We start from the raw sequence: 138,693 nt of genomic DNA, 5'->3' as shown, positions 1-138,693 counted from the left end.
TGCGGAAGCGGAGCGGGGCCCCGCGCTGCCCCAGCGCCGCGGCGCAGCCCCGGGACTCCGAGCGCCGCCTCAGCTCCGCCTCAGCTTCTACGAGTGGGTGTTCGGGGGCGGCGGGGGCACCCGGGGCATCGGGGCTGGGGCCGTCCTGTCTTGGCCGCGTGGGTCCTCTGCTGCTCAGGGCCTCTGCTCGGCGGCGGGAGGTGCCCTGTGCCCCCCGCCCTTCCCCCCCACCCACGGTGTTTCACTGCCTTCCCCCCACACCCACCCCCCCCGCCGCGGGTCGCCCACAACCTCCCGAGTCCCTCAGTCTGACCGCTGGGCTTACGCTCTCCCCCCCCGTTCCCCACCTCCACTTCCCCCATTCTCATCGCTGGAGTCCTCTTCTACCCGTCCCCTCAGTTCCTCCGTCACTGTCTGCCCCTGTTCCCCATTCTGACCCCCAGGGTTCCATGTCTGTCTGTCTCCCACTCTGATCCCTTGTGTCCCCAATCTCACCCCCCCACGAGTCTTCTCGTTTTCTCCCCTAGATTTTTCTGCCCCCCGTCCCTTCTATCTGACCCCCAGAATTCCCTGTCCCCTCAAGTTCCCCTGCTCCAATTCCCCCATTCTGATCCATAGAGTCTCCTACCATCCCCCAGTCCCCTCAATTTACCCCGCAGGGTCCCCTGTCTTCCCTTCCTCCCCCCGCTCCTCACCCCATTTCTGACCCCTACAGTCCCCTGTACCCCCATGCCCTCCTCCCTGCCCTCTGGAGTCCGTTTCCCCTATGTTGGCCCCCAATTTCCCCCAACTGGACCCCCTTCATGTCCCAAAGAAGCCCCCCCCACAACCTCCAGTTCTCCCCTCCCACCCCTCCATCCCCAGACCCCCTTTCCACTCATGTGGTCAGCCTTGTTCTCCTCTTTTCATTCCCCTCACTCTCTTCCCCCAGACTCCCTTTCCACCCCACAGAAGCTCCACACAACTCTTCAGTTTCCCTCTTCCACCTCTCCCTCCATCCCCAGCCTCACTAGCTCATTTCTTCCCCTCCAACCCCCCGCTGAACCCTCCTTATCCTCCCTTGGAATCATGCAGAAGGATCTGCAGGAGAAGTCCTAGAGAGGTTTGGGTGCATCCAGGGGGTTCAGGACTCAACCAGAAGAGTCTGGAGATGTCCCAGGTGGGTTTTGGGTGTCCAGGGAGACCCCAGGTTGATCCCGTTAGCCCCTGGAAGGATCTGTGAGCTCCCACTATGTGTCCAGGAGCACTGAGAAGTCCCTGGGCTGATCTGAAGATGGTCCCAGTTGAATCTGGTACAGTCCAGAGAGTCCTCATGAGGGTCTGAGTGATCCTGGAGTCATCCAGAAGGTCTGGGGATGTCCCAGAGAGGATTTGGCGGGTCTGGGGAGTTCTCATGTTGATCCATGTGGTCCGTGGGTTCATCCAGAAGGGTCTGGAGATGTCCCAGACGGATCCTGTAGGGTCCAGGGGGTCCCACGTGTGCCCAGGACATCCTCGGAGGCATTCAGAAGCAGCTCGAGGACTTCCCAGGGGAAGTGAGGACACCGCATCGTGGTGTCACATCCCCAAACTTGGGGACACTCCCAGAGCGTGAAGTTGGGGACAGCCCTATGTCATCCCCACAGTGGCACACCCGAAAGCTGCGAACAAACCTGTGTCACCCCAATGGTGTCCCACCCTGAAGTTGAGGACACCCCTACAGTGTCACGCCATGAAGCTGGGGACACCTCTCTGTCACTCGAATGGTGTCACACCCCAGCGTTGGGGCACCCCCACAGAGTCAAACCCCAGGGCCCCATCCAATCTAACCTTGAGCACCTCCAGGGATGCACGGGGCATCCACAAGCTCTCTGGGCAGCTGTTCCAGCACCTCACTACTCTCATAGGAAAGAACTTCCCCCGGACATCCAACCTAAATCTTCCCTGCCTCAACTTCAAACCATTTCCCCTTGTCCTGCTGTTATCTCCCCTTTCAAAGAGTGGACTCCTCCTGTTTGTAGGCTCCCTTTAGGTACTGAAAGGCTGCAATGAGCTCACCTCGCAGCCTTCTTTTCTCCAGGCTGAACAAGCCCAGCTCCCTCAGCCTGTCTTTGCAGCCCCCTGATCATCTTTGTGGCTCTCCTCTGGACCCTCTCCAACAGCTCTGTGTCTTTCTTGTCCTGGGGGCTCCAGGCCTGCACACAGTACTGCAGATGGGGCCTCGCAAGTGCAGAGTAGAGAGGGACAATCACCTCCCTGTCCCTGCTGGCCACCCCTCTTCTGATGGAGCCCAGGATCCCATTTGCTTTCCGAGCTGCAGGAGCAAGCAGCACTTGATGTGGGATTTGGATGTGGGATTGGGATTGGGATTAAGAATGGCACTGGGTTACAGACGTGGGATTGGGAGGTGGGATTGGGATATGGGATCGGGATTGGGATGTGGCTCGGGGTGGAGATTAAGATGTGGGATTGGGATGTGGGATATAGGATTAGTGATACGGGATTGGGATTGGAGATTGAGATTACGATGTGGGATGTAAAGAAATGTGCTCTGTTCACAGATGGATTGTGTCCTGTTGTAGGGAAGCGTTGCAGACGGAAAGCTGCTGTGTGGAGCCCCACACGACGAGCTGCAGAGGCCGCTGAAGGAAAAGGAGAATCAAGGCAATGTGCAGAGGTAAAGGCTGTCCAGCTGGCCTCAGATGCTGCTGAACGGGAGAGGTGGCCAGTGCTCCATCTTTACACGACTCATGGATGGTGGCAAGCGCCTTATGGGGGTGGTTCCAGCAGTGGGAAGAAAACAACTGGCGGCCCAAATAGGGCTAAATCTATTTGGGTTGCTGAGCTGTGGAAAGACATTGCTGCCCAAACAAAGAATACGGGTGTAAAGGTGTGCCATGGCGATGCTCATGTGCTCAGCAGTTGGGCCAATGAAGGACAACAAAACAACCGTCAGGAAGATCAAGCTGCCAAAATTGAGGCTTCGTTTATTTTCCCTTGCTTTGCTTTGCTCTTTTGTTCTTCCTTTTCACCTCTGCTTCACATTGCTTTGCATTGCTTTCTAGTTTTCTTTCTTTGCTTTGCTTTACTTTCTACTCTGCTTGTTCCCGCTTCTTCCCTTTGCTTTTGTTTTATCTTTTTAGTTTTTTAAATTTACTTTATGTTCTGTTGAGTCCTTTTTTCTTTTCTGACTCGTTTAACTCAAGCCTGTTCCCGTGCTCTCCTTCTGTGCTTGGCGCTGTTGCAGTTCTGTCTCAATGTCACGAATACCTTTGCATTCCTTTGCACTGCTTTTTAGTTTTCTTTCTTTGCTTTGTTTTCCTTTCAGCTTTGCTGGTTCTCTTTCCTTTGCTTTTTTATTTTTTTCTCACTGTTTTTTCATTTACTCTTTTTAGCTTTAGTTAGGTTTTTTTTTTTTCTTTCCCTTTCTCTGTTTGAATGCTTTACTTTGCCATGATATTGCATTCTATGGTTTTGATTTTTCTTGGCATGTCTTTTTTTTTTGCTGTGTTTTCTTCTGCTCTTTTTTTATTGCTTTATTTTTCTTTGTTTTTTAACCAAACATTTGTTTTGTTTGTTTCTTTTGCATTGTTTAGCTTTGGATGTTGTTGCTTTGCTTTGCTTTTTTTTCTCTTGTATTTTTACTAAAACATTTTAACATTTCTTTTATGTTGATTTGGATGTTGTTGGTTTTCTTTGCTTTTTTTTCCCGTTATTTTTCCTTACTGCGTTCTTCTCTTTGCTTTCCACTGTTTTCTTCATTTTGTCATTTTTTTTTCTTTGCATTTCTTTCTTCCCATTATTGTTCTTTTTCTATGAGAATTCCTTTTGATCTTCCTTCTTTTCAAAATATTTTTCAGTGCTATCTTTCACTTTGATTACTTTTTTCTTTCTGTTCCTTTTTTTTTGTTTTTCCATTCCCTTGGTTTCCTCTTTTGTTTTTCATTCCAAATTTGCTCATTGTCTTTTAGTTTTCTTTCTTTGCTTTGCTTTCCTTGGCTTTCTTGTTTGCTCCTTCTCTTTTTTTTCCTTTGCTCTGATTTTTTTTTTATATATATATATATATTTTTAACCTTGATTAAATTTTTTAGATTTCTTCCTTTCCTTCTTTCTCCCCTTCCTAGTCCCCATGCCTGCCTGCTTCCTCTTACATTGCCTTTACTTACCTGACATTAGTCCTCTGGATTCTTCATTTTTATCTTTCTTTCTTCTGTTGGTTGGTGTGGGTTCTTTTTGTTTCCGTTTCTTGTCTCTTTTTCCGCTGGGTCGCATTGGTTTGCTCTCGTTTGTTCACTTGATTTCGTTTTCTTTACTGCTTCATTGCTTAGGTTTCCAAAGTTTATTTCATTTTTATTTTTATTTTTTCCTTTGGTTTGCTTTCCGTTTTGTTGTTCTTTCTTTTCCTTGGCTTTTTGGTTTTCTTGTTTTGCTTTGCTTTTCCTACTTTCTACTTTGCTTCTTCCCTTTTATTCTCTTTGCTTCCCTTTTTAATGTATTTGGCTATTTTTTTTTTTTTTTGCGTTCTCATTTAGCTGTTGTTTGCTGGCATTTTTTTTCCCCGTCTTTGTCTGTATAAATCCTTTCATTCGCCATTGTATATTGTTGTCTTTGCTTTTTTTTGTTTTTCCCTTTTTGGGTTTGCTTTGGATATTTTTGTTTCTTTTTTTGTTGTTGGATTTTTCTTTTTTATTATTGTTTTTCCTTTTTATCTTTTTTTCTCTTTACTGTGTCATTTTTGCCCATTTCTTTTTGCTTTCCTTTTTTTTATGCTTAGTTCTTTTTTTTCCTGTTTGTTTTTTCATATTTTTTTTTTCTTCTTCATTTTGTGTGTGTGTTCTATGGTAATTTTTGTATTGTGTGTTTTATTGTAACTTTTGTATTTGTGGTGTGCATTGTTGGTATTTGTATTCTGGTTTTTTTTGTTTTGCTTTTGGTTTTTGATTTGTGATTTGTGCTCATTCTGGTTTCTTATTTTCTGTATTTGTGGTTTTTGTTTCGTTCCTTTTTGCTTTTTTGTTTCTATTTTATGCTTGTTTATTTTTTGCTTTTTTCTTTTTTCATTTTTACATCTTTTTGGTTTTTTGTGCTTGTGTGTTTTTTGTGCTTTTGTTTTTTGCTTTTCTTTTTAATTTTTTTCTGTTTATTTGTGGTTTTTGTTTTATGCGTGTGTGTTTTTGTTGCAATTTTTGTATGTTTGGTGTTTAGTTTGGGGTTTTTTTAATTTATGTTGGTTTTGCTTTTTATTTTCTTGGGTTTTTTTGTTTTTGTGTGTGTTTTTCTTTTTGTGCTTTTGTTGTTGTTGTTTTTTTAATATATCATTGTGTGTGTGTGTTTTCATTTTTTGTCCTTTTGTTCTTTTACATGTTTTGCCTGTTTTGTCTCTTTTTGTATTCTGGGTTTTTTTTGAACCGTTGTTTGTTCTTTTTTTTTTAGGTTTTCTGTTTTCTTCCCTTTTTCTTTTTTCTTTGCCTTTTTATTTAGTTTTTACTTTTCTGTTTTGGTTTGCTTTCTTTTGCTGTTGCTTAGTTTTCTTACCTGTTGTTTTTTTTCCTTTGCTTTCCACTGTTCTCTTCACTTGGGTTGGATTTTCATGGCAGTTTCTTTCTTTCCATTTCTTTTCTCTTTTTCCTGAATATTCCTTTTCATTTTATTCTTTTGTCCATTGCTTTGCTCTCCTTTGCTCTTGGTTTTCCTTCCTACCTTTCCTTTGCATGGCCTTTCATTCTGCTTGCTTTACTTAGTTCTCTTTTATTCCCTTTCTTTTTCTTTTCTGTTTCTTTTTCCGTTTACTTCCTCTTGCATTAGTTTGCCTATTTTTTTTTTGTTTGAATCCTTTGCTTTGCCATGATACAGCATTGTATGTCTTTGCCTTTTCTTTCCGTTCCCTTTCGTAGTTTTGCTTTGATTTTTCTTAGTCTTTTTTTTCTCCTGCCTGTTTTTCTTTCGTTTTGTTAGTTATTATTTATTTTCTGTTGGGTATTTTGTCCCCTTGGATGTCATAGGCTTTGTTTGCTTTTTTTTCCACTTAGTTTTCCTACTGCTTTCTACTTTGCTGCTTCTCTTTTATTCCTGTTTGTTTTCTTTTTTTTCTTTTTCTTTTTTTTTCCATGTACTCTCCTTAAATTTGTTAGCTTTTTTATTGTCTCAAGTGTTTCCTTGAATTCTTTACTTTGCCATATTCTTGCAGTCTATGCCTTAGCTTTTTGTTTGTCCTTTTTTCCCTTGGTTTACTTTACTACTTTTCTTTTCCTTTTCACATTTGTTTACTGCTCCTTTGGCTTTGCTTTCTGCTGTTTCTTTTCCTTTGTTGTTGGTTCTTTTTCTTTCCAGACCATGCCTTTGCATTATTTTTTTCTGTTCTAGAAGTATTGCTTTTCTTTTCTCCTCTTTTCAATGTAGTTTTTTTTGCATTCCATGAGCTCCTCTTTTTTTTTTTTTTTCTCATTACATTCTTCCTCCTTCCTTGTCCCCATGCCTGCCTGCTTCCTCTTACATTGCCTTTACTTACCTGACATTAGTCCTCTGGATTCTTCATTTTTATCTTTCCTTTGCTGACTTGTTTAACTCAAGCCAGCTCCCACGGCTTTCCTCCTCTGCTTGGTGCTTCCTCAGTGGCTCAGCTGGCTTCCCGCCTCCTGGGTGTCCTTGCCTCATGCCTCGACATGGACTGGAGGCTTTCATCAGATGGCCGGCACATCCGTGCCCGGTAGCTACCCTTACCTCCTCCTCGGCATGACCACGAGCGCTTTCCCTTCCTCCAGAGAGATGGTTTGTCCTCATTAGCAGCTGCGGACTCCTGCACGGGCGCTAGCTGAGAAAGTGCATCTCTGGTGGAAGTCGCAGCATGCCCAGTAGCTACCCTTTCCTCCTCCCAGGCACGGATGGTTTGCTTCTGGCTGCACCACAGTCTCTTGTCATCTTTGCTGAGCCATCCAATCGAGGAGCAGATTTCTTTGCTCTTCTGTTGGTTGGTGTGGGTTCTTTTTGTTTCCATTTCTTGTCTCTTTTTCCGCTGGGTCGCATTGGTTTGCTCTCGTTTGTTCACTTGATTTCGTTTTCTTTACTGCTTCTTTGCTTAGGTTTCCAAAGTTTTTTTCATTTTTATTTTTATTTTTATTTTTATTTTTATTTTTATTTTTATTTTTATTTTTATTTTCATTTTTATTTTCATTTTTATTTTTATTTTTTCCTTTGGTTTGCTTTCCGTTTTGTTGTTCTTTCTTTTCCTTGGCTTTTTGGTTTTCTTGTTTTGCTTTGCTTTTCCTACTTTCTACTTTGCTTCTTCCCTTTTATTCTCTTTGCTTCCCTTTTTAATGTATTTGGCTATTTTTTTTTTTTTTTGCGTTCTCATTTAGCTGTTGTTTGCTGGCATTTTTTTTCCCCGTCTTTGTCTGTATAAATCCTTTCATTCGCCATTGTATATTGTTGTCTTTGCTTTTTTTTGTTTTTCCCTTTTTGGGTTTGCTTTGGATATTTTTGTTTCTTTTTTTGTTGTTGGATTTTTCTTTTTTATTATTGTTTTTCCTTTTTATCTTTTTTTCTCTTTACTGTGTCATTTTTGCCCATTTCTTTTTGCTTTCCTTTTTTTTATGCTTAGTTCTTTTTTTTCCTGTTTGTTTTTTCATTTTGTTTTTTTTTTTCTTCATTTTGTGTGTGTGTTCTATGGTAATTTTTGTATTGTGTGTTTTATTGTAACTTTTGTATTTGTGGTGTGCATTGTTGGTATTTGTATTCTGGTTTTTTTTGTTTTGCTTTTGGTTTTTGATTTGTGATTTGTGCTCATTCTGGTTTCTTATTTTCTGTATTTGTGGTTTTTGTTTCGTTCCTTTTTGCTTTTTTGTTTCTATTTTATGCTTGTTTATTTTTTGCTTTTTTCTTTTTTCATTTTTACATCTTTTTGGTTTTTTGTGCTTGTGTGTTTTTTGTGCTTTTGTTTTTTGCTTTTCTTTTTAATTTTTTTCTGTTTATTTGTGGTTTTTGTTTTATGCGTGTGTGTTTTTGTTGCAATTTTTGTATGTTTGGTGTTTAGTTTGGGGTTTTTTTAATTTATGTTGGTTTTGCTTTTTATTTTCTTGGGTTTTTTTGTTTTTGTGTGTGTTTTTCTTTTTGTGCTTTTGTTGTTGTTGTTTTTTTAATATATCATTGTGTGTGTGTGTTTTCATTTTTTGTCCTTTTGTTCTTTTACATGTTTTGCCTGTTTTGTCTCTTTTTGTATTCTGGGTTTTTTTTGAACCGTTGTTTGTTCTTTTTTTTTTAGGTTTTCTGTTTTCTTCCCTTTTTCTTTTTTCTTTGCCTTTTTATTTAGTTTTTACTTTTCTGTTTTGGTTTGCTTTCTTTTGCTGTTGCTTAGTTTTCTTACCTGTTGTTTTTTTTCCTTTGCTTTCCACTGTTCTCTTCACTTGGGTTGGATTTTCATGGCAGTTTCTTTCTTTCCATTTCTTTTCTCTTTTTCCTGAATATTCCTTTTCATTTTATTCTTTTGTCCATTGCTTTGCTCTCCTTTGCTCTTGGTTTTCCTTCCTACCTTTCCTTTGCATGGCCTTTCATTCTGCTTGCTTTACTTAGTTCTCTTTTATTCCCTTTCTTTTTCTTTTCTGTTTCTTTTTCCGTTTACTTCCTCTTGCATTAGTTTGCCTATTTTTTTTTGTTTGAATCCTTTGCTTTGCCATGATACAGCATTGTATGTCTTTGCCTTTTCTTTCCGTTCCCTTTCGTAGTTTTGCTTTGATTTTTCTTAGTCTTTTTTTTCTCCTGCCTGTTTTTCTTTCGTTTTGTTAGTTATTATTTATTTTCTGTTGGGTATTTTGTCCCCTTGGATGTCATAGGCTTTGTTTGCTTTTTTTTCCACTTAGTTTTCCTACTGCTTTCTACTTTGCTGCTTCTCTTTTATTCCTGTTTGTTTTCTTTTTTTTTCTTTTTCTTTTTTTTTCCATGTACTCTCCTTAAATTTGTTAGCTTTTTTATTGTCTCAAGTGTTTCCTTGAATTCTTTACTTTGCCATATTCTTGCAGTCTATGCCTTAGCTTTTTGTTTGTCCTTTTTTCCCTTGGTTTACTTTACTACTTTTCTTTTCCTTTTCACATTTGTTTACTGCTCCTTTGGCTTTGCTTTCTGCTGTTTCTTTTCCTTTGTTGTTGGTTCTTTTTCTTTCCAGACCATGCCTTTGCATTATTTTTTTCTGTTCTAGAAGTATTGCTTTTCTTTTCTCCTCTTTTCAATGTAGTTTTTTTTGCATTCCATGAGCTCCTCTTTTTTTTTTTTTTCTCATTACATTCTTCCTCCTTCCTTGTCCCCATGCCTGCCTGCTTCCTCTTACATTGCCTTTACTTACCTGACATTAGTCCTCTGGATTCTTCATTTTTATCTTTCCTTTGCTGACTTGTTTAACTCAAGCCAGCTCCCTCTGCTTTCCTCCTCTGCTTGGTGCTTCCTCAGTGGCTCAGCTGGCTTCCCGCCTCCTGGGTGTCCTTGCCTCATGCCTCGACATGGACTGGAGGCTTTCATCAGATGGCCGGCACATCCGTGCCCGGTAGCTACCCTTACCTCCTCCTCGGCATGACCACGAGCGCTTTCCCTTCCTCCAGAGAGATGGTTTGTCCTCATTAGCAGCCGCGGACTCCTGCACGGGCGCTAGCTGAGAAAGTGCATCTCTGGTGGAGGTCGCAGCATGCCCAGTAGCTACCCTTTCCTCCTCCCAGGCACGGATGGTTTGCTTCTGGCTGCACCACAGTCTCTTGTCATCTTTGCTGAGCCATCCAATTGAGGAGCAGATTTCTTTGCTCTTCTGTTGGTTGGTGTGGGTTCTTTTTGTTTCCATTTCTTGTCTCTTTTTCCGCTGGGTCGCATTGGTTTGCTCTCGTTTGTTCACTTGATTTCGTTTTCTTTACTGCTTCTTTGCTTAGGTTTCCAAAGTTTTTTTCATTTTTATTTTTATTTTTATTTTTATTTTTATTTTTATTTTTATTTTTATTTTTATTTTTATTTTTATTTTTATTTTTATTTTTATTTTTTCCTTTGGTTTGCTTTCCGTTTTGTTGTTCTTTCTTTTCCTTGGCTTTTTGGTTTTCTTGTTTTGCTTTGCTTTTCCTACTTTCTACTTTGCTTCTTCCCTTTTATTCTCTTTGCTTCCCTTTTTAATGTATTTGGCTATTTTTTTTTTTTTTTGCGTTCTCATTTAGCTGTTGTTTGCTGGCATTTTTTTTCCCCGTCTTTGTCTGTATAAATCCTTTCATTCGCCATTGTATATTGTTGTCTTTGCTTTTTTTTGTTTTTCCCTTTTTGGGTTTGCTTTGGATATTTTTGTTTCTTTTTTTGTTGTTGGATTTTTCTTTTTTATTATTGTTTTTCCTTTTTATCTTTTTTTCTCTTTACTGTGTCATTTTTGCCCATTTCTTTTTGCTTTCCTTTTTTTTATGCTTAGTTCTTTTTTTTCCTGTTTGTTTTTTCATTTTGTTTTTTTTTTTCTTCATTTTGTGTGTGTGTTCTATGGTAATTTTTGTATTGTGTGTTTTATTGTAACTTTTGTATTTGTGGTGTGCATTGTTGGTATTTGTATTCTGGTTTTTTTTGTTTTGCTTTTGGTTTTTGATTTGTGATTTGTGCTCATTCTGGTTTCTTATTTTCTGTATTTGTGGTTTTTGTTTCGTTCCTTTTTGCTTTTTTGTTTCTATTTTATGCTTGTTTATTTTTTGCTTTTTTCTTTTTTCATTTTTACATCTTTTTGGTTTTTTGTGCTTGTGTGTTTTTTGTGCTTTTGTTTTTTGCTTTTCTTTTTAATTTTTTTCTGTTTATTTGTGGTTTTTGTTTTATGCGTGTGTGTTTTTGTTGCAATTTTTGTATGTTTGGTGTTTAGTTTGGGGTTTTTTTAATTTATGTTGGTTTTGCTTTTTATTTTCTTGGGTTTTTTTGTTTTTGTGTGTGTTTTTCTTTTTGTGCTTTTGTTGTTGTTGTTTTTTTAATATATCATTGTGTGTGTGTGTTTTCATTTTTTGTCCTTTTGTTCTTTTACATGTTTTGCCTGTTTTGTCTCTTTTTGTATTCTGGGTTTTTTTTGAACCGTTGTTTGTTCTTTTTTTTTTAGGTTTTCTGTTTTCTTCCCTTTTTCTTTTTTCTTTGCCTTTTTATTTAGTTTTTACTTTTCTGTTTTGGTTTGCTTTCTTTTGCTGTTGCTTAGTTTTCTTACCTGTTGTTTTTTTTCCTTTGCTTTCCACTGTTCTCTTCACTTGGGTTGGATTTTCATGGCAGTTTCTTTCTTTCCATTTCTTTTCTCTTTTTCCTGAATATTCCTTTTCATTTTATTCTTTTGTCCATTGCTTTGCTCTCCTTTGCTCTTGGTTTTCCTTCCTACCTTTCCTTTGCATGGCCTTTCATTCTGCTTGCTTTACTTAGTTCTCTTTTATTCCCTTTCTTTTTCTTTTCTGTTTCTTTTTCCGTTTACTTCCTCTTGCATTAGTTTGCCTATTTTTTTTTTGTTTGAATCCTTTGCTTTGCCATGATACAGCATTGTATGTCTTTGCCTTTTCTTTCCGTTCCCTTTCGTAGTTTTGCTTTGATTTTTCTTAGTCTTTTTTTTCTCCTGCCTGTTTTTCTTTCGTTTTGTTAGTTATTATTTATTTTCTGTTGGGTATTTTGTCCCCTTGGATGTCATAGGCTTTGTTTGCTTTTTTTTCCACTTAGTTTTCCTACTGCTTTCTACTTTGCTGCTTCTCTTTTATTCCTGTTTGTTTTCTTTTTTTTCTTTTTCTTTTTTTTTCCATGTACTCTCCTTAAATTTGTTAGCTTTTTTATTGTCTCAAGTGTTTCCTTGAATTCTTTACTTTGCCATATTCTTGCAGTCTATGCCTTAGCTTTTTGTTTGTCCTTTTTTCCCTTGGTTTACTTTACTACTTTTCTTTTCCTTTTCACATTTGTTTACTGCTCCTTTGGCTTTGCTTTCTGCTGTTTCTTTTCCTTTGTTGTTGGTTCTTTTTCTTTCCAGACCATGCCTTTGCATTATTTTTTTCTGTTCTAGAAGTATTGCTTTTCTTTTCTCCTCTTTTCAATGTAGTTTTTTTTGCATTCCATGAGCTCCTCTTTTTTTTTTTTTTTCTCATTACATTCTTCCTCCTTCCTTGTCCCCATGCCTGCCTGCTTCCTCTTACATTGCCTTTACTTACCTGACATTAGTCCTCTGGATTCTTCATTTTTATCTTTCCTTTGCTGACTTGTTTAACTCAAGCCAGCTCCCACGGCTTTCCTCCTCTGCTTGGTGCTTCCTCAGTGGCTCAGCTGGCTTCCCGCCTCCTGGGTGTCCTTGCCTCATGCCTCGACATGGACTGGAGGCTTTCATCAGATGGCCGGCACATCCGTGCCCGGTAGCTACCCTTACCTCCTCCTCGGCATGACCACGAGCGCCTTCCCTTCCTCCAGAGAGATGGTTTGTCCTCATTAGCAGCTGCGGACTCCTGCACGGGCGCTAGCTGAGAAAGTGCATCTCTGGTGGAGGTCGCAGCATGCCCAGTAGCTACCCTTTCCTCCTCCCAGGCACGGATGGTTTGCTTCTGGCTGCACCACAGTCTCTTGTCATCTTTGCTGAGCCATCCAATTGAGGAGCAGATTTCTTTGCTCTTCTGTTGGTTGGTGTGGGTTCTTTTTGTTTCCATTTCTTGTCTCTTTTTCAGCTGGGTCGCATTGGTTTGCTCTCGTTTGTTCACTTGATTTCGTTTTCTTTACTGCTTCTTTGCTTAGGTTTCCAAAGTTTTTTTCATTTTTATTTTTATTTTTATTTTTATTTTTATTTTTATTTTTATTTTTATTTTTATTTTTATTTTTTCCTTTGGTTTGCTTTCTGTTTTGTTGTTCTTTCTTTTCCTTGGCTTTTTGGTTTTCTTGTTTTGCTTTGCTTTTCCTACTTTCTACTTTGCTTCTTCCCTTTTATTCTCTTTGCTCCCCTTTTTAATGTATTTGGCTATTTTTTTTTTTTTTTGCGTTCTCATTTAGCTGTTGTTTGCTGGCATTTTTTTTCCCCGTCTTTGTCTGTATAAATCCTTTCATTCGCCATTGTATATTGTTGTCTTTGCTTTTTTTTTGTTTTTCCCTTTTTGGGTTTGCTTTGGATATTTTTGTTTCTTTTTTTGTTGTTGGATTTTTCTTTTTTATTATTGTTTTTCCTTTTTATCTTTTTTTCTCTTTACTGTGTCATTTTTGCCCATTTCTTTTTGCTTTCCTTTTTTTTATGCTTAGTTCTTTTTTTTCCTGTTTGTTTTTTCATTTTGTTTTTTTTTTTCTTCATTTTGTGTGTGTGTTCTATGGTAATTTTTGTATTGTGTGTTTTATTGTAACTTTTGTATTTGTGGTGTGCATTGTTGGTATTTGTATTCTGGTTTTTTTTGTTTTGTTTTTGGTTTTTGATTTGTGATTTGTGCTCATTCTGGTTTCTTATTTTCTGTATTTGTGGTTTTTGTTTCGTTCCTTTTTGCTTTTTTGTTTCTATTTTATGCTTGTTTATTTTTTGCTTTTTTCTTTTTTCGTTTTTACATCTTTTTGGTTTTTTGTGCTTGTGTGTTTTTTGTGCTTTTGTTTTTTGCTTTTCTGTTTTTTATGATTAATTTTTGCTTTTCTTTTTATTTTTTTTCTGTTTATTTGTGGTTTTTGTTTTATGCTTGTGTGTTTTTGTTGCAATTTTTATATGTTTGGTGTTTAGTTTGGGGTTTTTTTAATTTATGTTGGTTTTGCTTTTTATTTTCTTGGGTTTTTTTGTTTTTGTGTGTGTTTTTCTTTTTGTGCTTTTGTTGTTGTTGTTGTTGTTGTTTTAATATATCATTGTGTGTGTGTGTGTGTTTTCATTTTTTGTCCTTTTGTTCTTTTACATGTTTTGCCTGTTTTGTCTCTTTTTGTATTCTGGGTTTTTTTTGAACCGTTGTTTGTTCTTTTTTTTTTTTAGGTTTTCTGTTTTCTTCCCTTTTTCTTTTTTCTTTGCCTTTTTATTTAGTTTTTACTTTTCTGTTTTGGTTTGCTTTCTTTTGCTGTTGCTTAGTTTTCTTACCTGTTGTTTTTTTTCCTTTGCTTTCCACTGTTCTCTTCACTTGGGTTAGATTTTCATGGCAGTTTCTTTCTTTCCATTTCTTTTCTCTTTTTCCTGAATATTCCTTTTCATTTTATTCTTTTGTCCATTGCTTTGCTCTCCTTTGCTCTTGGTTTTCCTTCCTACCTTTCCTTTGCATGGCCTTTCATTCTGCTTGCTTTACTCAGTTCTCTTTTATTCCCTTTCTTTTTCTTTTCTGTTTCTTTTTCCGTTTACTTCCTCTTGCATTAGTTTGCCTATTTTTTTTTGTTTGAATCCTTTGCTTTGCCATGATACAGCATTGTATGTCTTTGCCTTTTCTTTCCGTTCCCTTTCGTAGTTTTGCTTTGATTTTTCTTAGTCTTTTTTTTCTCCTGCCTGTTTTTCTTTCGTTTTGTTAGTTATTATTTATTTTCTGTTGGGTATTTTGTTCCCTTGGATGTCATAGGCTTTGTTTGCTTTTTTTTCCCTCCGTTTTTCCTACTGCTTTCCAATGTTTTCTCTACTTTTGTTGATTTCTTCCTTGCGGTTTCTTTCTTTCCGTCGTTTTTTTTCCTATGAATATTGCTACGAATTGCTGTGGATCTGGTAACTCTTATACATGCCAGAAATGTGTCACCCTTAACACTTATCACTAACACAAAATGGCAACCACTAGCCACATCCAAAAAAGGTAGATCTTGTGCCTAATGCAAAAGGGTATCCCTGAATCCTAAACCCCAATCCAAACCTCAAAGGGCAACCATTAAACCAAACCAAAAATGGGTACCCATCACTCTTACCGCTTCTCCAACACGGTAACCCTTTACCCTTCCGTAACGGCACAACCCCGAACCCAAACTGATAACAAGCCTAACCCCAGAGAGAAACCGGTAACACAAACCCCAAACCGTTTGCCTTAATGCTTCGCCCTCAGCCAAAAGGGTGACCTTTAAAGCTGACCCGAATGCAGAATGCTTGACACGTAACCCTGAAGCAGAACCCCATCTGGGAAGCCCTAAGCCGAAAGCCGAACCCAAGAGGGTAACTCAGCACTCACCAATCACACAAACGGTAACACTTCGCCACAACCCAGAGCGGGATGAGGCTGAGCTTCTCTGCTGCCGGGGCTGCTCTGAGGCACAGGGCACGGCGAGCGGCTGCGGGCAGCGCAGCTCACAGAGGAGGTGCCTGCACCCAGCTGCCTTGGGCAGGGCCCTCCGTCCTCATGGAAACGCACTGTGACAGCATAAAGGCTCCAGGGGCCCAGCTGATGTCATCTGTGCTGTGACGTGCTCTGTGCTGGTGCTCTGCCTGGCCTGGAGCCAATGCCTCCAGCTTGTAGTTTCATGGCGTCTTAGTGTTTTTTGTGTGTTATTTTCTGTTTGCTTTTTGTTTTTTCTTTTTCTTTTTTTTTTTTTTTGTCAGTTGTCATCTCTGCTTTGCCATGACATTAAATCCTGTTTCTTTGGTGTTCTGTTGGTTGTGTTTCTTTATATTTTGGGATATGGATATGGGATCAATTTGGGATAGGATACGGGGGTATCGACTTGGGATTAGATGTGCACATGGAATGAATATGGTCTGGGATATGGATAGAGGATGAGATACGGGATGGGAAAAGGGGAGATGGTTATGGGATGGGCTGTAGATATGGGATGGATTTGGGATATGGGTATGGGATGGAGATGAGGGTCTGTATATGTGTTATACATATGTATATGTATAAAACATATATATATATATATATTGCCCCCACCCCATGGGAACAGTGTGGTCTGTGGTGGGGGACACACAGAAGGGGCCCCCCAGCTTTGGAATGTGACACCATGGGGGGATGCGGGGGCGCCCCCAGCTGTGGGACTGTCCCCAACTCTGGGGTGTGACACTGTCAAGGTGACATAAAAGTGTCCCCAACTTTGGGGTTCAACACTGTGGCAGTGTCCCCAATGCTGGGGTGTGACACCATTGGAGTGACAGAGAGGTGTCCCCAACTACTTGGTGTGACACTGTGGGGGTGTCCTCAACTTTGGGGTGTGACACCATTGGGGTGACACAGATTTGTTCGCAGCTTTGGGGTGTGACACTGTGGGGATGACATAGGGGAGTCCCCAGCTTCAGGGCGTCACACTCTGGAGGCATCCCCAACTTTGGGGATGTGACACCATGATGCAGTGTCCCCACTTCCCCTGGAAAGTCTTCAAGCTGCTCACGGTGTCCCCAACTTCGACAGAATGTCCCCAGGGGGGTCCTTTTGTCCCCTCTGCGTGAGGATGACACCCAATGACAATGACACCCTGTCAGAGCTGTTCCACACTGATGTCACCCCTAGTCCCCTCTGGTGGTGGCACAGAGTTCACCCCTGTGTGCATCCCTGTCCTCGTGACAGACGATGGTGACAGCTCCAGAGGGCGCCGGTGTCACTGGGTCCGGCTGTAGGCAGGCCTGGAGGGGTGACAAAGGACAGTGTGAGGCTCAGTGACAGCACGGTGACTGTGTGGGGCCACCTGTGCCTGCCCCCATGTGGTGGTCAGAGCACAGGGAATGCTGTCACCCGAGAGATGGTGACACACAAGTGATGGTGATACAAAAGTGATGGTGACAAAAGTGACAGCCAGTGATGGGGACACTGTGCCACAGCTGTTCCACACTGAGGTCACATGCAGTCACCTTTTTAACAGTGTCACCAGAGTGATGGTAACACCCAATGACAGAGACAACAGTGACACCCAATGATGGTGACACCCCAAGAACAGTGACACTCAGTGGTACCCAGCAATGGTGACAACAGAGACACCCAAAAGCAGTGACACCCTGGCTGGGTGGATGGGGGGAGAGCAGTGGATGTAGTCTACCTTGATTTCAGCAAGGCATTTGACACTGTCTCCCACAACATCCTTATAACGAAGCTGAGGAAGTGCGGGATAGATGAGTGGACAGTGAGGTGGGTTGAGAACTGGCTGACTGGCAGAGCACAGAGGGTTGTCATTGGCGGTGCAGAGTCTGGTTGGAGACCTGTAACCAGCGGTGTTCCCCAGGGGTCGGTGCTGGGACCGGTCCTGTTCAACATCTTCATCAATGACCTTGATGAGGGGGTAGTGGCCACCCTCAGCAAGTTTGCTGATGATACGAAGTTGGGAGGATTGGCTGACACGCCCGAAGGCTGTGCTGCCATTCAGCGAGACCTGGACAGGCTGGAGAGCTGGGCAGTAAGGAACCAGATGAAGTTTAACAAAAGCAAGTGTAGAGTCTTGCACCTAGGGAGGAATAATTGCATGCACCGGTACAGGTTGGGGGATGACCTGCTGGAGAGGAGCTCTGTGGAGAGGGACCTGGGTGTCCTGGTGGACGACAGGTTGGCCATGAGCCAGCAGTGTGCCCTTGTGGCCAAAAAGGCCAATGGCATTCTGGGGTGCATTAAAGGGAGCGTGGCCAGCAGGTCGAGGGAGGTGATCCTCCCCCTCTACTCTGCCCTGGTAAGGCCTCATCTGGAGTACTGTGTCCAGTTCTGGGCTCCCCAGTACAAAAAAGACAGGGATCTCTTGGAAAGAGTCCAGCGGAGAGCCACAAAGGTGGTGAAGGGCCTGGAGCATCTCCCCTATGAGGAAAGGCTAAGTGATCTGGGTCTGTTTAGCCTTGAGAAGAGAAGACTGAGAGGGGACCTGATCCAGGTCTATAAATATCTAAGGTGTGGGGGGCAAAGTGGCGAGGCCAGACTCTTTTCAGCAGTGTGCGGAGACAGGACAAGGGGAAATGGCCAGAAGCTGGAGCATAGGAAGTTCCGCACCAATGTGCGCAAGAACTTCTTTACGGTGAGGGTGACGGAGCACTGGAACAGGCTGCCCAGGGAGGTTGTGGAGTCTCCTTCTCTGGAGATATTCAAGACCTGCCTGGACGCCTACCTGTGCGACCTGGTGTAGGGATCCTGCTTTGGCAGGGGGGTTGGACTCGATGATCTCTGGAGGTCCCTTCCAACCCCTACGATTCTGTGATTCTGTGATTCTGTGATTCTGTGACACCCAATGATAGCGACACCTGAAGACAGTCACAATGGTGACACCCAGTGATGGTGACAGCTGTTGACGGTGAGACCCAATGACACCTGGAGGCACCCAATGACGGTGACATTCAAAGACGGTGATAACGGTGACACCCAAGTGATGCCCACACCCAATGACACCCAATGACGGTGACAGCAGTCACCCTGTGCCCCTCTGGGTCATCTCCAGACCCTTCCAGTAGACAACAGGTCCCTTGGAACCCACCTAAGGACCCCCCAGACCCTACAAGTCCTCTCAGGGACATCCTCAGATCCTTCTGAATCCCTCTGAGGATGTCCTGGACACACCTGGGACTCCCTGGACCCCACAGGATCCTTCTGGGACATCTCCAGACCCTTCTGGATGAATCCACAGACCCCATGGATCAACATGAGGACCCCCTGGACCCGCCAAGTCCTCTCTGGAACATCCCCAAACCATTCTGGATGACTCCAGGACCATTCAGACCCTCATGAGGACTCCCTGCACTGTACCAGACTCTACTGGGACATCTTCAGATCAGACCAGTGTCTCACTCCGATTTATAGGAGGGAGAGGAGGTTCTTTTAATATCTGTATACCCGGCGTGAGATTAAGAAACAACGGTTCAAATGTTGGTCCGACCAGTTTATTACAGATCTTAATTAGGGAGATGGGGAAGGGGAGGACGGACGCTATTATGAGTTACGGTAATGGGGAAGGAAAGGAGGGCGATAGAAAAGGTAGGAAAGAAGAAGCAAGGAGTCTTTATAGGAAGAAAGAGGGACATAGTCACCACCATGGATCCAGCGTGGTTCGTAGTTCAGCCTTTGATCTTCAGTAGTGGTGGGTCATCGGGCATTGTTGTTGATGGCGACGACGACAATGGTGACCATGGTGATGATGGCCCTTTTTCAATGCTTTCAAAGTGGTCAAGTCAGCTGTCTTTGGAGTGACAGCTCAAATCCAAAGTGGTTGAGTCAGCTCTCCTTGGAGTGGCAGTTTCTGGCTCTGGGATCTCAGCAGAAATTTCTTTGTTCCCACCTTCCGGGCCTTGCCAGCAGATAAGAGGGAGCAGGGATGCCCATCTGCATCCTGTTTTTCACAGGACACGATGGTATCGTTCCCCAATTTTCCCATACAAGGCTGGAGCTATTTAGTCACAGGCCAGATCTTCCGCCAGTAAGCACTTCTGACCACTCTCTTCCAGAGGTAAGCAACTCTGGAGGAAGGGGCTTTCAAATGTTCCCAGAGGGATGTCAATTGTCATATGGTAGCACCCATCTCTTGCCTCCTCAACAAATCAATCAGAGTCTTATCACAAGAAATACCTCAGGAAGCAAGCTTTGAGCCAAAAAACAAAGAAAGATTCTCACAACCAGAGACTTCTCAGTGCTCCTGGACTCCTAGTGGGAGCTTACAGATCTTTCCAGGGGCCCATGGGATCAACCTGGGGACTCTCTGGATGCCCCAGTACCACTCTGGGATAACTCCAGACCCTTCTGGATGAGTCTGGAACCCCCTGGATGCCCCCAGACCTCTCCAGGACTTCTCCTGCAGATCCTTTTGCATGATTCAAACGGGGGATAAGGGGGGTTCAGCAGGGGGTGGGAGGGGGAGAAATGAGCTAGTGAGGCTTCTGTGGGGTGGAAAGGGGGTCTGGGAGGAGAGAGTGCTAGTTGAGGGGGGGGGGGGGGGGGGGAAGAGGAGAGGAAAAGAAGACAGGGGACCCTGGGGGTGCAAACAGAGGGGACTGGGGAATGGTAGGAGATTCTATGATGTGAATGGGGGAATTGGAGCAGGGGAACTTGAGGGGACAGGGAATTCTGGGGGTCAGATAGAACGGACGGGGGAGGGGGATGAATCTAGGGGAGAAAATGGGAAGACTTGGGGGGGTCGGGGGAGAGAATGGGGACACAACGGATCAGTGAGAGACAGACACGGAAGCCTGGGGGTCAGAATGGGGAACAGGGGCAGACAGTGACGGAGGAACTGAGGGGACGGGTAGAAGAGGACTCCAGCGATGAGAATGGGGGAAGTGGAGGTGGGGAACGGGGGGGGAGAGCGTAAGCCCAGCGGTCAGACTGAGGGACTCGGGAGGTTGTGGGCGACCCGCGGCGGGGGGGGTGGGTGTGGGGGGAAGGCAGTGAAACACCGTGGGTGGGGGGGAAGGGCGGGGGGCACAGGGCACCTCCCGCCGCCGAGCAGAGGCCCTGAGCAGCAGAGGACCCACGCGGCCAAGACAGGACGGCCCCAGCCCCGATGCCCCGGGTGCCCCCGCCGCCCCCGAACACCCACTCGTAGAAGCTGAGGCGGAGCTGAGGCGGCGCTCGGAGTCCCGGGGCTGCGCCGCGGCGCTGGGGCAGCGCGGGGCCCCGCTCCGCTTCCGCATGGCCGCGTCCTCGGGTCGCCGCGTGATGACGTCACTCCGCGGGGAGCGGGGACGGCGCGTCGCTCGAGCAACGGCCGTGCCGGGGCGCTGTCGCTATGGAGACGCCGCCGCGCATGCGCTGTCGCCGCGGGGACGGCTTCCCGCGCCGCAAGGAGGGAGGGCGCGCTGTCGCCGTGGCAGCGCGGCCTGCACGCACGGCCTGAAGCCCGAGTGGGGCTCGAGGGGCAGCGGGGGGCGAAGAAGGGTGGGGGGGGGAACGGAGATCCCTGAGGGGAGGTGGGGGAGCGACTGGGGGAGGGCTGAGCTCCGGGGATGGCGGCTGTGAGTGGGGCTGTGGGGTGGGACATCCGCAGGGAGATGCAGCCAAACAGGGGGATGTGGGCAGAGCATGGAGGTGTGGGAAAAGGAAGACGGGCATCTGGACAACAGCGTGAGAGCCAGGCTGATAGGGAGGGAGTGAGGGAGGGAGGAATGGGAAGAAAGGGAGGGAGGGAGGGAGGGAGGGAGGGAGGGAGGGAGGGAGGGGGGAGGGAAATGGAAAAAGGGGAAAAAAAGGGGACAAGGGAAAAGAAGGAAAGGAAAGGAAGAAGGAGAGAGGGGAAGAGGGGCAGAAAGGAAGTAGAAAAGGGAAAAAGTCCAGAGCTTGGCCTGGGTGGTATTGCAATGTAGAAGGGCTTCAGGTATCTTGTTAGGTGCACAAGAAGGAGTTCATGCAGCAATAAATGATATTGTTGTGTTCATGTAGGTCAGAGTGGTAGAATTGAAGCAGATGGAGATAAGATATGGCACCAGAGTGAAATACTGCACAACATAAGACGATGTGAGCTGAAACCAACGTGACTTCCTGGCTTCCCAAATTGCACTGGTTAAAGAAGTTGTTTGTGGGGATGGTGTGTGTAATCGCTGTATGTATGCATCCTTCCTTGTAGTGTGATTAGGGTTCTCACAAAACTGCAGTAGATTTTCAATGTTCTGAACAATGTGGGTGTGGAGAGCGTGATTGAGACCTGGCTGGCTGAGAAAGGCAGTATTTGTCTAGTGAGACGAGAGTCCTTGAGCAATGTAACAGGATGTAAACAAGGCTAACGAGGAGAGAGTCCTTGAGCAAAGTAACAGGATGTGTAGGAAGGTAGGAGAATGTAGAAATAAGAAAGATGAATGGCATGGTCTAATCACAAAAAGTACAAAGAAGGGCTGGGGCAACAAGTAGCTGAAGAGCCTATCAGGAGCTCGGGCTTTGCAATGTGTATGAGCTTCATTAGCGCCAACATAAATGCACGCAACCTTCTGATTAAAGTTGAGACTTTCTGATCAATTCTGTGGTCGTGTGTTTGTCTCCCGCCGAGCTTCGACTAATGGTGACCCCGACGTGATACCCGTTGGATAGAACCAGACGAGCGGCGTAGGAAGTTTGGGTCCCTAAGCAGCGGGGACGGCGAAAGCACTCCGAGAAAGAAGAGGTGCCGCGCCTCAGGACACTCTGTGAGACCTGACCGATACGGGCTGCTGGACCTTGCAAGGCTGCAACAGCGCTGAAACTTAGGTATGGAAAGGGAAGCAGCTTATCAATTATTTACTCGCTTTTTAGAAGAGCGTGGGATAAAAGGAACAGATCTTAAAAAAGGGCTCCCTGGATTATTGGCCTATGGTCAGAGCCGGGGTTTGCTTGTTAACCCTCATTCAGTCCATGAGCTGAGTGAGTGGCGGAAGTTTGGAGATGTGTTGTGGGAGGCTACGATAGAGGACAATAAAGTAGCAAGGAAACTGGGGAAGTTATGGAAGGCAGTTCATAATGAATTGCTTCAGAGTCAGGGTGAGAAAAGGGCAGCTCAACAAGTTGTGGGGGCACACCAGCGAAATGAGGGTTATGGGAATTGGCTGCCAGCAGTTCCTCCTGCTGTAAGCACAATCGTTATCCCAGCCGAACGGGCTGCGGGCTCAGAGCCAGTAAATGCTCCAGCCGTGGGCTCGGGGCCAATGACTGTTCCAACTGTGCCTTGTGGAACCATTAACCCCTTCAGCAACTGCCCTAGAAAAGCAAGGCGATGAGCCGGTCCCTGGGGCAGAAAGTGCCCTGGCGGAGGCAATCGCAAGAGAGCGCAGAGAGGCATGGGCGAGCATAGCGAAAGCATGCATGGAGCAGCGGGATGGTGAAGGGGCGGCGGCGGTGCAGGAATTGGCGTGCCCTGTGACCTATACTCCTTTGGCTGCAGGAGGAATGCAGGCAACCATATCAGCATTAGACTGGAAATTATTGTCACAGCTGAGGGCTCCAGTTAGCCAGTGTGGAGTCACGGGTGAGCCAGTGAAGCAAATGTTGGATTTTATCTGGGGTTCACAAATATTGCTACAAGCAGACATAAGGGGAGTAGCAAAGTTGATATTTACTCAGCATCAGTTATTGCTGTTTAATGCTCACTGGCAAGATCTGTGCCAGCAGAGTGTGATGATTCAGAGGCAGCCAGGAGATCCGCTGCATGGGGTAACACTTGATGAACTACTAGGGCTGGGACCATACGTGAGGACGGAGACTCGAGCCCTCTTAGGTCCGGACAAATTGAGAGAATCTATGCAATTGGCTAGGCAGGCCATGTCCAGAATTAGGGCACCAGGTGGACTCCCCTCATGCATGGGAATCCAGCAAGGAAGGAGTGAGGATTTCGGGAGCTTTATTGATAGGATAGCGACAGCTATAGAGGCTGCAGGGGTACCTGAATACAGGAAGGGAGCTATGTTAAAACAATGTGCATTACAAAATTGCAATTCTACAACTCGGGGAGTTTTAAACATATTGAGTAGTGGATGGACAATAGAAGAAGCACTAGAGCGAATATCAAATATACCTAGTGGTCCACAAGCATTATTAGTGAAGGCAATGGCAGATCTGGGTGAGGGATTAAAAGCCCAGGCACAAGCTAGTCAGTCGCAGGTAATGGCAGCTCTTGCACCTTTGCAAGTGTCAGAAGTCCACACACGCTGAGCAACAGATGACACTCCTGCATGAAACACTGGCAGCAAAGGACTAGTGATAGCACCAGAAAAGATCCAGCATACGTCCCCCTGGAAATATCTCGGACTGATATTAAATGATAAAATCGTCATGCCGCAAAAGCTTCAATTGATAAGGACTTAAAACGACACCCAAAAATTACTAGGAGACCTGCAGTGGCTACAGCCCATAGTCAGCATTCCAAATGAACTTATAGAATCATTGCGGTCTATATTGCGGGGAATGGTTGTGCGTACTCCCATTGCAGCTCACGGAACCCACAAAAAGAACGGTGTCAGGATGCGAAACGATGAGAAAGACTGAAACCAGGCTTGAAACGACCATGAACTCATAGTGATTGGGATTGTGTGCTTCTTATTATTTGGTTTTGCTTTGTAACTTGTTGTATTTCAAATAGCAGAGTAGTAACCGTTGTTGTGTGGTTTTTATTTTTTTTTTATTTTTTTTTTAGTAATAGATTGAATGTGAATTAACAGGATTTAATGTTACTAATGCTGAAATCTATGGAGATAGCTATTTTAATGTATTAGTAGTGCTAAGACAAAACCTGGAAAGGAATCCCAAGCAAAGGGATGACCTTATATTACAGAATGATTAACTCTCTTTCATCCCACTATTCGGGAATTTAAAATATGATCATGAAGCACCTGAGACAAAGGCACACGCTAAGAGAGTTAACCTTGATAGTTTATTCTGCAAGCAGATGTTCCATTTGGCCTCTGTATCACGCACTGGCCATGCGGATGCAGTGTACAAATGGAAAATACTCTTTGGACCCTGAGAAGAACAAAAGAAAGAGAGAATCTGTGGTGGGTGAGAGAGGAAAAGTGCACCTTGAAGCAGGGGACACCCTGCTGGCACTGCCTATCGCATTCACCACCCTTTTTCTGCAGGTTGTTGTTTCTCGAGGGTCAGTAAGTAATAATGCCCCTAGTTCTATCTGGCATGCAAAGTTCCTCAACTATTAATTTTCTATTAGCCCAAAGGCACAATCATGAGCACTCTAAAAGCATCTGTTGTACAAATCTTAGTGATTTTTCAAAATCAATATATCAGAATATATAAAAGTTGAAGACTTCTTTCAAAGCAGTTAGAGATTAGCACAGAATGGGGCCCTTGGGGATTTATTTCCAGGTTGCAGAAAGTTGGGCTGCAGACCAAACACGTTTGTTCTTTTTAGTAGGTTAACAGTATTTCTTGTCATGATGTTATGTTTGCCTTGTTTCCTTTCTCACACTTATAGTATTGTCAATCGAGGCCTTGATTGAGTTATACTGATTGTATTATTAATATAATTAGTGTTATTATTTTATAGTATGGTAGAAGTTTGCTAATAAACAAAAAAGGGGGAAATGTGGGAACGTAAGAAAAAACTGCATGGAGCAGCAGCTGCGGAGCAAGATAAGTGGCATGAGAACCAAGGACACCTTCAGAAGAAGAAAGAACATCTCACGGCTCTGATTGGCTAAGCAGACAAATGCCACTTCAAGGGTATGAGAGGAATTGTTGGTAGATACAGATTCAGTCAGACATGCCACGCTGCAAAATCGCGCCACTATAGACTTTTTACTGCTGGCTCATGGGCACGGATGTGAGGACTTTGATGGAATGTGCTGCATGAACCTCACGGAACACTCGTCATCAATACACCAACAAATAGCTAAGCTACAGACCCTCACCAGCCATTTGCAGGAAGAAGAGGGTTTGGGGTTAGAGGACTGGCTCCGTGGGCTAGGAATTGGTCCCTGGTTTCGAGACAGCATACGATTCATGCTTATGATACTGGGGGTGTTAATTGTGTTACTGTTGGTGGTGCCATGTGTGTTCTCTTGTCTACAGCGCTTAATACACCGAGCAATTGATAAGCTAGTAGGAGCTAGCCTAGTTGTCCAAAAAGAAAACAGGGGAAGTGTGGATGCTTGTGCATTGGGATGGCATGTAGCTCAGGTTGTACCCCTTCCTCCGGGGTGGACCAAGGATTCCCAAGGGATGCAATGTATGGTTGCCCTGTACCAGGAGAAAACAGCCTGGGAAAATGAAGCCTGAAAATCACTCTCCCTGTTGTTTCCCCGGATATCAGAGATAGATGCCAAAATCCTTCCTGCATTCTCCATGGCCACAGGTAACCATACAGCTTGTCTCTCAAGGCAGAGTGTGAGGGCTATCAGGCCTATCGGGAATTTCTCACTGTGCAGTGGAACCTTGGATGTTACGAAGGATTTGGCGGGGAACTATTCAAGGCTGGGAATCCCCAGAGCGGATCTCTGGTGGCATTGCGGTGGGAAGATCTTACGGTCCACTCTCCCATCTCATTGGGGAGGTACCTGTGCACTTGTTCAACTGGCTATACCGTTCACTCTGGCATTTGAGAAGGATCTATCACACATTCGCAAAAGGAACAGAAGGAGCCTAGGGGCCCCATTTGATGATGATACAATATATAAAGACTCAATTGGGGTGCCCAGAGGTGTCCCTGATGAATTTAAGGCTAGAAATCAATTGCTGCAGGATTTGAATCTCTATTCTGGTGGGTGACAATTAACAAAAATGTAGATTGTATAAACTACATCTATTACAATCAGCAGAGATTTATAAACTATACAAAGGAGGCAATAAAGGGAATTGCAGAACAATTGAATGCTACAAGCAGGATGGCCTGGGAGAATAGGATCGCCCTAGACATGATATTAGCTGAAAAAGGGTGTGTGTGTGTGATGTTGGGCACCCAATGCTGTACCTTTATCGCAAATAACACAGCCCCAGCTAGCACAATAACTAGAGCATTACGGGGGCTTACTACTCTTGCCAGTGAATTAGCAGAAAACTCAGGAATAGGTAATTCCCTCACTGGGTGTTTGGAGTCCTGGTTTGGCAAATGGAAAGGGATGATTGTGTCCTTATTTACTTCTTTGACTGTGGCAGCAGGAGTCCTGACGGCCGTCGGTTGCTGTATTATCCCCTGCGTGGGGGGATTGGTGCAGCGATTAAGAGAAACTGCGCTGCCTAAGCAAACAGCAGTGGAACCACCACCGCACTCGGATAAAATGATGATATTAGATGAAATGGAGAATGAAGAAAATGAAGAAGTTTTTAGAATCGTACCTTTAAAAAAAGAAAAAAAGAAAAAAGAAAAAAAGGAATTGCAGAAATCAACACTTTGAAAGAAAAAGAGGGGGGAATTGTGGGAATGGAATGTTGTTTCTGCATTTGACATTAACAAGAGCAGCTGGTTTGAAGAAGTAGAACATCATGCATTTGTATTCTGTAACTTATCCTTAGAAATAGTGATCTAAGAAGTAAAATACCGTATATGTTAGCGGTATGTTTTAAAACATTATTACTGAATTATGTGATTAATTCTTTCTTGCAAAACTGAATAGTTGTTAAATGGTCCAAACAATGCGAGTATAGTGTGTTAGGGATTAGAAAACATACTGTAGAGTTGTTCTGTTAGATAAGAAACTGCCAGCAAGAGAAAAACAGATGTAGCAAACATCAGAGAAGCCAGGGCCTCTACACAAGGCCGGACTGTCTCACTCCGTGAGGAGTTGGGACGTGACAGGCAGGCACCAAGATAGCACAGAAACATAAGCTCTTAGTTGTTTAATTACCCCTAGCATTTGTGCCCTTTACACTGGTCACTGTTCTGGTCATCCCTCTGTCCTCGCACAGAGATAAGCTGGGAAGGAGGACAGAGGGGAGTGTCTTGGAGCCCGCCTGCGGCACCCTGAGGTTCCCACAGAGTGGGACAGCTCTGCTTCGTGCAAAGGCCCTGGCTCCTTGAAAGCGTGTTCAATGTGTTTCACTTCTGCTGGCCTAACGAACCACCTCACAGCGGGTTTCCCAGCTCAGAACACTACACCCACATCACTTAGGACATCTAGAGCCTACCGCAGCTTTGTGAGAAAGGATTTCTCACGTAACTCGGTAACTGCGTTTCTAAAACACGTTACTAATGTGCGCACGGAATTTCTACTTTTCACATCAGCTGTTTCTAAGGATGCGCCACAGCGCGCTTCTTCAGATCAACCGCCCTTTCCAATACCCGACGCAGAAACGACGCTTCCGCTCTCCGCGGCGCGTCGCTACGGGTGAGGAGAGCGGCTCGGTACGCCTCACCGCGCCGAGCTCCGTAAGACGCGCGAGGGCAGGCCGGCCGAGGACGGGACCGGCGGCGCGCGCAGCCCCTCGCGGCGCCCGGCAGCCCGCGCCGAGCGGCCCGACGTCCCGCGGCTCAAAGCGCCGCCGCGCGAAGCGCGAACCGGCCGCTCGGCGCCGCGCATGCGCCGCCCCGCCCCGCGCTGTGACGTCGCGCGTCGCCGCGGTCGGCAGGGAGGGCGTTCCGCCGCGTGCGGCGGGGAGCTCCCTTAGCGGCGCGCGAGTGCCGGCCTTCCGCCGCTCCCTCCCTCTCGCTCGCTCTCTCTCCCGGCCATGGCACGGCGCACGAGTCCCGAGGTGGAGCGGTACGTCGCCTCCGTGCAGGCCGCCGCCTCCTCTCCCAGAGCGGTGAGTGCTGCGGCCCGGCCGGCGCCGCCGGCGGCGCTCCCTCGGCCTTCCCCGGGCCGCGGTGGGGGCCGCTCCCCGCCCGCCCCGTCCCTCCGCCCCTCCCGCGGGTGCCGGGCCCGAGGGCGGGCTCCTCCGGCGGGGAGTCGAAGCCGAGGGAGGCTGCCGGCGGGCGGGCGCGGAGTCGCCTCCTCGGAAACGCGGTTCGCCGCAGCTGCGCGCCTCGGAAAGCCGCTGAGCCCTCGGCGGCTTCGGAAGGAGCCCGGCGGCGGGGCGGAGTTCGGCTCCCTCCCGTTCCGTGGGCACGGTCCCCGGGCTTCCGGCCTTCCCTCTCTCGAGGAGCCGGAATAGGGAACGCGTGCCGTTCGGCTTTGGGCTCGTTTGGCCGCTGTGCGGCTGCTGTTGCCGTGGGTGCGACGGCGTTGTGAAACGCCGGCAGGAAGAGAGGGAGAGGCGGGGGGAAATAGCTCTGCTGCCTGCGTTGGTGGCTGGGCAGCCGGGTGATCCCCTGCTCTCTGGAACGACTGGCTGTGGAGCGCGGTCGGTGATGGAAGTAGCTGCTGGTCTTCCTGTTGCGTTGATTTTGGAGAGGAGGGTTGTGCGAGGCTGCCGGCGTTTCTTTTGAAATTCCTTTCCAGCCCCGTTTACGAGGAGGCGGGGCAGGCGAGAGAGGAAGGTGACAGAAGCATGGACAGGAGGAGCTTGATTTGTGGCATTTGTTTTCTTCTGCAACGTGGATAGGTTGCAAGAGAAACAGCTTGTATGTAGCTGACCCCATTCTCCTCTCTTTAGTCGGAAGTGTGCTTGTGAAAAGTAACAAGTGTGAGGACTTGCTTTGCTACTAACCTCAGTTTCGCTTTGGTAGCCTTTGCCAGTTACTGGGAAGAAATGTTATTTTCTTACTCCTGTGTCTTTCAAAAACAAAGCCCAGAGTACAAGGAGTGAACTGGAGCTGATAGCTGTGAAGACACTTTCGGAAGTGTTATGCACCCCTGGAAAGAAGGGTCTCCCTACTCAATTACTTCAAAAGTACTGTATATTTAAAATGTACCTTTTGGTTTTTTTTTCTTCAGAGGTCGTTAAGAGGATTCTTTTTTGCTAAGCTGTACTTTGAGATAAAAGAATACGAACTTGCTAAGAGGTAATAAACGTTACGTATGTTGTTCTGTTCTTTAAAGTGTGATGGGAAAGCTAAATGAAGTAGAGTGGAGAAATGAAGACCGTTGTCATGCTGTTTTAAGGTAGCAGCAAATGGGAAATGTGGTGCCATTTAAATCTTCCTAAAACGGCAACTTAAAGCATGGGTAGTTACGTGGTGCTGTAAAAACCCATCCGGTAGAAATGTCTTTTATGCCATCGTGCTACGTCCTTCTTACAGTTCCTGTGAGCTACTGCTTTATTTAATGAAGGCCAGTGCTTGCAGGCAAATATGCAACATCTGTACGTGTAGCAATAATGTTGTGCCTTACTTGAAGATCTAGATCAAGCCCATTGAACTAAATACAGCTAACTGTCCTGTATGACAGATTAAAGTCCCACGTTAGCTGCAAGGTGTGGGGGGACTTGTAATACTGAGGAATACTGATCCTTCTGGTTTTTCTTTCTTTATTTATTTACTCTGTAGATACACATCTATTTATCTCAGTGTCCGAGAGAGAGATCCCAAATCTCACAGGTTTCTGGGACAGATCTACGAGGCTCAGGATAACACGGAAAAAGCTTTTGGGTGTTACAAGGTAAGATAGTCTTCTTCCCGCTGCCCTTTGGACTAAGAATCTTTGAGCCCTGTAGAATTCTGCAGTAGGCTGCTGCTGAAAGACTGGGCTGAGAGTGTTTTTCAGTTGCATTGTTTGTTTTCTTGTTAGCGGTGGGCTTTTTGTTTGTTTGTTTCCTCAGAGGTAGAGGGAATGGGGCAAATACAGTTCCGATTAGGTAAGCATATAAATGTGAACTTCACAGTCTGTGTTTCATTGTTCGGGCACCGGGGAGGGAGAGGATACACACAAAAGTCTTGTTGCCAGCACAGTGACTGAGTGCCATCAGCCTTTGTGACTTAATTCTGTTTTCCGGAAGCCTCCGTATTTGGTTAGGCTAGAGATACCCCTGGTCTGGCTGTCTGAGTAGAGCAGCAGCGGGTGGTAGAGGAGCTGGTTTTGACATTGTTTCTCTTACGGTGTTCTGAATTCCAGCAGTTGTCTGGGTGTTACAAACCAATGGTGGCCTTCTTGAAAGGGAGGCTTTTCTTAAAGTAGTGAGAAAGTATTTATTGATAGTTCTAATTTGACTTGCTGGGTCTGTTTAATGGGGGACATGTTTTACATGTTTTCTTTCTTGTTCTACGTGGACTGCAAGATCAAGTTACTAGTAACCTTTTTTCTTATGTGTATGCATGGGGAAAACCAGCGTTCTGTGGAGCTGAATCCAATGCAGAAAGATCTTGTACTGAAGATTGCAGAGTTACTATGCAGTAACGACATCGCTGATGGAAGAGCAGAGTACTGGGTTGAGAAAGCTGCCAGGCTCTTCCCTGGGAATCCTGCTGCTTACAGATTGAAGGTAAATTCCAGCTTCTGATCTCTGCTCTGTGCCTAGAAGAAACTTTAGTTGCGTCAAGCGATGGGAAAACCATGGTAGTAATATTATCCAAGAGGTCAAGATTAGATAGGTTAAGTATTGTCTCTATTACATGACTACACTGCTTTCTAGTTTTTTTTAATTTGAGTTGAAAACTGTCAAGTGTAGGAGATGCTGTTATTCCCTAATACTGTGTAAATGCTTTCAGTCATACAATCTCACTTTTGTACAGGTGTTAGTTTTCTGGAGCACAACTGCAATGAAATCAAAGTCTTGAGAGGCTTGTGCTTTGGGATTTTTTGTGTGGTTATGTTATTTTATTTTTTTTAGACAAGCTGTTCTGTATTGATGTGTGGCATCTGTGAACCAGGTGGTTTGACAGTCTTAACTTAGCATCTAACTTAGCATCTACAAGATGCAAACTCTAAAGCTTTGGGTTTTTTTTGTTTTTTTTTTTTTTCCCCTCACTTCTAAAATGTTTGTCAAACTCTCTGTAGCACCTACCAGCTTTCCAGAGCAGTTTGAGTAATGTAGCCTGTAATGGCGATGAGAAAACAGTCAGGTAACATAGTTGCTGAAGAGGCTCTCGTAGAGAATGAAATTTTAACGTGTTGCCTTCGTATTTGATAGGAGCAGTTACTGGAGCGTAAAGGCGAAGATGGCTGGAATCAGCTCTTTGATATGACTCAAACCGAGCTCTATGCGAGACCAGACGATCCCTACCTTAACATCAGACTGGTTGCTCTCTACCGTTCAAATAATGGATTAAGAGATGCTGTGCTTCATTGTCAGGAGGCGGAGAAGAAAATACCTGTAGACTCCAGCTTAGAGTGGTGTTTGTGCGTCATAAAGACATTTGAGGTATTTAATCATGTTTTGATCCTGTCATAATCTCCCATGTCCTTGAAACCGGTGTTATTCTCTTAGTATCATTACAATGGCAGCTAATTCTCAAGTGGCTTAACTCCTTTAAATGTAATGTCTGTGGAAACAGTGATTTATTTAGGATTTTCTTAAGCCTTAAAGAGTTGTTTAGTTTCTAGCTGAGGTATTAAGTTAGATACAGCAGCTCCATCAGGGAGGGAATTGCTGAGGCAAATAGTTCCTGGAACATTGCTGCTGAAGAATACGTTAACATCTCACCTGGGAAACTGGATTATGTAGCAAGAAGTTCTGGAGAAACTCTTGCCTTCATAGAAGGATGGTGGTTCCTCATTCTGTGATGAACTTTATGCTTTAGGAATATCTTGAATCAGTACGAGACTTGGAGGCTGATAAAAAATAATTGGAGAGCTGTCAAGAAGGATCATCTGCTGGCCTATTCTAGCTTGGTTAAAATGACGCTTGCTTCTAGAGATGTTTGAGAAAGCAGAGGGGCCCTTGAAAGGTACTCTTTTAACTGTTCTGCTTATTTAAAAAAAGAAAAAAAAAAAGAAAAAAAATGAATATTTTTTCTGGGTCACCGATCTTCTAGCAGGCATCATTTTCAGTGAGTAGCTGTTTTATGGATGGAAGAGGAGTTCCTCTGTACTAACTGCAAAGAGCAAATGTTGCTAGGCTTGATCCACAAGCTGTGTCTGAGCTAAAGGCCTCAGAGAAGACTCAGTGATAGGGGTCTAGTATAAATCCTGGGAGACCAGGACTTGGTTGAAAATGAATCTTTTCTATGTTCCAGTTTTGATCGTGTGCTTCACTCTGTGAAGCCGTGTGCGAATGGACCTGATGAGCTGTCTCGTACCTTCCTTGAAATGAAAGGACACTTCTACATGCACGCTGGAACTTTCCTGCTGAAAACGGCCCAGAACAACGAGGCACAATGGAGAGATGCATGTGAACTCGCAGCATTGTGTTATCTGAGAAGTTTCCACGTAAGTCACTGTTCAGTTTGTGCCTGTAATTGTTGCAGTTCTTGAATGCTCTCACTGTACGCGCACTGAACGCCTGCATTCCAAAAACTAACTACTGTTTTTGAGGCTGTCTCCTGGCCAAATCTTACCCTTCCATACTTGTTTAAAAGATTTCAAGTAGTGTGAAGAAAATCTCATCTGTTTCACTTGTCAGAAGTAAAGTGACTAAGGGCTAATGAGTGTGTTTCCTATAGGCTATTCCCTTCTCTGTAATGCAGCTAAAATAACTAGTATTAAGGTTAGTGGTATGGGGGGGAGGGGAATGACCTGAGTAGCTCTCATATACTAATTGCATAAGCAGCAGAGCTTGATCAAGCTTAATTCTTTGCTTTATGGAATAAAATCAGTTTTCCCTTTTGCACAAGTGCTTGCGTTCAAAACATCGCTTTCTCTTGTGCGCTCTTACAGCTATTTGCAATTGTTCAGTTACTCACCTTGTGTCCTTTTCAGGAAAGAAACAAGCTTGTTTCCTAACTTTTAAGACTAAATGAGGGTGAGTTGTTTTTTGTTGAGAAGAAGCTGTAGCAGTTCTTTTCTTTCTTTGCCAGATTCCTAAACCAAAGTCAAAACTAATAAGAGGAGATCGTGCTGGGCAAGATGCGCTGGAAATGTTGGCCTGTGACCGAAAAAGCCAGTCTGGTAATAAAAACTAAGCATTATAAATGTTCCATAGTTCCATTTTATGAGCAGTTAATGTCAGAGTTAATGGCTTGTTAAAGAGCACACTTGGCGTCTTGGAACATGCTATCAAACGTTCTGTATTTTGGCTACGTATGAAATACAAAAAAGCGGTTTGATCCTGACACGTAATGGGCTTTTTCTTTTTATTTCCAGGACATTAAGATAGAATTTAACTTTCAGTGTCTCCGAGCCTGCTGGTTTCTGCCTACTAATATACTATTTGTAAGCATTGCTAGTCCCAAGTATAAAAGAAAATATTGCTCCTTTCCTGTCGCTTTTGTTCCCTTCTTTGTTCCAACAGGTTTGGTGCATTTTTTTTCATTTTTTTGGTGAAGCTGAGGTAGTTGTTTTCAGTCTTCATTATCCTGTGGGCTCTAGGTGAAAACGAGGAAAACACCGGGCATCAGGCTGAATTGTTCCTGAATAGAGGAGACTGACAGCTACATACTTTGAAGACAATTGCAGTGTCATTGTAATAAAAATACACAGTAATTCTGGAGAACTGGATTTGAAAATGCCTTGGGACTGCTGTCAGCCCATATGCTAAAAGGGTGACTTAATTATAGGGAGAGTGTAAGTTAGAAATTTGTAAATATCATAAGGGGAAGTCTGGATTCCCAGCCTAAAGCAGCAGGAACAACCCACTGCATCAAATATTGTTGTCCTTGTTTAAGTTGAGTGTTTGGGAATACTTCAGCCCCCGGCTCCCTCTTTGGATTCAGCTTGAATCATCCAAGAAAGAGCGATGAAGGAACTTCAGCATCTCGGAAAGCAGAGCAGGAAAAAGCGGGAGTAGCTGAGCCCCCCAGAAGCTGTAGTGCCACTCAGAAACCTTGGGAGAGCGAGGCATCCCAGCCGGCTTCTTCGGCACAGGGTGGGCCCTCCAACTTCTCGTTTAAAATCCTGGAGAAAGGTGAGTGTTAATTGAACCAGTAATTTATTCAAGTGTGCAGCTCATTAGTCAGTCACTTGTTAATGCTGGTCATTGTGTATTACTACTTCTGTCTTAACAGTATGTTGTTTCTTTCAGTTCTAATGCACGTCTGTGAATCTTCAAATCCTAGACTTTCAACTTGAGTAAATATGAAGTTGTAGTTCTTTGCACGTAAGAACAGAAATGTGCCTTATGCAGGATTCAGTGCAACTCTGTAGTGAGAAAGGGAGTTGCGGGTAGGATTTTGGAATCTGTCCGGGGCGTCAGAGTTGATCTTAGTGTTGCTTTTTTTTGTAGGGAAGGAGTTTGGTACTGCTAGAACCAGGAGATGCTAATATTGTTTAAACAACGAGGCGTTGTTTAAAATGTCAGGGTGAAGTGCTGACAGTGCATTTTTTGTGTTGAGCTGGCAGTTATTGTGTTCAAGGCCTCGCTCTGACTGGTAACCTACGAGAACAGCAGTTGTGCTTAAGCTTCAACTTGAATTATCCCTTCAACTAGGAGGCATTCTTCTTGTCTGCTTCCATTCCTTTCCAGTAACTTCATATCTGTCGCTTGAGCCTTTGTTTGTCGTGGTTTTTCTTCTTGTACTTCCCAGAAGTGTTGTGAAATAAGCTCTATTCAGTCTCTGGTTAATATCATCTGGAGTTCCAAATGCTCAAAGTTCATCGGTAGCACACGCTGCTGCTGACTGCTTTCCATTTCTTACTTTCTTTTTCAGTCCTTGGTTTTGCTTTTCCTCTGTAGATGATACCCATATGGCTCTTCTCTGTGGTTGCATTTTGTTTGGCGTATGGCCATCAATAATTCTTGTAACAATATGAAAATGCTGACCTGTTCTTGGTCTGAGACTTGAATTTCAAAAGGAAAGTGTATAGTGCTACTAGAACCAACAGACAACATTTACAATATGTTTACAATATTTAAATTGAGAAAAACTGTCATCTTCCATTTGGCCAGTCACTCTTTCTGAGGCTGTGAGTGTCTGTGTACTAATAAAAGGTGGCACGTATTGAGCTTCCAGAAATATAAGTAAATGTCAAAGGAAGCTAGTATTTGTAGTGGCAGTTGCAAGATTGAAGTCTTCATTATTGCATGGAGGTTCTTTGATAGCAGCAGAAAACCCAAGTATGACGGACTTACAGTTCCTTGGTTATCCTGAATGAGTGTCTTTTTACATAATGATGTTATTTCAAAAGCTCTACATTTAAGATGTTCTGAATGTTGTTAGGTTACTTTATAATGTATGTGCCAAAAATGATCACGGTATTTACCTGTCTTATCAGCTGTTTTCCACTAATTTTTGTGCTTTGCAGCAGACCCCCCTGTCAAACATGAATGTGTTACTGCTTGGGAAACTAAATCTTCTGAGCAGAAGGCTAAAGGAGAAACTCCACAGGTCCCTTCTACGTCTGTCTGTGGCTTTAGTAGCAGTGCGGAGGATGCCAGTCCAGAAGGCTCTCAGAAAGAAGTAAAAACTCAAAGTACGAGTCAAGTCTTTACGAAAGTTTAGGCAATAAATTTGCAGTATGATTCTTAGACTATTTTCACTTAGTGAGAAATAAAGCGTCTGGCAGATTAGAAACTACTTGGCTTGTTTGACTGTGTCTCAAGTCTGTTCTGGCACTGGAACTATGGTACTACTAAGAACTTAAGTTTCTCCGGGAGAGAAAGGAAACAGCTTTGCCTCCTAAAGTAGAAACAGCTTTGGCTAGTAGAATTCCTCCTAGCAGGTATGTAAGAGTTAAGTGATTTCAGAGCAGTTTCCAAGGGAAATGGTGCTTGTTTTGGAATCGTACTGCTTCAAAGGTACTTCAGTCTCTTGTTGAGTCAAAGCTGTGTGTGTTTTAAGAGTGATGAAGAATGTCTGAAACCTTCCAACAACAATTCTTGTTTGTTTTTTTGTTTTTCCCCAGTTGTTCACTTCCCTTAATCCCTGTTAGTTAGCTGTTCTGAAACATTAGTAGCACTATAGGAAAGTTGGAGACTGAGAACTTACTATCATGCTTTTACTGTACTGCTGTTGTAAATAAATGAAGAAATTTATCAATTTCTGGAAGGGAGGGAGGGGAGAGAGAAAATGTGGCTTTTTTGGAGGGAGTCGTTATTCTTAGTGTCCAGACTTAATGTAGTTTGAAGTTTGTATCTTAGGCTCTTATGGCTTATTTGCTTACTGTTTTATTAATCGTACCGACTCAGTCTCTACAAGTAAGGAAGAATTACATACTCCATCAACCAGTGAAGCAACAGCAACAGTATTTGTGCAGTCAGCTGCCAGCAGCGGAGAAACAGAATCCACAGAAACTGCTCGCGTGTCAGAGAGTTTACCAGGAGGTGGTGATACAGCTTTTTAGGAAGTAGAACAACTTGCTTGAAGAAGCCTGATGTAGCTTTGTAAGGCTTAACTCAGTTGTTCATGTCTGGATTTCGTGTTTAACCTTAGTATGCCTAATAAGAGGAGAAGCTTGCAATGACTGTAGTCTTCTAGTTTGGCTTCCTGTAAAGAATAGAACTTAATTGCAGGTTAGTATAATGACTAAGCAAGACTGATAGAGCACAAAAAAACAGTATGTAGTGTCCTTTAATTGGAACAGTTAATCTGATGAAGTCTGCAAAATGTTGTCTTCCTCTTTCTGCAATATCTTGTCTGCCTTTCCTCATCCGTTAATCATATTACGACGTCTGTTGTTTTCTTTCTTGCCTTGCCTGCTCTTTTTCTCCTTCAGAAATGCCTGTCTGTCACACGTTTCTCCAGTTCTTTCAAGCTTTTCTTTAACTGTGGAAGATGTGTTAATTGAAGGATGTTAAAAGGCAGTAATGTGCACATATAAAGCGAGGAGGATACGCAGCTGTGAGGCCTCCATTTATTATTTTCAGTTGATTCTTATTCTGATCAAATGCCAGTATTAAGTTACTTAGCAGCCTTCATAAGGGGAACACCTGGAATGCTAACAGTGCTGGGTTATCACTCAGCACATCATTCAGCAGACCTGAAATTTCACTGGGAAATATGCCGGCACACTTGATAGCTTAAAAATGAATTTCAAAGGCTGAAATCTGTTGGGCTCTCTCCTTTTGAGAAGGCAGGGCTGTTCGGTCACTTCAGTGCATGATGAGTATAGAGCTGTGGGTACAAAGCCACTGAAGAAAGGAAAACATCGAATAATTTTGGATTATGATGTCAGAATTGTAACAGTGTTGTTGGTGACAACAACTTCTGGGGAAATCACGCATTACTGTGCTGTGTTTTAGGTGGAGGTAGTCTGGAGAAGAAGATGAAGGAATTCCCTTCAAAGAGAGGGCGAAATTTTACAGTTGGGCCAGAGATGCTGCTCAGTGGAAGGAGCAGCAGGAAGGAGTGTTGGAGAGCTCAGGGTCCTCTTCCATACACAGAAGAAGTGTTACAGGATCCTTATGAGAAGGGACCAAGTTCTTGAGGTGTGTGCAAAGCATGTCATCGCTAAAGAAATGAACTTAGTGCCCTCTGAAACATCAAACAGTGTTTTAATTTGGACAGCTACAGGTGATGCTGGTTAGTCGGTTGAGTGGTTTTTACAGTTCTTTTCAGTATCTTCTGTAGTTTGTTTGGCTTTGTTTTACCCTGGAGATTATACAGAACAAAAGCTGCTGATCTCTGGCTGCAGTGACTAGAGCTAAGGAAATCTCTTCTTGGATTTGTTTTTAGATGGTGAAGTGAAAGTAGAGCAATTTGGGGTCAGAGCTAAAGTTCAAGAACTGGCCAATTCTTTTGAGAGGAGATTTGAAGAATGCCAGCAAAGCTTGTCAGAGCTGCAGAAGGGCCACCTCTCTCTGGCAGCGGAGCTGTCAAAGGACACCAACCCTGTTGTTGTGTATTTTGTTTCTGCCAGTGACGAACCTGTAGGACACACAACCACGGAGCTGCTTTCAAATATTGTCCCTCGAACAGCTGAAAATTTCAGGGCCCTGTGCACAGGGGAGAAAGGCTTGTGGGTTCAAGAATACCACATTTCACAGAATAGTTAGTGACTTCGATGTCAGGTAAGCTTAATGTGAAGGCTTTTCATTGAGAGAAAAAAGCCATCTGGGCTGCAGCACTCCATGAATCCTGCCTGAAAGTGGGCTTTTCCAGTTCTTGAATGTGGTGAGAGTAGCCGAAATCAGCAGGGCTGCAGTCAGCAGCGATGCCTCAAGCTTTCCCGACACTTCTAGAGACCATTGCATTTTATTCTTGGAAAGCTATGACTTCATGGGAATGCCACAGACTTGCATGTTAGACTTCGTTTCGTTCATACCTGTTATCTGCCTGATCACTTCTCTTTGGCAGCTGTTTGATCTGTAGGCTCTTCAGAGCCGGGTGTCAGCCTTTGGCAGCAGCAGGAGGCGGAGCTCCCGACGTATTGCAGGCAGCGTTTGCGCTGCTCAGGGCCTTGGCTGCAGCGTGCGTGCAGAGAACAGCGTGAGTGTTTGGCATGGCTGTGCAGCAGAGAATATGAAATGGTAGTTTTCTCACTTCCTCAGTGCCTCCCAGCACAGGACTCTGTGGTAGATCAGAAGTTGGTGTGCGTGTTGGATTTGCTGTTTAGCAAGTGCATTCTCCTGCTGTATCTCTGTGTGTCTTTGTATTCTACTGTACTTTGACTGCAGGAGTTTTCTCGCAGGAGGGTCAGGGCCATCCAAACTCAGTTCTGTTGTGCTTTGAGTATGGAGCTCTTTCAAGCCTTGATTCTAGGCCTAGTGGAGTAGAAGCCAACACTGTGTGAACAACAGTTGAAAAGTGTCCTTTTCTAGAAGAGGAGCAAGGCAAAAACGGTGATGTAATTCTAGCGATTCAGTTGCAGGCTTCTTTTAACTTTGTGTAGCATGGCATTTTACATCCTGTTACTATGTTTCCTACAGGTGAGTTCGTTATTGGTTGCGTTACTCAAGCTATGAACAACCACTGGAAGTGCTTCTGCTGTGATATCTGCCAACAAGTATTGGCAGGAGTTGGATTCGTCAAGAATGACGGCAGGTGGGTCTTCACCCTTCCTTCTATCACTGGTAATGATGAAAATGGAATGACAGTTGGGAGGGATGTAGAGGTTATGGTTCCTAAGGCTTTCCTGCTGAGATGGAGTAACCAAAGTGTCTTTTACGAGAAAAAGGTCTAAGAATGCATCACAAAACTGAGAGTGGATATCTTAAAATGTGTGCATAAAATATTAACTACTTGTCTACTTCGACACCAGATTTCCTGTGAAGTGTGTTTTGTACCTGGTGATGTTTCAAGATCAGTAGGATACACTGTGGTAGACACTTAAAAACAAATCAGATGCAGAAGTTTTGTCATTTTTAAATAGATTTTTATTTTCCCAACAGGGGTTCCCCAATTTGAGTCCAGTTTATCACCTTTTTCACTAATAAATGCGCTCATTTCAGTGGGATCCTTCACGTTTTTTTTTTTTTAAAGTAAACTGTGTAGCCATTGATTTCATGCTTTTAATGCAATAGACGTGGTTATGTAGAGAGTTAGGGCCCGTTTTGCCATCCAGCTTCCAATCTAAATTTCTGAAGAGTCTGAGGGTAAAGCATGGGAGTGGGGCGGGATGAAAGACTGCAATTTGCAGCACAGGGTGGTACCATAGGAAATAGGAAATCTGGGTGCAAACTTGCTTATAGCAGCAAAATGATTGACATTATTTTTCTAATACAAAGGGCAGAAAATTGGTTGTCTTCAGCTGCTTCAGTCATTATCTTGCCTATGTTCTTTGCTTTTAGTTGAGTTGCACAAAGTGTGTGTTTCTTTTCAGATTTCCTTCATCTCGTTTCATCAGCTTCTGCAGCTGCAGAATACATAGCTGCATGTTTTTACATCCCCCAGTGATGCATGGATGAGGGGGCATTGTAGGATACAACACACGTTACTAGTTGTTTGCTTTTTAGTACAAAGGAAGCTATCATTTCATTATCATGGCAGAGGCTGATTTGAAGAACAACCTGTAGTGTTGTCAGCGGTATTGTCAGCTTATATTTTTCTTTCTCTGATGTTTGATATCACGGGGAAAATGCAGAGGAGTGCATTTTTCTTTCCTTCAATTACATTTAAGTAAATCTAAAAGAAGCCTGTGCTAAGAGAGCCAGAATGTAAGCCAGGCATGACTACAGCTTTCTAACCTGTTTGAGACAAGCTCTGTAGCTATTTTCATAGAGATTTGATGCATCCTACTTAGCAGGCTTTTCTCAGAATCAATCAAGCTTGTTTAAAAAAAATAATCATATTGAACTGTCGTATTTGATGCTGCTAAAGACATAGTATAAATCCTGTTACTGAAACAAGTGCTAAAAATTAAATGATCTCTACAGAAGCTCTGAAGTTGAAATTGTTCTATTCATGCTCTCAATTAATGAATTTTTGAACAGGAAGGAACTCACTGCTGATGCTCACAAACCAAAGAGAGAATAATTACATGGTTTACCTGCCGTGACAAAATGGGCGTCCCCATCTGTGGAGCACATAGAAGACCAGTTGAAGGACGTGTGGTGAACGCTATGGGCAAACAGTGGCACGTGGAGGTAAGCATCAGCTGTCTTTCACAAGTGTAAAGGTTAACGTACTTACCTGGAATATCGCTGATCAGCTTCCATGAAAGGGTTAGAAAAGTGTGCAGCAGTGATCAGCAAATGCATCTCCTAATCCCATTTTCAACCTTGATGTGCCTGATCTTCCACTGAGAAGAGACCTCTGCCTGCGGAGCTAAAATCAGGAGATGTCCCAGGAAGCATTGCGAGGTCCTTGCAGAAGAAAATGTCACCAAGTGAGAAGCAGGATATATGGAAAGGCAGTAAAGTTCTGTGACAAACGTAGTGCTAGTGGGCATTATAACATTTCTATGGCTTCCAGTTACTTGCCACGTAAGTATCTCTAAAGCAGTTTAGGTGACAGTTCATATTTCAAGTCTCTGTACAAGATTTACTTCTTTATCTTCCATTTAAGTTATAAAGATAAGCAGTCTAGTCCTTTTGTTGTGAAAATATCCTGTAGCATGTACTTTCTTCACAAGATGCAGTGGTGCTGAAAATGTAATCTTTGTCATTAATAACGTATCAGAATCACTTCAGTGCATTTTTTTTGTAACTTTTGGGTCAAAGACAGTAAAAGGAATGTTATTTTAGTGATCTAAAAGTACAAAACAATAGTTGTAATTCTTATTTTCAGGATAGCTGGGCTAATCAGAATCTAGTTGCTCTTCAAGCTTAGTGTTGCTTATGTTGAGCTGTTTCAAGCTTTTACAGATGTTTAAATGAGAGCAGCTAATGACACCCAGTTTTCCCCAGGAACATAAAGACGACTTGCCACTCAGGAGTAGTGGTTTAACACAAAGCTTTTGAATGGCGTGGTCTTCCTTACAGCTGCAGTTCTAAGATGACTGTGTGTTAAGATGAGCTGCATCAAGCAGCTATTTCATCCGGTTGCTGAAGACTAACAAAGACTAAATTTGTCAGAGGACAGCACCTAGCATTTAAAGAAGAGGTATATGTAGTTGTACCGTTTCCCTCCAGACTCCCTTGACTGTGCAGTCCAGCACCATAATGGATAGACCTTTATTCTTTGGAAGCCAGGTGCAAGGTGTTGTGTACACATCTCTGCTTGGATAAATAAAGGAGGATTACATTTGGGAGTTCTGCAAATTTGCAGGTGGATCCTAAATTTGTCAGCGATGAAGGGCAGGTGATTGAAATATGCTGGCATCCCTGCAGACAATAAATGCCATGACATGATTAGCAACAGTATTGCAGTCAGGATAGAGCAAGAACATACACCAGGGAAGAGTTGTGTGTTGAGTGGATGTACAGATGTTCAGCTGGATGTTTACTAAAAATGCGTATGTGACTCTTCATTGCTGGATTTCAAATGCTCAGATGTTCAGGATTAGGGAAGCAGCAAAACAAAACCATATTTGTAGAGGGTGGAGCAGATGTAAAGAAATATTTTCATTTTTAATATCATGAAGACATTTGTAATTAGATGACGCAAGACTCAATTGGAAACCCAAATCAGACTTGCCATCCTTCTCCTTTTATTTCATTTTAAATAAAACAGGAAAGCTATTGAGATACATTTGAGAAATTACCGTCAATAAAATCATTGCTTGAAAACTTTGTTGTTTCTCCTTCCTCTTCAGCTGTTTTGTTTCCCCTGCAGTCATGTGATTGAAGGAGATGGTAAGCAGTTCTCTAGCTGTTTTCTTAGCTTAGTTACGTTTTGATGAAAGTTCTTTCTAAAAGTGGAAGGAAGGTCCTTTGTTGAATCCCTCACTGCTCCCATTAGACCGTAAAGAGGCATTCTCTCTATCAGACATCAGGATAGATGTGATTAGTCAGAGGCCAAATGGGAAGAAGACCTTACAGCAGCTGTTTTGTGATGATGGAAGATGAAACAGGAGCTAAAGAGAAACCTTTTAGTAATAACCAAAGGCCAGAGATGCTGGGAGATGCAGAGGAGGCTTCCTGCCCCACCGGCTTTAAAAAGGGACACATACCGCTGTGAGGGTGACCACATAGGCATCTCCCCAAATGAACTTAGGGATCCATGACCCAGATTTGTAAAAATATTTAGATACTGAACAATTTAGGTGGGCTTTGTGAGGGATTATTTTTTATTAAGTGCCTAGCTTCTATTGTTTCAGTTTGGTTCTTGGAGATATTCACCTATCTGTCACAGGCACCTGTCTTTTGAAAACAGAGGCTGATGATAATTGCACAAAACCAGGAAGGGATTGTACCTGGAAAGATCTGTCCTGCAAAGGCATAAGTGCAAGTGTCTTAATTTTGAGGAGGAGAGATTGTTCGGTGGGCTTTTTGGACTGTCATCAATGATGAAATGCCCTAAGGCAAATCATTTCACGTGCATCATGCCACGTTATTTTGTCCCTAGCTCTACAGCTCCCTCACCTAACACTGTAATACACGTCTTAGCCTCACCTAGGCCAAATCCATTCTCAAAGCGGGAGGAAGCCTCTGGTATACAAAAGGAGCCATAAAGTAGCTCATAGTCATGTGGGTCATGTAGTCATATAGGGTGAAACCTACGTTCCAGAAATGCGCTTTCCCCACACTTGGGGACTGGGCTGGACCTCGGCGGCTGCATTTCCCTCGTCCCCCACCAGGGGGCGCTGCTCCCCATCCAGCTCAGCACGCACCCTGCGCTCACTTCCAGGGGGCGTTCTCAGCAGCGTGCGCCCTTTGCACCGGGCAGCCCGGGCTGCGCTTTACTGACGTGCTGCTCGGCCGCGTTCACAACGTGTGCTCCAGTCAGCCCGCAGGCTGTCGGCTTTTCAGCGTCTATTACACAGCCCAGTGCCGGAGCTGGTGTGCGCTAAAGGCACCTGCAGCTGCCGGGACAGCCTGAAGAAAAGCCTCGGGAGGGGTTTGCACGACCCCAGGTGAGCCGTCAGCCCGGCGCTAAGCGCACAGAAGGGAACGCTGGAAGGGCCGCTAGAGGCAGATGTTGCCTGCTGGGTCCCCGAAGGGAAACTGCGGGCTGCCGGGGAGAGAGAGGGGAGTGGAAGTTCCCCCACTGGAGGCTTCCCATTCAGACACTCCAAAGGAGGAGTTGAAAGCTGCCATCAATCCATGCGTGCAGAGCTGTGGAGCGGGATCATCTCGTGTCTGCCGTGGCCCAGAGGGAGAAACGCACTCCCGGCTGGGCTGTGTTACACAGAGCCAACCGGGCAGCAGAGCACGCTGAGCTCCTCTGCTCACTTCCTCACTGTTCCAGCTCCAACCCCTTCCTGTGCCTCTCGGAGCCCAAGCCGGGCTGCAACACGCCTGGGAACCGCTGCTCCCCTCGTTGCAGCCCGTCTGGCCCAGCAAACCTGCCGTGCTGGGCAGGAGCTGGAGCCGGGACCGGGCTCCCGCCTGGGCTACAGCAGTGCCGGTTCCGCCCCGCCCGGTGCCGCTCCCCGCTGCCCTCCCACCGCTGCTGGCAGGGGGCAGGAAGCGTGCGCTCCTCTGCACGAGGCACGAAGGGCTCCTACCTTGGGTGCGGAGCAGGCTGCTCCCACCTCTGGTGCAGGCAACCGGGCTCCTGGGAGTCGCTCCTGGGAGAGCAGGGGATGCCGAGTGCCCGCAGCCCGGAGCTGGCCGCAGGACGGCCTTGCTGCACCTCCTGCCGCCGCGGTGCTGCCCGGATGGCTTCCAGCCAGGCTCTGGCCGCTTCGGCACAGCCTCAGGTGCCGGGCAGCGATTCCCACAGCGAGCACGCCCCGAGCCGGCTGCCAGGCCGTGGGCAGTTTCACAGCTCGTTCTCGTGGCACATCTGCACCCGTGGGAGAGAGGGGAGGATGGGGGCTGTGTTTTGTCACGCTAATGAAGCGTCGCTCTCTGCTCCGTCCCTTTGCTTCCTTTGCTGGGGACATTCGCACATCCTTGCGGTCGCACATCCCCACGTTGCTGTCCTGGCGCTCCTTTAACTCCTCTCACCCGTGAGCAGGTCCCAGAAGAGGCAATCTCCGGCTGCCCTGCTCTCGAGGGCAGCATCTCCCTGCACCTGGCTCACTTCCTCACTGAGCGCTGCCCATGGCACTCATGGCACGTTTCTCCTCACTGAGCGAGTGACTTCTATTGCTAACAACTTCCTATCCTGCTTTCTCAATTCAGTCTTCTCTGCAAGGCATGAGCATGGTTAAGCTCTCTGTTTTACGAGGGCCAGCTCTGCTGTTCACTTATGTAGATCTACTGACTTTAAGGTCACCCAGAAGGAACCGCCCTCGGGGTAACCGGGGGTTTGTGTCCGGAGAAGACTGCTTCCTTTTCTATTGCATTTTTTTGTTTACCTACACTAAGTTAAGGGTTAAGAAAGTAAACTTCCTCACTTTTGCCAGTGTCTTCCCTTATGGTTACAAATTCACCACTCACTGGAGTATTTAATACCCAATTAGATGCTCCAGTTACTACAAATTCCACACTTTGCTGCAATTCCTTCCTCAGCTTAATCTTCTCTACCCTTGACTGTTACTGCATCTGTTACCAAATCCAGCACCTCTTTTTGCACTAACTGCTTTCCCGTTCAACGGGGGCAGAACCCTCTTGGGCCCTTCCAGCTCTCCCCCTTCAGCTCTTCCTGAGGAGATCTCTGGGTCCTAGAGCCCTGCTCTCAGCTCCTCCCTTCCTAAGGCTTCCCGTGCTAACACTGGGATATCAAGTTTCCCAGGTCTCTGCAGATGAAGGCTATTCGCTCCCAGCATCTCATCTCCTGCCTTCGCAAAAACAATATCAACTGCTAAATGGTCATCGCTTTCCAACCACCACTGATTACAATTTTTAATTAAAGTTTTCTTGCTCACGGGGCCCCCAGGCTCTCCAGCAATATCTCAGGTGGAATTTGCCTGGGAACTTCCTTTCCCTGTGTTCCTCCATACTAAATTTCATTGATTCTTTATTGTTCCCCAAAGTCCACACCTTATAGCTAGTAAGTTACTGTGACCAAATACATACTCCTCTTTAAACCCCAGTCCACAACGCCAACCAAAATGCCAGTTTTCTCTATTCCACTGTAATTCCTGGGCAGTACTACAGGTCAAGGCTCTGATAACAAATACAGGGTTAAACAAATATCCAACTAAACTCGATTCCCACGTTCACACCACTCACACCTGGGATCCAAAGGTTAGCATTCACACTAGATAGCAGCCGCTTATAAAGTCTCATTGCTGGGTAATGGAGTCTGCCTACTTCCCCAGGGCACAGGAACACCAAATTCCCTGGGCACGAGCTATAACCAATGTCTCCCAGCAACAAGAGCACTTGTATTGTAAATGGAATTCCACAAGCAATAATTTTATAACAGAAACACTTAACAATCACAAAGATAACAACAATGAAAAACCAGTTTGGACATTTACTCGTTACATGATCCTACCAGGCCCCTTCCTGGCAGCTAACTGCAAATGCCCCCCAGCGCATTTTTGTTGCGATGATTTCTCCAAAGTATTACAAAGCTTACATTCCCGAGTGCATTATAGCCTCAATCTCAGGGTGCCTTGCAAGATTTCACCTCAGAGATACCTCCCCAAGTGGGACCCTGCTCTCAAGGGTTGTGCTCCCACACCGATCTGCATCACACAGCCTATAGCTGTGGATCCACCCTCTGGGGGAGCACCCTCGCTCCTTCACCCAAATGGAGGACATCTCCTTAAGACATACGGGTCTCTGTACCTGTAATGTACCTGGTGCATACCAGGGCTTTCTCTGCCCCACAGTGGATGATGTGTGGGCCTCGAGAGTTATAGCATAGCCAGCCCTCGTAAAACAGAGAGCTTAACCATGCTCATGCCTTGCAGAGAAGACCGAATTGAGAAAGCAGGATAGGAAGTTGTTAGCAATAGAAGTCACTCGCTCAGTGAGGAGAAACGTGCCATGAGTGCCATGGGCAGCACTCAGTGAGGAAGTGAGCCAGCTGCAGGGAGATGCTGCCCTCGAGAGCAGGGCAGCCGGAGATTGCCTCTTCTGGGACCTACTCACGGGTGAGAGGAGTTAAAGGAGCGCCAGGACAGCAACGTGGGGATGTGCGACCGCAAGGATGTGCGAATGTCCCCAGCAAAGGAAGCAAAGGGACGGAGCAGAGAGCGACGCTTCATTAGCGTGACAAAACACAGCCCCCATCCTCCCCTCTCTCCCACGGGTGCAGATGTGCCACGAGAACGAGCTGTGAAACTGCCCACGGCCTGGCAGCCGGCTCGGGGCGTGCTCGCTGTGGGAATCGCTGCCCGGCACCTGAGGCTGTGCCGAAGCGGCCAGAGCCTGGCTGGAAGCCATCCGGGCAGCACCGCGGCGGCAGGAGGTGCAGCAAGGCCGTCCTGCGGCCAGCTCCGGGCTGCGGGCACTCGGCATCCCCTGCTCTCCCAGGAGCGACTCCCAGGAGCCCGGTTGCCTGCACCAGAGGTGGGAGCAGCCTGCTCCGCACCCAAGGTAGGAGCCCTTCGTGCCTCGTGCAGAGGAGCGCACGCTTCCTGCCCCCTGCCAGCAGCGGTGGGAGGGCAGCGGGGAGCGGCACCGGGCGGGGCGGAACCGGCACTGCTGTAGCCCAGGCGGGAGCCCGGTCCCGGCTCCAGCTCCTGCCCAGCACGGCAGGTTTGCTGGGCCAGACGGGCTGCAACGAGGGGAGCAGCGGTTCCCAGGCGTGTTGCAGCCCGGCTTGGGCTCCGAGAGGCACAGGAAGGGGTTGGAGCTGGGACAGTGAGGAAGTGAGCAGAGGAGCTCAGCGTGCTCTGCTGCCCGGTTGGCTCTGTGTAACACAGCCCAGCCGGGAGTGCGTTTCTCCCTCTGGGCCACGGCAGACACGAGATGATCCCGCTCCACAGCTCTGCACGCATGGATTGATGGCAGCTTTCAACTCCTCCTTTGGAGTGTCTGAATGGGAAGCCTCCAGCGGGGGAACTTCCACTCCCCTCTCTCTCCCCGGCAGCCCGCAGTTTCCCTTCGGGGACCCAGCAGGCAACATCTGCCTCTAGCGGCCCTTCCAGCGTTCCCTTCTGTGCGCTTAGCGCCGGGCTGACGGCTCACCTGGGGTCGTGCAAACCCCTCCCGAGGCTTTTCTTCAGGCTGTCCCGGCAGCTGCAGGTGCCTTTAGCGCACACCAGCTCCGGCACTGGGCTGTGTAATAGACGCTGAAAAGCCGACAGCCTGCGGGCTGACTGGAGCACACGTTGTGAACGCGGCCGAGCAGCACGTCAGTAAAGCGCAGCCCGGGCTGCCCGGTGCAAAGGGCGCACGCTGCTGAGAACGCCCCCTGGAAGTGAGCGCAGGGTGCGTGCTGAGCTGGATGGGGAGCAGCGCCCCCTGGTGGGGGACGAGGGAAATGCAGCCGCCGAGGCATTCTTGGTGCAACGAGGGACCGGGGCTTGTTCAGCTTGGAGAAGAGAAGGCTCCGGGAGACCTCCCAGGACTTGAAGGAAACGTATAAACTGGAGGGGGAACAGATGTTTACGAGGGTGGATAATGACAGGATAATGGGGAATGGTTTTAAATTGAGACAGGGGAGATTTAGTTTAGATATCAGGGGGAAGTTTTGCATTCAGACGGTGCTGAGGCATTTTAAAAGGTAGACCATAGAGGACATGGATGCCCCATCCTTTGGGGCATTCGAGGCCAGGCTGGATGTGGCTCAGGGCAGCCTGGTTTGTTGGACAGTGTCCCTGCACATGGCAGGGGGTTGAAACTAGATGGTCATTGTGGTCCTTTTCAACCCAGGCTATTCTATGATTCTGTGATTACCTTTAGATCTTTGATGTAACGCATGACCTTAGAGAAGCTCATGGATTTCCAAACTAACCTTGTGTCTCTTACAGAAGATCTGTGTCAGCAAGGTGTCTTGATAACAAGCTAAGAAGGAAGCTGTGTGCCCAGTGTCATTCAGGCCCAAAGTGTGGTTTCTCCCTGGGAAGGGACACAAAGGGGAGCTGCTGAACAGGCACTGTGTCAGAACCTCTGCTTTCCCTCCCAACCCCCATTCTCTGCCCCTAGACTTCCTTTACTATAGAAGCTCCCCACAACTCCCCAGTTTCCCCATTCCACCTCTCCCTCCATCACCAGATCCTCTTTCCACCCCACAGCAGTCCCACTCACTCACACCTTCCCCCCCTAGATTCCACACAACCCCCCTTTCAAGCCCAAAAAAGTCCCACTGACCCCTTTCTCGCCCCACCCACACCCTCCTTTATCCCCTCTTACCCCCCCTTGGAATCATGCAGAAGGATCTGCATGAGACATCCTAGAGAGGCTTGGGGGCTCCAGGGGGCTCTTCTGGACTCAACCAGAAGAGTCTGGAGATATCCCAGCGGGACCTTGGGGTGTCCAGGGAGTCCCCATGTTGGTCCTGTGGCACCATGGAAGGATCTGGAAGTTCCCACTATGGGCCCAAGAGCTCTGAGGAGTCCCTGGGCTGATCTGGAAATGGCCCAGCAGGGTCTGGTAGGGTCCAGGGAGTTCTCATGTGGGTCTGAGTGGTCCTGGAGTCATCCAGAAGGGTCTGGGGATGTCCCAGAGGAGTCCTGGGGTGTCCAGTGGGTGCTCATGCGAATCTGGGGGGTCTGGCCATCCGTCTCATCATCTGCTGTAACATGACCACAGCACTTTCATCAGTGGTTTGGACTCACAGCAACAAGACGCACTTTGTCAACTGTGCCACCAAGGAATCATAAGAATTGGAATCGTTGGGATTGGTTAATATGGACTGCTGTTTGTACTCTACAGAACCCATCCTTGTTCAGTGTATTAATTTTAGTTTAGCTACTTTTAGGATTGTTTTTGAACCGTGCTTCTTTTTCTCTTAATAGAGAAGGGGGAGATGTGGGATAAAGTCATTATCTTGCTAATTGTTGCTGCGCAACATCGACCTCCGGCGAGGGGACAGTCGGACGGACCGAACGACCAGCGTTCCTATGCCGAAAGCCAATTTATTGCTGCGTAACAAGCACTTATATACCGTGACACGTGACCGCCCAGGAAACCCACGAACCCACCCAGGAAACCCATGAACCAATCCGCACTCTCCTTGTACCACCCCTTGTTCCACCCTCAACCCCACCTATTACCCTACACTAATGAGTAAAAAAGCTTAGCAGTAACTTGAGCCAGACGTAAACACACACGAGGCTCCTGCTTCCTACATGTAAGTTGCTGTTGCACGGGTATAAAAGGTTGTAAGCATCTTCAGTAAAGGTCCTTCATCGTTCCTTCTGCACCAGCAAGGGAGTCTGAGCCTCTCTCTCCGCACAAGCAAGGGAGCTCGAAGCCCTCTTGCCAACAAAGAGGAGAGGAGGGAAGAGAAGGAGAGAAAAGATTGAGCAGAACAAAGGAAAAAGGGAAGAGAGGAGCTTGTAAGGGGGAAGAAGAGTGATGAACGAGTGCCACTCACGCTGCTATTCTGCGTCACTCCCCAGGACTCCCACAGCTTCCTCTTCCCAGTCCCGCTCAGCTCCTCGTGGGCTGCAGACGCTGCTGAGGCTCTCGCACTCCACGGCCGTCATCTTCTTCTCGTTCTGCCGGACCGCTCTCTGCAGGGCTGCGCTGAGTTCCTGCTGCTGCAGCCAGAACCGCAGCTCCCGTGCTGACGGATGGAGGAGCTTCGTGCCGGCACCCACAGCACGTGGTCCCTGGGCTGCCGGTGGCACGGCAGGATGCTCCCCTCCCTGCCTCCCATCGCCCCTCAGCTACGCCATCCGCCTATAATCTGCCTAAGGATTCCAAAGACCCTGCAGAGGGCTCCGGTCAGGCCGATCGACGGCTGATGCCAACGGCACGAGGTTCGACACCACCACGCGCCGGGTCCCGCACTTTGGTCACAACGACCCCAGGCATCGCTGCGGGCTTGGGGCAGAGCGGCCGGAAGGCCGCGTGGAGGAAAAGGATCCGGAGCTGCGGGCCGACGCTCGGCTGAACGCGAGCCAGCAGCGCCCTGCGCAGGCGGCCGAGAAGCCGGCCGAGCATCAGCAGCAGCAGCTGATCGCCCCGCGCTCAGCCCCGCCCCGCACAGCGCCGGCCTCGGGCCGGCACCGCGACCGCCGCCTGCAGCGGGACGCCAAGGTGCCCCGGAGCCGCTCGTCTCCAGCGGGTTCCCCACGCCACCGCCGGGCCGCGCCGCCCGCCCGGACGCCCCGCTCCCCCACCTGCCGGCGGCCGCCAGCCCGCGCTCGCCGCTCTCCAGCAAGGCCCGCACGGAGCGGGGCGGGGCGGAGCGGGGCGGGGAGGAGCGGGGCGGGGCGGGCCCGGCCTCGCTGAGGTCCCCCACGTCCCCGCCCTCCTCCCGCAGCCGCAGCCGAGGCCCCGGAAGCGGAGCGGGCGCACGACGGCAGGCATCGCGACGGCAGCCGGGCTGGGGCCATGGGAACGCGCGCGGTGATGTCGCAATGACGGCGCGCCCGCGGACAGAAAGGACCCCGCGCGGAGCGCCCGCCCCGTTCGGCGCACCGACCAATGGCAGAGCGGAGGAGGCGGGGCCGAGCGCGGGCTCTCCGCCAATGGCGGCTGCGGACGCGGGGCCGCCGCCATGGTGATGCCGATGGCGCCGGCGGGATGGAGGAGCCGCGGGGCTCCGTGCGGGGAAAGCGGCGCTCCGCCGCTCCGCTGCCCCGCCGCCGCCCTCGGGGACGCCGCGCGGTCGGGGGAAGGCGGCGCGGGGGCACCGCCGCCGGCCCCGTCCGTCCCCCGTCAGAATCCGGCTGTCCTCAGAGGGGGAACCGAGCCGTCCTCCGTCGTTGCGGCGAGGCGCTGCCGGGCTGCGAGAAGCGGCGGCTGACCGCGAGAGGCGGGACCCGCCCGGTGTCCGGGAGCGGCTCCTGGCTGAGCCGGGCAGCCCCGGAAGAGAGGGAGCGATCGCGCGGATCGAGGCGCGTTCGAGCCCGGCACGGAGTCCGGCCCAGCGGAGTCCGCTTCTCGCTCGGCTCCAGTCATCGGCAGCGCTGTGCTGAGCTGCTGCCCCGCAGCTGCAGTCTCCAAGCGCCGTTTTCCATCTGATGCCGTGGAGACGGCGCGCCCTCCCTCATTGCAGCGCGTAAAGCCGACCCCCCGGCGACAGCGCATGCGTGATGGCGTCCCCATGGCGACAGCGCCTCAGCGCGTGCGCCGCTCCGTCGCTGTGGCGCCGCGCCGTCCCCGCTGAGTGACGTCACCAGCCCCGCGACCCGAGGAGGAGGCGGCCGTGCGGAAGTGGGGCGGCGCACCCCGGGGCTCCGAGCGCCGCCTCAGCTTCTACAGGTGGGTGTTCGGGGGGGGCACCGGGGCGGGGCCGGGGTTAAGGGGGCTGGGGGCCGCGTGCCGCTCTGCGTTGGCCCCGCGGGGTCTCTGTGGCGCTCGGGGCTTCCGCTCGGCGGGGGCAGCTGCCCTGTGTCTCCCCGCCTCCCCCGCCCCGTGTATTTCACTGCCCTCCTCCCCTCCCCCCGCCACTGGTCGCCCACAACCTCCCCCGTCGCTCTGTGTGACCCCCGGGGTTGCGCCTCCCCTCCCCTTTTTCCCCCTTCCAGTTCCCCCATTCTGATCACTGTAGTCCTCTTCATCATCATCAAATCATCAAATCACCAAGGTTGGAAAAGACCTTCAAGATCATCCAGTCCAACCATCCACCTACCACCAATATTTCCCCACTAAACCATGTCCCTCAGTACGACATCTAAATGTTTTCTGAACACCTCCTGGGAAGGTGACTCCACCATCTCTTTGGGCAGCCCATTTCAGCATCTAACCACACCTTTGAAGAAGAAATTTTTCCTAATGTCCAATCTGAATCTTCCTGGCACAACTTGAGGCCATAAACACACAACCTGCTGTTAATACTTTTCCTAATGCCCTGACAATACTGAATGAGAAACACATCAACCTCCTGCTAGATATCTCCGAATCAAGTCAGTAGAACAACAAAGAAAGTAGGAGATGCTAACATCTGAGAAAAAATACTGAGAAGGGGAAGTAAAACAAGAAGAAGGCAATGAAGTGGCAGGTGGGTTGTCCCTCCATACCTCTGCTGGTCCTTCACTAAAATTCTTTTCTGAGGGCAGGGCTTTCTTCTCACTGCAATTTCTTGCTTCCTGCAGCCCTTCCCTAAGGCAACAGACACATTCCTGCCAGCTGCATTAATAACTTCCACCTTGTGACACTGAAAACAGTGGGGAACTGTTTAAAAGCATCCTGTCTTGTACAGATACATACAGAAGCAGCAATTACAGTAACAAGAGGAATAATAACGACAAGAAAAAGCACAAGGTGGAAAAAGTCTGTGAAGAAAGTGTGGGCGAAAGCATTTTTTCAGGTTCCTTGCACGAAATATTCCCAAGCAACAGACACTGTGAAGTGGGAGAAATCCAGAACTTCTACAGCATTTTGTCTGAATGCCCGCACAAAGAGAAAGGAGCGGGCTTCAAGACAGGTATCAGGATTTGGCCAATAATAAAACATACCTTTAGTTTTAAATGTGTTCCTTAACCCATTGTGTTACTTTGGCTCTCTCTGAAGGGTTGAAAACTAAGTGCTTTTTTCTCTGCTTGTAATCCATTTCCTGTGGGTTGTTACCACCTATCTGTCTGGCAGGAACTACCCAGTTACCCCGCTGATCAAACCTTACCTTTGGATGTCATCCAAAATTACTTAACAGAAAAGAATCCAACTGGCATATCTACTATGAGGAGAATGAGCAACATTTCCTTGAAGAATTTACTCAAAGTAGGCGTGCGTATTATGTGCCAAGAAAAGAAGGAAATTTGATGCTAGCATCAGTTGATGAAGATTAGCATATATTCTTTATATGGTACATGCTGAAGGCAATGCTGGAAAAAAAAATATGAAGAAAAATCATTGTTTTAAGGTCTTCCTGCCTCAATTTAGGGAAAGAAAATGGCAAGTTCTTCAATGGAAAGGCTTTTTTGTTGTTTTGTTTGTTTGTTTGTTTGTTTTCCATGAAGAATGGAAGTACTTCAAGAGATGGGGGTTTTGTTGTCAATGTCTAAACAAAACATTTGCATTGAATTCAAAATCTGTATGTTTCAGCGTGTCCAACACAGCCAAAATATTTTGCTTAGAGAAGGCAGGCATGTGTTACTATTTTCAATGCGTTTCATGTTTAAAAAAAAAAAAAAGTCAATAATGAAGCATTCACTCTGTTGATCCAGTTCTCACTGAGTCATTAAGGGCAGGGAACAGAAGAGACAGAAGGATATGAGACATCTTTGAACACAGTGTATACAGCGGACTACTGAGAAATTCAAACCCAAACGTCTAGACTAAGTGGAAAAACTTGAAGGAAAAGAAAATAAAAACAACACACAAAAACACAACTTGGAACGAAGTCAAAAAACCAGGATGAAATGAAACAAACTCCATCTCCCCTCATGGAGATGTTTTGATGCAGTTTGGCAGACCAGCTATATGCTCACTTCCTGCTCCCAGGCCAGCTGTGAAGATTGCTCTCTGAATTATGGACTCACAGAATCGTTAAGGTAGGAAAAGGCCATGAATATCATCTGGTTCAACCGTAGACCTCTGGAAGGTTTCCTCCCAGACCACCACCCCCTTCCTTCAGGGGACAGGTGCCATGGTTTATTTTAGTGGGCAGCACCTCCTCAACTTAAGTTCCCTTGCCTTCAGTTCTCTTGCCCCTCTGCAAACACAGCAGCATGCCCTTAAAAATAAACAAATAAATAAATAAATAATCCTGTGGTTTTGACACCTGTCCTCAAATTCCATGTCTGCTTTGACAGAATTACATGTTTTTAGAGGAGTACTTGGCCTGTGATTTTCAGTTAGTTCTGTCAAGCAGTGCACAGACCTTGGTCTCTGTAAAATGGGGCTCTCAGATAGGGTGAGCAAAGCTCACATGAGGGGAAATCACTAAGGGCAGGCTTGTCAGCAGGTTTGAATCTATCCCCTGAACAAAAAGAAGTGAAAAAACAAATTTGGCATCTTGGAGCCCAAACTGGCAGGCCTGATCTGAAATGACATTGCAGTTTTCATTAGCTAGTAGGAGCTGATTTCTTTCCTCCTTATCCAACACGACCTTGAAACATACCTTAAGCTTAAGTAGGTTGTTGTAGTCTTCAGGGGCCTATACTAGCTTTCCACTAATGGAAACTAAGTTTTGAACTCCAGGGGATGAAATGAGGTGAACAAAATTGTCTATCTATCTAGTCACAGCTGTAAGATTTAAGGCATATGAAATAAAAAATGGGGCAAAAGGGACACCAAGAACCAGTTTGAACTTTAAGGTAGTAGAATATGTATAGGGCTGGAGCTGAAGAAGTAGCTTAAATAAGAGTCTTGTTTCTTGTTTTTGGCTTTTGTGGTTCAGCAGGGTGCAAGGATGACAAATATTTAATAGCAGACCACTTCTGCCACAAAGCATGGCCATGGCTACAGAGGCTGGATGATGTCAGAGGATACAGAACAGCAGTCGTGTGATTATCCAGTGCATCACGTGGTAAGTAGGGGAGCTAATATGACTCTGACACCAATTCTTAGTCTACAGGCTTTTGTAGGATGGTATTCCTTAGCAGTATCTTTCACCTGGGGGTAAAGGGAGGGAGACCAAACATCCTCGGACAACCACATGCAATTTCTCACCATCATCAAAAAAGTAACCTGCTGTCAGTCATCTGGCTTGCTCCCTTCTGAGGTTACAACCCTTCAACAAAAGCAATTCAACAACAGACCACTCATAAACTCACGGTCAACAAAAATAGTTCTTTTTTTCTATTGCTGGAAGAGCTGCAGCAGTTTGAGTCTCCCGATGAGCTATACCACTGCAGCACTTCTTTGGGCTTGAGTTAGTGGTGCACCACTTTAACTTAGTAGGCTTAATAAAATACAGAAGGTACTTCACCTTTTTACTGAGAGGGAGGGCAGGAGAGGCAAAAATTGCTACTTCTTGCAAACTACCCTCAGTTTGCAGTATCCCAATGCTCTGTATGAAAGCCTAAAACCACAAAGAAAATGACTATATCTTTAAATATTAGCAATGCAATTTCCTTTCTTCTATTCTTGTGAATTCCAACTGCTTTCCTGATGTTTGCACTTACCAAGTAGACAACCCAGTGATTACTTTCTGTGATCAAACCTGGCAGCTGTGAACTCAAAAGGGCAGGCTGGAACGAAAGCAACACAGAAATGCTGGAGAAGAGAACAGCGTGGCTTCACGTGGTGATGGAGCTTTGTTTCCTATCTCCTCTGAAATTCTGCTCTTTCACATACCCTGCTGTTGTACAGCAAGAGGAAAAAAACAATCAGTGAAAGGGTTGAGTTTGTAGGAGACATGAGCTCCACTTGAAGAGCCATGAGACGTTGGCTGGTATGCTGGTTCAAGGGTATGCTGGTAACTCGTAAACTGAGAAGCCTCCAAGTAAACACTCAGTGTGTCAATAAAAGGCTTGGTGGAGGGCAGAGAAATGTGCTGCTCCTTAAGGCGTGGTGCCCCCATGAACGGATGCACACGGTGTCCATCTCTGCTCTGCATTTAACGCAGGGCCCACGTCCCAGCCTCGGATCGCGTCCCGACCCATGCCTCGAAGGACTACATCGCAGTGCTCGCCCTATACGCGGGACCAGCTGCTGAGCCCAGATGCCACAGCGGGGGCAAGGGGCTGCTCAGTAGGGCTGCCCTTTATGCTCTCACCCCCTCGGGCCCCTCCTGCGAGTCTAGGGGGCGCCGAGCTCGAAGGTCGCTCGATGAGGGCCGGGGGTCGCCGGTCCGGTCCGGTCCGGTCCGGGGCAACGGAGAAGGGCCGTCCGCACACCCCGGGAGCTCCCCGACAGCCCGAGCGGCCGCAAACAGGGTTAAGGCCGAGGCGATTTGCGCGTAATCCCTGGCACGGCCCGGGGAAAGGGGCGCGGTGCCGGGTAGGGGCGGTGAAGGGGGAGGGCAGCTCGGCTAGACCCCCGGGAGCCGGGGGAGGGAGCGGAGCCGGTGGGGAGGGAGGACGGGGCCCGGAGGGGGCCGGGGGGAGGAAAGGGAGGAGCGGCAGGGGGTGGAGGGAAGGAAGAGCGGCGTGGGGAAGCGCTACGCGCCCGAGCGGCGGAGGGAGGGAGGGAGAGGAGGAGGCGGCGGTGGAACGCGCTCGGCTCCGTGGGCCGAAGGTGCCCACCCCTCCCCTCTGTGCCTCCCCCGTTTTGACCCCCAGGGTCCACCTGTCTGCCCCCCCCCCCCCCCCGATCCCAGCACCGGATGCCAGCACCGGGACAACCGCCTGTCCCGAAGTCCACACTGTCACTGTAACCATGGAATCTGGGGCCGTACCAACCCGTCTACCTCGAGAGCCCCATCAGCGTCCTACAGCTCCTGGAGCCTGGTGTCGCTGTCACCCTGGCTGTCCATGACTGTCCCAAGCTGTCCCCCCTGCCATGGTGGCACAACTGCAGCGCGGTGCCATCCTCATTGAAGAGGTGACGAGGAGGGGTACAGGGAGGGGGGCTGGGGGCAGTTGGGGGACACGTGGGGTGTGACATGGGGTTGGTGGTGTCACCATCGTTGGGTATCACCTTCACTGGATGCCATTGGGTGTCATCGAGTGTCACTGTCTTCAGGTAACACCGTGACACAGGGTGACCTCGATGTGGAACAGCCGTGATGCAGTGTCCCCATCCCTGGCTGTCACTGTTGTTACTGTCATCCGGTGTCGCCATCACTCGTGTGTCACCATCCCTTGGATGACATTATTCCCTGTGCTGTGATCACCACACAGAGGTAGGCACTGGTGGCCCCGCGTTGTCACCGTGCTGTCTCTGAGCCTCTTGCTGTCCTTTGTCACCCCTCCAGGCCTGCCTACAGCCGGACTCAGTGACACTGGAGCCCTTTGGTGCCCATCATTGTCTGCCACGAGGACGGGGACACACACGGTGGTGAACTCTGTGCCACCACCAGAGGAGACCACATGTGACATCAGCGTGGCACAGCCGTGATGCAGTGTCATCATCGTTGTGCGTCGCCAGCAGCTCACCAGCTTCAGCCTGTATGACACGTGGCAAGTTCTCGTGCCATTTGCCGAGTAAACCACGGTGACTGTCAATAATGATATTTCAACCTCGTGAGGTGTGTGTGTGCCTGTGAACGCACAGGTTTTTGTTTATTAAGCAGACGTGAAACAACTTCTCTTACTAAGCCATTAAAGTTAGGCTTGCGTTCTTTCATAACAGAATTCAGTAAGTTAACTGGAACTCCTCCTGGAAGAGGAGATCTCCTCTCCATGCCAGTGACCCAGCAGAGCTCCAGGTGACCCGGGCTGATGTCACAGTGCGATGCGCTGCATCACAAGGAGATCTTCCACAGGGCAGCATCAGTGCCAGCACTTCCCTGCAAGGCCTGGGCGCTGCTGCAGCACTGCTCAGGGGCTCTGTCCTTCTGCGGTCAGGAGTCGGCTCAGGGGCAGCAAGGCTGCACTGGGTGACCTTTGTTGACACGTGGAGGAGCAGGGGCACTTTGCGGAGAATTGTTGGTTGGTTGAGGAGCCTTGTTGGTGGAGGGCATCCTTAGTTCTGAGCTGAGGGCTGTCGGCCAGCGACATGGAAGGCTGCTGGACTGTGAGCCTCAGCTCGGAGCTGGTCTACACGTTCCCAACGCTGCTGGAACTCTCTACCAAAGGTAAGGCTTTCCGGACTCCCTTCCCAAGGCATCGCACGGGGCTGTTAGCTGTCCAAAGCCTCAGCTCCTGCTCTCTGTGCTTGGCTGGGCATGGCTGGGGGCTGCTGCAAGAGCCCTGCCCAAGGGTCCAGCTCTTCTGGGGACCACGTGGCAGCCAGGTCCCAATAGTAGAGCTGCCCAGAGCCCCCAGGTTCCTTTAGGCATGCTCAGTCCCCTGTGATAGGGCAGTCCAAGACCAGGTTTCCCTGGGAGAACACACCTACAGGTGTTTCCGTAGGTTCCAGCTCTGGGAGGAAAGGCATCCTGTGTCCCACAGGCTTCCTATGTCCCCGTTTCCCCTCGGGGCCCTGAATAAGGCTGAAATCAGAGCAAAGCCCAGCTCCGCTAGCCATGGCGGTGCTTTTCTGGGGTGTGTGCGTGTGCCTGTATCGATCACTGTCTGTGTGAGGAGCTTGCCAAGCAGTTGTGAAGAGGCTGTCCTGGAGCATGACATGTCTTTTCTTTCCTTTGCAGAGATTGTGGCGGTCTGGGATGCCGTGTCTGATTACATCCTGGAACAGATGAAGCTGGACAAGGTGGGCTGGTATGCTGGTGGCCCTCGCCCTGGAGAGAGGTTCAGTCCCGCCAAGAGTGTGGGCCTCACAGAGCCGTCCCTCCCTGAGCACCACACTGAGCAGCACGCTGAGCCCAAGCCGGGTGCCCAGAGCAGCCTGTTGGCCAACTGGGAGGGAAACCCAAGGCCAGAGCTGCTCTGAGCAAACGTTCGGCACACGCAGGGGCTTTGCTCTGCCCTGTGGTCAGTACGGGGAGAGCCAAGGGAGAAATGGGTGGGGGATTTTTTCTGGCCCTATGCCAAGGATGTCCTTGGGAATAAGTCCCAGGCTTAAGCCCTGTGCTGTAAATGCCCGGGCTCTTCTCTAGCCAAAGGATGTTGGGAAATACTATGCAAAGGTGACTGTCTTGCAGGGATCACAGATTTTTCCAAAGCTTTCCGGAGAGCCCCATCTCACCCTGCTGTCCATCAGGAGTGGGGAGGGCGGAGAGCAGTGACCCCATGCTCTTGATGTTTGTGGCTTTTGCCGCCCCTAAAGTACACACTCGTCAGCCTTTCTGTCTTTTCCCCGTGCAGGGAGTCCTGGTTCCGGGGCTCGGGGTCTTTGCTGGGGTCCGAGAGCAATTCCACAGCAAAGTAGAGGCAGTTTCAGTGCTAAGGCCTGTCTTCCAGCTGGACATCGGGGTGCTGTGGCTGCAGGACCTCCAGTCTCCCAACGACATCATCCCTGGTGAGAAGGCAGCAGCCACCTTCCCCTTCCTGTCCCACGTCTGGCTGGGTGTGTTATCCCTGCTCTCTGGAAATGGCCGGGAGCAGCAGAGAATTGTCTGCAAAGCTCGGGGTACAGCGTGAGTTCGTCCCGAAGGAACCACAACTCAAGAGCTGTTTCTCCGAATGACCTTTTCTATGGGATTTGGTCACGATCATGTTGCATGGGAATGTGGCTTGCTGTGGCAGTGAGGCTGTGCCTTCTCCTTGCAGACGATGTCAAGATTGAGTCGCTCAACTACCGGCAGCTCTCGCGAGCCTCCGGCGTCCCGCTGAACGTGGTGCTGCGCTGCGTGCGAGAGAGCGTGCTCTTATACTGTCACCTCCTGAGGAACAGGGAGCCCGTCTCATTTGTCTTTAAGAACATCGGCGTTATGACGTGCCAAGACGACTTCCTCCTCATGAGGTTCTTCTGCAGCTGCATTGCAACGCTGGAAAGCAATGCCACCATCCTTTCTCTGTTCCGCACTGTAAGTTGAGGAGGTTTTGAGGGTGCGCCATCAGATCACTGCTGGCCAGCCTGGATGTGGCAGGCCAGTCCAATGCTTGTCCCCACGGCTTTCTCCACTGGCAAAGAGATTTCCTGGATCTCTGCCCCTGCAGAAAGCCTGGCAGTGCTCTTGCACAGCCTCTCTATTTGGCCATCCTGCTCCTTCAGAGCAGAACAAAGCTCTGATGTTCACGGAAGAGGCTTTGGTGGAGAGCAGCTTTCTCTTGGCATGGGAGCCAGGCTTGCTTCCTGTCAAGAAGAGCCATGAAAAAATGGCCTTGGCAAGCCTCCAGCAGGTCTGTGTCCCTTTGCAGAGATTTTGGACAGAAGATTCTGCTGACTTCGGGCCAGAGACCACCGCCCATGGGATCCGGGTGTTCCCGAGGTGAGCGCATTTCCTCTGCAGCACTTAGCTGGCCAGGAGACAGGCTTATTTCCCACCTCCTCCTCTGAGACGTGCCCTGCTGGGTCTCCGTGCTCGGCATCCAGTCGGGTAGAAATCCTGGAAAGTCTGGCTCCTGGGAATCATGGTTGTGTTACTGGTGCCCAAGCTGTCCCGATTCTCATCAGAGAGAATGAACTGCACGTGCAGAGGAATTTGGGCTACGTGTGCTGGTTTGGCATGGCCAGGAAGGAAAAGGATGCCACGCTTTGCATAGCACATAGATAAATACCGCCAACAGCTGCATGGGTAGGAGGTCATCCTTCTTCAAGGGTTGTCACTCTTTGTTTCCAGGTTTCAGCTCACTGTGGAAAAGAGCAGAGCAGAGGTTGCCGCGGAAAAGAAAGCTGCAGTAGAGCGGAAGATGAGTAGAGGTGAGGGAACAGGTCCCAGCTGTAGGGAGGTGGGCCCTGTCCCGTGCCGGGTGACCGGATCCAGGTTCACGTGCTGTGTCCGTGGGGCTGCTCTGAAGAACTTCTTTCTGTCTTGGTTTCAGGGGGCTCTGCCGGCAGGCTGCTGCAGAGGCGGAAGACACTTCCCCCCTCCATGCTGCTGCAGCGCAAGCCAAGCTCAAGGCAGAAAGACGTGGCGAAGGAGCCTTCTGCCAGGTGAGAGCCTTGGGCGAAAAGAAGAAGGAGATGTGTGTGCTCGTGTAGGAGTAGCCTCCCCTTTGGAGCTGCCAGCTCTCAGCACCCAGAGAGGCTCCTGACACACAGAAATTAGTGATCAAGAACTTTAAAGATAAACCCAAATTGCCTGAAAACTACACAGATGAAACCTGGCAAAAACTGAAAGAAGCCGTAGAAGCAATCCAGAACAGTACTTCCATTAAGTACAACTTAGAGGAGCAGGAGGGAGGGGAGAAGGCTTCTCATTCTTCATGGCTTTTCCCTGAGAACTTGTTTATCTCTTCTGCTAAGGTCTCATTCATTCCTCATTCATGACAAAGCTGCAGCCAAGATTTATTGACTGGCTGTACAACTCTGCGAGGAAGGCTGGTAGAACTAGAAAAAAAGCTGAACTACACCAAAAGGCACTAACTGAGCGTTAACTGCGCGCAAGTCGTGCAGCAAGCGATAGGATCCTGACCGCTTTTTTATCACAAATACAGGAGTGTTCTATTGACTAAGAGAGGGTTCTATATGACCTAAGCGAAGCTCTTGCTGTACTAATGCGTGAAGCGCTACAAGCTATTCTGTCGGTAAGGACCACTGATCCACCCAGACAGGTCGCACTTCCTGTCTCCAGCGCAGTGGGATCGCATACTGCGCCGACAATTGGCAGATCGTGGCCCCCACTATAAATTGTTATGCCTGCTGCCACACTCCGCAGCACAATTGCTCGAGGCAGACACACCAGCTTCATGTTCCACCCTGGCCCCCGATCCCTGGGGGAGCTGAATGCTGATCCCCAGTGATGGCAGAAGCTCTTCTCCCTTCAGGGGTCTCTCCGCACTGCACCGGAGCCCATCTTTACGGCTGTGGGAGCACGGGGGGAGACCGAGGTGCCCTGGGCTCCTGCAGACTCCTCTTGTGTCTGTTTGCAGCGCGCTCCCGCCATGTGCAGGCAGCTCCCGCGGGACGAAGAAAGCGGGACAGAAGGAAGCATCTACTCCTGCCCAGACCAGCACTGCACCCCCTGCCACAGAGGAGTCTAAGAGGGTGCTGCAGGTACCGGCCCTGCCTTGCTACGGGGACTGTGCTGCTTGAGACTGCACAAATGACAGAATGGTAGAATCATAGAGAAGTTTGGGTTGGAAGGGGCCACTCAGACCACCTAGTTCCAATCCCCTGCTGTAGGCAGGGACACCTGTCTCTAGACCAGGTTGCTCTAAGCCTGACCCAGCCTGGCCTTGAGTGCTTCCACAGGGAGGGAAGCAAAAGCCTCTGTGTGTGCAGTGACCTGGAGCACAGCCCTTGGGGTGCCATCATTTCACATTTCTACCCGCTCCTTCAGCTCCTCTTCAGTAGATGGAGGGTGCTGCACACCTTCCCTATCTTTTCTCGCCTCCTGGCCTGCCACCTGCCACAGCACTCTGATTTTGAGCAGGGGCCATGAGAGTGGAATACGACCTCTGAGCCGCGTTTGCTACAAGTTGCGGATCCCGTCCTGCCTTTAGGGCCCCTGGTCTTTCAGGGACAAAACAGTGCTGACCGGCTGCCAGAGGTGAGGAGCAGGAGCGTGGAGCTGAAGGAAAGTCCCAGGGGCTGAGGCTGATCCTGTATGCTGCTGTGTCTCTGCAGGAGCTCCGGGAAGTGTCCGCATTGTGGAAAGAAGTAGACCGCACGTGGCCCATGCACCAGCAGCAAGTAGAGCAAGCACGGGCAGAAAGGGCGGCGTGGGAAGGCTGGAGCATAGGGGCGGACCAGCGTCCACCCCAGGTACTGTCAGGGATCGAGCCTGCTGGCAACAGCCACCATCCTCAGAGCCAGGCTGCGAGCTCAGCAGGACTGAAGGGGTGGGGAGTGGGACAGGCGCCGTGCAGCATGGCAGGGGCTGGCCTGCTCCTCCTGGGGAGGAGAGCTTGGCACCTCGCAGGGAGAGCCCTGCAGGGAGAAGGGAAGGGCGGCGGGCAGCCGTGGGCTGGCAGGGCCAAGTCTCCTGCTTGCCGGGGCAAGCTGCAGGGCCCTTGACAGAGGGCTTCTGAGAAACAGCCCCGTGCTCCCAGCCACTTTGCTGACAGCGTCTCCTCTTTGGCAGCTGATGGCCAGGCAGAGCATGCGTGCTCCGCATCCTCCAGCCCAGCCCAGGGGACAGCAAGTGGAGAGGAGGTGGAGGAAGGATGTGGATCCTCTGCCGGGAAGTAAAATGGGAACAGCGACCAAGCTGGCACTGCATGCTGAGTAAGTGTGTGCGGGCTCTGCTGGCTGCCTGAGGCACTCAGGCAGCTGTGACCCTGCAGCTCGGGGACAGGCACGGCCCGGCCAAAAACTCTGGCGGGGTGCAAGGGTGGGGACACGCGGCAGCATGGGGATGCTGGGCTGGGTGAGGGGAGAGGCAGGGGGGCTCAGCAGAGCCCAAGGGATGACTTTCTCCTCCTGCTGCAGCCTCCTTTCCCCACGAGTGGCTCAGGTGCTCCAAAGGTTGGAGCCGCACCTCCATCAGCAAGAGGCTTTTGCCAGCACAGCGGAAAGAAACCGGCAGAAGCTGGAGCTGAAGCGGCAGCTCCCCTGGTGAGCTCCATAGGCAGCAGATCCTGAGAGCCGGGCTGGAGCCCAGCCTGCACTACTTGCCTGCGCTCAGCCCGTAACGCTCCGTGCGCTGTTCTTTTCACCTCCGTAGTGCTCGATGCTCGCGTCGCTCCAGAGGGGAAGGTGCAGCCAACGGTGGTGACCGCGGTGGAGCTCTCGGCAAGGGGGCTGGGAAGCTGTCCAGATTTCCACCTGTGAATGGAAGATCTTAGAATCAAAGACTCATTGAATGGCCTAGGTTGAAAAGGGCATTGAAGGTCGTCTAGTTTCAACCCACCTGCTATGTGCGGGGTCGCCGACCACCAGACCGGGCTGCCCAGAGCCATATCCAGCCTGGCCTTGAACGCCTCCAGGGATGGGGCATCCCCCACCTCTCGGCAAGCTGTTCCAGCACGTCACCACCCTCCGCGGGAAGAACTGCTAACATCTAACCAAATTCTGCCCCCCCTTCCACAGTTTAAAACCATTCCCCCTTGTCCTGTCACTATCCAGCCTCGTCAACGGCCGTTCCCCCTCCACTTTATATCCTCCCTTCAAGAATTGGCCACAATGAGGTCTCCCCGGAGCCTTCTCCTCACCAAACTAAGCAAGCCCAGTTCCCTCCACCTTTCTCAATAGGAGAGGTGCTCCAGCCCTCTGATCATCTTAGTGGCCCTCCTCTGGATTCGATCCAAAGCTCTGCGTCTTTCTTGTACTGGGGCCCCAGCCCTGGACGCAGTACTCCCAAAAAAAATAAATTGGCCTTATTTCCAGTCTTTCTGCTGGTGTCGTGTCTGTTGCCATCAACTAATGTGATGGAGCCGTGCTTTGAGAGAGGAGTTTGGGTGGCAACAAGAGCTGCTCCCAAGGCCCGGTAGGCCCATGCTCTCCAAGAGCGGATTCCCAGGACGGCAGCCATCTCTGCTGACCGTGCACACTTCCTGTGCAGAAGAATTGATGTGTCCCCTCGTATCCCCATAGCTCCCTCCCAGCAACAGAAATTCCGTGGGAGAACCGCAGGGGAGCTCTGTGGGGACGAGGAGCAGGCAGGGGCACAGGGAACATGAGGGCTTCTGAAAGGCCTCTCCTTTCCCCAGAGGGCTTGTGAGCACTCCTGCCTGCAGCTGGGAACTGTATTGCCAGGAGCTCTGCAAAGGTGGATTTGCTTGTAAGTGTAGGCAGGGAGTTTCAAACCAACACTGCTGTCCACAAGGGGAACATTTACATTCTCTCTCTGACAGCACTGAGACAAAGATTTGAGCTGGCAGTCTGAAGGCCACATTAAGCTTGACTGGAACAGCTGTACAGTGAGAAACCATTTGCCTTTTCACGGGGAACACAGCTGGAAGGGAAATCCAGAACAGGGGAAAGGAAGGCAGATGGTTGCCAGGCAGAGCTCTGAGCGCAAGGAGATCTTGGAGTGGATGCTCCTGGAAGAGATGCTCAGACACATGCGAGATGAGGACGCGATCCAAGACAGCCAGCACAGCTTCACCAAGGGCAGATCGTGCCTGAGCCATCTGGTGGCCTTCTACATTGGGAGTGCCGGCACTGGTGGTCCAAGGAGGGGCAACTGATGTCATGCACCTGGGCTTGTGTGATGCCTTTGACATGGTCCCGCCCCATATCCTTATCTCTAATTGGAGAGAGATGGATTTGAGGAGCAGCCTCTCGAGTGGATAGAGAATTGGCTGGATGGTGGAAGCCAGAGGGTTGTTGTCAGTGGCTCCACATCCCGGCGGAGGCCGGTCACCAGCGCTGTCCCCCAGGGGTCCATCTGGGGGCACACTAACACTACTCGATAGCCTAATGGGGTGTGACTGATCAGCCCCGCCCCGCTGCCGGTACTGCTGGCTCTGCCCTCGCCCCGTTGCCGGCTCGTTAACGGGAGCCCCCGCACTTACCGCTCACCGACAGCGATCGCAACCCTCCTTGCGGTGTAGTCCCGCGTACGGGCGGCTTACGGTTTCTCCTCGCTGAAACAGCCCGCCTGATCCTCACAGCCCGACTCCTCCTCTCCGTCTGTGGTGGGCAGCGACGCGAGGCTGCCCTCCCAGAGGCTTCTTCTCGGCGGGGGCGCGGATGCAGAGCCGTTGCCCTGGCGACGTCCCCGCCGCGTCAGCCGCTCTCGCCAGAGCTGCCCGGCCGCTCTGTTGTCTCGGGGATCCCTGGGTGAGGGGACCGAGCGAAAACCCCCGTACCTCGTGGTCGGTCGCTGCGGTTCTGGCTGGAACAGCTCCGAAGCAGCGAACCTCGGCGATCGAGGCTTCTTGCGAGGCACAGTCATCGAGGCAGAAGGGAGAAGCGTTCATTTGTGTCCCCGTGCGAAGTTCCGGAGGAGAAATGAGGCTGTTCTCCCCCTGAAGCTGAAACGGAAAGTTTCGGAACTATCGCTCATGGGTTCCTTTTGCTAAACTCACACGTTGGTTCTTAAACCGATGTGCTAATCCCTGCTGCCGAACAGAGCACCCCACATCAATCCCTCCTCTTCCTTTGAGGATTATGGTGTTTGTATGGTTGGAAATATCCAGATAACTGCATAGAGAGAAGCTTGGAAGGAGGATTGAGGGGAGTATCTTGATGCCTGCCTGTTGCATCCCATCCTTGGAGCTCTGCCCTCCCCTGAGTCGCTCTCCCACCTCCCCAGGAGATCCCTGAGGGCTCTCCGTCCCCCCACTCACCCGGTCTTCTTCGCCTCCCACTGCCCCTTGAGCCCCACTCAGGCTTCAGGCCCCGTGCCCCCCGTCCCCCACCCAGGGTATTTCACTGCCTTCCCCCCACCTCCACCACGGGTCGCCTACAACCCCTGGAGTCCCTCAGTCTGACCCCTGGGGTTCCACTCTCTCCCCTGTCCCCACCTCCAATTCCCCCATTCTCATCGATGGAGTCCTCATCCACCCCTTCCCAGTTGTTCTTCCACCAGTGTCTGCCCCTGTTCCCCATTCTGACCCCCAGGGTCCCATGCCTGGCCCCCTCCCATCCTGTTCCTTCCTCGGTCCCCCACTCTGATCCCTTGTGTCCCCTTTCCCGCCCCCCCGTACGTCTTCCCATTTTGTCCCGCAGATTCATACCCCCCCCCAGTCCCCTCTACCTGACCTCCAGAATTCCCTGTCCCCCCAAATACCCCCACTCTAATTCCCCTATTCTGAACCGTAGTCTCCTACCATCCCCCAGTCCCCTCAGTTTGCCCCCCTCCTTCCTGACCCCATTTTCTGATCCATAGAGTCCCCTGTACCCCCCATGCCCTCCTTCCTGACCTCTGGAGTCCATTCCCCCATTTTGACCCCCAATATTCCCTAACAGGACCCCCCTTATGTCCCATAGTAGCCCCCCACAACCACCAGCTCTCCCCTCCCTCCTTCCCCCAGGCCCCCTTTCCACTCATGGAAGCTTCATTCTCCTCCCCCCAGTCATCCCCCCACAACCCCCACTCTCTGCCCTAGACCCCCTTTACAGAATCACAGAATCACAGAATCACAGAATGGCCAGGGTTGGAAGGGACTTCAAGGATCACGAATCTCCAACCCCCCTGCCACATGCAGGGCCACCAATCTCCCTGTTTAATGCTAGGCCAGGCTGCCCAGGGCCCCATCCAATCTGGCCTTGAACACCTCCAGGGATGGACGGGGCATCCACAACCTCTCTGGGCAGCTGTTCCAGCACCTCACCACTCTCTCTGTAAAGAATTTCCCCAACGTCCAACCTAAATCTCCCCTCCCTCAACTTCAAACTATTTCCCCACATCCTGCAGTCATCAACCCTTTCAAAGACTTGATTCCCCTCCTGTTTGTAGGCTCCCTTTAGGTACTGAAAGGCTGCAATGAGGTCACTCCACAGCCTTCTTTTCTCCAGGTTGAACAAGCCCAACTCCCTCAGCCTATCTTCACAGGGGAGGTGCTCCAGCCCCTGATCATCTTCGTGGCCCTCCTCTGGACCCTCTCCAACAGCTCCCTGTCTTTCTTGTACTGGGGGCTCCACACTTGGACGCAGTATTCCAGATGGGGTTTCACAAGAGGGGAACAACCAAGAACAATCACCTCCCTGTCCCTACTGGCCACCCCTCTTTTGATGGAGCCCAGGATACCATTTGCCTTCCGAGCCACAAGGGCACACTGCTGGCTCATGTTAAGTTTTTCATCCATCAAGACCCCCAGGTCCTTCTCCACAGGGCTGCTCTCAAGGAACGCTCCTTCCAGTCTGTATGGATGCCTGGGATTCCTCCGGCCCAAGTGCAAAACTCTGCACTGTGCCATGTTGAACCTCATCAGGTTCACCCGGGCCCACCTTTCTAGCCTCTCGAGGTCCCTCTGAATGGCATCCCTTCCTTCAACCGTGTCAACCGCACCACTCAGCTTGGTGTCGTCAGCAAACTTACTGAGGGTGCTCTCAATTCCATCATCGATGTCATTGATAAAGATGTTAAAGAGCACCGGTGCCAAGACAGACCCCTGGGGGATGCCACTCATTACCAGTCTCACCTGGACATGGAGCCATTGATGACCACCTTCTGTCTGTGGCCTTTCAACCAGTTTCTTATCCATCAAGTGGTCCACCCATCAAATGCACATCCCTCCAACTTGGAGATAAGGATGTGGTGGGGGACCATGTCAAAGGCCTTGCTCAAGTCCAGGTAAATGACATTGTTTGCCTTTCCCCTGTCCAACGATGCCGTCACTCCATCATAAAAGGCCACCAGATTGGTCAAGCATGACCTTCCTCTGGTGAAGCTGTGCTGGCTGTCACGGATCACACGCTCATTCCTCATTTGATCAAGCATGTCATCCAGGATGATCTGTTCCATGATCTTCCCAAGCACAAAGGTGAGAATCACTGGCCTGTAGTTCCCAGGGTCCTCCTATTTTTTTTATATTTTATTTTTTAAAATTATTTCTTTTACACCCTATAGAAGCTCTCCACAACTCCCCAGTTTTCCCCTTCCACCCCTCCCTCCATCACCAGATCCTCTTTCCACCCCACAGCAGTCCCACTCACTCACAGTCCCTTCCCCCCTTAGATTCCACACAACCCCCCTTTCCAGCCCAAAAAAGCCCCACTGACCCCTTTCTCGCCCCACCCACACCCTCCTTTATCCCCCCTTATCCCCCCTTGAAATCATGCAGAAGGATCTGCATGAGACATCCTAGAGAGGTTTGGGGGCTCCAGGGGGCTCTTCTGGACTCAACCAGAAGAGTCTGGAGATATCCCAGCGGGACCTTGGGGTGTCCAGGGAGTCCCCGGGTTGGTCCTGTGGCACCATGGAAGGATCTGGAAGTTCCCACTATGGGCCCAAGAGCTCTGAGGAGTCCCTGGGCTGATCTGGAAATGGCCCAGCAGGGTCTGGTAGGGTCCAGGGAGTTCTCATGTGGGTCTGAGTGGTCCTGGAGTCATCCAGAAGGGTCTGGGGATGTCCCAGAGGAGTCCTGGGGTGTCCAGTGGGTGCTCATGCGAATCTGGGGGGTCTGGCCATCCGTCTCATCATCTGCTGTAACATGACCACAGCACTTTCATCAGTGGTTTGGACTCACAGCAACAAGACGCACTTTGTCAACTGTGTCACCAAGGAATCATAAGAATTGGAATCGTTGGGACTGGTTAATATGGACTGCTGTTTGTACTCTACAGAACCCATCCTTGTTCAGTGTATTAATTTTAGTTTAGCTACTTTTAGGATTGTTTTTGAACCGTGCTTCTTTTTTTCTTAATAGAGAAGGGGGAGATGTGGGATAAAGTCATTATCTTGCTAATGAGTAAAGAAGCTTAGCAGTAACTTGAGCCAGACATAAACACACACAAGGCTCCTGCTTCCTACATGTAAGTTGCTGTTTCACAGGTATAAAAGGTTGTAAGCATCTTCAGTAAAAGTCCTTCATCCTTCCTTCTGCACCAGCAAGGGAGTCTGAGCCTCTCCGCACCAGCAAGGGAGCTCGGAGCCCTCTTGCCAACAAAGAGGAGAGGAGAGAAGAGAAGGAGAGGAGAGAAAAGATTGAGCAGAACAAAGGAAAAAGGGAAGAGAGGAGCTTGTAAGGGGGAGAAGTGTGATGAACAAGAGGGGAGAAGAAAGAGGGCAGAACAGAAGAGAGGATACAGGTAAGAAGAGCAGATCTAAAAAGATCCTTTTTCGGAGCCGGACACCATCACTCTGATCAGAGTGCTGTTGGCTGTTCCCAGGCCCTAGCAAGGAAAGAAGCCCCATGCAGCTAATACAGAACTTGCTGGAGAATCACCGACAGACACAAAGGTCTCAGTGCCCAGTCTTGTGCAGGAGCTGCTCTTAATTACAGCAATTTTGCATTAACGGAGCGATCCATTAGCAGCAGCTTGCTCCTGAGTAAGACTACTACCCTGATGTGCAGAAAAGCCTGATGTTTCCTAGAAAAGCCAGTTTCCTGACTGGCTGCAGCTTCCATCTCACGATTGTCATGATGCTGCTGACTTGAGCATGAAAATGCAAGAAGGAAGCAAGCAATCTTACTCCACGATCTGTTTACCTTCATGGAATCACACAGTATTTCAGAAAAGCACGCAGGCTTATTTCACATGCACTTTACACTAAGGAGAGACAAGAACAAGAGAATTAAAGTCAGTAAAAGCAGGAGGTTTTCCACAATGCTGCAGCACTTTCTTGGTGCAGGTGTTTCTTCTGTCAAGATGCACCTCCAGGTTAACAAACAGCAGCTGCAGTGCAGGCATCCAGTCAGTGATGAGCTGTGAGCTGACATCTCTGTGCCTGGCCCACAGCAGTATTTGCATGAAGGTCTTCATGCCTCCTGGCAGCAAACCTCTGCTGCCAAAGCACCCCATGACCAAGCACACTGTACCATAAAGCACAAGATAGCTTTCTCGCCTGACTGGGTCTGTAAAGCATAGAATCATAGAATGGTTTGGGTTGGAGGGGACCCCTAACATCATCTAGTTCCAACCCCCTGCAATAGGCAGGGACACCTCCCTCTACACCAGAGTGCTCCAAGTCCCACCCAGCCTGGCTTTGTGCCCATAAACAAAGACAAACCATGTCTGCCTCCTGAAACTACGTTAACAGCCACTCGAGGGAAGACACAGCACCTTTCATCATTACATCACTTTGTAGACAACGTTTTAAAGCAGAGCACTCACCCACCACCAGCAACGCATCTTCCAGGTCTCCTGACACCGCAGATTTAATGCTGTCTGTTATGTCCTTGTCAGCAATGCCTCACTACCATCAAAAACTAAGGGGAAGAGTCCATGGCAGAAAGTCAGAGAGTTAACACGGAGTTTACTAGATCAATCTATGCCTGTGACAGGGGGCAGTAGGCCCCTGCCCCCCCACACCCTCCCGGCCCCACAAAATGCGAAGGAAGGAAGGGAGATTGAAAAAAACAGCGGCAAGGAGGAAAACTTATTTTACTAACTATGATATCGGAATGCAAGATAACACAATATAACACAATCTAATTGAAACTGAGACTAATAAATCAAATAAGATATGAGAGAGAGTTCCTGAGACCGAGTCAAACCTGGAAAGCTTGGAACGGCTGGGAAAGCACCTCCAGCACCCACTGCCAGGCAGTAAGAGCCCGCCCCACCCGGAAGGGTCAGATCCATGACTTCCGTAATGTATAGGGACAGGTACCTGGAATTGGAGCATTAACACTTTAATTCCAGTACACTACATGATGTTTCGATGCAGAATACTGAAAACCAAAAAACATAAAACCATGACAGATTCAAAAGACTGCTTTGCAACAACAAGCTCCTTATATGCTGCACGAACGTTCTATCATTCCTGCAGCACTCTCAGCTAAATCCGGACCGTCCCTCAGAAATATTTCATTTTCATTGCTAGCAGTCTTCTAATTGGCCTACCACAGCTATTACCATTTTCAAGACCTGCTACTTTGTGCTGCCAATCAAATTTCTTAGCTCCTCTCCCCCCTGCCCCAGTGGCAGTCACACTTCACTCTGTCAGGGACACAAGGACCCTTTGAAACATGGAAGATGTGTCAGATGCCATCCTCAAGGGAGCAGCCAGATTCTAGCAAGAACACACACACAGCATCCGTTAGGAGCAGGGCCACCACCTGGGTGCTGCCCACATTTTCTAGCCATAACGTAGCTAAGTACAGAACCATGCCCACGGCTCTCAGCATCACTGCAGCACTCCAGCCATCATCATTAGCAGGACAAGGCCTGGCCTTTCACACTACTTATGAAGCTTGTAGTTCTCATTAATGTGACGAATCTCTTCATTGGTGCGAGAAGCCAGAATTTCAATCAGGCAACCTTCATCTTTCCTGCTCCCTAGGGAATTGCCATGGCAAGATTTAAGATACCAGCAACTGCTTGTGACGTGCAACCAGGTTTCTTTAAGAGTTAGTAATAAATAAGAAAACATACATAACAAAGCAGTAAGTCCTTGGACAGAACTTAAGCAATACAGAAGGAAGATTTCCAAACCCTCACAGCACTCCTTAGTTTGTGCACATCATACATGGTGGTGGGAGTCATCCCAATGATCACCCTCTCAAAATTCCCACTCAGCTCCGTCTTCAAGTCATCAATCAAACCCTAGAAGGCCAAGAGAACAGAAGGAACTGAGCTGTTCACCACTTCTCTTCAGGCTCCAACCCTCCTTGCATCAACAACTGCTCTGAACTGAACAAGAACAAAACAACCCTGGTCAGGTAAAGTCTCTGCTGACCTTTCTCTTACGGAGATTAGGTCGTTTCGCACTTTTCACCCAAGTGACACAACCACGTTCACACATCTCTGAAGACCACCTACCCTGCCAATAGTGCTCAGAACTTGCTGACATTGGGAAACGTTTAGTTTGGTCAAGACACAGGATGCTGTGTGTGTGTTCTTGCTAGAATCTGGCTGCTCCCTTGAGGATGGCATCTGACACATCTTCCATGTTTCAAAGGGTTCTCGTGTCCCTGTTTGGTCTTCATCTGTGCCTGAAACCAACAAATGGAAGCCAGTCAGGCTGCTTGCACAAGAATCAGAAGAGACCTCTGCTCTTGTGCCACCTCCAGTCCCCTACACAGCCGGTTCTCAACAGCCCCAGGACTACATCTATGCGCACAAAGCTGCCAGGACCCACACCACCAGAGCAGCTGCATTTTGGGACATGAAGGGCAGTTCTGTTTCCACCTTTCAACGATTTTTAGGACAGTTGTGCAGTGTGTTTAGGACAGTGGAGCAATGCAAGCAGCTGTGCTTCCCTCTAACAAACCATCAGAGCAGCCATTCCCAGCGCTGGGGAAAAAATAAAAGTTGACCTGTGGAGGGAGATCAACTTACCAAAGCTCTTCATGACCTTCCTGAGCGCCTGCGCTTCTTGCTCAGCGCTGAAAACTGAGGCCCGCTTGATTGTTGCCTAAGGTCACAAGGAAAGGATTTAGTAAAGGCAGACTTGAACACATAAGAGTTGAACTGAAAACAAACAAACAAAGAAACAAACAAACATAAAAGAGGTGAACACAGAGATAGTAAAACTCCACCCACACGAGTGATGTTGTATCAGGCTTCTGTCTCACGCAGCAGTCTGCTCTAGTGGGACTTCCCAAGCATATCAGAAAGAAGCCACAGGGGCACAACTACATGGAGAACATATCTCCACATTGCTGCCCATGGAGTCTCTGGTTTCCAGTGAAATAAAAGCTGGGCCACCTGGCACCTGTGTTCAGGCCCACCAGGCCTTCTTCCTAGCAGTTCTCCATGTCAATCATAAAGCAGCGTGCTCCCATCATAGCCCTAGTCCTGACCTGTAGCAGTAAGGACCATTATTCTGCACCATTACCTTTGCTCTGCTCGGCACTGGTGAGGCTGCACCTGGAGAACAGTGTCCAGGTCTGGGCTCCCAGTACAAGAGACAGATGGACATGCTGGAAAGAGTCCAATGGAGGGCTACCAGGATGGTGAAGGGACTGGAACACCTCTTCTATGACAAGAGGCTGAGAGAGAGGGGGCTGCCCAGCCTGGAGAAGGGCAGCTCAGGGGGATCCCACCCACGGCCATCAATCCCTGCAGGGAGGGGCAGAGAGGACGGAGCCAGGCTGCATCCAGTGGAGCCCAGTGCCAGGACCAGAGGTTGCCACCAAACATCAGGAACACTCCCGCACTGTAAGTGCTGCAGCACTGGCACAGGCACCCACAGAGGCCGGACACCCCTCACAGCGGGGGCAGTCAGCCGCGCCTGCCGCCGAGCCACGCAGCCCGAGTACGCCCGGAACGGGCCGGGTCCGCCCAGCACCGACCGACTCGGTCGCTCCACGGCGGCGGCGGCGGCTCGGGTACGACGGAAGGACGGCCCGGCCCCGGCGGGCACCGACCCACACGGTCGCGCCGTGGCAGCGGCCGTACTGCGCACGGTCTGTCCGGCTCCGAGCGGCTCGGCCGCTCCGCAGCGGCGTGGAGAGCGAGCAGCTCTGAGCGAGCCTCCGCTGTCGCGTGGGAGAAGGCGAGGGAGAGCGAGCCGCGGCGAGAGCCGGCGCCTGCGGCGGAACCACCGGGCCAAGACGACTTCCTCCGCACGGGACTCTGAGCCGCGGAACGACTGGCAGCTTTGATCGAGCCTCTGCTGTCGCACCGTGCGGCGCCGTTACCTGCAGCACTCACGTTCCTCTGTTGCATGGAGTGCTGTGCTGGTCTGAGCAGAAGTAGGTGCTTTCTTCTGTCCCGCTTTCTTCGTCCTGCGGGAGCTGCCTGCTCATGCTGGGAGCGTGCTGCAAACAGACACGTGGAGTCTGCAGGACCCCGTGCACCTCGGTCTCCCCCTGTGCTCCCACAGATGTAATGACGGGCTCCGGTGCAGTGTGGAGAGACTCCTGAAGGGTGAAGAGAAGAATTTCTGCCATGAATAGGGATCAGCATTCGGCTCCCCATCACTCCGGGAGGCAAGCACGGGGAAAGACATTTGGCTAGCCTGCCACATCCAGGCTGGCCAGTGGTGATTTGATTGCACACCCTCAAAACCTCAACTTAGTGTGGGACAGTGCAATGACTCTGGTATTGCCCTCCAGTGCTGCAATGCAGCTTTAGAAGAACCTCGTGAGGAGGAAGTCATCTTGGCACGTCATAATGCTGAGACGGGCTCCTTGTTCCTCAGGAGATGACAGTACAGGAGCATGCACTCTTGCATGCAGCACTGTACCATGTGCAGTGGGATGCCAGAGGCTCGCAAGAGCTGATGGTAGTTCAGCGACTCAGTCTTGACATCGTCTGCCAGGAGAAGGCACAGCCTCACTGCCACAGCAAGCCACATTCCCATGCAACGTGATCGTGACCAAATCCCATAGGAAAGGTCCTTCAGAGAAACAGCTCTTCCTCATTCCTCCTGGAGGAACTCACGCTGTACCCCAAGCTTTGCAAACAATTCTCTGCTGCTCTCTGCCATTTCCAAAGAGCAGGGATAACACACCTGGCCGGACGTGTGGTGGGAAGGGGAAGGTGGCTGCTGCCTTCTCACCAGGGATGATGTTGTTGGGAGACTGGAGGTCCTGCAGCCACAGCACCCCGATGTCCAGCTGGAAGACAGGCCTTAGCACTGAAACTGCCTTCTTTGCTGTGGAATTGTTCTCGGACTTTCCTCCCGAACGGCTGCACGTGGGCCCCCCTGCTGGATCCAGACCCAGACCTAAGATGCAATGACCACTTAGAAATAGTGGAAGCTGGTTTTCTCTTTGCAACCAGTTCCTTTCCTCGGGGCTGAGCTCTGGGCCCGAGGCACGTTCTCCCGCTGCCCTCTCCTCCTCCCCACTCCCAGCTCTGCTCTTCACACCATCCCACCCACACCTCAACTCTTCGTGCCTAAACGGGAGGCTGATGTGCAGGCCATGGCTGCCTGCGTGCAGCTGGGTTTCCCAGGGCAAACAGCAACCCTCAGTACAGCCCAAGGCTGAAAAAGCCATCAGGAAAGAGAGGCGAGCTCAAGGGGCTGAGTGCAGGGACACCTTTCTTCCTCCTGGGCTGCTTCCCCTCCTTTGTGCTTTTGTTAGCAGTCCATGGAGAGCAAGGGGATGCTCACAGCCTATTGCTAGCAGTTACAGTTGGGCTGAAAAGCCACCCATTGGGAACACCAACAAGGAAATGAGGGAAAACCAGCAGAATTTCAGGGGAGAGCCGACCAGTTCATCGCCCCGCAATTGCCAGCCCAAGCAAGGGACCTTTTGACCAGCTACAGAAACAGGCAGCACCATTTTTAAAAAGTTGATTTCGCTTTTATTCAATACAAAAGGATTTGGGTTGTATTTATCAACACAGCCCAAAATGAAACCCCAGTGTCCAGGATCTCTGCTTAGCAGTGAGTCATTCAGCCTCCCGTCAGACACAAGGAGAAGCCTGACCCTGTGGCTACATCACCTTCTCTCTCTCCAGGCCCGGCTAGCTGTATTTCAATCTCATACTAGACCGGCTCTGGCCCTGAAGAGATGCATCCTGAAGGAAGACAGTGTCTCCATCTCTTGCCATAGATGAAGTCCTGCCTCTGGCAAGTCCTCTTTGCTTGGAACGCAGCACAAGCCCTTCCCTCCCAGTTGCCTTAGTTCCTCTGCACTGTCCGTGACAGGGAAAGCACGGCCATGCCAGAAAACCGGACGACTCAGTCAGCTGCCTTTGGTGCCACCTCTGAGGAACCATTCCAGATGACTCTAGTGTCCTGTGGGCCTTCTTGGTCAAGCCCTTATTGGTTCTTTTTGCTTTCCTTCTTGGCTTTCTTCCTCAGCTGAGCAGCACTTGCCTTGGGTTTCTTCACTGTCTCCCAAGTCTTAGTTCCAGGACTGTGTGAGTCCTACAAGAATCAATTCAGAAACGGTCAGGGAACCTTCACAGCTAACAACTGGCTGACAGCTCGCTTTGGGAGCTCAAGTCACCCTCCTGGGCAGCTTTGGCTGCCAGTACTAGAAACCACCTTTCCGACATTAGGGCACGCTAGAAACTCCACCTCTATCTTAATCCCAAAAGACCCACACAAACTAGAATCCAAAGCCATCTCCTGCAAGGCAGCGCCTGCACAGGGTTGGACACTGCCTGGCAGTGCACAGAGCACAGCAGTAAGATGAGTCTGCACCTCAAGGCTTCTTGCGTGCATCAGGTACAGCACACACACCGAAGGACGGACAGAACAAACTACGCCTCTTTCAGCAGTGCCGGGACACACTACCGTAGGCAACAGCTACAAATTGTTCCCTCCCTGCCTATTGTCTGTGCCTTTCTATCAGCCTCAGAGAGCATGACTTACTGGCTTATGGCACATGGAAACTGGCACGATTACAACTGACGCACTCTCTGTGAGCTGCAAAGTGGCTCCGCAGAAGAGATCGTGGTGCAGCACATTCTCCACCAGCGTGGGCTCAGGGATCTCAGCTGGGGAGAAATGCCCTTCAGGAGCCTGCTGCTCTCCCACTCTCAAGGAGGCTGCTTTCTACAAGAGGGGAAAAAGAGTCATCATTCTCTCATGCACATTGGTGTTACAGACTGACTTAGCTGTTCTGAAGATATCCTTGGCCTACTGACCCAATAACAAAGAAGGGCATGAAACGCAGTTGCATCATCTTTTACCACCTGCCGAGGAAAAGATTCCTCCAACTTGAGCATTGCTCCACTTGCAGGTGAGGGGAGCAGGAGCTGAAGAGGATAGGTGGACATGAAATAAGGGAAAAGCTTAACAGAAAGCAGATCTGTTGCAGACAGTGCCACAAGCTGTGTTTGAACAGCACTGCCTTAGCGCACGCTTACAGTAAGGCACACCTACCTGGCAAGGGTCACACAGGCACCTATTGCTCCCCTGAGTCCCAACTCCATTTCTCAGCCACTCACGCTCTCCTTCCTCAATGTTCTGCAACAGAAGAAAAGTCACAAGACAGAAATTCAATTCATCGCAGACGTCATCAAACCTCCCGTCTCAGTGCACTCGCACTCATTTCTCTGCATGGTAAATCAGGGGAGTGCTTACTGAGTGAGCGGCATGTACTGCCAATTGCTAGCAGCAATCTATGCCTAACTCTAAACTACTAACAGTAACCTATGCCTAACGCTAAAACTAAACACTAAAACTACGCTAACACTAACATCAACAACAAAACCCAGAAGGGGGACCTAACTGCTAAAAGGGGAAGATGGAACTGGAGGCCTGCAAACCGCGGAGGAGCAACAAGGTGGAGGAGGAGCAGATGTTAAACAATGCCACCCAGCTAATGCTGGGGGTGGGGCCGCGCGGCGGGTAAGGAGCCCAGCGCCCGGACCAGCGATGGCGGAGCTGTGACCGCGCCGATGCGGGGCCTGGCACGGTGGTGTGGTGCCAGGCCAGCTGTGCCGCAGGCGGATCCACCTCCATGGGCTCCTCTGGAGGTGGATCCACCTCCATGGGCTCCTCTGCAGGTGGATCCACCTCCATGGGCTCCCCATGATCAGTCACAGCGGAGGTCCGGGTGCAATGGAACCGGGCTCTCTTCCTCCTCTCCCTCCTCCACTTGATGGTCACGGCGGGCCCCCTCCTCCTCTTCGGTTCTGGGGTCCCCAGCTCCCTCTTCCCATTTAAAACCACGCTATCCTCTTCTCTAGCTCTCTTCATGCTGGACATGGCTGCCACCTGCCCAGCACTCTTATCTATTATACCACTCGCATTAAGAAGCTTTTGCTTTCCCTTTCTTACTCAGAGTACAGAAACATTTCTATTTTTTTAAGAAAAAGTTAAGAATCTAAATAATATCTCTGAGACAAGAGACCAATCATCTGACAAATTCCACATGGGTATGAAGTATCTCGCTGCGCCCACATTGCTCTCAGGAGGTGCAATGTATGAACTATGAAATTTAAAGCCATATAGCAGATTATGTGAATTTTTGTTATGCAGCAAAAGACAGATGTTATGTGTATTTTGGTATGCTTAAAATAAGAAAACAGAAAAGGCAGCAGAAAAATTCACTAAACTCATACCCAGGTGGAAGAGGACTTTGACTGACTGTAGTTAGTGCCTGAGTTGCAGGAGTTACTGGCTGGACTTGTCTTGATACTGGAGGTGTGGTGAGTGCAGCAGTTGCAGGAGCTGTAGTTGCTTCTGTTCCCCCCTCAGGGCTTGGTTCTGAAGATGTATTTGCAGCTGCACCTGCCAGTGAACCTGCACTGGCCCCATCATTCTCTGTGGATGTGGATGGAGAACCATTTACACTTCCTACGACGCCAGACATGTCATTGCATTTCTCTCTGTATTGGTAATCTATTTCAGAATTTGTAAGTCACAAAAGTAGATGTGCAAAAGGTGGTGGTTTGAAGTAGTATGCACATATAGCCACATTTTCTATTTCACACACACACACAGACACACACAAAAGGCAACTTTAGCTGCACTCTGTAAAAATGCTTCAATCCAAGAACTATCAGCTATTCAGCTGCACAGCTTTGATATGACAAAGAAAAGTTATTCACTAAAGCAACTTGTCTGCATTTTCTAAACATTAGATGATTATAAAGAAAAAGCTACTTGCTTGCGTTGATGGATTTCCCATTTAATATTTGCAACAATTTAAGAGGCAGCGTGCATAACATTTTCAAGAAGAGAAAAATTAAGGCTGTGGAAGGGAGAATACATGCATTCTTTAAACGCTTTCAGATTTTTTTTCCCATGCAGGCCATTTGGTAGGCAGTGTTAAGAACTATACACAAGTCTTATTACTAAACTACACTGCCTTTATCTTTTAAAATAATTACTGCAGCCCAGTTTTCCGTCCAGCCTCAGTATTTATCAATTGTGACAATAAGATCACCAAAACACATGGTAGTGTATGCATGTGGAGGAGTTAACCTGAAAACACCTACCACTGTCTTAAAGCTTTGTAGTTTCTAAATTATAAGATGTACTAAAAAACATATTTATTTTCACGCAATCAGTGTTTGAAGTGCTGCTGTTTCAAATAATTTAACCAGGACTGTAGAAACAAATCACTAGTCTTTCAAGCTCCAGTATTATCTACTTGAGGCAGTTCTGTAAGTCCTTCAGCACATTTGTTCACGGGTCTCATTAAAGTTAACTGAATGCAACAGTAGCACTCACTCATGTTCTTTTGGCACCAGCTCCAACATATTTAGCAGTATCGCTGCAATCATCACTTACCTGTCGTGGAAACAGAAATTACTTATAAGAGGAACAACGATGCTGAATGCAAGCTGTTAAAATAGAAGTTATATATCCAAGAATTTACCCTGAAAAAAACTGTAGTTAAAAACACGCATTGGAAAACGTTACGTTCATTTTAAGACTGTACAGAGAATCCACAGCTTTGAAGTGGATGTCTGGCCCTAGAATACGCACCAGCTACTGATGTGGGTCTGCGGGGTGTGGGTGGAGGTGGTCAAAAAGGCCTGCGAGGTCGAGAAGGTTTGCAGCTTCCATTGGTGAGTAGTGGGGAATCACTGCCATTAACAGTCTTGTTTTTATTTGAAGCAGCATCTTCAGAGCTTTCAAGGCCATCTGAGTGATTCCTTTGTAGGAAAAGACAGAAAGGAGAACTATACTAAGAGTGTATGGATGACAACAAGTTTTATAAAAGAAAGGAGAATGTAATAATTATGGCTAGATAACTCAATCTTCAGTCTGTGCAAACAGTTTTAAGTTAAAACCCTATGTTTCCAACCACTCCGCTATGGAAAGCATTTTAGGCTCAAACAGGAGGCAGCTGATGATATTAATGAGAGCACAGCAATCCCTAAGTATTTGGAAAAGGAAAAAAAAGGCAGAGCTAGATTCATCTAATGTTGTCCCCAGAAATCTCAGTCATTATCCACAACAAGGTAAAATCTAGGTCAGGCGGTACTAGTGAAGATAAGTAGGACTGCTAGCTTATCAAGAAACGATTATGTCCATTTGGAAAGTTCCATGTTTGTTTCTGTTAATCATGAAACTTTGCTTTGTGGTAGAAACTCCACTCTCCATTAATAAAAAGGTGAAAAGCAGGCAGGAGACCCAAAGAACCTGAACCCAGGGAGAAGCAGATATGCTGAATTCAAACCTAACCTGTCAGGAGAACTGGAATCTAAAGAAGAGATGAAACTCTGGGGAGCGTAACACAGGACCTATTATGGCAAAAGAATATTACTTAGGCTGCAATCTGAGCTCTGCCTGGGTTCCTCAAAACTAGAGGAGAATGGTCTTCTGCAGATACTCCTTACTCTTCATCCCAATTAATATCTTGCACAACTGCAAAATGCCAATATGTTCCTTCTGCAAATGTTACAATTTCTGTGAAATGTTTTTGGACAACTCATGATGAAAGCAATTCCTACTCCCTCATCCCTCAAACCTTTCCCACAAAAAAGCCTTCACAGAATATATCATAAGAGGAAAATTCTACTCATTCAATTTATCTCATGCCTGCCACGTGTGTAGTGGTTTTCTATTTGTTTCTTTTTGTTCTGAGCAAATCCTCTATGTAAGATGATGTTGAAGTTCACACCTTAAAGCAGAGCTTATATACTGCTGCTCGCTGGGGATATTACAAGACAAGAAGGGGATATTTTGAGACAAAGCACCTCATCGCTCATGTTTTTCTTCTGTAATCACTCATAGGCTCCTGTCCTTGCTTTAAAACATTCTGCTACTGCTATATCATAATTCCTCATTTACAACAGTACAACACATTACATTGTTCGTAATGCTGCCTTGTTACAAATGCCTAGACATAACAGCTCTATCAGGGCAGTTCACATGGAAACTAGTATCAAAACTATGCATTTTTAAAAACTCAAGTTTACCACAAAAGCATCCAAAACTGTTCTTTGGTTAAAAACAAGCAACACCATAAATGGCTGGATAGAATATCAGCAGTCTACAAAGCCAAAATGTGAATAATAAATGTGTGCAATGGTACGGTGAAGTACCTGACGTTCACATTTGTTGTCACGATGTTCTGCTAAACTTAATTATCTCTGGGAAAAAAACACAACAAGTGGAGCTTCTACTAAACTGAATCTTTTGGGAAAAGTAATATATATATATTACCTTTTGGAAATGTAATATGTATCTATTTTAAATACTTCCATCAATATTTTCCTTTCAAATGTGGAATCTGAACAATTGCCACATTTTGCCACATTTTGCCATCAGTACTTATTCATAGACAGAATTTCAATAATGCTTCAGATTACATAGTGTGACAGTATTTTCTTGATTGAGCTAAAAGAAATGGGAGAGATAAAAGTATTTTAAAATCTTCATTTAATCTTACTTAATATATTCTTCTTTGTTTTCTTCCGTCACAAGAATGTTGCTACCATTTGGCTTCAAATCATGGCTTTGGATTTCACCTAGAATTTCTTTAGCAACTGAGAAAAACACTTCCAAGCAACATTCTTAAATATCATTCTCTCTGCAAGGATGAAAATGTAATTATTAATAACCAGGTCCAGACTGTGCACGCAGTAGAAGAGATGGGTACGAAGAATATAAGGACTTTTCTTAACTCTTTAGAGCTCACGAATCAAGTTAAGGAAACGTTACACAATAACTGTGGTTTTGTAAGATTTACAGACTACACCTCACTGATGTGCATAAGCAAACTGTGCACTAGGTACAGTTGTATCCTTAAATTCATCTGTCACTGGGCTGACAAATTACCCACCGCCTCTAAGTGGAATGCCTATAGAATACAAAAACCTTTGAAGTAATGACATTGTTGTATGTTTCATTACCTGCTGCCTTGTGAAGTAATAGCAGATAAGAAGGAAAAGATTTAGAATGCTTAATGAATTATCTTCAACTCCAGTATATTTATGGGACTATCTTGTAAATCAAAATATTCCAAGCTCCTAAGTTAACAAAATAATATGTTCCTGAGAAAGAGGAATTTTCTCATTAGAAACTTCAAAATAAGAAGAACCTTAATTCAACAAACATTGCTCAGATCTCTGTTCTGTTTATGTGGTTTAATAGCCAGAATAACAGGTGCAACATTGCAATTTATATGTTGGTATGTGCTTCTCTATAGCAGTGATGCACATATGCAGGGGTGCTGTACTGGGGCAGGCAGGGACAAGGTTGCTGTTCCCACGGCAGCCACACGGTGCTGTGCTTTGCACTTGCTGCCAGAGCAGCACTGGTATCACAGCCATGTTTTGGCTCCTGCCAAGCAGTGCTGGCACAGCATCAACTCTGCAGCCCCTGAGCCAGCAGGCTGGGCGTGGGCAAGAGGAGGGGGAAGGACATCAGCAGGGCACTGATCTAAACTGATTGAAGGGATATCGCATACCATACGATGCCACACACAGCATGAGGAGCTGGGGAAGGGCCACAACATGTACTGAGGCCTTGCTTTCCAAGGGGTGGCCAAACACTGCTTACTACTGAGAGAAGCTGCAGATTTCCCATCCCTGGGGGTCTCCAAGGCCAGGCTGGATGGCAACCTGGGCAAGCTGATCTAGTGGCTGGCAACCCTGCTGGCAGCAGTGGAGCTGGAACCAGGTGGACTCTGAGGTCCCTTCCAACCCAGGCCACTCTATGATGAGCAGAGGATAATTGTTTTCTCTCCTTGTATGGCCTTTGCTTGGTGTTTTTCTTTTTCCTCCTTTTCCTTTAAATTGTCCTTATCTCAACCTATGAGCATTTCGTTCATTTATTTTCCAACCACATTTTCTCTCCCCCCTCTTCCTTTGAGGGGCAGTAACAGCATGGTGTGGTGGTGTTCTGTTGATAACTGGTGTGAAACCACCACTTGATGAACATTTCCCCAACATAAAATGTAAATGCCCTTAACTATAAACATAGAAACATCATTACTGAAAACATCACCGTGATGTATTTAGTGCTGTGATGCAACAGTGCTTCTCAATTTGATCTCTCCAAAATACAATACAAAACCTCAGGAGAGCTGATGGATGGCAAAATAAAATTACTTCTTCCTTTCAAATGAGACACCTGCTCTAACTGACTCAGCTTGAGCAGAGGGGCCTCACTAGACGAACTCTCCAGGTCTTTCCAAACAAAGTAATTTTGCAGATTTTCTGAAAAAGTGGGACCAGAAAGTGTTTATTGCAAAGCTTCCTGGGAATTTGCATCATTTGCTTTTTTGGTGATTAATAAAAAGGTATCCTCCCTGCCAGGTGTGATTTTTTTACCGCACATTTACAGTGATTTCCTTCAGCAGTGCTGGTAAGCAGGTCCAGCTACTGACCTCTGCATTTAGAGCTCAGTGCACACTGCTTAGAGGTCTGAAGGTTCTTCTCTGAAATGCTCAGGTACTTCCGTGTTTACTCAAAAGGGGCAAAGCCTTTCATGGACTCCAGATTAGAAGACTTCTGTATCAGTACAGATGCTGTAATTGACATGTAGTTTGTATTTTCTCTAGAGACAGCTTTCAGAAAAGTTCTTGCTACAGCCCTAAGTTTCCTCATTGCTTTTTTTTCTGAGGCAATAAGCTAGAAATTAAAAAAAAACTTCGAACAGCCAAACTAGCCAAAAAAAAACCCCCTCAAAATACTAAGTGTAAATTAATAAAAGCGTATGTAGCCAGCAGAGTGGATAAATTTGAAACTAACACTTAGAGTGAAATGCAAAAGTTGTTTTTGACAAGTTCTGAGTTTTTTATTTCCCTACTTCCTATGTAAGCTTCTCCTGGTAGGACTGCTGGTCCTACTTGGAAACCTACTCAAACTTTTTGTACTTGGAAAGCTCACACAAACTATCACCTGAATGCTGTCTGGCAATGCTGCACACTTTGAAGTAAAGGTGAGGAGGAGGAAAAAGTAATCTGTAATGTCTACAAGTTCTCTTCCATGCCACTAACAAGCAGCTTAGTACTGGTATTCAGAAGGCTCTGTGCTCTCTTTTGATCCATTTTAGCAACACATGCATCAAAAGAACTATACAGAGAATAAATACAACACACTTCTGCACCAAAAGACCTTCAGGTTATCAGATGTTATTTAAAAAAACCAAAACACTGTTTTGAAATGTGCAAATGATAGTGCTGAACAAGTGTCTAGCTCACCTTTACTAATAGACAAATGCAAAGAGGTGACTATGTTTACAAAAGGTTATACTGCTCTTTCACTCTTAGACTCTCCACAGAACGTTAATGGAGTGACATTGTTCTTAAGGTAAATTTTGTTACAGATGGTACTTATTAGAATTTATTCACAAATTCCTTGCCCCTCGATTAAAGACCAATTAGTGTAAATTTCTTTCCTGTAGCTTTCTCTCACTGTTGTATTTGCTTGATTTCTAAAATCCAGTAAGTCACAGGATAACAAGGATAAAGAAAAAAATACACACCTGCTTGAGATTCTTTAATCTCAAGAATCAAGCCTTCGATCTTTTTTTCCCTTTCAGGTCTCAATTTCACGGCATCTTTACTCAAATGCCCACTACTGAAGTTTCCTAATGAAATGTTCACTTACTGCACCTTCTAGCAGCACATTACCCAGCTCAGAACATGCTACCTTTTCAAAACTGATCCAAAACTCCTATTTCAACTTGTAAATATCTCAAAAGCTCTTTCACCCTTTCTTCCTTGCTTACAATAACAATCCCAAGATTCATCACCAGAGATGCACTACTTTTCGTCTTTCACATTTCTGCTTCTTAAAAATGCATTCATCTCCTAAGCTTTTTAAAAAATGCTTGATCATTCTTGAGTGAAATACGTTTTACCTCTCTAGACCCTTAAACCAGCCTAAGTTTTCAGATTTTTAAAGAATTATTATTTATCATTATAGCAGTAGAAGTTTTAACTATTTATCCCTTCTATTCCTCAGCCTCCAATTCCTGCTTTTAAGTGTCAGGAAAAAAAAAAAAAAATCACCACTGTTATTAGAACAAATGGTGCATAACAACCCTGGAAACTTGCTCTTACAAAATTAGTACCGAACTACAATGCTTTAAAACTAAATGCTGTTTAAAATTATTTCTAAGTAGTATTTTTATGATGTTTCCAACACAGTTCTCGTCTTTGTGCAAAAAAACCCCAAACGTATATATATATATTTATATTTGTTTCATGGACACAGTGACACTTGGAGACAGAATTTCACATTTTTGCATGATCTTTAGATATACAAGCATGCCTGTGTGCTAACTGTTAGTTTTTGTTAGTCTCTGTTCAAATAACATTATTAAGGTGTCAGGGCATTAAGAATGACATACAGATAACAGATTTCTTCAATTCAACTTCTCATGCCCACTACTAATATGTTTTAGTACAATACCTGTTGAAATGAGTCTTCAAATAATGTTTTTCTGTCAGATGGGCTCTAGGGAGACAAGAAGGGCAGTAAGGTGACAAAGTTGAAGGGACAGGCTACTTGGGGAGATTGCAAGGAAGTTGCTAAGGTATGCAGGGAGGAAGTTAGGACGGCAAAAGTCCAACTTGAACTCAGACTGGCCACCGCAGTAAGAGAGTAAGAAATCCTCTTATAAATATATCAATGGTAAGAGAAGGACCAAGGAGAATTTCCATCCTTTACTTGATGCAGCGGGGAGTGCAACCACTGAGGATAAGCAGAAGGCTGAGGTCCTCAATGCCTTCTTTACATCTGCCTTTAAAAGGCAGATCAGTTATCATCAGGGCACTTTGTGTCCCAATCTGTAAGTCTGGGATGCTACGCAGAATACACCCCTGGTGATTCAGGTGGAGACAGTCAGAGAGCTCCTCCTCCATCTGGACTGTCACAAGCCCATGGGACCGGATGGGCTCCATCCTAGGGCACTGAGGGAGCTGGTGAGGGTGATTGCTGAGCCACTCTCCACTATCTACCAGCGCACCTGGTTAACTGGAGAGGTACCAGTACTACTTGTGATTCCCATCTACAAGAAGGGCTGTAAGGAGGATCTGGGGAACTACAAGCCAGTCCCCAGTCACGGGAAAGTTATGGAGCAAATCATCTTGGGTGAGATCTCATGGTATGTGCGTGGCATCCAGGGGATCAGGCCCAACCAGCACAGGCTCATGAAAGGCAGGTCATACTTGTCAAACCTCATCTCCTTCTATGACTGTGTGATCAGCCTGGTAGATGAGGGAAAGGCTATTTATTGATGTAGTCTGCCTAGACTTCAGCAAAGCCTTTTCCATGGTCTCCCACAGTATTCTCCTGGGGAAACTGGCTGCCCATGGCCTGGACAGGTATAGCCTTCTTTGGCTAAGGAACTGCTAGAGGGCTGCACCCAAAGGGTAGTGGTTAATGGAGCTAAATCCAGCTGGCAACTCCAAGGGGCGGTACTGGGGCCCATCTTGTTTGATATCTTTACTGATGACCTAGATGAAGGGATTGAGTGTACTCTCAGTATGTTTGCAGATGACTCCAAGTTGGGAGGTGGTGCTGACCTGCCTGAAGGCAGAGAGGCACTTCAGAGGGATCTAGATAAGCTGGATCGCTGGGCTGAGGTTCAACAAGGCCAAGTGCCAGGTCCTGCACTTTGGCCACAACAACCCCATGCAGTGCTATAGGCTTGGGGCTGAGCAGCTGGATGACTGTGAAGAGGAAGGGACCTGGGAGTACTGGTTGATGTTCGGCTGAACAGGAGCCAACAGTGTGCCCAGGTGGCCAAGAGGGCCAACAGCATCCTGGCCTGCATTAGAAATAGTGTGGCCAGCAGCAGCAGGGAGGGAATCATCCCCCTGTACTCAGCTCTGGTGAGGCTGCACCTCAAGTACTGTGTCCAGTTTTGGGCCCTTCACTACAAAAAAGGCACTGAGGCCCCAATGTCCAAAGAAGGGCAACAGAACTGATGAGGGGTCTGGAGCACAAATCTTATGTGGAGCGGCTCAGGGAGCTGGGATTGTTTAGTCCGGAGAAGAGGCGGCTCAGAGGAGACCTTACTGCACTCTACAATTTCCTGAAGGGAGGTTGTGATGATGAGGAGGGGTTTGGCCTCTTCTCCCAGGTAACAAACAGGACCCAAGGAAACAGCCACAAGTTGTACTGGAGGAGGTTTAGGTTAGACCTCTCTGAGGTTTTTCTCAGAGTGGTCAGGCACTGGAATGGCTGCCCAGGGAGGTGGTGGAGTCGCCGTCCCTGGCAGTGTTCAAGGGGCATCTGCATGAGGAGCTACGAGATGAGATTTAGTGCTTGTGGTGACAATGGTGATGGGAGGATGGTTGGACTAGATGATCTTGTAGGTCATTTCCAACCTTGTGATCTATAATTCTATGCATCTACCAATTCAAACAATAATTAATTCCTTCCTTCTTCACAGATCTTAACAACTTGGTTTCCTCTTCCTCTCAACACTCTTTCTTCATCCAGATCCTAGCAAGTCCTCTTGGATGCTTTCAACTGCTCAGCAAAATGAAAAATCAGGGAAATTGTTCTCTACTCTGGGAGAGTTCCAAAGCTTTTTGACCAGGGGTAAAACTTGAGTACCTCACATTATTTTTTTCTAACTGTAGGAACTATCTTTTTTTATGTGCACATTACATATTTTCACATTTATCAACAGTTCTTGGAGATCCTAGAGAAAAAAACCAAAGGACATTCTTCCTTATTTCTCCTATTGCTTGGCTACTACTTTGTGTTCCTCCATGACAGTGACACTACTAGCTTATTCATTATTGTTTCTATTTTTAAAATAAGGAATATGCATTTTTTTTTCCATGCAATTCCTTGAAAATTAGTAACGGACAAACCTCAAGCTTTTGAGAGGTCTGAACTGGTCATGAAAAGCATCCAGAAGCTCAGAGGCTTATCCAAAGCTAATCTGAAAATTTCCAAACGTCTTCGCTCTAGAGAGAGGCACAGAAACCCGTTGGATCAGGACTCCCATCACTAGCTGGGCTCACCTCTCTCACTCTGCTCCCTCACCAAACATCCAGGACTGGTTTTTACCATGTCCTTGCTGAAGAGCACACAAGATACGCAAGCACACTGTTCTCCCTAGGAAAAACATGGCTCCTAGGCATCTACACTGCAAACCTATAAACAGATGTTTAAATCTTATAGGAATCAGAACAACTTAAAACGTATGCCTGAGGCCCCTGTCTAGCAGTAATGGCTTGCTGAATTTGGGCTCACAATATGATTCCAACTTGTCACCTTCCTGCCTTCCAACTGCCTTCACTGTGCTTTGAAGCTAAGATCCAATGCCTTAATGCCCTTATGTAACAGCATCTACTTCATCAAACACAGAGGAAGGAGCGTCTCAGTAACGCACATCACACACCAGCCAGGCTGGTAAAGATAGGTAACTCTTCTGTGACAGCTTCATCGGAACCTTATTGTATTAGCCTTGGTATCACCCAGAACTCATTCCATTCACTGCTTTGAGGGGTCAGAGCCTAAACTCTACTAGAAGACCTGAAATCATCATGAAATCAGGTACACCTGATACAACCACACCACTAAGGCTCCTTTGCTAAACTTCAGTGGTTCCCAATGCTTGCTTAAAAAATAAAATCCAGCGAGAATATCAAGCGCCAACACTTTCCTCAGTATCCCAACATCCCTGCCTTGTCCATCTCTGGCCAGCAGGACTAAATTCAAAGCAGCGCAAACCACAATTCCACACAGGTAGCTTGAAGCTATGTTTAATCTTGCAGATCAGAGCTCAATAAACATTGGCTTGGCACAAGTCACTCACACAGAACAGTGGCTCTGCTATCACCAGTACCTGCTATACATCAAGAAGGAACGTGCTGAGGAAAATGAACACAGCAGCATACAACTAAGAGTTCCTCATGACTGTCAGCACTGAAAGCAAAGCAGGCTGAAGAAAAACCTCAGGTAAATCCATAGAGGACAGCAAAGCAAGGAGGACGAAGGACATGGACTGATCCTGAACCAAACACATTAGACAACAAGAGCCTTGAGAGGACTAGTTGGTTACACAGATAAACAATACGCACGCCTGAAATGGTGATTTCTTCTGAAGACTCTAGTGTGTTCCTCATCAAGAAAAAAGATAATACATTAAAAAAATCAGGATGGATATAATTTGAAAATTTTTTTCAACTGACCTGGCATCCTGGCGCAAACTGAAGACAAGACAGGACACCAATACAGAAAAAAAAAGAACTAACAGCATAGGGGGGTGCCACAGAGAAACTGGAAAGTGACCAAATCTCTGCTCAGGTAGAAACCATTGTGTGAAGTAGACAGCTTTTGCCAATGAGGAGCACAGTGGGAGGATGAGGATGAGGAAGGATGCCATCTGTAGCACAGACATTCACACCAGTGGCATAGCGTAGCGCAGAGCTACAATTTCAAAGTGATTGTAAGGTTTTATTTAACAATGCTGTTGTGTGGGATGAGCTCAAACAAGCTGCAAGTGACTGATTAATCAATGCATCTCAGTGACCTCAAAACCTGATTGTCTTGGAAAAAATAAACAGAACACGCCATCTCAAATAACATATAATCAATCTACAGAATTTAATCCAGCAGGCAGTCCTGTGGCCAAATTTTGTGCTGGCAGCAGACTCTTCTTATGACCATTAGGAACATTCCCAGTTACAGAGCTACCACAACTTGGGCAGAAAATATACAGACCCACCTGGGAGAATAGAAAATAAAGAAGCAATTTACCCTCCCCTTATCCAACTCCACTCTCACATTTAGAAGTGAAACTACAACTTTAAATGCCAGGAAAAAATGAGGGAAAAAAAAATCATCTGGTATTTTCCAGGCAAACACCAAGATCATAGAATCACAGAATGTCCCAAGTTGTACGGCATCCACAAGGATCATCAAGTCCAACCTCATGTTCCAAGAAGGACCACCCAAACGCAAACAGTCTTTAAGCTGCAGCAGCTCAGGACCAGGCCCACAGCCCTGGGGAGCCTGCTCCACAACCACTGGTATCAGATGCAGCAAGCACAGGGAGCAGGCAGGTAGGCACAGCAAAGCAGCAAGCAAAGACCAATCTCTGAGAGGGGGCCTGCTTACAGAAGTAAACCTGGGGCCTACCTACAGAAAGCCCTCTGGAAGACCCAGAAAGGCTTTGGGATAGCTGTTAGCTCATCAGCAATAATAACATCATCAGATGGTGGATCGTCTGATGGCGCAGTCACAGCTTTGGACAGAAATTGAGCAAAACATGAAGACTGAATTACTCGAGAACAACAGCAACATTAACCCCACAATGCCCTTATTACTGAGCTAATTAATTCCCAGGTAGTTAGAAACAGATTTGGAGTCTACGCACTTTCTCCTTGCCCACAGAAAAAAAAATAGTCCAAGTTACAGAATGGCGGGGCAGAAATTATAGACTGTGTTGCAATGTAACAAGCTCCAATCTCCATGCACAGTTACGTCTTATACTATTGCCTTTGAAATTCAAGGCTCAGATCAGGAACAAGCCTGCATCTTCATACTGTCACAAGGGTCAGCTATATCCTCACATCAAACAATACGGGATTACGGAGAAGAGCCAAAGAGGTGTTGTCTACAGAAGCGGAGAAGTAAAATTCAGGCAGGACTGAGAAAAAAAAAGCTGTTTGCAGCAACGCGTACTACTGAATAACTTTGAGTGTTTGAAATTACAGAAGACGTTGAATAGCAACTGAAGAGGACTTGTTTCAAGTCAGTCATGGGAGATCTGTGCTTTTTACTAACTAATCTCAACCTATTACCATGGTAGCTGTTACTGAAACAACTTCTGTTCAAGAAGTCATCTTTTAGTTCCATGCTCCTGAGATCACCGGAATACTGCTCTCAGTCTTTGAAATTTAACAGACAGTTATATAAATATTATAAATATTATATATTTATTATGTATATAATAATCCTGAACAACAGATAGTAGCACACTAGGTTGACTTTGCGAGTTAGGATTCTTACAGGAGCAACAGTTTTCATCACTTCCTTCGTTTTGGCATACAGAACAGCTAAAGAAAAAGCAGTTCTCAAGTAATTCTGACGCTTGGAGCATCCGCTTCTTCAAGTTTAAAGGAAAATCATTGTAGAGATGCTTTTGTATTAGTTTTGCTTGGATTCTGAAAGGCAACATGCTAGGAGGCAGTGGGTTCGTTTCTCACCGAACAGATGTTACAGTCCCACTGACCTTCCTTTTTAGTAAAGCCAGATCCAAATTTCCCTCGTGCAGTATTATGTTTGGCTTTGAAACTTGCAGTACATTCAGTGAATGGGGAGCCACGTGTTTCCCACATAGCTGGATTTGGGCTCTGGCATGAAACATAATTCTTTGCAGTTGTTTTCTTTGGAAGAGCAACAACTTACCTGTTAAGGGAGCTTCACGAAGATTTTGTGCTCTCTGAGAACTATCTGACATAGCATCTGTTCCATAGCTTTTAGCAGACCACCAATGAGATGATACACTCACACTGGAGTTATTACATTTCATTTCCTGAATTTCATTCTGTTAAAGACAGTGTTTCAATTAAGAGAATGTAAAGGTATTCCATAGGTATTTGAAGAAAACCTAAGGAATAATCCCTACTCTCTTGCTGTTTAAAAGCATGTTTAAGGTCTGAGAAAAAAATCAAGAGTTAACTGCTGGAATAATTCAAGATCTGCCCGTCCTGTACAGAACTCTGAGACTGTTCTCCAAAGCTAGAAAAAGCCCAGAACCAAGAGGACGATAGCCAAGCTGATGAAAGCAGGACTCTTTCTTGTTCACACAGTCCTTAGAAAGGCTCCCTCCGCATCTCTGAGTCCCCAGTCAGAGTTTATAGGCAACAAGTTTTACTCTCGCACTCAATTTCAGCAGATGTTCAGAGCAGATGTTTTCATGAGTCATGCACTAGTCCAGAAAGAATGTCTGTCCAATGCTTGGATCACCAAGTACCTACCGTAACAAAAAGATCAACTGTTCTGCATTGAATATAGTGACAAAGTTATTTACCTTTAAAGCCTCCACTTGCTGACAGAGCATCTGAAGTAAAGACTGGGCATCTTCTGCCCACTGAGGGAGAGTTTTAGGAGAAAACTGGAAAAAAAAAAAGAATGTACTGAACTTTGAGTTGTTATTCAAACGTAACGTTTCCCTGAAATCATATGGCTCATGTACCTTGTAGCTGTCAGTTGGTGAGAACAATAACTTCTTAGGAAATGGAATGGAATGTTTTACTCCTGAACCTGCAGCTTGAGAGATCTTTCTGGAGGAAAGATTCCCCTCTTCCTTCTCTTCAAATTCTCCAAGCTCCTGGATCACTGCGTTCAGCATTTCTGTTACAGTTTCAATAGACACTGGCAGCTGGAAAATTAATTGAAATGCAAGTCATGATTGCAATCCTTCCTCAGAGCAAGAGGCTACATTCTGAACTCTGGTAGAACAGCTCACAAGGCTTTCATTACAAAAAGACAGAAATGTTGTTAAGTTTTGTTCCTTGGTTTTGTATTGTTTTGTTTTGTTTTTCCTTCCCAGCAAAGCCCAACCTCTGTTAAAATTAATGTAAGAGGACAATTCACACAAGCCTGAATTCTACTTGGAAACTATCAACCACACTGAGAAGATAGTGGGAAAAAGCTGTTTGTTTACATAAAAATTGCCATTTGCAGGAGTCAAAACATTGCATGTTCTCGTGTTGTTAGAGAAGTTTCCCAGAATATATCAACCCACTGGAGTAAGGCAAGTTATTTGTCTGGGGGAACAAGTAAGTTTTCACTTGCCTTAAAGCAAAGGCTGCAAATGGTTTCAATTTGAAACTGTAAGCGACACCACTGCATCTCTCCAAACAAGATGTTGAGCAAGAATTACTTACTTTGTCAGCTACTGACAGAGCTGAGGAGAACTCATCAATGATCTTCGTTAGGTAGTGCTTTCTTTTAAGAAGATAGGTTTTGTGTTCTCCTTGTTCTTCTGGCAAAACATCACCATTCACAATCTCCTCTGCCTTTCTTTGGCAAAGCTAAGCAACAGCATTTGGATTAATAAGAATCAGTTGGAATGCAAGTAACGAAAGAGCATTTGGGGTAATGCAGGTTAGGGACCAACCTTGGCAAGATTCCAGTATGAAATCACATTCTTGATAGCTTCAAATGCTAGGAAGGCATCATCAGTTTTGCCTTCAACCGCATCCAGCACTGCAAATGCTATTCGTGCCTCTTCTTCATAGGCTGCAACCTGAAAGACCTACAACCAAAGCCAAAGACAAGTCATACCTAACATATGCGTGAATACTTGGAACAGCTAGTGCATGCCAACATCCAGGAAGTAATCAGGTATTATTCATCTTCCTCTAAGACAAGAAAATACTTTTTCAACAAAGTTGGTGCTAAGGGAGTTCAGTGTCATCCAAGCAGATACAGGTTCACATCTAAGAAAAGTTCTCAGAAAATATTTTTCCCCCTTCATCAGATACATTCTGATACTACCAAATCTCATCGTTAGCACAATGCAAAAAAAAAAAACAAAAAAAAACCACCAACAACGAGTACGTAACAAACAAACAAAAAAGCTCCAATGTAAATGTAAGTGTCTTATTTGCAGCTGGGATGGAACTGTTTCCTTCAGCGTGTCTGGTATGATGCGATGTTTTGGTTCTAGGAGAAAAGCAATGTTGAGAACACACCAATGCTTATAGTTCCTGCTAAGCATGTTGTACAGAACCAAGCCATTCTCAGCAAATAATCCAAGCAGCTGGGAGGGAACAGAATTAGGACAGCTGACTTAAACTGGCCAAAGGGGTGTTCCGTGCAGGATGACATCATGTTTAGCCATCTTCCAGGTTAAATCACAACCATAAGCTTGTATAAAGACATATAACCTTACTCCAATCTTAGATTGGTCAATCTGCACCTGAATGTCCACATTATGGAAACATTTGAAGAGAGGATCAGTTGGTTCAGGAATATTTTTGTTCTTTTTATTGTTTCCAAACTAATCAGGATTTTCTTCCAGTAGTAGACACTTCTTCCAATGTATTCCTTCTGATCACAGAAAATTTTCAGGCTGGTGCCCTGTTGAAAAGAAACTACCTCAACAAATTCAAATCAAGTCTTACTAACACTTATTCTTTCCTGGTGTAGTTGTTTTCTTGAAAAATTCAAGAATTGTTCTCTGACACTTGTGATAAATTTCAGGAGGTCTCTCTCTAGAGTTATCTGAAGTAACATAAAGACAGAAAACAACACTACAGTTCACTGTAATGTGAAGAGGTAGTGAGGGAGAGTGTACCTGATAGGTTGACTAGATAAAGTAACTTACCCGACAGAGTTAACAGCAGTTCTCAATAGTACCTTCTCATCTGATTTTGTTTACTTTGTGTGTTCAGTTTACACAAGGAGAGAAAAAACGGATTGTACACCTTTAAAAATAATCTTAGCTTGCTATATTTTGCAGGCTTCTTGCCCAGTGTATAACTAAGGCAGGCCGAAGGCCATGCTTCTCCAGTGTTTGCAGAGTACTTAATCCATGCTGTGCAAGCAACTTCAGTTTTGTCTCTGATTCTGGTCTGAGTATCAAAGGAAACAGTCCTCAATTAGTATTTTCTCTTTTTCTTCTATTCACATGACTTGTTTGACGAAAACAAATAGCTAGTAGGTTCTAAACTAGCTCTAGTTTAGAAATGCTGTACATGAAACATTAAGCCCATTTACAGAAAGCTCGTATGCAGTAGGTCTCAAACCCCTACTGCAACAAAACATTCACGTCCAAAACAGCCCAACAAAGCAAACTAGTTTTACACAAACTATGGGAATCAATTCAGAAGCTGTCTAAAGGCTTGTTTCAAATATTTCTGAACTGAAGAATTCTTACATTGTTTTTTTTCTGCATAAGAATATGAACAGCATCCCACCAGGATGTTTGCTTCTCAGTATAGCACTGTTTGCACAGCAGCAACAGTAAGAAAGGAGGCTGATGTGTTTCATTACGAATATTAAATTTCTCTTGCAATTCTAAGTTGCTAGTGAATACCATCCCGAGTAGAAATACCTGTTTTTGTGAAAATAAATAAACAACAACAACCAAAAAATTAGATACCAAAAGAAATAAAGGAAAATAAAGGAGAAGAAAATAAATAAGAAAAGATAAAATAGCACTTAAATGCATTTAAGATGTACGAAAGTGCACTGACTTCAAGGTCCAACAGGCAAATGGATTCAGGAGTATCTGTCTCAAGTCTTGATGTTTCTTGCAGCAAGTGAAAAAGTTGTTTTTAAAATTGTCACATTGGGGGTAGCACCACTGCAAACCAAGCCACACAGGGTGCTGGAGACTACCAGCACACTACATTGTGCATTTGAACAGCACCTGTGCAAAAACAAAGCAGTAGCAAGTTAGTATCTACGTCCTAGGGAGGAAGGCTAGCGTCTGATCAAAGCTGGGTTTCATTCCAAGAGAAGTAAGGAGCTCTGAAGATTTCTCCCATCCTAGGAGCTTCCTAGCAACCTCTTCCCACCTGTCTGCCTTTGTCTAACAAGCTGGAACTAAGCATTTTGAAAAGCAGATGTAACACTCTTCAAGTGATTTCTCCATCTGTTTTGATTACACAAGTAACTTTTAAAGGAGAAATACCAACTTCACAGAAGTGCACAAGGCAAACATATTGGTACATTTGCTCTTTCTGTCAAGGCGAAAAATGGAGAGAACATCTCCAAGGAAGCACATAAAAAATTTAAACATGAACTTCTCCATTTTGAGGTATCAGGTTAAGCTGATGTATTATACAGACATCCTTCCCGTTTTTCTAAGTCTGTAAAGCTCAAGAGATCTACCATTTTCAGCAAAGAAAACAACCTGAATGCTTAATTTCTGTTTTGAATTCAGTTTTGTTTTTTACTCCTGCAAATATGCTTACATGGCTTTTCCTCTAATAGGGGAAATCTTTATCCCATGTATAATAAGCACAAGCCTTTGAGTGCTGTTGTTTTGGGTTTTTTTTTTTTTTTTTTGTTTTCATTTTTGTTAGTTTGTTTTTAAATACACATTACAAAATAATATAAAGAAACAAACCTCTTAGGAGAGACTGTAAAACTATAAACTTTTTTCCTTTATACCTACACGTATCTCTCTTTAGCTATGTCTATCAAGAAAAAAGGCCATAGTTGTTGCTGTAGTTATTGTTTTGTATCCTGCTAGATCATTTTAGATTTAATAATCTAAACATTTCTGAAAACTAACAGCTAGGTAGAAAACTACCAGTATTCTAATCTTCTCTCACTCAATTTCAAAGCCAGACTTCATCATCAAGTCTCAGCAATTCATCCTAGAGTTACTTCATTTTTATGCTTGGAAACTGCATTCTTGCATTACAAGATGTGCCTTCCTATTAACACTTCCTAGTGTTCAGACACAAAAGGCTAAGCAGACAGCTGAAGTGAAAATGAATCAAAGCAGACAAGAAGACAGCACTGTGGAAGCAGGAAGTGCATGAGAAATTCTTCAGAAGCAGGCGTGACAGTACCACCTCTCAGCAACAAGCATCAATGGAAGCTTCGTGCACATCACCCCCTTGCATTGATACACTGAACAGCTGTCACAGCCCCACCTCTTTCGTTGCAAAAGGAAGGAGCTAAAAAAGCTCCTCTGAAACAGTCGTGCTTCAGTTGAATTTAAGAAACACCTCTTACCATTATCATATTTATTAAGTTCTTCTTACATTGGTGCTCGTGTACTGACATTGCTTGTCTCATCTATGCCAAGGAAAGAGAAGCCCCCCTCCCAAAGAGGCTTTCAAATAACGTCAGTAAACCCCTTGTGTTGGCAAAAGATTCCAGTCTTTTTCAAGAAATTGTCCTTGCCACGGCTTAAGCTCAGCAACATATGACCTAGAAAACAAAAATGGGATTTCACATAAAAACACTGAAGGACAACCCCAACAGTGGGCTGCTCTTGCTACTTAAGGTTGGGAATCGAGCCGCTTAACTCTTCAAGTAACTATTCATAAAATTAAAAGAGATCTATGGAACTTTCTTAAGGATTAATTCTTATTACCAGACTGGCTTTTGCGATCACAAGCCAACATTTCCAGCTTGTCTTCTCCAGTGGGATCCCCTTTTATTAGTTTTGACTTTGGTTTAAGAACCTGGAGAAGAAAGGAGAGGATTTGTCACAGCTTCTTTACAACAAAAAGCAGATCACTTAGTTTAGTCTTGAACATTAGGAAACATATTCTTATTTCTAGCACAAGAGAACTTTAGAAATATACACTCATTCTGAAGGCACTCTGCAACATATCAATGAAGAAGACACAGTGAGTAATTTTGGCTACTGCCAATAGCTGTAAGCACACACAAGAGAAAGTAAAGTTCTGAACACCAGCAGTTGCACAAAATGGAAAATTAGTAGTATTTCATAAGGCAAAGAATTAAGACTGACTAAGCTCTACTGACTGTCTGTGAACAAGAATGTGGGAGATACTCAGTTAGCTCCTGTCCACGTCCTTTAAAGGCATGTGGAAGAGTAAGACTTAGTGAGGGGAGAACCTTACAAACACTAATTAATCTTTGGAATATGGGTGTTCCGCACATGTACAGCAAGAGTGGTCAAGAACTGCATTAACTACAGGCAGAAAGTGAAAAGTGACTTACGTTGAAACTTTTCAAATAACACAGTGCTGCCAGTTGACACGCATCGCTCCACTGCACCTCACTGTTCTGGGCCAGTTTGAGCAGAAACGTCCCAGCATGCATGTATAGCTGTCCTTTCATTTCCAGGACGGTGTGAGACAGCTCCTCAGCTTCTCTCACATACTGTTTCACAGAGTGAAGGAGACGATCAAAGCTAGAAGGCAGAAAAGACTCATTTTCAACAAAGTCCTGGTAAAAGCCATCGCATGCTTTGGGTCAGTGTTATTTAACTGTGGACCGAGCAACTCGGTGATTCAACTGCTACTACCACCTCAGTTGTTTAAACCTGAGTTGCACAAGAAAGCAAGACAACAGCCTCAAGTTCCCAAAGCACTGACCTTCACTTATGGAAGTGAAATCAACTGAAGTCAGTAGAAGTCAGTATGAAAGAAAACATAACAGGAAGAATGGAACACAGAACTTCACCAAGAAATGGGCTACAAACATTGTTTTGCACTATTCCGGCCGTGCTGCAGGTGATATACCTTGAAGTCAGTTGGCTTAGCTGGCCTGACCAGTTTTCCCTGAAGAAGAATGCTCTTACTGGGGGTGGCCTTCTGCTTCCCATTTATATCTACAATTCTTCATCATATCATATCATATGCGGGTTGTGTTAAGCTGACCAGGACAAAACTGGTCCACAAATATCTGTGAAATCTGAATTAGATGCTGAAGTATAGAACAAAGTTCTCTTACTGAAGAGACAGAAGGCAACCGACCCAGGATATCACCAAGTCTTCTCCAAGGCTTGTAGCTTGGACAAATACATAGCTTGGGCTTCAAGCCTACTAAGAACCTTAGTACAGAGAAACTCCTCTCCTGTCCACAAACTGGTTACGCAGGGAAATTGATACCTGCTAGATGTTCTCTGACTAAGAAAAAAGTATTCCGTTCTGGACTTTTAAATACAAAAATGATAAAACAATACCTTTCAAGCACCTCTCTGCACTGACAGACATCTCCCAAAGCAAATTTCATTTTAATAAAGCTAGAATGAGCCAGTAGATGACTGCTTTTGATAGCTCTCCAATTCTTTGTATTAGATTCCAAGTCCTGGGCTGATTCAAGGTATTCCTAAAGAATAAAGTTCATCAGAGGAAGAGGAATAACCATCTTTCTGTGAAGGCAAGGATATTACTTCTCCAGGACACACTGCTACCTAACTCACTTTCACAGGTGAGGCATTAATGTATCTTTCAGCAGTGAAGTTCCAGGAACTCTTCAAACAGTTCTCTCCTTGATGAAGCTGCTATATCTAGCTTAGACTTGAAGTTAGAAAATATACAAGGTTTAACTTTAGGAAGAAAATCCCCATTAAACAATTGGCTTCAGTTGACTTTCATTTGGAGGAGTTACATTATTTGAGCAATAGCTGTCAGTGGAACGAAACTAAGAGACTGTGACCAGTTTTGAGGATATGGAAGATTATGACAGAATCAAAAGATGATTAAATACCTCAAGTGTCTTTACGACACAGAAACACCATTCCAAGCTCGTCTCCAGAGGTATTTTCTTCTCTGCCTCCTGAACATGGAGCACAGCATCTCGTAATTTACTGAATGAGTGGTACAGTGCAACCAAGTTTGATGTTAAGAGAGACGTCATCAGGTCTTGCATGGAATTCAGCTTGAGTCACATAAAAGAGCTCATTTCAGCCATCTTCAACTTTATATTCTTGTAACTTCTCCTATGAAACATGAAGGCAACATAATTAATTTTTTTTTCTGCATCAGTCTTTTCAACAACCACATCACCACTGTTTGCTCACCTCCACTACACAGACTACAGACTTGATGAAATTACTCCAACATCTTAGAAACAAGATAACAGGGAAAAAAACTTCAGAATGTGCCTCTTGTAGATGCTAAGTTAAGACTGTCAGACAGTTTGATTCAGAGACAGCACACCTTGTTACAGAATAGCTAGTCCGTATGAGAACTGTTGAATCACAGTTTGAACCTCTGATTGATCACCGCAGGTGAGCACTGAGTCAGCCCTGGGACTGCAGGTGAAGGCAATTCAGTTGTGTGACCACAAGGGATGGAGCCCGGCTGCACCTCTCCTAGACCCCATTTAAGGGCTGACTGCCACTGAGGAAGGATCTCTCTCTGGAGATCGCTCCTCATGGAGTTTCTTGTGAGCCCACAACATCAGTGAGCATTTTTTCATTTATCTCTGATTATCTTTCTCAACGTGATAACCTTACCAGCCTAACTTTTCTATATACTACATAGCATCTGTATACTTATTGACCATACACTAGTCCAAGTAAAACAAAAGAAAACCAACAGAAGCCCCTAAGAACCTCAATGTCATTGCTGCTGTGCTACATAAAACTAAGTGCCAAAGTGACACTGTATAACTGAAAGCATTTACACAGTAGTTGAGAATGACAGCACTTCCCACACACTTCATTTTTAAACTCAAAAAACTAAAAAGGAGTTTAGTCACAAGAGACACATCAGGTATTGCCTATCTAAGCTCAACTTCTTAGATATTATTACTAACAATTTCCTCACATTTTTGAACAGATAAACCTTAAAATGCATGTGAAAGTCCAGAGCTGTAATTTTCATGCAAGCTAGAAAAAAACAGCAGGCAGCAAAGAAATTAATATGTAATTGATTTAAGATTCCTGATTCTAAAATAATCTAGCCAAGGAAATATTGAGATGACTAGATGACATGAGAAGCTGGAATTTACCTTCAACCTTCAAGAGAGCAGCAGCATTCCCAGGGAGCAGCCTGGCAGCTTTCTCAACCCAGTATTTTGCTCTTCCATCACTGATGTCTTTATTGCAGAATAGCTCCACAATCTTCAGCACCAGATCTTTCTATACTAGGTTCAGATCCACAGAACACTAGTTTTCCCCATGCACAAGCAAGACAAAAAAAGGTTACTGGTAACTTGTATTATATTTGTATACTACTGGTAACTTGATCTTGCAATCCATATAAAACAGGAAAGAAAATGATGGCCATTCAACAGACCCAGATATTCCAACTACAACTCTCAGTAAATACTTTTTGAATTCACTGTGAAAAGGCCACCACTAGATTATAGCACTCAGATAACTGCTGGAATTCAGAAGAGAGTAAAAGAAAGAATGCCAAAATCAGATCCTCTTCCCCTACGGCTGCTTACTGCTATATGTAGGCAGCTGGACTATGACTACTTGTCTAACTCAGTATGGAGACTTATGGGAAAAAAGATGTCATCAAGGGCAAGAGCGCTTCACTCTGTTGGCAACAGGATTTTTCAACACATCCTCCCCCTGCCCAAAGCCTGATCGAAGGAATTTTGTCTGAGAAGTTCACATTCATTCACTTGCCTACTCAGCACTTCATTTGCTCTGCCCCTGTCTACCTCTGTAACAAGAACACCACCAGTAACAAACAAACAGTGTCACTGAAAAACACCTTTGGTGGAGTTTTCCAGTTGCAACTAGGTTACCATTATCCCTGCTAGGCAATTCCACAGCAGACACAGACCCTTAGTCCAAAGGGCAATGGTGAGACTATCACAGCAGCTACCAGACAGATCAAGTCAGGACACAAAAGAAAGGATCGACTGGAAAAATAAATTAAAAACAGAAGCCAATTCTATAAAAAAAATAATCATTTTTTAAGTACATCATAGACAGATTTAGCAATAAAAAATGTACATCATACAATTTGCCCACAAATAACACATTTTCTACTCTGGGTTTAAGGAATGCACTGTACAGGGGCATTGGTGCTGCATGAATGACTGCAGGCAGAGGTGTAGCAAAGTGAACACTAAACATTTCATCATTTAACGTAGAAAGCATTGAAAAAGAAAAATGACAATTTTCCCAACCTCTTTCCATCACCCATCACAGACATGGGAAGCACAGACAGATGGCCACTGGGCATGACGTACAGGGTCTTCATGACTGGGGCTTCAGGGGCTGGCCGTGGTCACTGTGGAGAAGGGAAGAGCGTGGTCAGCAGTCATGGAGACAGGGCACCTACTCTGGGCTGGAGCCCCTACAGCAGAGTTGCAGGGTTTCAGGCTGCACAAAATACCATTTGTCTCCTTTTGTATTCAGAGTGACTCAAAATCAAACCCCGGCAGTGTCACAGCCTGGGCAGAGCACTGCAAAGGAACCCTAAACCTGTCACCTCCCTTCCTAGACCATTCAGATCACTCAAAGAATCCTCGCTCCCTTCAGCAATCCCAGCCTCTCCCCAGGGGGCTAGGACCACAGGGCTCTTCCTTGGTCAAGAACTCTCCATCCAATTCTCAAAGCTCTCACACAGCTCAGACATCTTCAGCTTGGTCATACTAGCAGTGAAGTGCATGCACCCACCTGCCACAGCTTCGCAAGAAGGCACAACTCCCAGTGAATTATCTGATGGGCCAGCTATGTCACACTAACAGAAAGAAAAGAAGAAGAAAAAAAAACTGAGAGAGGGAGAAAAAAGGCCCTCACTCAACTAAGGACTTTGGGGCTCCCTCTAGGACACCTGTTATCTCAGCACAGTTCACAGTTACTTACAATGCACACAGCACCTACAAAAGCATCACGCTCCAACAAGCAAGGAAAACAAATCCACCATGCTGCAAAGGGCTCGTAGCTCTCACTAGGTGACGCCCGCTCCGTGTACAGAGCATGCACAGAAACTGCACCTCAGCTCTTCTACTTCTTCTTCTGCTTCCCCTGATGTTTCAAGCTGGTGCTACCCATGCCTGCTGATGATGCTTCACGCTCTGGCACAGCCGCCTGTAAAGCTTAAATCTGCTCTGCACCCTCGCTTAAAGTCACATCTTTTTCAACCAGTTCCAGTACTCTCAGAAGTAGAAAACCAAAGGGACGTTCCAGTGGAACGGCACTAGCTCAAACACCTTCCCTCGCTGCTGCTCCCAGGACCCCCAGCACTCCTTTTGCCCCGCCTGCACAACGCTTCTTTCTCTGTCCGCGCGCTCCTGGCAACAGAAATTCCACCAACAGCCCTCAACAAAACTGCTCTCTTCCAAACACTCAGGGCATCTAACGAGCCCACGCGGCGGCTGCCAAAAGAGCAGCTTCTGGAAGAGACGGGGACACTGAAGGCAGTAAAGAAGGAAAAAAAAAAAAAAAAAGAAAAGTCATTAAAGAGCAACAAAACCTGAGAACATCCCCTCAGTTGGCTAGAGACTGCTCTGCAAGCACACACCTGCCTGCCACTGCTAACCAAGCAACCACCTCCCGGCCTTCGCTTCACAAGCAATCACCTGCCTGCCTGCCACTGCTTTGCAAGAACCCATCTGCCTGCCTTTGCTAAGCAAGCACACGTCTCCCTGCCTTTGCTTCACAGCCATGCACCTGCCTGCCTTTTCGAAGCAAGCATGCATCCATCTACCTGCCGTTCCTTCATATGCACCTGCCTGCCTTTGCTATGCAAGCATGCACCTGCATGCCTTTGCTAAGCAAGCAAGCACACCCATACCTGCCTTTGCCTCACAAACGTACCCCTACCTGCCTTTGCCTCACAAGCACCTGCCCGCCTTTGCTTTCGATGCGTGCACATGCTTCCCTTTGCTCTGCAAGCACACACACGCCTTTGCTTTGCACACACCTGCCTGCCTTTGCTTCTCAAGCACATTCCATTCTGTGGCCCAGGAAGAGGTCTGTTCTCTCTTCATTACCAGTGCCTCTGTACACACTGAAAACCAGGAGGAAGAGGCCATGATAGAAAGTCAGAGAGATTCCTGGAGCACAAGGGACCGTTTCACAGGAACAAGCCCCCCGCCGTCTACGTGAACACTGTTCCACTCCTGTCAGCCAAGTCAGGGATGCCCCACACACATTCGCTTTCACTGTTAACACTCTCTCACTGTTAACTCACATTGTTAACTAGCAATAGGACTGGAGGGAACGGCCTCCATTTGAGCCGGGGGAGATTCAGGCTGGATGGTAGGAAATACTGCTTTTCCAAAAGAGTGGCTGGGCGCTGCAAAGGGCTGCCCAGGGAGTTGGTGGAGTCACTGACCCTGGAGGTGTTCGAGGAACGGTTAGACGCTGTGTCGAGGGACATGGACGAGTGAGAACTATTGATGATAGGTGGATGGTTGGACTGCTGATCTCGTAGGTCTCTTCCAACCTTGGCGATACTAGGATTCTGAGATCTTGCTACCTGGCCTACCGTGCCTGTTACCATCTTCCGAACCTGCCACTTCACACTGGCAGAAGAATTTCTCACCTACTTTCCTCCCTGCCCCAATGGGAGGAAAGGCATCATCTCCACTTGACAGGCTGGAGCAGTAGCACGTTGCACTTGTGAGTTTTTCAAGACCCCTTTAATCCCCAGAGGGAATAAAACTGCCCAAACAAAAAGGCTGCAGCGGGGCTCTCTCCAGCACACCTGTTGTCTCAGCACAGTTCACAGTTACTTACAATGCACACAGCACCTACAAAAGCATCACGCTCCAACAAGCAAGGAAAACAAATCCACCACGCTGCAAAGGGCTCCTAGCTCTCACTAGGCGACGCCTGCTCCGTGTACAGAGCACGCACAGAAACTGCACCTCAGCTCTTCCCCATTTATCCCCCCACCATTTCTACAGGCAGCTAGAGACATTGTGCAAAGGTCTCACGGAGAAGACAGGATGTACAGGAGATTTCTCACTTCTCTGGTGCAAGAACACTGCTTCTCGAGATGAGAAATATTTTTCAAACAAGCACCAATCAACCATTGTAACTAACAACTGAAATAGCATTTCCCCTGAAAAAAAAAAAAAAAAAAAAAAAAGCCTGTCCAAGGACCTCTCCTCACACACTTGCCAAAAAGGCCAAAAACATCATTCCACTAGGCAGGCTTACTGACAGAACAGCAGGCTTCCCTTCACCGTGCATCACGTGGACACAAACAGGCTGTTGGTGCAGGGAAGGCAACTTCACCTGAGCATCTCACCACAGACGTTCCCTCCGCTCTGCTTTCCTGCCAAGATACAAGGAGAAAAGCCACAGCTCATCCAAGCAACAACTGGAAACAAGTCCAGAAAATTCTCCATTCCAAAGCACTTCCTGGAGAGGTACAAAGGAGTCCGCCAAAGGGAACACGTGCTCACACTGTGGCCTTCGGAGAAACACGCTGCCTTTGTGCTCCTGGTTCCCCAGGGCTCTTCTTCATCACCTTCTGGGCACAGCACAATAGCTTTTCTTGTACAAATCTAGGCCCTACGTACCTTCCTCCACCCCAAAATAAAGTCCGACATAGAGCTGCGGCGCAGAGATTGGATGCTGACAAGAGCACTAGAAGAGCAGAACAGGGGAAGAGCACATACAGACAAGGCAGAAATAAAGAAGAGCAGCAGAGAAGAAAAAGAAGAAAGGATGCAGGTAAGAAAGAAGGGCAGAAGATGAAAAGCGCAAGAGAGAAAACGGTTGGATCCAGGCAAGACAGCAGAGCAATGAGGAGATGAGCAGAAGAGGAGGAGAGCAGGAGAATAAAAGAGAGGATGAAGGTAAGAAAGACGTGCAGACGGGGAGAAGAGCAGAAAGGGAGATGAGCCAAGACAGCTAAGGCAGAAAAGCAGAAGTGGAGAGGAGCTGAAGAGAAGAAGAGAGAATACGGGTATGGCAGAAGTACAGAAGATGGGAAGACAGGACACGGGTCCGTGAGAAGCGCAGAAACGAAAAAGAACAGAAGGGAGGAAGAGAGCACAGAAGAGCAGAGAAGGAAAAGAGCTGTGAAGTAGAAGAGCAGAGAGTGGTCAGAACAGAAGAACCGTAGAGCGCAAGATGTGCAAAGAGGATACAGTTAAGTCAGAAGAGTGGATGAGGAGAACAAGAGGAGAAGAGAGGATACGGGTAAGAAAAAAGAAAAGCAGAAGAGGAGTACAGATGCAGGAGAGGACTCAGGATACAAGGAAGAAAGAACAGCAGATGAGCAGAAAAAAAGAGGATAACACTCAGGGAGAAGAGCTGAAGAGTAGATGAGGAAGAGAGCAGAAAGGGGAAGCACGGAAGAGGGAAGAGCAGAAAAGACAATGCTGTCTCTTCTGTCCTCGCTAGCAATGCCCCCAAGAGACAGCCAAAGCCAGGAGAAAAAGTCCACGGTTTAAAGTTAGTGATGTTCTCCGAGGCACAAAGGACCAGTTCACAGTAACAAGCTCGGCATACGCTGCATGGGCACTGACTCATTCCTGCACTGTTCTCAGCTAAACCAGGGCTGTCCCACAGAAATCCCTCCTTTTCATTGTTACCATAGGTCTAACTGGCCTACCACGGCCGCTACCACTTTCAAGAACTCGTAACTAATGCTGGCACTTTAAGTTCTTAGCCATGGCCTGGATAAACACAATTTTGGGCGGTGACGACTGGAAATCGCTTGGACGGGAGGGGAAACCATCCCTGGGGTGAGAACTCACTGCAGGGATGGCAAATCCCCACTGGGACGGGCAGACCCTTGGCAAGGAAGAGCACTGGGCTGCCAAATGCCCATCGGGATGGTCACTGATCATCGGGATGGGAAACAACTGGCATGGGAAGGATGTTTGGGTACAAAAAGTCAAACCATCGCAAGCCTGGGGGAAAGGGGCTGACCCCAACAGTCACGGAACCCCCCTGGGGGGAGGGGCTCCCCCAACTGCCACTCTCCAGCTGTCATGGCAGGTAAGGCAGCGGGCTCCCCCTGCTCTGATGCTCCAGCTGACCCCAGTGCCCCAGATCTCACCCCAGCGCACCAGATCTCACCCCTGTGTCCCTCGATCGCACCCCAGCACCCCAGACCTCACCCCTGTGACTCCAGATCTCACCCCAGCGCACCAGATCTCTCTCACCCCTGTGACCCTCGATCGCACCCCAGCGCACCAGGTCTCTCTCACCCCTGTGACTCCAGATCTCAGCCCAGCACACCAGATCTCTCTCACCCCTGTGACCCCAGATCTCACCCCAGCACACCAGATCTCTCTCACCCCTGTGACCCTCGATCGCACCCCAGCGCACCAGGTCTCTCTCACCCCTGTGACTCCAGATCTCAGCCCAGGGCCCCAGATCTCTCTCACCCCTGTGACTCCAGATCTCAGCCCAGGGCCCCAGATCTCTCTCACCCCTGTGACCCCAGATCTCAGCCCAGGGCCCCAGATCTCTCTCACCCCTGTGACCCCAGATCTCACCCCAGCACACCAGATCTCTCTCACCCCTGTGACTCCAGATCTCAGCCCAGGGCCCCAGATCTCATCCCTGTGACCCCAGATCTCAGCCCCGCGCACCAGCTCTCAGCCCAGGGCCCCAGATCTCACCCCAGCACACCTGATCTCATCCCTGTGACCACAGATCGCACCCCAGCGCCCCAGATCCCTCTCCTCTCACCCGGATCTCACCCCAGTGCCCCGGCTCTCAGCCCAGCGCCCCTTCTGGCATTTCCCCACAGAGAGATTCCCTCGACGAGCGCTGACGGTGCCTCTGACACCCGACGCCATTTTCGTTGAAGCGACTGTGCCGCCACCGGACCCCGCCTGGATGCAGCCCACCGTCCGCGGACCGATGCCGGTACCACCCCAACCCTCCCCTGTCCCCACTGCCACCTACCTGGCACCTCAGGCCTCTGTCTGGCCTGGGGGACCAGGTGTCTGGGGACAGGCAGCGCAGCTCCCACCTGGGGGGCTGCCCCCAACCCCGGCTCAGCTGCCACCTGGGGGCCTGACCCCAGCTGCGGGGCTGCACTTACCGGTGCTGCTGCTCCTACCTGGGGGGCTGCACCCAGCTATGGCTTCCCCCACCGCCCCTGCTCCCTGCTCGGGACATCCCCTGCTGGCAAGGACGCTGCTGCCCCAGCAGCCCATGGGGCTGTGGCCTGGGGCCGTGCTCCTCCACGGGGAGCCCCCGCAGCCCGCAGGCACCTGCCTGCCGCAGGCCCCCGCCCGCCCCAGCCCCCCACCCGTTCTTTTGCAGGTACCCTCCCTGCAGCAGCAGGTGCTCCCCGTGCCCTGCACCCTGCCTGACACCTGGGAGGCGCCGATGGAGCCCTTCCAAGACGCCGTGGTGCTCTCGGAGGACCGGGGGCACCCTGCGCCCACCGACGTGTGCCCCCGTCCCGCCACGGCTCCGCTCACCTGCAGCGCTGCCACGCTGGAACCAGGCGGTGAGTTCAGGGGCTGCGGAGCGGGCGGCACGCTGTCCGCACCGGCTGGCTGTGGGAAAGCTGGCATTGCTCCACCGGGGATGTTCTTGCTTTTCCAGCAGTGACAACGAGCGCAGACACCCCGGAGGACATCGCGGACGACATCGAGGAGCTCCTCATGTGGATCAACGAGGGTGAGTTTGGGGGCAGCACAGCTGGCGGGGGGGTGTTCGCACCGAGTGGGCGCGGGAAAGCTGGCATTGCCCCACTGGGGATTTTTTCCTTTTCCAGAAGTGACGGCCAACACAGGCATCCTGGACGACACCGCAGACATGGATGACCTGCTCATGTGGATCAACAACGGTGAGTCTGGGAGCAGCACAGCTGCTGGGCGGCTGTCTGCGCCGAGTGGCCGTGGGAAAGCTGGCATTGCCCCACTGGGGATTTCTTCCCTTTTCCAGAAGAGAGACCCAGCACCAACACTCTTGCTGACGATGCGGAAATTGACCATTTCCTCAACTGGATTGATGGTGAGTTTGTGGTCTGCAGAGATGGCGGGTCCGTGTCCACACCGAGCTGGCGTGGGAAGGCTGCCATCATTGTTCTGGGGGATGTTCCGCTTTTCCAGAAGCAGCCAGCGCTCCGGACAGCTGCAAAAGCAAAGACCTGATGCAGTGCATCACTGCCACGGAGCGACTGAGCCCAGATGTCTCCAGCAGCTTCGACTCCTGCTCTTCCATCGCAGAGCTGCCTGACTCCCCCAGGGCCAGCAGGGAGCTCAGCAACGAGACAGATGCTGAATCTGGGCTCCGCACCAACTCGCTCCCGCAGAAGACAGCATCCCCGGAGTTGCCTGTGCCGACCCCCCTGGCTGCCCCAGCACCTCTGGCGCCCCTCACTGCACACCTGATGGCAGAGGTGCAGCGGAGGGAGCCCCGGGTGATTCTCACCCGCCTGGCACTGCCAAACCCACTGGCTGCCCCAGCACCTCCGGCGCCCCTCACTGCACACCTGATGGCAGAGGTGCAGCGGAGGCAGCCCCGGGTGATTCTCACCCGTCTGCCACTGCCAAACCCACTGGCTGCCTCCGCACCACCGTCGCCCACCGCGGCACACCTGATGGCAGAGGTGCAGCGGAGGCAGCCCCGGGTGATTCTCACCCGCCTGGCACTGCCACCCGGATGCATCTCCTGCCGGGTGGCAGACAAACACCAGGGGGACAGCATTGAGACAGCCAAGCGCCCCGTGCCTCCTTTGCCGCAAACTGGACAGCTCCTGGAAGAGGCGCAGCAGGAACAGCCCCGCGTGGTTCTCACGCGCCTCGCACTGCCACCCGGATGCATCTCCTGCCGGCTGGCAGACAAGCACCGCGGGGACAGCACCGAGCCACCCAGGTGCCCAACGCCCGCCTGCACCACCACCAAACGCAAGAGCACCGGGCACAAGCAGCACGCTGGCAGCATCCCAGCCGCAAAGAGGAAGCTGCCGCGCTGCCAGGATGTTCCAGGCCACAAACATCGGCGCTAGGCAAAGCTGGCTGTGGCAGCACGGCGGCCAGCAGGAGGGCTCGGTGCCCATCACACCCCAACAGTGGCCCGAGCGGGAGCAGACCAAGAAACCAGCCCTCTTGGTGCAGCAGGAGACGTGGCCATAGCCGATGAATATGGCTCCCTGTAGCCCTGGGCTCCTCGCTGGCCCCCACGATACCCAGAGAGCAGCGGCACTGTTCCAGGGGCACCAGCACCGGCGCCAGCCCTACCCCTCCCAAACTGGGCTGTCCACAAGCGGCGTCTTGGACTGGGGCAATGTGGGACTCTGAAGCTGATGGACTGCAAAAGTCTTGGACTGTCAAAGCTTTGGGCTGGGAAATGTTGCTTGGGGGGTGGGAAATGGTTGGGGGGTGGGAATGGCTGGGGTGGGGAAGGGTTGGGGGTGGGAATCGCGAGTGGGAATGGGGGTGGGGGGAGGGATGATTGCGGGTGGGAATTGCGGGTGGGAATGGCTGGGGGGAGGGAATGGCTGCGGGTGGGAATTGCGGGTGGGAATTCTTGGGGTGGGGAATGGCTGTGGGTGGGCATTTTGGGGCGGTGGGATCTTTTTGGAGTGGGAAATGAAATGGCTGTACTGTGATATTGTTGGGGTGGGAAATGACTGGGGTGAGAACTGGCTGCGGTGGGAGATGGCTGGCATCAAAAATTCTTGTACTCCGTAACTGCTGGCACTGGGGATGTGGGGAGGGGGAGGGACTTTTGTGGGGTGGCAATTCTGAGTGAGAAATTGTACTCTGATACAATGTTATACTCCAAAATCGTTGGAACTGGGAGGAAAGAATTACTGGGGTGGGAATGTTGGGGGCTGGGAAGTTTTTTGGACGGGGAGGAAACTGTTGGTGGGAGGGAGCGGGGGGGTGAGAACTTGATTGGGGGGTGGGAAACTGATTAGAGGGTGGGAATTTTAGGGGGTGGGATCAGCAACTATTGTTAGGGTGGGAAATGGTTGGGAATATTGTCATTTATTTACTCTTTTGTACGTTTAACTATTAAATGGTTTGCGTTCGCTTTGCTACACCTCTGCCTGCAGTCGTTCATGCAGCACCAACGCCCCCCCAGGCCTCCGTGCCCACCTCTGGGGATGTTGGGGTGGCTGCAGGGAGCCAAGAGCTGCAGCTCCTCCACACTGAACATCTCTAGCACAATCGCTGCTGTCATCATCTCTGCTGCCTTGTTTTGTTCCTGGGGAAGGAGATGGTCACGTACTGAGCAATGGGGGTGTTGAACTGGGGGCACTGGGCAGTACTGGTGGCACTGGGAGGTCCACTGCGGGGCACTGGGAGGCTAGCGAGGGCCGCACACAGCACTGGGGTGGCTCCAGGCAGCACTGGGGGGCACTGACTTTGCACAAGGAGAGTCCAGACAACGCCGAGAGGCAATGGGACCTTAGTGGGGAACTGCAAAGAGCACCAGGGGGCACCGGAGAGCTTTGGACGGCACTTGTGGGGTTGGAGGGGGCTCAAACAGAACCCAGGTGGCACATTTTAACTAACCTCACTCATTTCCTCTTCTGCAACATCTCACCCAAGGCATTCAACAAGCCCTTTTTTCCATCGGGGGAGACTTTCTCCTTCTCTGGTGCGAGAACACTGCTTCTCGAGATGAGAAATATTTTTCAAACAAGCACCAATCAACCATTGTAACTAAGAATTGAACAGCCCTGGTCCCCTGGAAAAAAACAAACAAACAACAACAAAAAAAAGCAACCAAAAATAAAACCAGAAAAGAAAAGCCTGTCCAAGGACCTCTCCTCACACACTTGCCAAAAAGGCCAAAAACATCATTCCACTAGGCAGGCTTACTGACAGAACAGCAGGCTTCCCTTCACCGTGCATCACGTGGACACAAACAGGCTGTTGGTGCAGGGAAGGCAACTTCACCTGAGCATCTCACCACAGACGTTCCCTCCGCTCTGCTTTCCTGCCAAGATACAAGGAGAAAAGCCTCAGCTCATCCAAGCAACAACTGGAAACAACTCCAGAAAATTCTCCATTCCAAAGCACTTCCTGCAGAGGTACAAAGGAGTCCGCCAAAGGGAACACGTGCTCACGCTGTGGCCTTCGGAGAAACACGCTGCCTTTGTGCTCCTGGTTCCCCAGGGCTCTTCTTCATCACCTTCTGGGCACAGCACAATAGCTTTTCTTGTACAAATCTAGGCCCTACGTACCTTCCTCCACCCCAAAATAAAGTCCGACATAGAGCTGCGGCGCAGAGATTGGATGCTGACAAGAGCACTAGAAGAGCAGAACAGGGGAAGAGCACACACAGACGAGACAGTAATAAAGGAGAGGACAACTTCTATTGGTGACTGGTTTCAGCGAAATAGAAAAATTACACTTTGTTTTAGGGAAGCAGCCTTAGGAGTCGATTCAATCTTTTTGAGAAAGTGGGAAATGGAAAGTTTCTGTGGGTAAGAACCCACATTTTGAATGAAAGGATGTGTTTGATGTAGGAGAGACATCTACAGCTGAGTCAGCTGTAGAAACGGGACACCATGTAGAACTGGAATGGCAAACGTAAGGAACTATGATCGAACATAGGAAGCTTGCGCTCCTCAAGTACTGCTTTGTTTCTGACACCAGCTGATGCAAGTGGCCTTCCCCTGAAGCTCAGCCATGCGGAAGGGCAGCGGAAGAAGACAGAGCTTTAGAAGGCACCGACGAGAGGTACAGATACACAACAGCCACCTGGACTTGATGCACTGTCTTTCTACCTAGGTTTTCTCTTTGTTCCTTCCTGGGACACATCTCCTAAGCCCTAGCTGTACAAAAATGCAAGCAATCAGACAAAGAGATGGAAAAAGCAGGGGAGTTACCTTCCAAGAAAAGAGAGGAGGGTGAGCACAGGCAGCTTGAGACAGCGTCTCAGGAAAGTAGTGCTTTTCCTGAGGACTGCCCTGTGTCCCAGTTCTCCTTGCTATTTGTGCATGAAGCCCTCAGAAGGAAAACCCAGCCTCCTGCTCCAAGTAAGGGCATTGACCAAGCAGCCCCCAGGGCTCTGCCTGAAAGGAAGAAAAGGAAAAAAGGAAAAGAAAAAAAAAAGTAAGAAAAAGCATTGCAAAGCAACAGAGAAATAAGCATGAAAGAAAGAAAAAAATATTAAATAGCAAAAGGAAAAGCAAAGAAAATCCAATTGGAAAGAACAAAGAAAAAGAAAACTCTCTGGAAGGAAGAAAATAATGCCTTCAGGCATCTACCCTCTCCCCAGAAACTTCTTACGTCCAAAGAGCTTCTGCAGTGGGACCATGTGCAGGACAGCAGGCTTAACTCCTTAGGGTGCAAGGCCAAAAAAGCTTGGAGGCTGCAGCTCCAGGCCTGCCACAGGATGTCACAGCAGCCATCACCCGGGCTCCCACAACCTGTGTGCTGTCACAGTGCGTTTCCATGATGACGACGGGCCCCGCAGCCGCTCACCAGCCCTGCGCCTCACAGCAGCCCTGGAAGCAGACAAACTCAGCCTCATCCCGCTCTGGATTATGCTGAAGTGCTACTATTCAGCATTACTGCTAATTGTGAAGGGTTACCCTTCTGCATTAGGTTTTAGGGTCACTATTTTGGATTACGTTTAAAGGTGAAATGTTACCAATTTCTTCTAGTGCTAAGGTTTAAGGAAAACCCTTTAGGTTACAGGTGAGTGTTCGGGGCCAGTGTTTAGGATGAAGAGGTACCATATTAAATTAGGATGAAAGGCTTCCCTTTTGTGGTTTAACGCTTCTGATATTGGATTAGAGTAAAGGATTCCCACATGGGGGTATGGTTAAGGGCTACCCTCTTGTGTTAGTATTAAGGGCTGCCCTTTTTTGATTCGGGTTAAGGCTTTCCCAGTTGCATTAACAGTAAACGGTTACGTGCTATCCATTTGGTGAGGGTTACATATTACCTGTTTGCTTTAGAGTGAAAGATTTCAGGTTTATGCATTTGAGTTAGTGATATGAGTTACACTACAGAGTAAGTGGTAGGCATAAGACAGTTAACAGGCAGACAGTTAACCTGCTGGTTAAGGGTTACATTTTCCTAGCAGGCTTAAAGAAAACCCATTAAGCAGGAGGGCAAAGTGTTAACATTATTAGACACGATTACACGCTAAGCCTTTCTTCTTTAAGTTTGGGGTTAAGAGCTTCACATAGGGGATAGTGTTAAGACCAAAGGGCTCAACATTTGGTTTAGAGGCAAGCCATCCTCTTGGGAAAAAGGAAAATAAACCAAAGAAAAGAACAGGAAAGAAAAGAATTAAGAAAATGAATAACAATAACAAACAAAGCAAAGCCAAGAAACATACTCTGAGAAGGAAAGGAATGCTTTCAGCAAAAAACAACATCATGCAAAGAAATGAGCAGGAAAGACAAAGGACCATCAGATATGAAACAAAGACAATGGAAAGCACAGCAAAAAGGCTCACTGCAGAAAAAGCAAAAAGGCTCACCGCAGAAAAAGCAAAAGGCAAATCAAAACAAAGAAGGAAAACAAACCAAAGCAAACCAAGATGAAGCAAACAATCCAAACAAAGGAAACAGATAAAAAAGCTCACCAATGCTTAGCCATGGAAAGAAAGAATGAAAACTGAAAAGCAACGCAGGGCCACGATACTAACAAAAAAACAAAGAGCAAACCAAAGCCAAGCAAAACCAGGAAAAATAAAAGAAAGACGAAGGACTGGGAAGCCAAGGAAAGCAAAGCTAAATCCCTTGAAACCCTCACAAACACAGGGGAATACGCTTAGGACAGAAAAAGTTAGTTCAAAGAACAGAAACAGACGGGGAACGAAAATCAACAAAACTGAAAAGAAACCAATGCACTGCAGTGCAGAAGGAGCAGGACACCAAGGCAGAAACAACAGAAGAACAACCAGGAAAACAAACAGAGTAAACCAACATCAACCCATCCAGAAGCAGCAGCAGCAACACGAAAAAGCAAAGGAAATGAATACATGGTCATGGCAAAGCAGAGATGACCACCGAGTCTGCAGGAGGCCAAAATCTTTGCATCCGTGCCTGGGAGGAGGAAGGGGTAGCTGCTGGGCATGCTGCTACCTCCACCAGAGATGAGCCTTCAGGGTCGCCAGCCCAGAAGGAGTCTGTGGCTGCCAGTTAGAACAAAGCATCTCTCTGCAGGAAGGCAAAACACTTGCTTTACTTAGTGGTAAAATAGTAGAAATGCAATAATACAACTATCTTTTACTGTAACTGTAAATCCCAGGGTTTTCGACCTGAATCAACATGCATAGAGAACAGTCCCATGAAAGAACAAACAGAAACCTGAACAGAAAAGCCCTGCATCCAATCCAGATGCCTGTTGAACTAATACACAGTGCAAAACAGTTGGATTCTTCAGAGGGAAACACTGTCTTCAGCTGCCTCAGTTAAATCTATCCAAAATTATCTTGCAGGTTCTTAGTTCCTTACCATTCTTTCCTTCCCCACACTTCAAAACTACAAGCAGCTAGAACAACGTTCTCTGTAGAAATCCAGGACAGAAGAGTCCTGGTGGATCAGTATCAAGCCCATCTCACAGGAGGCCAACGCCCACTATTTCCTGTCTCATCAACACAGATCTTTGGCAGCATTCAATTGTCTTCCCTGTCATCAAAACCGGTATTTCAAAGCAAGTGAATCTAGCCTGTAAAAGCACATTTAGCCTCCTACAGCAATGCAGTAGTTTTGGGGATTGAGTTTGAGAACACATCTTTAGGCAAACACACCAATTTCCATGTGTCTGAACGTGCAGCCACCCCGACGCAGTGATCCTCCTTCCACAGCTGCAGACCCTTTCATTCCACATAGTGACCTCACAGGGGCAGAACGAACAGCTGTCTCCCTGCAACAAGAAGGAAACAAACAAACAAACAAAAAAAATAAAGGAGCACAGCCCCATGTCCAAGACTGTGTAAACTCCATGTATTCCAGTGACTGGAAGTAATCTGCAATATCAGCCTTCACCCTGGCATCACAGGCCCTTGTTGACCTATGACAGCAGTCTTGGTACAGGATTCATTGTGTTATACCCCGTTACCAAAGACATGATACCTGTGAGTGGGTAACACAACAACGGAGGTGAAGCCTGAGCCAGCAGTTTTCCTTACTGTCTCACTTATCTTCCTGAAAAATAGATAACCTCATTGCCCCTACTGCAAAAAGACATTTAGACACAAACTTCCATTCACTTTGACTGTGTTTGCAAGGATCTTATGAAGGAAAAAAATGGTTTCTTCTACAGTTAGCCAGAATAGGGGCTTCTTTGAAAGAACAACAGTGTGCAGACACTACTGCAAGCCCCCTGGCATCCTTCTGCTGTGCTTATGTAGCACCTGGAGCAAGCAGGTACTGTACAGCTTGTGAGGGATAACACTGCTCAGATAACAAGCGAGGGTGTGAGAAAACATGTCAGTAGGAGCAGTACACTCATAATGCAGCAACAAAGACCGGAGCACTGTGAGACAGGTAGCAGAGCACTTTTGTTAGTGGTCAATGTTAACCCCATCCAGTCAGTGCTGAGCAGAATGGGGACAAAGGGTAGACTCCACAAACTGAAGATAATGTTTCCTCCTGGCTCAGCTATAATCATTTCTTTGGGTTTTTTTTTTTTCCTGTTCCTTGGTTTTGGTAAGATGCTAATAATTTATGCAAACTCCCCCATACACTACCAATTTCCATCCAAGGATGATATAAAGACTGCGATAAGCCCTTCTTCTGGACATACAATTTTAGAAACGAAATCTGTTAGAGATTTTGTGATGCAGATAGATATGGGCAATAAAAGCGGAGGCAGAGAAAAAAAGAGCTGGCTTGCATGGCAGCAGGTAAACAATGTACCCAGGAAAAACACTTGTCTGTAACACTCACACCTGTATCTCATCCCACATAAGACCCAGAACATTACAACTTTAAAGTAAAAGTCTAACTCATCTATACTGTGTTGAGCCTCTAAGCTGTCTTTGCTCCTCTGCTTCTGTAATCTAAGCTCACTGTCTTTCTACTTAACAGGCAAACCTCATCATAAGAAGACAATATGCAAACTATGGGTGGAGTATGTATGTAGCCAAATTATTAAAAGAATTTTTTACTATGAGACAACAAACATATGTGAGGCAATGCTGTCTGAACTGGAAACAAGTGACTTTAACATACATACCAAAAAACTAGAAATCAAGTTTTACCATATTTGAGAATTTCTGGTTATGTAGGTTATGTAGGAATTAACTTAAGCTGCGTAGGAAAATCTGGGATGCCACATGAACCAGCCAGACCTCCAACCCCATCCCTCTGCATTACACAAAGGAAAAGGATAGGTTACCATTTATTTCACATAAAGAAAAGCAAGATAATCCTAAATTACTGAAAATCACCACGCTTGATTTTACAAATCAGGATGTAACATAGTAACTCTTCTCTCTAGCAACCAAAAAAGATAAATAGCAGAGGAATAATTGATTCAGAGGTCTGGAAGAGAAATACTGACATACTAAAAGCATGAGACAAATCCAGTATAGTTCAGACATAGCTGAAAGCTGTTGTCAGCCAAAGCCTCAGCAGTTACCAACATGCTCTGAAGATCCACTCCACTGGAGTTTCCTGAGCGAGCCCACGACACGGGTAAGCATCCTATTTACTCTCTTTGTCTCGCTGTGCCTAACTCTCTTGCTTATTTTGCTATTATAACATCTTAATATTATTTGATTATATAATATTCCTTTATATAATTGTCATTGATTATACAGATGTGTTAATTTTTTAACTTGAACACAATGCCTGGCATTAAAAAAAAATAAAAATAATCATAAGTTGTTCTTGTTTGAATCAAAAAATGGGAGAAAATCACTCGGAAGCAGAACATTCACGATTTCTAAAATCACTGCCTTATGAAGGTAAGTACAAAAGCCTATCTGCTAACCAGCAACCAGCCCAGCAAAAACTACTGAAATTATCCATCAACAATGAAGAGGCAACAATACAAGGAAAAGTACATCAGCTGAATTATTCACGCTTTAGAATACCAAAAGGTTAGATCTGAACTACCTGAGCCCCCAGGGTCAGCCTTTCTCAAGCTACACGATCATCTACTGCAGCTGGGACTTATTCTCTGTGTTCCTAAGCCTACTTCTTCAGTAGATTGGAAAGACTGGTTGTATCAGCTATAAAATACCAAGAGTTCAGGGTTCTGTGTTACATGGAGTGAAACTTCATCTTAGCAAAGACGATTCTATTTTTGAAACAACCCACTGTTTCCTGTGGATAGTAAAAATAAAATGAAATCCAACAACAGCTTGTGCTCTTAGCCTGTACTCTCAAATGTAGTGACAGAGTGCTCTAGAGTGGAGGTAAGAATGACATGAGTCCTACAGCAGTTAAAAACATTTTAAAGATAACAACATTCCTCTGAGGCAGTAACAGCAAGTGCAGTACGCTCTCCCCCCACGCCCCTGCTCACACAAGTAACCTGCTGCTGGTTGTGGTCCTGCTTGGCAGGAAGCTGCCCTACACCCACCCCAAGCAGCCTCACCAGCACAGGGCAGCCTAAGCCCAGCACCAGGCAGGGCACCCTGCATGGCATCTGCCAGGCTGTGGCTGGCTCAGCTCCCATCCCGCTGTGCCTGCAGTCCCGCTAACCCCATGCTACAGCAGGTGCTGTGTCATCACAAGACAGAGTGGCGACAGAGGCATATTCTCTATGGGTTCTGCCCTATAAATGCCATCACACAACCTGGCACTCTGAAGTTTACATGGATTAACACCTTGTGAGCCCCTCTCTTCAAGGAGCTAATTCTACAAGTCTGATTCCCACAAAGGCTGTGGGGCGATGACAATTGGCACTGTGGCAGATACCCTATCCTAAGCAAGATTGTGCTCCTAAGACACTCAAATTAGTGTGGCAGAACCCTACCTTATTTTCTGTTTAATCTCTGTATCAATCTCACGTGGATCAAAATAACAGATTCAGCACCTGCAATGAGTCTAGATTGAGCAAAGCTTTCAACAGAGGGAGCAAAGAAATCAAGACAAGATGATGCAATGTGATGGAGTCAAAGCAGCTGGCCAACCAAACACAATGTGCACGCATTTCCAAGCTGAGTGTGTACCTGGAGTTGGGATTGTATCATTCACTACCAAAAGAATTCCTGAGTACCCTCATAAAGAAAGCTATATGCTAACATTACTGGAGTCAGTTTTCATAAGTTAGTCCTCTTTAAAATTCCTAGATGCTTGTTTGCTTAATATGCACCATTTACTTCTCCGAAGTTGCATTTCCTTTTGTCTTTCCATTTGAAGGGCTTTGAAAAACTCTTTGAAATAGAAATTCCATGATTACTGTAATACACTTGGGTAGGTATTTGGACTTTCATCCAAAGACATTCAGTGCATTTTACTAAAATAAAGAATACTCAAAAACTTACTCCAACAAATTCCCATTGATTTTTATACCACTGGTTTTGGATGTTACAAGCAGGAGGTAGCAAAACACAGCTATTCAGCAATCCCAGCAAGTCAGATGGGCTCTAGGGAGACAAGAAGGGCAGTAAGGTGACAAAATTGAAGGGATAGGCTACTTGGGGAGATTACAAAGAAGTTGCTAAGGTATGCAGGGAGGAAGTTAGGAAGGCAAAAGTCCAACTTGAACTCAGACTGGCCACCGCAGTAAGAGAGTAAGAAATCCTCTTATAAATATATCAATGGTAAGAGAAGGACCAAGGAGAATTTCCATCCTTTACTTGATGCAGCGGGGAGTGCAACCACTGAGGATAAGCAGAAGGCTGAGGTCCTCAATGCCTTCTTTACATCTGCCTTTAAAAGGCAGATCAGTTATCATCAGGGCACTTTGTGTCCCAATCTGTAAGTCTGGGATGCTACACAGAATACACCCCTGGTGATTCAGGTGGAGACAGAGAGCTCCTCCTCCATCTGGACTGTCACAAGCCCAAGGGACCGGGCTGAAAGGCAGGTCATACTTGTCAAACCTCATCTCCTTCTATGACTGGGTGATCAGCCTGGTAGATGAGGGAAGGGCTATTTATTGATGTAATCTGCCTAGACTTCAGCAAAGCCTTTTCCATGGTCTCCCACAGTATTCTCCTGGGGAAACTGGCTGCCCATGGCCTGGACAGGTATAGCCTTCTTTGGCTAAGGAACTGCTAGAGGGCTGCACCCAAAGGGTAGTGGTTAATGGAGCTAAATCCAGCTGGCAACCCCAGGGGTCGGTACTGGGGCCCATCTTGTTTGATATCTTTACTGATGACCTAGATGAAGGGATTGAGTGTACTCTCAGTATGTTTGCAGATGACTCCAAGTTGGGAGGTGGTGCTGACCTGCCTGAAGGCAGAGAGGCACTTCAGAGGGATCTAGAAAAGCTGGATCGCTGGGCTGAGGTTCAACAAGGCCAAGTGCCAGGTCCTGCACTTTGGCCACAACAACCCCATGCAGTGCTATAGGCTTGGGGCTGAGCAGCTGGATGACTGTGAAGAGGAAGGGACCTGGGAGTACTGGTTGATGTTCGGCTGAACAGGAGCCAACAGTGTGCCCAGGTGGCCAAGAGGGCCAACAGCATCCTGGCCTGCATTAGAAATAGTGTGGCCAGCAGCAGCAGGGAGGGAATCATCCCCCTGTACTCAGCTCTGGCCACACCTCAAGTACTGTGTCCAGTTTTGGGCTCTTCACTACAAAAAAGGCACTGAGGCCCCAATGTCCAAAGAAGGGCAACAGAACTGATGAGGGGTCTGAAGCACAAATCTTATGTGGAGCGGCTCAGGGAGCTGGGATTGTTTAGTCTGGAGAAGAGGCAGCTCAGAGGAGACCTTACTGCACTCTACAATTTCCTGAAGGGAGGTTGTAATGAAGAGGAGGGGTTTGGCCTCTTCTCCCAGGTGACAAACAGGACCTAAGGAAACGGCCACAAGTTGTACTGGAGGAGGTTTAGGTTAGACCTCTCTGAGGTTTTTCTCTCAGAGTGGTCAGGCACTGGAATGGCTGCCCAAGGAGGTGGTGGAGTCGCCGTCCCTGGCAGTGTTCAAGGGGCATCTGCATGAGGAGCTACAAGATGAGATTTAGTGCTTGTGGTGACAATGGTGATGGGAGGATGGTTGGACTAGATGATCTTGTAGGTCGTTTCCAATCTTGCGATTCTATGATTCTATGAAATATCAATGCAAACAGTAATAAATTTCTTCCTTCTTCACAGATCTTAACAACTTGGTTTCCACTTCCTCTCAATACTCTCTCTTCATCCAGAGGCCAGCAAGTCCTCTTGGATGCTGTCAACGGTTTATGGGCTGGTTCAGCCTGGTTCTGTGACTAGCGGGGCGGAGGGATCCACAGATCTGCACCTTTGGAAAAGGGAAACAGGGGACCCAAAATAATTGAAAACAGCAGCAACGATCTCAGGAGAAACAAACTAATGTACTAAATACAGTATCAGCAAAATATAATGAGAGAGAGGGAGTGTGTGTGAAAGGTGGATTGGTCTCACCACAACGCTGAGGTGAGAAGTGCAGTCCAGTTGAGCTGATGAAGAAAAGCAGACAGAAGAGCAGACGGAGAAGTGCAGGCGAAGAAGAGAACATCAAGTGACCTTGCCGGGAGTTACATCTCCTTACTGACCGCAAAGCCCCCTGGGGAATGTAGTTGTTGTTCTCCTCCAGACAGGCACCCGGAACTTGAGCATCCACAGTCAAACCTCCAGTGCATTACATGATGTTATGATGTGGAATACAGATAACCAAAAATCATAAAACCATGACAGATGCTTTCAACTGCTCAGCAAAATTAAAAAAAAAAAAAAATCAGAGAAGCTGTTCTCTACTCTGGGAGCGTTCCAAAGCTTTCTGACCCAGAGTAAAACTAGGAAAAAAAAATGTGAGGTACCCAATTGTTAGAACTACCTTTTTTTTTTTTTTATGTGCACATTACATATTTTCACATTTATCAAGATTTCTTGGAGATCCTAGAGAAAAAAAACAAAGGACGTTCTTCCTCCTTTCTCCTATCACTTCACTACTACTTTGTGCTCCTCCATGACTGTGACACTACTAGCATATTCATTATTGCTTCTATTTTTAAAATAAGAAACATATATATTTTTTCCATGCAATTCCTTTGGAAATTAGTAATGGACAAACCTCAAGCTTTTGAGAGGTCTGAACTGGTCATGAAAAGCATCCCGAAACTCAGAGGCTTATCCAAAGCTAATCTGAAAATTTCCAAACGTCTTCGCTCTAGAGAGAGGCACAGAAACCCATTGGATCAGGACTCCCATCACTAACTGGGCTCACCTCTCTCAGTCTGGTCCCTCACCAAACATCCAGGACTGGTTTTTACCATGTCCTTGCTGAAGAGCACACAAGATACGCAAGCACACCGTTCTCCCTAGGAAAAACATGGCTCCTAGGCATCTACACTGCAAACCTATAAACAGATGTTTAAGTCTTATAGGAATCAGAACAACTTAAAACGTATGCCTGAGGCCCCTGTTTAGCAGTAACGGCTTGCTGAATTTGGGCTCACAATATGATTCCAACTTGTCACCTTCCTGCTTTCCAACTGCCTTCACTGTGCTTTGAAGCTAAGATCCAATGCCTTAATGCCCTTATGTAACAGCATCTACTTCATCAAACACAGAGGAAGGAGCATCTCAGTAACATACATCACACACCAGCCAGGCTGGTAAAGATAGGTAACTCTTCTGTGACAGCTTCATCGGAACCTTATTGTATTAGCCTTGGTATCACCCGGAACTCATTCCATTCACTGCTTTGAGGGGTCAGAGCCTAAACTCTACTAAAAGGCCACATATCATCATGAAATCAGGTACACCTGATACAACCACACCACTAAGGCTCCTTTGCTAAACTTCAGTGGTTCCCAATGCTTGCTTAAAAAAATAAAATCCAGCGAGAATATCAAGTGCCAACACTTTCCTCAGTATCCCAACATCCCTGCCTTGTCCATCTCTGGCCAGCAGGACTAAATTCAAAGCAGCGCAAACCACAATTCCACACAGGTAGCCTGAAGCTATGTTTAATCTTGCAGATCAGAGCTCAATAAACATTGGCTTGGCACAAGTCACTCACACAGAACAGTGGCTCTGCTATCACCAGTACCTGCTATACATCAAGAAGGAATGTGCTGAGGAAAATGAACACAGCAGCATACAACATAGAGTTCCTCATGACTGTCAGCACTGAAAGCAAAGCAGGCTGAAGAAAAAACCTCAGGTAAATCCATAGAGGACAGCAAAGCAAGGAGGACGAAGGACATGGACTGATCCTGAACCAAACACATTAGACAACAAGAGCCTTGAGAGGACTAGTTGGTTACACAGATAAACAGTACGCACGCCTGAAATGGTGATTTCTTCTGAAGACTCTAGTGTGTTCCTCATCAAGAAAAAAGATAATACATTAAAAAAAATCAGGATGGATATAATTTGAAAATTCTTTTCAACTGACCTGGCATCCTGGGACAAACTGAAGACTAGACAGGACACCAGTACAGAGAAAGAGAACCAACAGCATAGGGGGGTGCCACAGAGAAACCGGAAAGTGACCAAATCTTTGCTCAGATAGAAACTGCTGTGTAAGGCAGAAAGCTGATGGTGATACCTTCTGCCAATGAGGAGCACAGTGGGAGGATGAGGATGGATGATATCTGCAGCACAGACATTCACAACGTGGCATAGCCTAACACAGAGCTACAATTCCAAAGTGATTATAAGGTTTTATTTAACAATGCTGTTGTGTGGGACGATTCAACTGCTTCAAGCTCAAACAAACTGCAAGTGACTGATTAATCAATAAATCTCAGCAACCTCAAAACCTGATTGTCTTGGAAAAAATAAACAGAACACGCCATCTCAAATAACATATAATCAATCTACAGAATTTAATCCAGCAGGCAGTCCTGTGGCCAAATTTTGTGCTGGCAGCAGACTCTTCTTATGACCATTAGGAACATTCCCAGTTACAGAGCTACCACAACTTGGGCAGAAAATATACAGACCCACCTGGGAGAATAGAAAATAAAGAAGCAATTTACCCTCCCCTTATCCAACTCCTCTCTCACATTTAGAAGTGAAACTACAACTTTAAATGCCAGGAAAAAATGAGGGAAAAAAAAAAAATCATCTGGTATTTTCCAGGCAAACACCAAGATCATAGAATCACAGAATGTCCCAAGTTGTACGGCATCCACAAGGATCATCAAGTCCAACCTCGTGCTCCAGGAAGGACCACCCAAACACAAACAGTCTTTAAGCTGCAGCAGCTCAGGACCAGGCCCACAGCCCTGGGGAGCCTGCTCCACAACCACTGGTATCAGATGCAGCAAGCACAGGGAGCAGGCAGGTAGGCACAGCAAAGCAGCAAAGACCAATCTCTGAGAGGGGGCCTGCTTACAGAAGTAAACCTGGGGCCTACCTACAGAAAGCCCACACCTTTCACTTCCAATAAAGCTCCACCATTTTGACAGCCAAAACAGAAACCAGCATTTCACTTCTCATGAGTCTTCCCTGAACTCCCAAATAAATGGTTACTTGAGATGCCCTATTGCACTGCAACTGCTCATAATTAACAATCAAAATTATATCTTTCATGACATAAGAAGCTCAATTCTGCTTGATGGTAATGACAGTCTTTTCAACTGGCCTGGCATCCTGGGGCAAACTGACAATTAGACAGGATACCAACATAGAAAAAGAGAACTAACGGCATAGGGGGGTGCTACAGAGGAACTGGAAAGTGACCAAACCTCTGCTCAGGTAGAAACTGCTGAGTGAGGTAGAAAGCTGATGTGTCCTTTCATGTTATGAAAATCACAGTTGGCTTTCTGACAGTCTCCTGGATGATTCTCCCAAAAGCACCCTGCACTTATTCTGAAGAGAGAAAGAAAGGAAGGCTCATGGAAACAGGCACACAAGGCCTGCAAGTGTTCCAGATCATGCCAGAGATAGGACCACCACAGTGCCAAAACACAATTTATCACTAAAGGAAACATTTGAGAGCATATTCACAACTTCTGCATAAGCTGTAATGATTCAGCATATTTAGCTTTCTTATCATTCAGTTGGAGAGGGCAGATGCTCTCACACATCAACCAGCAAGCACTTGGAGGAGCCAGCCCTCTGGTTTTTTCAGTGACAGACATCACTACTGCTGGCTCTGACACCTTACCATGAGATGCTTCAGTTTACTAACGTGGACTTCATTCTTTCCATCAGCAGCTACTCCTAAATTGACCTTCATTCATACAGTGACACCATCAACTTCTAGCACAAGCTGACCTGCAAAACAGAGAAAAGAAAACGGGATGGCAACAAACACAGAGATAACAGAATCACAGAATGGCCAGGGTTGAAAGGGACCTCAAGGATCATGGAGCTCCAACCCCCCTGTCACATACAGAGCCACCAACCTCCACATTTAATACCAGACCAGGTTGCCAAGGGCCCTATCCAACCTGACCTTCAACACCTCCAGGGATGGACAGCCATCCACAACCTCTCTGGGCAGCTGTTCCAGCACCTCACTGCTCTCTCTGTAAAGAACTTCCCCCTGACATCCAACCTGAATCTTCTCTCCCTCAACTTCAAATCATTTCCCCTTGTGCTGCTGTTATCTACCCTTTCAAAGAGTTGATTCCCCTCCTGTTTGTAGGCTCCCTTTAGGTACTGAAAGGCTGCAATGAGCTCACCCCGCAGCCTTCTTTTCTCCAGGCTGAACAAGCCCAACTCCCTCAGCCTGTCTTTGTAGGGGAGCTGCTCCAGACCCTTATCGTCTCCATAACGTGTTAATATTCTTTAACAAAAAAAGCAACGACAATACGGAAGGGCAGCTGCAGCAACGTATCAGTACATAAAGAAATGTACATAAAGAAGCCCAGCCCGGCCGCGGCGCCCCCCCCACCCCCCCGGAGCCGCCCGGCCGCGGCGCCCCCCCCACCCCCCCCGGAGCGGCGCAGCACGGCCCGGTCCGGCCGTGTGTGACAGAACACACACACAAAAAAAAAGCAAATAAGAAAGAAAGCCATAACATAAGTAACGGCAGAAACACCAGTGGAATGGGAGTATATTACAAAGGTAAGAAAAGGACTGCTCACCATCTCCAAGGATTTACACCCACAGAACTGACTCCGGAGTGGAGAAACTTCCAGAAAGAAACCCTTCCCCCGTGGCAATCAGCCCTTAAACGAGCTCTGAGAGGGGCAGCCAGGCTCCACCCCTTCCAGCCACGGAGCTGCATTGCGTTCACCTGTGCTCCCAGGGCTGACCGGGTCCTTACCTCAGGTGCTCAATCAGTGGTTCAGGCTGGGATTCAACACTTCTTATACAGCATAGCAAAGCAAAGCAATAGATGAAAGAAAAACAACAAAAGAAAACTAGCAGGATTCTAGATGAAATAACACAGAAAACCTGAGGAAGCAAGGCAGAAGGCTAGGTTATGGCTGTGTGTCTGTCTGAACAGCTGCTCGGTGCACCCATCACAGACAGCTACATAGAACTGGGCTCCAGAAGCACTGACAGCTCCTGTCAGCTTCAGTATTAAAGCAATCTGATAAACTTCCAATTCCATATTTCAAGTACTTCAAAGAAAAAAGCATTAAAGCTGGCAAACATATGATGGCTTCAGTTAACAAACACGAAGTTAAATGGCACTTAAGGAAATAAGCATCCTTAAATTACTGCACCTCTTTTAGTTTATCCAGAGAGGCTTCTAGCTCCTTTAGAGCTTCTTCTCATTCCCGGAGCTGGAAAAAATCAAGGAAAAAATGTTGAAACGGCTCCAAAACCTGTCCAATTTTCACCTAATCCCAATTTTGCCCTGCAGATGGGGTATTGTTTTTATTTACGGTGTTACACAACAGGTGACTAAAGTAACTGATGTAGCTTTGAAGTAATATCATTCCATAAAATATACTGTTTTTCTTTGAAATCTCTCTCTGAAATGAATTAATTCATACATACATTGTAGGAGGAATTTTACTAGCTGTGGGAATGGAATGTTGTATTCTGTAACTTATCCTTAGAAATAAGAAGAAGTAAAATTAGAAGTAAAATATTATGTATGTTAGCAGCACGTTTTAGAAACATTTTTTTACTGAATTATGTGATTAATTCTTTCTTGCAAAACTGGAATAGTTGTTAAATGTTCTAAACAATGAGACTTAGAGCGTGTTAGAGATTAGAAAACATATTGTAGAGTTGTTTTGTTAGGATAAGAAACTCCCAGCAAGAGAAAAACAGATTTAGCAAACACCAAAGAAGCCAGGGCCTCTACACAAGGCCGGACTGTCTCACTCTGTGAGAAGTTGGGATGTGACAGGCAGGCATCAAGATACTCCCCTGTCTTTCTTTCAAGCTTATCTTTGTAGAAAGAAGGACAAGCAGATATCTGCAGAATAATGATCAGGTGTGAAATAATTAACTACAGATTCACACTCACGCAGCAAAAATTTATGTTTGTTTAGTATTTCCAATGTTTAGTGAAGCATCAAGAAGATTGCGAACCTAAAGACCTCAGCCAATAAGGAACTAGGGAGAAGGAGATAAGCCAGGGAATAGGGAATTAAAGATGTAACTCTGTTTTCTATGTGCTCTCCTGCTTGCAGGAGGCCTGCCATTGCAATTGCAAATAAAACCTGCTTTATCAGAGATTCTGTCCTAGAAAATTATTTGGATATTTCCTATATTAGCCAAAGTCAATTGTAGGTTTGGATACAGCTGTAACTCCTTATTCTCCCTGAGAAACATAAGATCTGTGCCTCACTTCCAGCGTTAGGAAAGACTATCAATGAATATACAGATGTTATAATTAAGAAATATCCAGGAAAGTTAGGCTAAGTAAGATCATTGCTACAAGAGGATAATAAATGGAAAATGCTTACCAATGTTGTAGGCTCACACTATTTTCCACAAGGAACGATCTCCAGGAAAAGATCCTTCCTCAGTGGCAGTCAGCACTTAAATGGGATCTAGGAGAGGTGCAGACAGACTCCACCCCTTCCAGTAGTACAGGTGAATTACCTTCACCTGTGCTCCCGTGGCTGACACATTGCTTGTCTCGGGTGGTCAATCAGAGGTTCAGGCCATGATTCAGCAGTTCCCATACACTTAATGATACCCAGAACATCTTAAAGTAAGGTAGAACTTTTCAAATATCACCATTTAAGAGTGGCACAGGAACTGCACATTTGTAAGGCTTGGTTTTCTGTTGCTATCAGAAGTTCCATGCAGTGGTGAACATTTCAGTCTTGCCATTGTCTCTACTACTAGCTTCTTGTGATGTTTACTTCTATTTCTGATAGCTCAGCATGAGTGTCTGAGAGCTGAAAGGGACAGTCTCAGGGAGACAGTAGAAAATGAGCAAGAGAGTCTCCAAACTGAAATGGAGAGTTTCCAGGAGACACTCTGAGCAGAGAGGGAGAATCTCCAATCTGAGAGAGATGCCCTCCGGTCTGAGAGGGATATTCTCAAGTCTGAACAGGATGCCCTCTGAATCGAGAGAGACTCCCTGCAATCTCAAAGAGAGAATCTCCAGGTTGAGAAAGAGAGTCTCCTAGCCAGGAGAGAGAATCTCAAAACCTGGCAAGAGTGTCTCCACACTGAGAAAGAAAGTCTCCAAGCCGAAGGGGAAGATCTCCAAGCTGAGAGAAGGAGTCTCCAATCTCAATGAGATGCCCTCCGAATCGAAAGAGACTCCCTGCAATCCAAACTCAACACCCTCCCGTCTGAACGGGACACCATCCAATCCTAACCGAGACACCCTCCAATCTGAACTAAATGCTCTCATAATTAAACAAGACAGACTCCGAGCCGAGCTGGAGGGTGAGAGCATTGGAACTGACCAACCTGATCAACCACAGGAGGCACCACAACTGATGTCAGTTGCCCCTGTGAGAGGACGGAAAACAAGATGAATCTCAACTCAGTTAGAAGAGAAGAAAGAGGAGCAAAGAGGTCCAGAGGAGTGGCTCTGAGATCCAGGGGAAGCACCCCTGAGTCCAGGGGAGGGGCCCTCAGTAAGACCATGGTCATCAACGCCTATGAGGGCAACAAGAAGTCCTGAAAGAGTAAGAGGTAGCAAGATATTGTTACCATTGTTGATCGATCTCTGAAAATGAATGAAATTCGAAGTCTGAGAAAAGACTTTTCATGTCACCCAAATGAGCCTATTGCCACCTGGTTACTTCAATGCTGGGACAGTGGGGCCAACAGTGTGTGGCTAGATAAGATAGAGAGAAGCTCGCCAACTGGGTGGCATTGCTAGGGAATCAGCCATTGATAGAGGCATTAGTACATGCCAGAACCAGGCCTTCACCCTCTGGAAGAGGATGCTGTTAGCTGTAAAAGAAAGATACCCCTTCAAAGACGATCTGATGCCTGAGAAAAAGAAATGGGCTGATATAGAAAAAGGCGTCCGTTATTTGAGAGAATATGCTGTGGTGGAAATGCTACATAGTCCCGATTTCATTCCTGATGAGCCAGACCAAGAGCATGATCCTGAGAGAGTCAGGTGTACACCAGATGTGGTGTACATTCACAAAGACTGCACCAGAAAGGTATGCCAGTACATTTGCAGCAATGTATGGCAGAGGAGAAAGAAGACCCCTTATAAGTGAACTGATTAATAAACTTCAAGACTTTGAGTTACATTTACACCCTCTACAAGTTTGTGTTTCAGCCATTGCAGAAGTAGCTGAAAAGCTGAACAGAATGGAAAGCAAACAAGAAGATATAATAGACAAACTGTCAACTGTGCCTAATGCTGATGGATCCAAGGTGGTAACAGATGCATCGAATGGGAACCAGAATTCCCAAAACAGCCTACTGGAGGGCCTGATCAACTTGGTTTCCTCCCAGCTGGTGTCATCCAATGTCTCTTCTATCAAAAGAAGACGTCCTCCTGCTTGAGCAAGTGACAACAGTAAGACTATGTCACATTTTGCCTTGTGGCATTACCTACATGACCATGGAGAAGATATGAAGAAGTGGCATAAACAGTTCAAGCTATGACTCAACAGTTCCCATTCACAGGGCCATTAAATGACAGATGTGTGTCACTGGGAGTTGTAGGTGTGCAAACAGCACTCTGCATACCCAGCTGTGATTTCAGCCTTCGCTGTCTGGGCTGCTCACACAGATCTCAGCATCTGCTGTGTCAGCACTGAGATCCGTGCTCCCCAGTCTGTTAGAAGAGTCACCAACCAGCACCAAGGACAGCCTGGGATCAAAGTGTGAGGACTATCACAGGTCATCCATCAGCCTCCCTTGGTAGACATTCACGTTATTCATTTCCTTTGCTCTGTGGCTGTATCAGCACTTTAAGAGCACAGCCTGAAGCTGTGATAGAGCGCCTGGGGAGGGGTGCAGCCCTGCAAGCACAGCTGGGGGCAGTTTGGCTGTGGGGTGGGGCAGAACCAGTCTCCACCCCTCCCTGACTCCATTTAAGGGCTGGGAAGCACAGGGGCAGCATCTGAACCTGGGGAGTGCTTCCTTTAGAGTGTGGGGGTGAGTCTTACTCAATGGGGTGGGTGATCCCTTCCCTATTTTAGGGCTGTGATCTTTCCCTTTTCTAGGGTCTCCTGACTACGTTGGAGGGCTGGCAGCCATCTGTACATGGAAACTGCTTCCTTTAGTGTGTGGGTGAGTGTTGGTCCTTGGAATGGGGTGAGTGGCTCTGTTTTTATTTCAGGGCTGTGATCCCCTCTTTGGGGGATCCTAATGTCATTTAAGGGTGGTAGCTGTAAGGACAGCATCTGAACCTGGAGACTGCTTCCTTTGGGGTGTGGGATTCCTGCTTTATTTCAGAGCTGTGAGCTCTGCTGTTCTGGGGGAATCTCAAGCTGGATTAGAGCAGCTGTATCTGCTATGTGCGTTGCTTTCTCTTCAACGCTTCTCACCTTGTAATCTCTAATCTGAGGCTCTAAACGTAGTTTGCCTGCTCCCACATCGTCCCACTTTATGGCTGTAATTCACAGTGCTATGTGTTAATTTCACCCATGCAGAGTTTAAGGGCATTCTATGCATCATTATGGTGTATTAAATTACGGTCTGCGTCTCTTCTGATTTCATTTCTCAGCTCGGTGGAGTTTAAGGATTTCCTGGGCTTTTCTTATCAGTGGTGTGAGATCTGTGCAGCAGGTAATGGAAAATCATGAGCCCCATGTTGGTGCACTGCTTGTGTGCAGGTAGGTTTGCCATGTGGTCTAACTCCCCCACAATGAATGTCCACAGCTGGAGCAGGTTGCTCAGAGCCTGACCCAGCCTTGCCTTGAAAGGGACAGTGCATCCACCATGTCTCTGGCAACCTGTTCCACTGCCTCACCACCCTCACTGTGGAAGACATTTTCCTTATATCTAACCTCAATTTTCCTTTTCTTTCCTTTAGGTATTGAAAGGCTGTTACCAGGTTACCTTGGAGCCTTCACTTCTCCAGGTTGAACAGCCCCAGCTCTCTCTCCTTATAGGAGAGCTGTTCCATCCCTCGGTTCATATTTGTGGCTGTGCTCTGGATGTGCTCCCACAGTTCCATGTCTCCCTGCACTGAGGACTCTGCATCTGGACGCAGCTCTCCAGGTGAGGCCTCACCAGCGCAGAGCAGAGGAACAGGGATCACCTCCCTTCACCCGCTGGCCGCACATCTTTGGATGCAGCCCAGGATGCGGTTGGCTTTCTGGGCTGGAAGGGCCCATTGCTGGTTTGTGTCCAGCTCCCACCCACCAGTACCCCAGGCCTTATGGGGCAGGACTACGCTCAGTCCTTTCATCCCCCAGCACATTTTGGTGGTGGGTGTTCCTTCATTCCAGATGCTGACCCTGCACTTGGATTTGTGCTCACTACTCAGCCTGTTGAGGTCCCTCTGGATGGCATCCTGTCCCTCTGGTGTGTCACTGCACCCCATAGCTCAGCATCATTAGGGTGCACTTAACCCCACTGTTTATGTCACTGATGAAGGGGCAATCCCAGATGTTTGTACAAACCGGGCATAGAACCCCTTGAGAGCAGCCCTGTGGAGGACATGGAGATCCTGGTAGATGAGAAGCTGGACATGAGCCAGCAGAGCATGCTTGCAGCTCAGAAGACCAACTGTATCCTGGGATGCATTAAAAGAGGGGTGGCCAGCAGGGAGAGGGAGGTGATCGTCCGCCTCTGCTCAGCTCTTGTGAGGCCCCATCTACAGCACTGCGTCCAGGCCTGGGGCCCCCCGGTGCAGGAAGGACGTGGAGCTTTTGGAGGGGGTCCGGAGGAGGGCACTGAGATGATCAGAAGGCTGGAGCACCTCTCCTATGAAGAAAAGTTGAGGGAACCGGGATTGTTTAGGTTGGAGGAGAGAGCTCCAGAGAGACCTCATCACAACCTTCCAATACTGAAAGGGAGGGCATAAGCAGGACGGGGAACGGCTGTTTGTGAGGGTGGATAGTGATAGGACAAGGGGAAATGGTTTTAAACTGAGACGGGGAGGTTTAGGTTGGATATGAAGAGGAAGCTTTTCACACAGAAGGTGGTGATGCACTGGAACATGTGCTTTAGAGTGACTTCCAGGAGGATCTGTTCTGCGATTTGTTCCCAGCAAGAGGCAAGACTGACATATTAGTAGTTCCTAGGGTCATCCTTTCTATCTGTCTATTACACCCGTAATAACAGGTGCGCTGTTGCCTTTTTTCTACTCACCAAGGACTTCACCTGACTGCCATGACTTCTCAAATACCATTGAGAGTGGCTCGGTGACTGCAGGGGTAAATTCCCTCAGAACTCTGGGACCCACCTCGTCGGGACGCAGGGACTCCTGGATGTTTGGGTCCTCAGGTGATTTAGAGCCTGATCTTCCATCACAGTGTGGAATGGGGAGGGGGGTTGGTGGGACTGGAATTGCTTCCTCAATCTCCACCTACAAAACCAAAGGTGAGGGCTGTGAAGACGAATGCAAAAACGTTGGGTACCTGAGCCTTCTCCTTGTCTGTTGTTCCCAGCTGCAGTGCTGCTGGTAAGCAGCACTGTGCAGAGAGCGTAGCCACGTTGCTCTGAGAAAGGAGCACTACAGCGCATGTTTGTGAAAGAGGCGCATATGCAGGGCAGTGCCTTCATTACTGTGTTGCATCCAACAGTGGCAGCGGAGAGCTGAGTGGCAGCTGCTCCAGAGCGCTGTAACGACTGCATGGAGGTGCGTGGGTCTTCATGAGAACAGCCAGGAACTGAAGTCTGCGTTTCCTGGGATGCCTCGGGACCTCACTTTGCTGACTGGTAATTGTCTGCTGAACAGGTAAGGGCAATGCACACCCACCAGTGTTCACCCATTCCATAGCATGGCACAACATGGTGCTCCCAGAGCTCTTATTGCACTTAATGGTGCTCAAAAGGCTGCCTGTCCTTTTCTTTCTGTGTTCTCCTTGTCTCTGGCCTTTCACTGCGTTGTTCTCCTTCCCTTTGCCTTGGCTGTTCCTATTACATTCTCTTGCCCTCCTGTTTTTGTGTTCCATGCCACATTCTCTTGGCTATTGCCCTTGGCTTTCTTTGCTGCATTCACTTCAGCATTCAGTTTTGGCATTCCCTGCCACATTCTCTCGCCCTCCTGTTTTGGCATTTCCTTCCGTGTTCTCGTGGCCATCATCCTCGGCATTTCCTCGCCCTTCTGTTTTTGTGTTCCATGCCACATTCTCTTCAGCATTTGGTTTTGGCGTTCCCAACAGCATTCTCTTGCCCTCCTGTTTTGGCATTTCCTGCCATGTTCTCTTGGCCCTCGCCTGGGCATTCCCTGCGGCATTCTCTTTGACCTCCTGTTTTGGTGTTCCAGCCACATTCTGCATTGGCCTTCTTTGTCGTGTTCTCTTTGGCCTCCAATTTTGGCACTTTCTGCCACATTTTCTCTTAGCCCTCGCCTGGGCATTCCATGCCATGTTCCCTTGGCCTTCCATTTCGGTATTTCTTGCTTTGTTCTCTTGTCCTTTGCCCTTGGCCTTTCCTGCTGTGGTCTCTTTGGCTGTATATTTTGGCCATTCCTGTTGCGTTCTCCTTGCCCTCACCTTGGCATTCCATTGGGTGCTCTCTTGGCTTTTTGCCCTTGCCTTAACCTTGGCTGTTTGCTTTGCATTTACCTTGGCTTTCCATGGGAGTTCTGCTTCCCTTTGCCTTTGGCACTCTGGGAATGGCTGGGAGGCAGCGTTCATGTTAACCTTGACCCGAACCCACAGCTGAATGGGAGTTCTCACAATAATTATGTTAACCTGCAGTGTATCTGTAAACCAAACCCTTAACCCAAAGTTAAAAACGTCCCTTACCCTAAATGCTGACATAAAAATAATGCCCCATATTTTCTGTCAAAGTAACCTTAATTGTAATTGTAGAGCAGAATACTGTTGTTAAACTAACTGTAACTTCAAACGTATAAATAGCATTAATTATATCCCTAACGCTCCCTTGTGTCATCATTAGAGCAACATGCGGCGGGTGCAGCCCTATATATGTGGGGCAGCGCCTTCATTACTGTATTGTGTTCAGCAGGTGGCAGCAGAGCCGCGGTCCTCCCGAGTGCCGTAACAACTGCACGGAGAGATGAGCGGGTCTTTATGGGAACAGCAAGGGACCAGAATCTTCATTTCCTGGGATGCCCCGGAACTTTACTTTGCCGTCTGGTAATCGTCTGCCCAGCAGGTAAGGGCAATGCACGCCCACCAGCGTTCACCCATTACTTAGCGAGACCAAGGTAGGGTTTCCAGAGCTCATTTCTACATTTCACGGTGCCCCGAATGCTGCCTGTCTTATTCTTCCCGCATTCTCCTTGCCTCTGGCCTTTCACTGCGGTGTTCTCCTTCCCTTTGTCCTGGCTTTCCCCGTTGTGTTCTCTTGCCCTTCCATTTTGTTGTTCCCCCTGGCATTCTCTTGGCCATTGTCCTCGGCCTTCTTTGCCACGTTCCCTTTGGCCTCCTGTTCTGGCGTTCCCTGCGACGTTCTCTTCGGTCTTCAGTTTTGGCGTTCCCGTCTGCGTTCTCTTTGGCCATTGCCCTTGGCCTTCTTTGCCACGTTCTCTTTGGCCTCTTGTTTTTGCATTCCCTACAGCGTCCTCTTTGGCCCCTTGCTCTGGCATTCCGTGCGACGTTCTCATTGGCTTCATTTTTGGCGTTCCTGGCTGCGTTCTCTTTGGCCGTTGCTCCTGGCCTTCTTTGCCACGTTCCCTTTGGCCTCTTGTTCTGGCATCCCTTACGGCGTTCTCTTTGGCCTTCAGTTTTGGCCTTCTTGCCGTGTTCTCTTTGGCCATCGCCCTTGACCTTCTGCATTGGCCTTCCATGCAATGTTCTCATGGACCTCGCCCTCCATTTTGGCCTTCTCTGCGTTGTTCTCTTTGCTCTCTGTTTTGGCGTTCTCTGCAGCCTTCTCTTCGGGCCTGACCTCTGCCGAGGCCTTCTCTTTGGTGTTACCACGCCTTCGCCGTCCCTTTGCCTTTGCTGTTGCCTTCCATTGTGTTTCATCTTTGCCTTTCTCCTCTGTTTTGGTGTTCTCTCGGGTGTTCTCCTTGCCTTTCGGTTTTGCCTTGGCCTTCCCTAACGGTCACTCTGAGCATAATCCCAATATACCTAACCCTAATACCTTCACCCTGATCCTAATGAGCTCTGAACCCCAAATGCAGTGCTAATTGTAACCATGACTGTGTAGATAACTGCAGTAACTGTCCAAACTAACCCTGAACCTACCCTTGAATTGGGCACTAAACCCATCTGTAACCTTCTGTGTAATACTAACAAAAACACTTACAGCTTCCCTGTTAAACACTCCTAACCCTAATATTACTCAATTTGTCAGAGTAGTGTTTGGCTCCCATGTTTTGTGGGGGTGGGCTTACGGTGAGCGTCGTTTGCGTCTCGGCCTTCCTCTTTCTAAAGCGTGTCTCTCTGTATTACAGGTGAAGATCCTTCGGTACTCCCAGTCGATGACTTGCCGCACTTTCCAGGCTTTCCACACTGACCGCCAGCTCGGTTCGGTCGAGCCATTACCCACATCCCCCGGTCCGTTCCCTTTCCATAGTCTTCCTTTCGCTCTGCCACAAGCCCCTACCACCGCCCAAGATCATCGCAGGCAATGTGGGGACGTGGCACTCAGTCTCATTATAGTTCATCCCATTGGCCTCAGCACAGCGATCCAACACACCCTTCCTTAGCCCCCTTCTACTCCCAGGCCAACCAACGCTTCCTTCCGATGCGATTTGTGTTCCTTCCCAGCCACTGTGAGACTCGTGCCCCTTTGTGGCCATTTTGAGAGTTGCGCTGACTTGAGCGTGTGCAATCAATTTATCTCAACCAAATTGGTGTTAGCTTTGCAGTCATTTTGCATCAACCAAAAATTGGCTTTGCATTCAATTTAATTCAACCAAATTGGCTTTAGTTTTGCATTCAATTAATGTAAACCAAATTGGCTTCAGCTTTGCCTTGCTTATGGGGTTGGGTTAGCTTTGCTTTGTTTGTTTCTAGCGCAGGGCTAACCCAACCCCATAACCAATGCTCAAGGCCTGTTGGAGGCAATCCGTGTTCCTTCCCGGCCAGTCTGAGACTCGTGCCCCTTTGTGGCCATTTTGAGAGTTGCGCTGACTTGAGCGTGTGCAATCAATTTATCTCAACCAAATTGGTGTTAGCTTTGCAGTCATTTTGCATCAACGAAATTGGCTTTAGTTTTGCATTCAATTAATGTAAACCAAATTGGCTTCAGCTTTGCCTTGCTTATGGGGTTGGGTTAGCTTTGCTTTGTTCGTTTCTAGCGCAGGGCTAACCCAACCCCATAACCAACGCTCAAGGCCTGTTGGAGGCAATCCGTGTTCCTTCCCGGCCAGTCTGAGACTCGTGCCCCTTTGCGGCCATTTTGAGAGTTGTGCTGATTTCAGCCTGTACAGTCAATTAATCTCAATCAAATAGGCTGTAGCTTTGCAGTCATTTTGCATCAACCAAATTGGCTTTAGCTTTGCCTTGCTTATGGGGTTGGGTTAGCTTTGCTTTGTTTGTTTGTACCGCAGGGCTAACCCAACCCCTTAAGCAACACCCAAGGGCCGTTGGAGGTCATTTGCCTTCCTTTCCGGCCAGTCTGAGACTTGCATTCTGTTTTGGATGGGCTGAGATCTAAACTGCTTTTGAGGTGGATTGCAATACATAATGTTTTTGAAAATGTAATGTCACTAATGGGGTATGGAGGCTCTGAGACCTTTCTCTGGTTAATCTGGCGTATGTAAACCACGAGTGTTAAGCTGTATGGAGGAAGTGTGTATTGCAATTCTAAACTGCATTGTGCCACATATTCAATCTGTGTCATGCTGCACCTGTAAACTGTGTTGTGCCATGTACAGAGTATATGAATGCTGTGGCTATAAACTAAGTTTGGGAATTGCAATGAATATGGGTAACCCTGATGTACTTCCCAAGGTATAATTGGTGGTATACTTTCTGTGCATATGATTCTGTGAAAATAGTGCTTTAACAAGTACTATTGCTGAGTCATTTAATGCTGTGGAGTGTCTTGCTTTGTCACAATCACGACTTGGATCACACTTGGAGGTAGGGTTAGGGGGTTGGGGTTGGGGGGTGGGGGTGGGGGTTAGGGTTAGGGTTAGGCACGTTAGGGTTAGGCACGTTAGGGTTAGGGTTAGGCGGGTTAGGGTTAGGCGGGTTAGGGTTAGGCACGTTAGGGTTAGGGTTAGGCGGGTTAGGGTTAGGCGGGTTAGGGTTAGGCGGGTTAGGGTTAGGGTTAGGCGGGTTAGGGTTAGGCGGGTTAGGGTTAGGCGGGTTAGGGTTAGGCGGGTTAGGGTTAGGCGGGTTAGGGTTAGGCACGTTAGGGTTAGGCACGTTAGGGTTAGGCGGGTTAGGGTTAGGGTTAGGGTTAGGGTTAGGGTTAGGGTTAGGGTTAGGGTTAGGGTTGTTAGGGTTAGGGTTAGGGTTGTTAGGGTTAGGGTTAGGGTTAGGGTTAGGGTTAGGGTTAGGGTTAGGGTTAGGGTTAGGGTTAGGGTTAGGGTTAGGGTTAGGGTTAGGGTTAGGGTTAGGGTTAGGGTTAGGGTTAGGGTTAGGGTTAGGGTTAGGGTTAGGGTTAGGGTTAGGGTTAGGGTTAGGGTTAGGGTTAGGGTTAGGGTAGGGTTAGGGTTAGGGTTAGGGTTAGGGTTAGGGTTAGGGTAGGGTTAGGGTTAGGGTTAGGGTTAGGGTTAGGGTTAGGGTTAGGGTTAGGGTAGGGTTAGGGTTAGGGTTAGGGTTAGGGTTAGGGTTAGGGTTAGGGTTAGGGTTAGGGTTAGGGTTAGGGTTAGGGTTAGGGTTAGGGTTAGGGTTAGGGTTAGGGTTAGGGTTAGGGTTAGGGTTAGGGTTAGGGTTAGGGTTAGGGTTAGGGTTAGGGTTAGGGTTAGGGTTAGGGTTAGGGTTAGGGTTAGGGTTAGGGTTAGGGTTAGGGTTAGGGTTAGGGTTAGGGTTAGGGTTAGGGTTAGGGTTAGGGTTAGGGTTAGGGTTAGGGTTAGGGTTAGGGTTAGGGTTAGGGTTAGGGTTAGGGTTAGGGTTGTTAGGGTTAGGGTTAGGGTTGTTAGGGTTAGGGTTAGGGTTAGGGTTAGGGTTAGGGTTAGGGTTAGGGTTAGGGTTAGGGTTAGGGTTAGGGTTAGGGTTAGGGTTAGGGTTAGGGTTAGGGTTAGGGTTAGGGTTAGGGTTAGGGTTAGGGTTAGGGTTAGGGTTAGGGTTAGGGTTAGGGTTAGGGTTAGGGTTAGGGTTAGGGTTAGGGTTAGGGTTAGGGTTAGGGTTAGGGTTAGGGTTAGGGTTAGGGTTAGGGTTAGGGTTAGGGTTAGGGTTAGGGTTAGGGTTAGGGTTAGGGTTAGGGTTAGGGTTAGGGTTAGGGTTAGGGTTAGGGTTAGGGTTAGGGTTAGGGTTAGGGTTAGGGTTAGGGTTAGGGTTAGGGTTAGGGTTAGGGTTAGGGTTAGGGTTAGGGTTAGGGTTAGGGTTAGGGTTAGGGTTAGGGTTAGGGTTAGGGTTAGGGTTAGGGTTAGGGTTAGGGTTAGGGTTAGGGTTAGGGTTAGGGTTAGGGTTAGGGTTAGGGTTAGGGTTAGGGTTAGGGTTAGGGTTAGGGTTAGGGTTAGGGTTAGGGTTAGGGTTAGGGTTAGGGTTAGGGTTAGGGTTAGGGTTAGGGTTAGGGTTAGGGTTAGGGTTAG

General features: G+C 47.5%; 5 protein-coding genes and 5 long non-coding RNA genes across 55 annotated transcripts; 5 read left to right on the top strand and 5 right to left on the bottom strand.

Annotated features, from left to right (window-relative positions):
• Nucleotides 1–21,962: 21,962 nt before the first annotated feature.
• On the top strand, nt 21,963–23,363 carry LOC149913897 (uncharacterized; the record flags this gene model as incomplete). The annotated part of the gene is made up of 1 exon (XM_090128503.1): nt 21,963–23,363. A coding segment is annotated over exon 1 (819 nt), but the record flags the coding sequence as incomplete, so codon positions are not given.
• A 4,381-nt stretch (nt 23,364–27,744) lies between these two features.
• LOC149913896 (RANBP2-like and GRIP domain-containing protein 8) lies at nt 27,745–33,788 on the top strand. 5 transcript variants are annotated; one of them, XM_090128555.1, is made up of 9 exons: nt 27,745–27,926; nt 28,997–29,064; nt 29,548–29,659; nt 30,327–30,479; nt 31,128–31,358; nt 31,738–31,884; nt 32,173–32,365; nt 32,953–33,043; nt 33,464–33,788. In XM_090128555.1, exons 1-6 carry the CDS (start codon nt 27,852–27,854, stop codon nt 31,780–31,782), a joined length of 684 nt encoding a protein of 227 aa, XP_089984681.1. In that variant the 5' UTR covers nt 27,745–27,851; the 3' UTR covers nt 31,783–31,884; nt 32,173–32,365; nt 32,953–33,043; nt 33,464–33,788. The 5 variants fall into 5 exon arrangements, with proteins under 5 accessions (XP_089984681.1, XP_089984680.1, XP_089984679.1 ...); XM_090128554.1 differs by having other exon boundaries at nt 33,239–33,788; XM_090128553.1 differs by having other exon boundaries at nt 32,953–33,307.
• A 1,570-nt stretch (nt 33,789–35,358) lies between these two features.
• On the top strand, nt 35,359–42,299 carry LOC149913895 (uncharacterized). 8 transcript variants are annotated; one of them, XR_016460883.1, is made up of 5 exons: nt 35,359–37,457; nt 37,705–39,012; nt 40,401–40,553; nt 40,619–40,892; nt 41,316–42,299. It is a non-coding gene; the product is annotated as an uncharacterized LOC149913895 (long non-coding RNA). The 8 variants fall into 8 exon arrangements; XR_016460882.1 differs by lacking the exon at nt 41,316–42,299 and having other exon boundaries at nt 35,359–35,752; nt 36,219–37,457; nt 40,619–41,258; XR_016460881.1 differs by lacking the exon at nt 41,316–42,299 and having other exon boundaries at nt 37,705–38,039; nt 38,898–39,012; nt 40,619–41,258.
• Nucleotides 42,300–46,377: 4,078 nt separating this feature from the next.
• On the bottom strand, nt 46,378–50,697 carry LOC149913894 (uncharacterized). The gene is made up of 3 exons (XR_016460827.1): nt 50,648–50,697; nt 48,711–50,088; nt 46,378–48,416 (listed from the first exon to the last, which is right to left on the bottom strand). It is a non-coding gene; the product is annotated as an uncharacterized LOC149913894 (long non-coding RNA).
• A 542-nt stretch (nt 50,698–51,239) lies between these two features.
• On the top strand, nt 51,240–64,291 carry LOC149913893 (coiled-coil domain-containing protein 81-like). Of its 14 annotated transcripts, none has more exons than XM_090128363.1 (16): nt 51,240–51,734; nt 53,639–53,965; nt 54,814–54,942; nt 56,677–57,546; nt 57,630–58,095; nt 58,609–58,670; nt 59,225–59,378; nt 59,630–59,886; nt 60,221–60,291; nt 60,643–60,722; nt 60,845–60,956; nt 61,895–62,018; nt 62,592–62,729; nt 63,049–63,191; nt 63,396–63,521; nt 63,631–64,291. In XM_090128363.1, exons 5-16 carry the CDS (start codon nt 58,017–58,019, stop codon nt 63,749–63,751), a joined length of 1,467 nt encoding a protein of 488 aa, XP_089984489.1. In that variant the 5' UTR covers nt 51,240–51,734; nt 53,639–53,965; nt 54,814–54,942; nt 56,677–57,546; nt 57,630–58,016; the 3' UTR covers nt 63,752–64,291. The 14 variants fall into 14 exon arrangements, with proteins under 14 accessions (XP_089984489.1, XP_089984488.1, XP_089984487.1 ...); XM_090128362.1 differs by having other exon boundaries at nt 52,568–53,965; XM_090128361.1 differs by having other exon boundaries at nt 52,364–53,965.
• A 3,234-nt stretch (nt 64,292–67,525) lies between these two features.
• Nucleotides 67,526–72,691, bottom strand: LOC149913892 (uncharacterized). 3 transcript variants are annotated; one of them, XR_016460823.1, is made up of 4 exons: nt 72,282–72,691; nt 71,015–72,065; nt 70,007–70,726; nt 67,526–69,000 (listed from the first exon to the last, which is right to left on the bottom strand). It is a non-coding gene; the product is annotated as an uncharacterized LOC149913892 (long non-coding RNA). The 3 variants fall into 3 exon arrangements; XR_016460821.1 differs by having other exon boundaries at nt 71,015–72,691; XR_016460822.1 differs by having other exon boundaries at nt 67,526–68,997; nt 71,015–72,691.
• Nucleotides 72,692–75,696: 3,005 nt separating this feature from the next.
• LOC149913891 (RANBP2-like and GRIP domain-containing protein 8) lies at nt 75,697–94,252 on the bottom strand. Its single transcript, XM_090128294.1, has 11 exons — nt 94,150–94,252; nt 93,373–93,510; nt 93,140–93,286; nt 92,446–92,631; nt 92,281–92,364; nt 91,656–91,794; nt 79,807–79,976; nt 78,435–79,608; nt 77,251–77,334; nt 76,738–76,920; nt 75,697–76,287 (listed from the first exon to the last, which is right to left on the bottom strand). The coding sequence occupies exons 4-7, from the start codon at nt 92,599–92,601 to the stop codon at nt 79,810–79,812; spliced, it is 546 nt and encodes a 181-aa protein (XP_089984420.1). The 5' UTR covers nt 92,602–92,631; nt 93,140–93,286; nt 93,373–93,510; nt 94,150–94,252; the 3' UTR covers nt 75,697–76,287; nt 76,738–76,920; nt 77,251–77,334; nt 78,435–79,608; nt 79,807–79,809.
• A 93-nt stretch (nt 94,253–94,345) lies between these two features.
• LOC149913890 (uncharacterized) lies at nt 94,346–97,365 on the bottom strand. The gene is made up of 5 exons (XR_016460793.1): nt 97,315–97,365; nt 96,951–97,148; nt 95,456–95,631; nt 95,137–95,313; nt 94,346–94,831 (listed from the first exon to the last, which is right to left on the bottom strand). It is a non-coding gene; the product is annotated as an uncharacterized LOC149913890 (long non-coding RNA).
• On the bottom strand, nt 97,363–125,815 carry LOC149913889 (uncharacterized). Of its 17 annotated transcripts, XR_016460783.1 has the most exons (10): nt 125,645–125,804; nt 124,720–124,829; nt 115,267–115,382; nt 108,012–108,669; nt 102,283–102,346; nt 101,790–101,893; nt 100,653–100,809; nt 99,405–99,636; nt 97,911–98,103; nt 97,363–97,405 (listed from the first exon to the last, which is right to left on the bottom strand). XR_016460783.1 is itself a non-coding variant. In XM_090128293.1 (6 exons), the coding sequence occupies exons 2-6, from the start codon at nt 124,789–124,791 to the stop codon at nt 101,874–101,876; spliced, it is 930 nt and encodes a 309-aa protein (XP_089984419.1). In that variant the 5' UTR covers nt 124,792–124,829; nt 125,645–125,804; the 3' UTR covers nt 100,823–101,873. The 17 variants fall into 17 exon arrangements, 7 of the variants coding, with proteins under 7 accessions (XP_089984419.1, XP_089984414.1, XP_089984417.1 ...); XR_016460788.1 differs by lacking the exons at nt 108,012–108,669; nt 115,267–115,382 and adding an exon at nt 110,643–110,751 and having other exon boundaries at nt 125,645–125,815; XR_016460785.1 differs by lacking the exon at nt 102,283–102,346 and having other exon boundaries at nt 125,645–125,802.
• Nucleotides 125,494–135,730, top strand: LOC149913888 (uncharacterized). Of its 4 annotated transcripts, none has more exons than XR_016460797.1 (6): nt 125,494–125,624; nt 130,121–130,187; nt 130,624–130,732; nt 132,220–132,350; nt 132,650–132,804; nt 135,439–135,730. It is a non-coding gene; the product is annotated as an uncharacterized LOC149913888 (long non-coding RNA). The 4 variants fall into 4 exon arrangements; XR_016460794.1 differs by lacking the exon at nt 135,439–135,730 and adding an exon at nt 134,043–134,129; XR_016460796.1 differs by lacking the exon at nt 135,439–135,730 and adding an exon at nt 134,040–134,122.
• Nucleotides 135,731–138,693: the final 2,963 nt, after the last annotated feature.

This window comes from Phasianus colchicus, chromosome 33 (assembly GCF_987193195.1).
Source record: "Phasianus colchicus chromosome 33, bPhaCol1.hap1.1, whole genome shotgun sequence".
Classification (NCBI taxonomy): domain Eukaryota; kingdom Metazoa; phylum Chordata; class Aves; order Galliformes; family Phasianidae; genus Phasianus; species Phasianus colchicus.
Note: the sequence above shows the minus strand (reverse complement) of the source record. Positions and strands in the feature narration are given on the sequence as shown.

Coding starts and splice junctions, on each gene's coding strand:
- LOC149913896 (XM_090128555.1), top strand. CDS start 27,852: ATGGCACGGCGCACGAGTCCCGAGGTGGAGCGGTACGTCGCCTCCGTG. Junction 30,480..31,127: donor CTGCTGCTTACAGATTGAAG/GTAAATTCCAGC, acceptor CGTATTTGATAG/GAGCAGTTACTGGAGCGTAA. Junction 31,359..31,737: donor GCGTCATAAAGACATTTGAG/GTATTTAATCAT, acceptor TTTATGCTTTAG/GAATATCTTGAATCAGTACG.
- LOC149913893 (XM_090128354.1), top strand. CDS start 58,419: ATGTCCCCGTTTCCCCTCGGGGCCCTGAATAAGGCTGAAATCAGAGCA. Junction 58,671..59,224: donor AACAGATGAAGCTGGACAAG/GTGGGCTGGTAT, acceptor TTCCCCGTGCAG/GGAGTCCTGGTTCCGGGGCT. Junction 60,957..61,894: donor GCGAAGGAGCCTTCTGCCAG/GTGAGAGCCTTG, acceptor GTCTGTTTGCAG/CGCGCTCCCGCCATGTGCAG.
- LOC149913891 (XM_090128294.1), bottom strand. CDS start 92,601: ATGCTGAACGCAGTGATCCAGGAGCTTGGAGAATTTGAAGAGAAGGAA. Junction 92,365..92,445: donor CACCAACTGACAGCTACAAG/GTACATGAGCCA, acceptor TTTTTTTTCCAG/TTTTCTCCTAAAACTCTCCC. Junction 79,977..91,655: donor TCGTGAAGCTCCCTTAACAG/GTAAGTTGTTGC, acceptor TTTCCTACAAAG/GAATCACTCAGATGGCCTTG.
- LOC149913889 (XM_090128287.1), bottom strand. CDS start 124,791: ATGAAGGTCAATTTAGGAGTAGCTGCTGATGGAAAGAATGAAGTCCAC. Junction 115,383..124,719: donor GTAAACTGAAGCATCTCATG/GTAAGGTGTCAG, acceptor TTCTTGTTGCAG/GGAGACAGCTGTTCGTTCTG. Junction 108,670..115,266: donor GTTCAGACACATGGAAATTG/GTGTGTTTGCCT, acceptor TTGCTTTTGCAG/CTGTCCGGAGCGCTGGCTGC.